This window comes from Puntigrus tetrazona, chromosome 13 (assembly GCF_018831695.1).
Source record: "Puntigrus tetrazona isolate hp1 chromosome 13, ASM1883169v1, whole genome shotgun sequence".
NCBI classification, from domain to species: Eukaryota; Metazoa; Chordata; class Actinopteri; order Cypriniformes; family Cyprinidae; genus Puntigrus; species Puntigrus tetrazona.
The window spans coordinates 3,192,371-3,336,549 of NC_056711.1; the positions used below are offsets into that span (position 1 = coordinate 3,192,371).

Sequence of the window (144,179 nt, forward strand, 5' to 3'; positions counted from 1 at the left end):
CAAAAAGTGGAGTGTTCCTTTTTAATTAATCGGTTTCATTTTTGGACAAAAATGTCCACATTGAAACCCTTTCTTAATTGCAGTGCCGTTTAACTGTAAAGTTATGGAATTTTTGTTAATGTGTGTGTATGTCTGTATTAATTTGATCAAAAATACTGTGGAACACTAACATTATTGAACATTATTTTTAACTTGAAAATGTTGAGTTAAATTATGTATAATAAATGTAGTCATTAAAGCTGATTTTTTTGCCAGCTGATTGAAACTCTATAATAAGAAATCTGTAATAATTGTGTTTAAATCAGCACATTAGCATGACTACTGAAGCATCGTGTGACACTGAAGGCTGGCATAAGGATGCTGAAAATTCGGCTTTGCATCATGGCATTAAATTACATTTTAAAATGTATTGGAGTAGAACTGTATATCACAATACAGTTTTACTGCATTTTTCGTCCAGTAAATGCTGCCTTGGTGAACATAAGAGACTACAAAAACATAAAACCTCCAAATTATACAGTTATACTACAGTTTTGTTTCGTGTAAATGCATTAAAAAAGTTATTTGTCAGAATCGTTAGTTTAAATCTCTCAGGGTTCAGTGCTATGAATTCTGAATGTACAAAAACAAAACTGAAAACCATTTAAATTTTTCAGGGTCCTGAGACTGAACAAGAAGACGCGCTCTCACAGAGCTCAGAACGACACGGTTACCATTTCCTGCTTCCCAAGCAGACCTACCTGAATGTGGATGAAGATGCTGCGCTCACGCTAGAGAGGAAGAGGAACTACATCTACTGTCTCATTGTGCAGATCATGAAGAATGAGAAGGAGATGCATATAGACAATTTAGTGTTTATGGTAAAGTATGGATTGTTTTGCATGGGGTGTTTGCTTATTAATCATCAAAATAATCACCAGATTACTCATTACTGAAAAAGAATAGCAGACTTTATGGAAAATGTGCTTTTTTCTGTAGATTTTAGTGTTTAGTGCTAATAGAACAAGTCCAGACATGGCAGAAGATGAGTTTTTGTGCTTGTGTGTGTTTCCTGTGCCGTTGCAGGTGTTGGACCGGTGTCAGAAGCAGGAGGGCAGTCGGACTCACCCCTCGGTCCGCTTCAGCTGCAGCACTACAGACGTGCTCTCCTGCATCATGCACGCCATCAACAAAGGCTACCTCCGCCGCAACGAGGAAAGCCCGCACATCGTGGAGTTCTTGATGGAGGACCCGCCCACTCCCGCAGGGCCAGGCGCAGTTCTCCTTTAAGATGGACGTGAAAAAGCTCAGCGAGCAGCAGCGGCGGCGGCAAGGCCGACACCAGGTGTGCTGATGACCCTAACCCTTGATCCCTAGGACCCCCTTCGAGCAAGAACGGAGGCAGAGAGCGTGGCTTTCACTGACGTTTTTCTCCCCTCTCAGGGCTTTTCTTTTTTTTTTTTTTTTTTTTCTGCACTGTTACTGAACCGGTGCGCTTACTGGGGTGATCAGCTTGCCTTTCTCTTTGTTTAAATCTCTTTATATTTCCTGTGTGCGCGGCTCGGTTTTAAAACTTAGTGAGTTTCCTGGCGCTATTATGAAAGATACGCAGCATCAGTATACCATGTGGGACGGTTGTCGTCAGCTAACATCAAACTCTCTGGGATATGTAGAGTTCTGCTCATGTAGAGCAGCCCAAATATTTCGTCTCTGAAGACAGATAAGCAGCTCACTAGGTTTCAGTCTGTGTTTGGCAAACGCATTTTCACTGGCACAGGAAGTGTTTAGTTTTTTTTGGTTTAACGTCTGCAGTCGCACTAACTGTGACCTACTCGAGGGCGGAGCTGGTCAGAATGAATATTGGCATCAGCCTTATGAGATGCTCTTTTTCTTATGTTGCAAGACTTGTAAATAGCATTAAGTTTGTGGTCATCGGTGGACTGAAATTCAGTCCTGTTATTAAATGAGGGCTGCGCAGTTCCTGTCTGTGCTGTAGTGCAAGGGTTAATTCACCCGTGAATGAAAAGTGTTGTTTAGTGTAGTTCCAAACCCACTTTTGCGTTTATCTTCAGAATGCAAATGAAAGGTTTTTTTAATATATTTTGTTTCCGTCCCATCCTTTTCTTCATACATTGAAAGGCTATTCAACCACAATTTTAATACATAATTTCAGACATTGTAAAAGTCATTTCTATGAATCGAATGGTTTAATTCAAGTCTTCAGAAGAGACACAAACTTATTTAATTTTGTATTTTATTTACATACATAGAGCACATCACATACGGTTAGTTGCAACTCACAAAAACTAATTTTAAGCTTCCGTTTACCATATATATGCGTTAATCGACGTTTATATAGGAATAAAAGGCTACATTAAACTCATTTTTGTTTTGAAGATGAATAAATGTCTTATGGGTTTCGAACAGCATCAGAGTGAATAAATGACAGAATTTTTCATTTGTGGGTGAGCTACTGAATCTACTGGAAATTACTTTTATGTTTTTTGTCCACTTTTTAAAAAGAAAAGCTAATAATGCTTCATAAGTACAGAATTTTAGCATAAATATGCTAGATATTTTGAAAGAAAGAAACTTATGTTTACCATTTAAACAAATAATAAAGACATTTTACATTTTGAATCATGTTTGTTGCTCATTTATTCAATTTAGAAAATGCGAAATTATTTTTAGCCATATGGTCCAGTATCTCGTCAAACATTCATACTTGTCTAAAAGAGTTTTTCATTGCCAAATGCAGGATTTTATGTCATTTTAAAGGTGATATCGTTTTTTCTAAATTTACAAATTATATTTTAATCAATGCAAAGGGATGATTATATTATTGCCTCATTAAAAGTGATGCATATCAATAAAAATCAATGAATGTGGCTTTTATATAGTAAGAAATGTTGAGCAAGTCCACACGAAAAAGAGCACAATTAAGATTTTTTTATTATTAATAATTATTTATTTTTTGGTTGGTTTATTAAATATTTTGGCTAATTTGATCATTCTTCTAGCCAATCATTCATTCAACCAACGAGAGCGTAGAACTGAATATTACCACGTCAAAATGTTCCCAAATAGACAGCTCTGTAGATTCTGTCTGGGCCTGCAGTTAAGACCCATCCCTGAAAGCCAGCGTTTTTCCCAGTCAACATCCACATAATGACGTTTTGTGTATATATATCTCCCTCTGCAGCCTGGGAGGCCTAATAGTTCCCCCGCAGCATCCGGAGGACGGCGTGCTGGAGGCCGTGCTGTTCTCCATGGGTCGCACAATGACCCAGGAGGAGGTCAAGCAGCTGATGCAGCGCACCGTCCAGCAGGTGGCGGGGACCCTGAGCCTGGATCTGGACCGGGCCGAGCACCTGCTCATTCACTGCAAATGGAACGTGGATCTGTTGATCCAGCGCTACACGGACGACCCAGATGCCCTGGTGCTGGCTGCCGGCCTTAAGATCCGCAACCCCCAGCCGGCCCCCGTCCCCGTGGCCCACTGTCCCGTCTGCCTCTCCCAGTCCAAAGAGAGTGACCCCCCTCCCATGCTCTGCTGCATGCACTACTGCTGCAGGGTGAGTGCAGGGCTTAAACACTGGGTTCATGTGTTTCCTGTGGAAACGGCACATTTAGGTGGGACGTTTTAAAAGTGCTCGTCTCTTAAGTGAATACAGTACTGTTCAAAAGGGTCAGTTTATATAGGTCCCACTTTATATTAGATGGCTATATAACTACTTCCAAAGTAATAAAGCTTTAACTGAAGTGGGGTAAGTGTGAGGTTAGGGAGAAATTTGATGCTTTGATCGAGTTTAAGGGTGGTTATAGAAGTAATTACATATGCACTTATAGTGTATAATATGTCATAGTGTTTATGTATATAATTAAATAAGAATGTTGTTTAATGCATCCTTGCGAAGTTTTGTTTGGCAAGGATGCATTAAACTGATCAAATGTGACATTAAAGACATTTAGAATAATACAAATATATATTTCAAATATTTCTAAAAAAATAGTGATTCCACAAAAATATTAAGCAGCACAACAGTTTTCAACAATATTAATTAGGAATGTTGCTGATGAAAATTCAGCTGTGTGATCACAGGAATACATCATAATATAAAAAAATATATAAATTTAATTAGAAAACAAATCTTTAAAATTGGTGAGCATGAGACTCCCAAAGGAAAAAAAAATTTGACAACCATAAACTTTTGAAATCCGTTAAAAATCCAGTCCCTTATAATGCCTGTAAAGCTATGAACCTTACTAATTTTTTTGTGGAAAACGAAAGCGTTTATATTTATGTGCTCAAACTTCTGTTATTTGTCACATTGTATTATATAGATGACTTGCAGCTAAAAGACAAAGTCCAATTTTGATTTAATAGTCTTTGAAAAGGGGGAATAGTTATGGCATGTGCATGTAATATGTCATCATATTTATGGGCCAGATTTACTAAACGGGGCATATTAGCAAGAGACCATAAGTCCCGTAAAAGAGCAGATGAAGATGAAGATGAACTACTGACAATGTGCAAGCTAAAGAACCAGGCGTGACCATGTCACAAATACCAGTAAACTGACTTTTGATTCCTATAAATACTCTCCTATCGTAAATATTATGTTTGAAGTAGAAACAAAAAACAAAGAAATCTACAAATGAATTTGCACTAAGGTCATAAAAATGCCTTTTCGTTGTCTCCTATCCAAACAGTAGTTTGATGACTTAAGATGCTTTGCTATATATGAGATCTTGATGCAGAAATGTTGAACTCTGCGCTCTCTTGTCATGCCGTTTCCGTTTCCCATTAGTCCTGCTGGCAGGAGTACCTCACCGCTCGTATCGAACAGAATCTGGTGATGAACTGCGACTGTCCGATCACAGACTGTCGGGCTCAGCCCACTTCCAAGTTCTTTCACAACATCCTCACAGATAAGGACACCATTGCCAAAGTACGTACAGGTCAGCACTCTCACGCTCGGTGTGTTGAGGGACTGCAGACTGAGTGTCCCGTGCTTTCTCCTGCAGTATGACGGCGCCCTTCTGCGGGGCTTCGTGGAGTGCTGCTCCAACCTGACCTGGTGCACCAACCCTCAGGGCTGTGACCAGATCCTGTGCAAGGAGAACATTGGCAGCATGGGCACCTGCTCCAAATGCTGCTGGTCTTCCTGTTTCAGCTGCAACTTCCCAGAGGTACATCTCATATTAGTGCTAAAAACGATCAAAGAATAGCTGGTATGTAAAAATATCTGTAGGTTATATCACATCAAAAAAAAAAATGTGTAAAGAGAGTTTGAGAATCATCTCTCCAGTCTTTAGTGTTGATCAGTAATGAATATTACAGTTTTTGCTGCAAACTGATGGATTTGTTTTTTCAGGATTATTTGATCGTAGTAATGTCTTGTCCAATCATCAGGCACATTACCCAGCCAGCTGCAGTCACATGTCTCAGTGGATGGATGATGGAGGCTACTATGAGGGAATGAGTATGGAAGCCCAGAGTAAACATCTGGCCAAACTTATATCCAAACGCTGCCCCAGCTGTCAGGCCCAGATTGAGAAGAACGAGGGTTGCCTACAGTAAGTGTGCACGCACAAATGTCTCATATTTATTATTTAGCTTAACTATGTTAACCATAAAGCCAAGTATATACCTTCTATATATATTTTTTTCTGTGTAGTATGACGTGTGCCAAATGTAATCATGGATTTTGCTGGAGGTGTCTGAAACCATGGAAGCCAACGCATAAAGATTATTACAACTGCTCAGCCATGGTAAGTGTCTTCAGAAGATGCGAGGGGCTTCTGTGAATGATAAATCTCTCTCTCAAGTCTAGTGTCAAAATGCGAGATGAGGCTTCATCATATATATATATTTTTTTTATGGCTGCACATTCTGTTCTTTTGGAGGCCTCTCCACACAGGCAAATACATTTGTATAATAGTAGAATATCTTGATGCATAAATACTTGATACACTTTTATTTCACGAATTGAACACAATTGCATAGACAAACAACAGGTAAATATTGCTGTTCATTACTGTTATTTAAAAGTAATACACAAAAACGGCCACAGATGACTTCCAAAAACATTTCTGAAAGACGGTTTTGTGGCAATTCATTATTGATGAATGCTTAAACTGATTTGCAAAATGAATTAAAGTGCCCCGTTATGGTTTATGAAAGGTTCGTAATTTGGTTTTAATTTGGCACGATTTATGTTGACATGCATGCGGTCAAAAATTACTTTCTTTGTCTTATATGCATTTATTTTTATCTTAAGTCTCATACAAAATTGAAGGACAAACGGAAATGATGTTTCAAACTAATGAGGTTACTCGTTTCGAAGGAAGCTTGTTTTGGTATCACACGCTGCATGAAAGGTCATTTTCAAAAACCCATAATAGGGGCACTTAAATCCTCAAAACCAATGCCAGCGTATAACTGCCCTGAGAGTCCTGTATATTAATGTGCGATCGCAGGTCAGTAAAGCTGCAAGGCAAGAGAAGAAGTTCCAGGACTACAATGAGAGATGCACATTTCATAACCAAGCCAAGGTTTGTTGGAGTCGTTCATTACGTTCCGCTTAAAGTTCTTATAAGTTTCTTACAATTGTCTGTCTATTGCTTTCTGCAGGACTTTGCAATCAATCTGGAGAATAAGGTGTTTTCTATTAATGAAGCTTTACAGATGAAGTCTTTGACGTTTGTGATCGACGCCTGCAAGATTCTTGCCCAAGCTCGAAAGGTGGGTGGCTTTAATGTTTTTTTTTTTTTCTCCAATATTTGCAGTTCTTTATGTTAACAGTTGCATTTGTGTAATTTGTCATGTAGGTGCTGGCATACTCGTGTGTTTACAGCTATTACAACCAGGACACCGAGAAGATGGACGTGATGGAGCAACAGACGGAGGCTCTGGACCTTCACACTAACGCCCTGCAGATCCTGCTTGGTTAGTGTTAGGGAAAGCTCACTCTCAACTCAGTCACTCAGTATTGCTTTTAGGAATGTTCTCAATAGGGATGTCTAAACATTTTGAGCCAAACCAAACCTAAGAGCTCTTTTATTAACATTATCAGTTTATGTACTGAATAATTGAAATATTAGCCTATATGTCTAAGACTTTTCTCGGATGACACGTACAGGACTCCCACAATCATTTAAAGGTTTTGAGGCCACAGCGCTCCAATCCAATCAGCGACCGATGGACATCGAATGTTGTTTATATCTGAAAGCTGCTTGTGCTTCTGGTTTCAGAGGAGACGCTGCTGCAGTGCACTGATCTCGCATCCTGCGTCCGACTCCTAAAACCCGAACACCTAAACACCGGCCTGGAGCTCATTCGCGAATCCAGGAGCGCCTTGTGGCCATCCTCCAGCACTCCACTCAGGTAAACCTACTCCTGTATGTACTTCTTTGGGGTTTAACATTGAACTTGTTCATTTAAAAGCATTCAAAGCACCCATTTGACCGATTGATAATGTCTTTTGTTTTTGGCAGGACTTCCGTGTAGGATATCAGTCCAAGACTGGGCCAGACCAGGAGACCGCACAAGCTTCTAATCTAGCTAACCACACAGACACCAACAAAGAGTGAGTCACCACGTTTACAGTAATGCTATTATATATATATATATATATATATATATATAGAGAGAGAGAGAGACATGCATATATTTTTGTAAATATTAACATGTCCTAAACATTTTTCTGAACTAATATATACACGCATGTTGCATATTTATATACACATAATAAATATACACAGCACAAATACATATATGATGCGATTAATCGTTCGACAGCATACAGAAACACAACTGGCTTCTGCAACAAGCTTTACCTTTTTATTTTTGTTTATTTCAGGTCCAAGTCTGATGGAGGCTCTGACTCTGGAGACTCCGACAACAACAACTGCGCCGGCGAGGACCCCGGCGATGAAGCAGAGGAGGACGACGAGTATGACGACGAATACGTTCCAGAATGGCACGAGGATTACGATGAGGAAGATATAGACGACGACGACTTTTTTTCTGACGACGACGAATCTGAAAACTTAGAGAGGGACTTCAGCCCTTTCGACTAAACGAGCCCGAGAGCGATACACAATGCTTACACGATGCCTACCGATGTGAAAGTAGACACTACAAATTCCACACCCATATAAGAACAAAAAGAAAAAAAGATATGGGAATCCAGAATTCGGAGTAAGTTTTTCTGTAACGTGGTTTTTGCTTCGCACTTAGCACCTACTTTGAGCCCTAGCGTAAATTCGTCGTTACACCAAAAGTGGTATTTCACGTTTATTTAGATTTATGCTACAGTTTCATTAACTTCCGAAATTGTAAATTTGTTCTTGGCTGATGAGGGTACTTTAAGTTCAATGAAGGATCTTAATTATTCATGTTATATTGTAGAAGTATTATTTTTTTGAAACAGTTTTGTTAACAAATTAGAATTATTTGGTCAAAATTTGAAAAAGAAGGGATGCGTAAACATTAGAAAAGTTTTTGTTTTTTTTGTTTTTTTATCTGGTCGAAGGTGTCGGCATTGTGTATTTAGTTTAAATACCAAAAGCACTTGCCTTTATTCCATTTTAAATTCCTTTAAATGCCTTCATATGTATGACGTTAAGTTGGTTGATCGCCATTCGAATGATTGTAAGCATTTGGAAATATTTGCAGAGATCTTGAAAAGAGAAAAACATCAGCATCCGTGTTTAAGGGCTGCATGAAAAATGACTAGTCCGTGCTGAGGATGGTGCTTCAATGACCTGCTGGTTGTGTCAGGCACCGAATCCTACAAACTCCAACGTTTTACTTTAGCCCGCCTCATTAAGATGCAATGGCAATAAATATTTAAAAGTATTGTAGCTCGTCGCATTATTTGCTAAGCAAAACATACCTTAATCGCTTTCAGTTTCTTCCTCAAAAAAAAAAAGTTTTAATTCTTTTTTTGGACATTTATGTTCACTTGTATAGAGATGGAGATATAAAATATCTTCCGAAGTCCAGTTTTGAATTGAGATACCTATATATTCATATACTGTCCATCTTCTGAAATGTTTTCTCTGTTCAACTTAAAAAGGAAGTTGCTCAACTTCAGCTCACAAAATAAATGCTTTTCTTCAAATCGAGTGTACATGGGTTGTTTATCGTTGTTCTTCTTGCGCGACAACATTATACAAAGAAAATCTCTCGAAAATTAAGTACGTTATTGTAACAGTTTTTTTTAAATGTGCCCTTCGTATACTTTCAGAACCGAGACCTATTTAAGACGGGATAAAGTACTAACCTGAAAAAATTTGTTTTACCTTTAAGCTACTAGAGGAACAGCCGCAACTAAAAAGCAATCTGCTAGATAAAATTAACCTCAAGGCCATCCTTTAAGCTTTTCCCTTCATAGACGTAGCCAAATCCACCCCAACAAGCAATCAGTAGGTGGTATAACCGGTTCAAAATGTCACTTAAAAGAAAAAAATGTTTGTAGTTGACATGAAATTAACTATTTATGGTAACCTTTCACCTCTATTTTGTTATGAGCTGATGCTGAACTCACTGGACTAGATCTGAAGGGGTTTGAATATTTTTTTTTTACTATGCCTTTTTTTGAGAACATTCTTAAGGGGGCATCCCAGATGCGTACTTCAGAATTGCATCCAAAAACACAATGCTCAAATATAAAGGCTGTGTACTGTGGCAATAAAGACCTGAAGAAATGTGCATTTCAAACAAGTAGAAAAAGAAACTTTCTAGCAATGCGCATTATGCAATATCTAAACTTTTAATAAAGCATTTATCATGCAGTTCCACAAAGTACACTTTGAAAAGGATCGATAGGCTTGGTTGTTTTGCTACCCCTACTGAATGTTTCATAGTTCACCCGAAAACGTCATACCACAAAGCGCTAAAGTTCTCCAATTAGCTTGACCCCCAAACTAATCTTTTAAATCAGTCAAGTCATAAAAAAAAAAATAAAAAGTTTCCATTAAAATATCATGAACTTTTTTTTTTTTTTTTTTTTTTTTACAATTACATTGAACCATTGCAAAATTCTTTTTTTTTGTAGTATGTTTGGGCACTTTTCCCAGTCGGATTTAACATTCCATCACATACCAGTAAACACCATTAAATTTTCTATTTTTTTAGCAGGCTGAGAATTCAGTTGCAGGCACCATCTTCTGGCACAACAGGGGAATTTGTTCAACCTGCAACACTAACACCGCATTATGGGAGTTCTCTAGCCTTTAGCATACATTGGTTGTACACTTGTTTTTATGGTCCAGTGGTATTGTACACCAGTTGAAATGACAATAGCATATCTTAAACATGAGGCAATTTTTTTTTTTTTTTTTTTGAGGCAAGAGCCTAATTTTAGAATTGGGAGTTGGTCTTAATTCTCTTCACTACTCCTAAAGGGTCACAATTTAAGTGCAGGTTTTAGTGCTAAAGTGCTTTGAAATACTCAGGAGCTTAGAGCTTAGCCCCTTTAAGAAAGTCTCCTAAATCAGAAAGGATTGAGCTAATTTTAGCCTTTAGATGTTTTCTGAACACAGGCCCAGCCAAAGGTCAAGAAGGCAAACCCAGTTAAGAGAACCAGACTAAAAGGGTTTAGATGCTTTTAAATTTATTTGCTCGTACAAACATTTTGCATAATTAATACTCCTCTTCATCCTCCCCGCCATCCTCAATAGAATCAGCACCGACCTCCTCGTAGTCTTTCTCCAGAGCAGACATGTCCTCTCGTGCCTCCAAAACTCCCTTCCTCCATCCCTTCACCCACATACCAGTGCACGAAAGCCCTCTTCGCATACATCAGGTCAAACTTGTGGTCCAGACGGCCCCATGCCTCCGCTATAGCAGTGGTGTTGCTCAGCATGCAGACAGCCCTCTGCACCTTGGCCAGATCCCCTCCCGGTACAACGGTGGGTGGCTGGTAGTTGATTCCAACCTTGAACCCCGTGGGACACCAGTCTACAAACTGAATGGAGCGCCGAGTCTTGATGTTGGCTATGGCGGCGTTCACATCTTTGGAACCACATCACCACGGTACAGCAGACAGCAGGCCATGTATTTTCCACGCCGGGGTCGTGACTTCACCATCTGGTTTGCCGGCTCAAAGCAGGCGTTGGTTATCTCTGGTACGGAGAGCTGCTCATGGTAGGCCTTCTCAGCGGAAATGATGGGAGAGTAGGTGACCAGCGGGAAGTGGATGCGTGGGTAAGGGACTAGGTTGGTTTGGAATTCTGTAAGGTCCACATTTAGGGCTCCGTCAAAGCGCAGTGAAGCCGTAATGGAGGACACGATCTGGGCTATGAGCCTGTTGAGGTTGGTGTAGGAGGGACGCTCAATGTCAAGGTTTCGCTTGCAGATGTCAAAGATGGCTTCGTTATCCACCATGAAGGAGCAATCGGAGTGCTCCAGGGTCGTGTGTGTTGTAAGGATGGAGTTGTAGGGCTCCACCACAGCGGTACTGACCTGTGGGGCAGGATATACGGAGAACTCCAACTTTGACTTTTTACCATAGTCGACAGATAGTCGCTCCATCAGTAGAGATGTGAATCCAGAGCCTGTTCCTCCACCAAAGCTGTGAAAGATCAGGAAGCCCTGCAGACCGGTGCACTGGTCCGCCTATAGAGACGGAAGTCAGGGAGGAGGGGGAAGACAAAAACAAAAACACACATGAGTAAAGCCCAAGTATGTTTCTGTGGGAATGGTAGAACCATCGAGTTCACCCCAAGAACTTGTTATTAAACAATCATTTTCTATTAACCATCTAAACCAGGGGTCAACAAACTTGATCCTGGAGGGCCGGGGGCCTCTAGTGCCAACCTTGATTAGACACCCGTTGCTCACATCCAGTTAAAATCTACACAAAAGGGGACCACGAGGACCAGAGTTGAGATCCCAAATCATTAAGAAGTTTATTGAACTGTAGATTCTAATCAAGAACTTTTTTTAAAGTGGTGTTCTTAATTCCTGGAGGGCCACAACTCTGCAGAGTTTTGCCCCAACCCCAATCAAACATTCCTGATCCAGCCAAACAGGGTCTTCAGGATTACAAGGAACTTCCAAGCAGGTGGGAGTTGGTGCTAAACTCTACGGAGCTATGGCCTTTAGGAATGGAGTTTGAGACAGTTTAATGGGTGAACTTACCATTTTGCGATTCGGTCAAGCACAGAGTCCACAATCTCTTTGCCAATGGTATAGTGACCACGAGCATAATTATTGGCAGCGTCCTCCTTGCCACTGATAAGCTGCTCGGGGTGGTAAAGTTGTCGATAGTGTCCATTACGGATCTCATCTGCAGTTCAAACAGAAGACATAACGACACTTGAAGTACTAAGACAAGATTCCAGAAAAATTAAGTCTGAAAGGTGTTTGGGCTTACCAACAACTGTTGGCTCTAGATCAATGAAAACCGCACGAGGAACATACTTCCCAGCACCAGTTTCACTGAAGAAAGTGCCAAAAGAGGAGTCAGCCAGTGAGCTGCCATCACCAACGATGGTGCCATCTGGCTGGAAGCCATGCTCCAAACAATACAGCTCCCAGCAGGAGTTACCCATCTGGATACCTGCTTGACCAATATGAATGGAAATGCACTCCCTCTGGTTTGACCAAGACAAAACACAAATGTCAACTAAAGAATGGCTAAGATGGCAGAACTTATAATACAGTAAAAACCTCACCATTTCACTCAAGTATCAAAGCAAGCAGAAACTAATTAAGAACTTTAGAAGTATAAAAGACACTATCACACCAACTTTATCACCTAAAGTTCGTAACCTTTCTAACAGCAGCTCACTTCCACAACTACACCAGGCTGCTCACCTGACCTTGATTTATACTGGCTTCAGATTAGAAGGGTGTGGCTCTTAATTAACTCTAGCTGAGACAACAGGTAGCCCTGCAGATTCAAAACAGAACAAGCTCTTGAAACTAATGTCTTTGTTACTGCGTAGCATATTATTTATATTAAAGTATGCGTCAACTAATACTTATTTTCTTTTATGGCAAATTCTTTTATTTTGTTTTCATGTTAACTGCATCTGCCACACTGCCACATCCGACTCCTCCTTTGTTACTGGGTGAATCTTCTTAGACCACGTTTATCTGACTCCATCCTGTTTTCCCGGTATCTGCACAAAAGGATGTACTTCCATAACCCATAACACGTACATACTCTTAGTAAAACATAATGCCTACTTAAACCATTAAACAACACACTCGTGATTATATTAATGCTGATAGATTCTTAAAAATAATGCCATCACATTCCACTTCTTCGCTATTCTCATTCAGTGTGTGCTGGCTTGGTTTAACTCTCAGAACATCACATGCTGTCTTACTGCACGCACACACAGAGCTAGTCCTGCTCCACTTAGTCACACACACACAATCTATACTTCTGTATCACTTTTGTCTTCTAGTAGCAAGCACATCTCATGGCACACAGCATATGATAAAAGATATGATGAATAAAATGAGATGAATAAAACGAATATATGAGTACAATGTCTAAAGTTCTTATTCAAATCCCACACTCCCATCCCCAACACATGGTAAAGAATGGTTTTGCCTTTCATTGAATTGTATGTTCATTCTAAACTATATGTTTTCCTGATCGACACGGGAGCTAGTAAGTCTTCTCTGTCGAGTAAATTTTACGAGGGCTGATGAATATGTCTAGAATTGCACAAGAGATACAGGCAAGAGATTTCGAAGTAGACAAGGTGAGTTCCTGGTCTGGCTTACTGGATGGCAAAAGATGTAAGTAACTGCTTTAATTCCTATGAGAGTGATTTTATTAATCCTTGCTTTAATTGTGTGTTGTATCATCCCATTTGTTAGACTTCTGATCCATTGCTACGCGAATACCTTTGTATCATCTCAGTATGCTTTTTGTGAGCAGACCAGTAAAGGGTTCCATGGACGGGATTAAGATAAGAGTGAATATATATATTAGTTTCAGTTACTTCTAGAAACACTTATGATGGATGAGAGATTTCGAGAGTGTGTTTTTGTGTTGTTTATTTTAAACAAAAGTAGGCAACTGTTAGATTTGAACACACTCTCTCCCCGTAGACTCTTTCTGTCTGATCTTTTCTCTCCTCCTTGACGTGATTTTCTTTTTATCTCCCTAGTGTTCTGTAGTATGTGTGATCTATCCATCCTTCTACATGTAAGAAGGGTTCAGTCTGTCATTGGTGTGTGCGCTACTCTGAGTCGTAGGGTGAATGAGTTTGCTCTACACTTTTGATACTTGACGAAGAAGTGTTTTTCTGTGTCCAAAAGTATTCCTTATATGTTCATTATTTCCTGTATCATTGTATTCTGGAATAGACTTTGGAGTAAGGAAATATACGTCTGTGTGTCTTCTTGCTCCTCGGCCGTAACACCCTATGAGATCGAGAATTCGCCTAGAGGTATTTTTACGAGAACTGCGGACCTTAAACAATGTTATGTAGAAGATTTCTGTTCAGTCAAAATATGGATTTATTAAGTGAAACTAGTCATGTATATGTCATGTATACGACTCGATTAAAATCATGCCTGGGTCACATGCTGGCATAGGGGGAAGCCTGAAGTGTGTGGACACACAGACAAGAGTTATCTGTAAAAGGGCCCTCTTTCTTTACCATGTGTTGGGGATGGGAACAAGTAAAAGGGCTTCTTTCTTTATCATAACACGTGGTTGGGCACCTCCTGTACATTATTGTTGACTTAAGGGCAATTGTGGTAAAAGTATAGAACACGCCTTAAAAAACCTGTATAAAAGACTCCTCTGAAGAGAGATACTCAGCTTTATTCTGTTGGTAATAAAGTCTATCTTTTGGCATCAGAACAGTCTGATTCTCCGCTAGAAAGAAAGGGAATCGTATCTATTTTCTCTACACTTTTCTACATTCGTATGTTATAGTTTCTTATTTATTTGCTTGTTTGTACAAAACATTACATACAAATCAGGCCCCAGCTTATTTTTGTGTGCTCTTATTTTGAATCTATTGCGTCATATCCGCCATTTGGCTCTCTTGAACGCTTGTGTCGCTTGCTTTTTCGCGCAGCGGACTTTTGCCAAACACAAGCTAGTTAGCGTCTAGCGAGCGGCTCACAACGCAGATCAGATGTATTACAGCAACTGTATTAAGCTACTGTTTGCGTCGATGCGACGTCAACTGTACTAACGTCTGCATGGTTGTGCGCGCGAACAAACGTGCTCGTGACACGGTTTGCTAACGTTAGCTGCTCACCGAGCAACTCGGTTGGGAAATGGGAAAAACCGCAAGAAAGGAAAGGGGGCAGCTCAAGCAGGACCAAAGGGCATGCGTCTCCCAGCGCCTCCTCAACCCAGACCTCCTCAACAAGGAGGCTTTCGCGGACCTGCTCCCGGTTTCCAGATGGGCCCCTGACACAGGTTTCCTGCGCCCCATCACGACTTCGGACAGCAGCCCCCCAGAATGAGGATGATGGACGACATGGAAAGAGATCGAGGGTTTATGCAAGAGCCGCAGGGATTCATGGTGAACGACGGGCCTTTTAACCGGATGGATTTCCCCGACAGGCACGAATGTCGCCCTCGCTTTGAGGGACCTGATCCAGCTTTCCGTCATCAAGAGTTTGGAAACAGACCGCCTGCACCAGCTTTACCGTTTTACCGTCCAGAGCTTGAGTATGAACCGCGTTTCCGTTCCCCGGAGTTTTGTGACAGACCTCGAGACTTCTGTCCGCCCGAGTTTAGGGGCAGACCCCCGAACTTCCGCCCTCCTGAGTTTGACGGGGGGCCAGGTTTCCACATGATGAACCCTGCTTTCGACCAAATGGAGCAGTTTGGTCCAAGAGACCAACATTATATGCCGCCAATGGACCCCCATGTAAGTACATGTTGTTGTTTTTCGGCCGGTCTAGTAAGCCACTTCGAAATATCTTAAGAAAAGTGTTCGATTCTTTTTAACGGTTCCTTAAAGATTCGTTTTCTTCCTAAATTGTTCCTGTAAACAAATGCGTATATCATACATTAATGTGATTTTCTAGCAAAAGGCGTGTTTTACAAATACGTTTAAATGTGCAGTTGAACGATGCGATGAGATCCAGTTAATTATAATAAACATTAAAACACCGTAATTGCAAATCAAATGCATAAAATGCCAAATAAACAAAGCATGTAATTAAGCGAACGGTTCAATTCGCGAGAGATTCATAAGTATTCTGATTCACTAAAAAGAAGCGAGTCATTTGCGCTGTATGTTTTGATTCATATTTAAAAGTGTATTGCCCCACTGCTTATTAATTATACAGTGTACAACACTGGTCGTGTTATTTTGATTCACTCAATAAACGGCCCACATAAACAATTTGGACGACATTGGTCATTTTAATAAGAGTTTATTAAACTTTAAGGGGTTTGCTGTTTGAATCATTCAGTCAGTGAACTAGTGAATCAACACGCAACAGCTTATGAACTACAAATGACCGTTATTTAAGGTAATGTCAGCAACTAATTATGTTTTGGTTTGTGTTTTCATTAATGAACCATCATTATTGACTGGTTCATATGACAATGCATCCTACAACTAACTCCACATCACTCTTTTTGCTATATTTCGTGTGAGGGGAAATAAGCTACCGAGGGACTTTATATTAACTAAAAAAGGCATTTGGACTGTCTGTGAAGGAGAAACATATAATCAAGCTGCATCAGAGAGTGTAAAAGCATCAAATACAGATTGGTTTTTAATTATAGAAGTTGTTTTATATATGAAATTAGCCTGCAGTGCGTGATATTTGATCGATCTAGGTTTATTGGTTTCGCCTCTGTCCCGAGCAATGAAATACATTAAAGACAGAACTGTTACTTTCGTTGCTTTAGATCTGTTTCTTTGTCATTCGTTGTCTTTTATAATCCACATACAGATTAATAACCTACCCCCACAGTGGAAACTGACAGGCAGCAGTTGCAATATTTAATATACAATTAAGTATATTACTTAGGCCTATAATGATTGCTGAATGGGGAAAAACTGACTTATAGTACAACAATTAAAAAAATAAGTCAATATAGTTTTAATTTATTATATTAATTTTTTTGTGCTATTTAAATAAGGGCAATCATTCGTTTGGAGAGAGAGGAGGGTTTGCTGCACCGCTGGCACCTGATTTCCGGGGCCCGGGGCCGGTACAGCCACCATCTGAGGCGTTCAGTGTAAGTTCACCCTTGTGTTTTAATAAGTCTGTCATGGGTTGTAGATCTGTAATGCAGCGTGCTTTATATTTCAGAGCGCGCCTCGTCCCGCCTGTTCACCCCAACCTCCACAGAAAAAAGATCAGCTGGCTCCGAAAGAGACTGAACCGCCTAAATCGATGGCTTTAAAGATATCATCGTTCAAGAATATCTCTGCAAAGTAATTATTTGATTTGCTTTTGTTTGGTTTTTTTTTTCCACCATGTTTGGTCTCTGTGTTCTGGAGAGAAAATCATAGCTGAAAATCATAGTGGCTTTGAGAAACTAGAGATTGTTGAAGTAAACTTGATGTTAAAAATTTTTTTGTTTGTTTTTTCCAGCGCACTCGTGGACGCCATTGGGAGTAATTTCACTTGTTGCCGTAAGTGTCGCCTATATTGCTTGTTACTTTTATATTAAATCATAGACCTAGATCCCCTGCCTTGATGAATTGGCGGATAAACACGTGGCTTTCTGTGTAAAGTCAATTTTGAGAATTGTTTGTGAACGTGTTATAGATGTTAGAAAAGCATTGCTTAAACGTGTTACCAAGCCTGTGAACTATATAAAACGTAATGGTGCAGTTTAAACTGTTAAACTGTTTTTGTTCGTGATCAGGATTTATTCTGTGAAGCAATAGAGCCCCAAACACTGTCTCTCCCAAAAACTATAAGAGTTGTGTTGGACTTGAAGCAGCAAGTGACTTCAGTACAGAGAGAGAGTATAGAGAGCAGACGCTTATTATGCTTTGTATCACTCTCGCTGTATTTTGATCGAGTGGAACACATGCATAATAACTAGAGTGCATAAGCATCAGTGATTCGTCCGCTCAGTCATGAGTTACTCTCATTAATGTTTGCCTACAGTTTGCTATCTAGCCATGCCTTGCCACATCACGTGATTGCTATGATTTACAAAACAACTGAGCTTGGTCTCTATTTAATTCAAGCTGCTTGAGGAAGACAGTTGAGAGAGACGGCAGCTTTGCCGGAGTAGGCGTGGTTTCAGCGAGGACACGCCCCCCCAGCATTTGAGAGCAGAGCTTATCTGTATGGTTTTTCTATGAATCCAAAAAAGTGCAAGTGAATGGGCCATGAATACACTGCATTACATTGTATCTTTAGATAAAAATGTTATTTACAATTCAGTGTTGAATTCCTTACTTTACTTTTTCATTGGCTAAGTAATTTTATTTTCTGGCTATTGTTGTGCTACAGTTTGTTTTGTAAAGTGCGTGAACGCTTTCTTGCTCGAACGCCTCAAATTTGTGAGGATCCAACATAGGGCTGTTTTGATTTCTCCTCAGAATAACTGCGGTTTCATCGAACGGGAGGATCTGAAGAAGTTTTCTTTTGTGTTTGATGCTTTTTTTGGAAACCGGGCTCTCCTGTTGCCTGGAGTTAAAGTACATTTCACAGCTGTGAAAAATCTGGTAAGTGTGTAATATGTGCAGAAATACCGTTTTGCTCTTTGGATAGAAAACATTCCATTCTATTTACCCAAATGCTTGTGATATCAGGGAAAAGATTGTGCAGTTGATGTGAAAGTGGCCCCAGGAGGAACCGAAGACATTGACAGCACGGTGTATGAAGGTGTAGTTCTCACAGTCCTTCCTCATGTGAGTAAAACTCTCACTTAAGAACTGTCCAGTCAAGAAATGTAAGATATCCCTCTCCAGCTACCCATCCATTATATCTGTGAGTCACTTTCATTTCGTGATAAAGATGTAGATGAATTGATGTGGAGTGTTATTGTTGATCTGGAGGCGAAGTCACTTCTCAAGCAAAGAGACTCGTACAGCAGGATTTTAGGTGTCAGGAAAAACTTTATTGTCCAGTCTGAGATAGCCGCAGTCCGCCTCTCTCCTCTTGGTCTCCATCTCCCCTTTTTAAACCCTTGCTAGCGTCCCACCCCATTATACCATCAGTCTTAGGTAAGAACAGCTGTGTTCAATCTCAGGGTCTTTTGTTTTTGTCCCTTGTCAGTTCTATAGGGTCTGTGTGTGTGTGTTTGATATAAGGTTCTCCTTATTTATGGTTTCTTTCTATGCGAATTGGTGACTTCTGACCTTGTTGAATTTACCAGTTGAGTTATGTTTTGCAGACCCCACTGCCTTCGCAAGCAATCTTCTAGCAGCAGACACCATTATGTTTAAGAATGGCACAAAAGTAACATGTAGTTAACTCATAAATGTATAGAAATTATAACAATAAAGCTGAAGGAAAACTTCACAGAATATAACAGAATGTTTATTTGAGTGATTATATCCCGTCTCGACTCCTAGTTAATGTCAAAAAGAACTGAGCTTAAGTCATTTGATGTAGGTTAAGAATCTCACTACTCAATATTAGTCTACTTGCGAACTGATGTGGTTGAATTTCATTGGTGTCATTTATTATCATTTATTATCTGCTGTCATTTATTTGAGTTTATTGCTTTTATTAGTTACATTAGTTCATGAGAAACATTGTGCTCAGGAAGCAAGCTCAGCACAAACAGAGCTGACCGCAGAATCAGTTCAGACTGATTTGGAAGGGGAATTTATTTTTATGTCTAACACCTTTTGCAGAACAACGAGCGCCTCCTACAACGGAAAAAAACAATATTTGACTACGTCTGAGTTTTATGCTAATTTACAACAAGTGCTTGTGCAACATGCAAATGAGGGATAAAATACGTAAGATGTGTGTGTGTCTAGAGGAAGAGGAGGAGCTAACGCTTAGGGGTTTAAATGAGGAGCTGAATGAAGTTAGGGGAGAGACGTGATCGATACAGTGTTGCATCTCTGTCTGCAACTCTTGAATAAAATTGCTTATTATTGTTAAGTATTGTTGGTCGTAATTAAATTCCACGACGCTGAAAATAGAAAGAAGATCTTCTCATGGGAGGAAGGGATGTTGAGGGAGTGTGTGTGTGTGTGTGTGTGTGTGTGTGTGTGTGTGTCTTGGCCTTGAGTGATAAGCAGAAGCAGGAGTGGGAATTGATCCACCTTGACCCACTATCATTACTTCTATTCTGACTTCTGCCTCCTCAGCAAGAAATCTCTCTCAGAACTAGGTTTTGATGACAGAAGACAGAATTTATTCTGAGATGATGAAGCTGAGAGACTCTCCAGAGTATGCAATATGTAGAATTTGTCTCTGCACGCTCTTCTATAGTGATTTCCATATGCTCTGCCCCAGAGGTGGGTCAGAACATATCAGACAGACCAGTGTTTATCAACTTCTGACCCTATTCTATATCTGCTCATATGGTTGAAAAAAAAAAAAAAAAGCTGCATCCCGAATCGCATACTTGTGTAATATACGTTTTGTAATATAAATAGTGCAAAATGGCACTTAAAATCCCCATTTATGTTGGACACTTGCATTTGCTAGACGTCATATACCATTGTCTGGGAAACGCTTTGCATTTCCGGTTAGTATTCCATTTGGGACGATACTATATACGATTGAGTGCATAGTACATAGTGTACTTAGTGTGTGTCATTTGAGACACAGCTAAAGACTCACTTCATCACGTAATTTCATCATTTCTTTACATTCACACATCAATTCACAGATTCAACTCTTACTCAGTAACTGCCTTTAACTGTTGTACAATCTGTTTTTGCCGTGTATTTAATGTGCAGACCACTGTCCTTCATGGGTTAGATAAGAGAGGAGTGAGAACGTCTGGAGCTTTTAAATCCTGCTTACATCCCCTAGAGCTTTGTCAAGGACGGATAGTTAGTTTTAGAGGATGGTAACAGTACACACCAGGGTTATTACAGATTTCAAAGCTTTAGCAATTTTTAATTTCTCATTTGCATTCTGGTTTTCAGTTTCAGCCTGTTTCTTGTTAAAGTAGTGTATGCATGTTTTAATATTTTTACGTTTGTATAAATATAATTTATATGTAAACAGTATTTGCTAGCTTGCATATTTTACTCACATTTGCTAGTTCTCTTTCATTTGCCCCAATTTGATCTATTGGAAATTTATCTAACACTTATATTTATTTTGTTATCGCTATTATTTTGTTTAGACATAAAAATATCTCTGTCATTTTGACAGTTAAAATGTTGTGCAGGTGTTTGTGAACCTTTTGGGTTATGAAATCATCCATAGGTAGACAACACTGATAAATAAATAAGATTAAAAAGAACACCATCAAAGAAACCTGAAAAAGATTCTACTCAGCTTTTTTCAATATAATAATAATAATAATAATAATAATAATCTTTTGTCTTTTGATAATGATAATGAATAATATATTTTGAACAGCAAATTAGAATATTAGTATGAATGAAAATGTAGCTTTGAATCACAGGAATAAGTTACTGTTTACAATATTCTATTTTAATTTATTTAAAAATGTAACTCTATTTTCTGCATTTTTGGATCAAATAAATGCAGGCTTGGTGAGCAGAAGAGATTTTTGACAATAATTTTTCCATGTAGTTGGTAACAATCTCTCATCTATCCACGATGAGACCATACTTCAGTCCCATTCACAGAAACACAAATACTTCTTCAGCAACTGGAACCAAATAAATGCGCTTGTACATGTCCCACTGCAGTTGACCGTGTACTCTGGATATGATTCTGCGAGAAGATTATGCAGTATGTAGCTCTAAAATCTCTTTTTACATGCATGTCATAAGGACAACGTCAAGGAGGCCAATCCTGGCTGCATCAGGACCATCATCTCCAAGGATCCCATTAAACTGCCCTTTGGAAAAGCGGACACCAGTGTGACTCTGCTGCTGTATGATCGTGTGGAGTTCCAGCTGCTGACGAATGTTATTACTAGGGAGCAAAGAGCCACAAACATCAAACCAAAAACTCCTGACACTTTTCAGCTCACCAAAGAAGTCAGGGAGATGGTAAGTGGCAACATCCGTATTCCACTCTTCTTGCATTACTTATGAACTATATGCTCACCCTGAAAAGTTTGGTAACGCTTTATTTTGACATTCTACTGACCATAAGTAACTTTGTGACTGCATGTCAACTGATTCTCATTTATTTGCTGCTACATGTCCACTGACTCTCAGAGTAGACTGTCAGGGTTAGTAGAATAAGACGTATCTGATGGTCAGTTTGTTGTATGTTGTTGACCCAACAACAAAAAGCGTTAGAAGATATTAAGCAGACAGTCTACTAATACTCTACTGACTCGTAGCTGACAGAATGTCTGAAGTGGAATAAAATAAAATAAAGTGTTACCAATTCTTTATTTTATTAATTCATCTTGAGGAAAATGGGCATGACTGGGTATGATTCAGAAAAATGTTCTACTTAAATGTCTGTGTAAAGAATGCCATTGCCAAGTCTTGGAGACATCTTTGTTTAGACCAGAGGGAAGGTGAGAGTCAGTCAGTATGCAAAGCGAGAACAGGAAGTTATGATTTTAGAGCAAGAGGAAATGAGTTGTACTATGTAAATTGAGTGTACAGTATGTATATATAATTGCTTTAGTGTGCCAGGCTTAGTTTTGAAGTTTGAATTTAGATAGTTTCCCCATTCGTAAATTTTCTACGTGCTGATTTTTGTTAGCTTTTTTTTTTTTTTTTTTTTACAATGAAGAGATGTATTTTCTGTGAACGCTATAGGTAAATGGAATAATGCAGTTAACGCTAAACTGTTTTGTTGTGTGTATACGTTTACAATAAAACATTGAAAAATTCTATGAAGATTAGGAGTGTAACAATATGCATATCGCTTTTATGTTTTTATCACATATAGCTGAAGATAATGAGGAAATTGCTTAGCTCCATTTGACAAGTGCATTATTAATAATAACTATATAAATGACACTCAAGTGTCCTGCTCACTCAAGTCCCCACTAACAAGGGGACAAGAATGTTCACTATGATTTGGAAAATGCACACTCGTAATGATAAATACCTGCTTTGTCAAGCAAATAACTGCAAGCGAATAAAACAAGAAGCCTTGCACAATTACATTACGGATAGCAACAACCACTTTTACCCTAAAAATAAGGTAAATATTTGATGCTGTATAGATATATTTGTTTGTCTGACAGTGTGTCCAAACCAGAAATGACGTGACAGACAAGCCATAAAAGGTGGAGGTTTTGTCCTAACCAGCAGAAATGCAATAAGTGATGGGATTTTGTTTTTAAAATGCCTTTATATATCACTGTGCACAAGTTAGAGCAGGTGTCACCAACACGGTGCCCGCGGGCACCCGGTCGCCCGCAAGGACCACATGAGTCGCCCGCGGGCCTGTTCCAAAAATAGCACATCTCATAGAGAGCTGCGTCTAAAAATTAATTTTGTTCTGTTGCTATTATTTTTTAATCACACTTGTATGTATATAGATTTAAAAATACTATCTTAAAAATACTTTAAGGTTAACGCGCACAATATTTACCTATGGGCAGTAAAGTAGAGCTTGTGGGATGTGGAGAGTAAGCTAGCGGGCGCTGTATGCACTTTCATCGCCCCAAAAACATGGCAGAAAAAAGAAAGAAAACGTATCTCTTTCACAGTGAATGGGAAGAGGAGTTCTTTTTTACGACTGTAAAGAAACTCTGCGTGTGTCTGATTTGCGGGACGACCGTGGCGACAGCAAAACGGCACAATGTGGAGAGACATTTCAATACGTGTCACAAAAGCTACCATGATAAATATCCACCTGCAAGCGCCCTACGGGCAGAAAAAGCCCGTGAGCTAAAGACCGCTCTGGGTAAGCAACAGTCTTTTTTTTACGAGGCCGCCAAAAACTCACAAAAAGCAACCAAGCCTCGCTTTAGAGCTACACATTTTCTGATCAAGAAAAAAAAGGCATTTACAGATGGAGAAGTTGTCAAAGAAGCGATGTTATTAATTGCTAACACTGTATTTAAAGACGAGAAAAATGGAAGCGACCTAATCTCCACTCTTTCCGACGTCCAACTGGGGGCATCTACGATGGCAAGACGAGTATCAGCTATGTCCAGTAACTTGGTCGATCAGTTGGAGCAGGATCTGGCGAAGTGCAAGTGGTTTAGCCTCCAGTGCGATGAGTCCGTGGACAGCAGCAGTACAGCGCAGTTATTGGTTTTTATCCGGATGGTGTTTAATGATTTCTCCACAAAAGAAGAACTCCTGACACTACTGCCCTTAAAGACAACTACGAGAGGAGTTGACATTTATAACACGGTGAAGGAGTTTTTCGTGCAGAAAAAGGTGCCATTGGAAAAGCTGGTAGCGGTGACAACAGACGGGGCTCCTGCTATGGTCGGTCGACAGACAGGTTTCATCGCTCACTGTAAACGTGACCCAGACTTCCCCAAATTTCTGCATTACCATTGCATCATTCACCAGCAGGCGTTGTGTGCGAAAGTGATCGGCTTTGGGCACGTGATGACTCCCGTTGTGAAAATCATAAACAACATCCGCTCCAAAGCAAAGCAGCACAGGATTTTCAAGGTACTATTAGAGGAGATGTCAGCAGAATATGGGGACCTACTGCTACACACAGAAATCAGATGGCTCAGCAGAGGACGAGTTTTGCATCGTTTTTTGTCTCTTTTGCGTGAAATCAAAGAGTTCATGCAGTCCAAAGGCGAAGATGTCTCACTGCTAGAGGACACAGAGTGGACACTTGACCTTGCATTTTTGGTGGACATTACTGGGAAACTAAACCTCCTGAAAACTGCCAGCTGCAAGGCAAAGGTAAGACTGTTGTCGATATGATAAGTGCTTTAAATGCATTTAAAGCCAAAATGAATGCATTCTCTGCAGATTTACAGAGAAAAAAAGTTCTGCACTTTCCCTCTGTGCAGTCAGTGCTGAAAGACAATGCTTCTGCATCTGAGACATTTGAAAAAGTGGCAGAAAAGTACATTGAAGTAATAAACAGACTTGGGCAAGAGTTTGAGAATAGGTTTTGTGACCTTCATCAGCTTGAACCATGTGTGTTCTTCATTTCCAACCCTTTCATGAATGGGGACACCACATGCTTTGCTGAGCAGTTAAGTGCAACGTTCAACTTGGATGCTGGACAGGTGGAGATTGAAATTATAACATTGCAAAATGATCTCCATCTCAAAGCCTACCAGGCTGCACCAAACTTTTGGCGCCTTGTTGACACAGAGAAGTACAGTGGAGTATGCACAGCAGCCATGAAGGTTGCCAGCCTGTTTGGCTCAACCTATCTCTGTGAATCAGCATTTTCTGACATGAACTTCATCAAAAACAAACACAGAACACGCCTCACTGATGCACATCTGAGAGACTCACTCACAGTTGCAGTGTCAAGTTACACACCAGATTACAACACACTGGTGAACAGCATGCAATGCCAGTCTTCCCACTAACCAAGGACGGATACCAGATGTAGTCAGTGACAACATGGTAGTGCCATGGCAAAGTTGAATTAAAATATTGAAGAATTGTGTTCAATTTAAAAAGTGCGTTCATGACATTTAAAAGTTATAATTTTGTTAAACATAACACAGACTTGGCCATTAGTTCAAAATGTGAAATAAAAATGTATTACATATTTAAAAATATGTAAGTTGATTTTGTTTAACATTACATAATTGTTAACTTTTTGAAACATGTTGCAACATAGTTCATGATTTGTTAACAGGGCATGTCAGTGGCTTGTGCAAATGGGATATTTTTGCTAAAATGTAGTGATGTAAGTGATCATCTGAAAATGTAACAAATACTGTGATTAATAGAGATAAAGTGTTGAATATTGATATCTGTTTCCCACCTTGTTGTCATTTTTGATAATCATTGTTAGAAATCATTAACATGATCAGTGTCTTTACATAGGTGAGTATTACTAATCATTATAAATAATGTATAACTAAAGGCAAACTGAGCAAATTTGTTATTTCAGAAGAGCGTATCAAACTGGTAGCCCTTCGTATGATTCAGTAACCGTGAAGTAGCTCTCAGTTTCAAAAAGGTTGGTGACCCCTGAGTTAGAGTGATACTTATTACATGAGTGAGACTTGAATCATCAGGCCATCTTCGGTTCACTTAGATTTGTCATGGCCACGCTATATTAACTCTTGGGAACATGATATTATGTTGTGGCCACGAAATAGTTTATTTCACAGTAACAACATCCTCTTGTTGTGGCTCAGGATGTTATGTTGAGGGAACAACATCCGCTTTCTCATGGCCAAGACTTCTTATGTTGAGGAAACCACTTTTTATTGTGGCCACAGCAAACTCATGTGACCATAGCAACCTGGGATTAAATGTAATAATAAATTTAATGTTTATTATAATTATTATTATAATTATTATTATATTAACCTGTTAGGGCTGTATTTTTATATTTATTTTGTATATAATATTTATTTCCCTCTTCAATTCATGTAGCGCTTTACCTAATCAATGTTTTATGTAATTGTGTTTTCATTTACAAATGAAAATATGTGAATGATTCATTCCCAAAGAAACAATAGACATTAGGCTAAATTCCATGTTGAATATTACAAAAAGTCATAACATTATAAAGAGCAACTTCAATAGACTATTAATAATGTAGATGATGGCGATGATTATGATGATGATAAATAAACAAACCTTACAGAAAAAGACGATTAGTTAATGGACACACAGTTACAAAGACTGGAATGGATGCAATGTTTTTATTTACTTTATGTAACATTTATTCATGATCAACTTAATGCAAATTCTGTTTACATTACGAGTACAGTGGCATGTGGGCAATATAACAATTTTATTATAAAGCAATAAAAGAAATTGACAATTTCTATAATAATAATATAATCATTTCTTAATTCAAAATAAAATAATGAATCCATCTTTGATAATGATTTGTTGCTGTGGTCACGCAGGTAAATAGGTCACACAATAAAGTTGTGGCCACAAAAAAAAAAAAGGATTTTATTCAGTCAACATAGCATCTCAAGGCCACAGCATATTATCACGTTCCCACAACAAATCTAAGTGAACCAAGACATCCCGATCACTGTAGAGATGTGTGATTACTTTGAGTTGTTCTAGTTGAACTTGCCACCAATCTTGGCTCTCGGTTTTACACAGACAGACACTGTTCATATTTTTTGTGAAAACATAAAAATCTGTAAAATGTTTTATCGAAATAAGAGGTATCATACAAAATGCATGGTGTTTATTTGGTGCCGACATGAATAATATTTCACATAAAAGATATTTACATATGGTCCATAAGTGCTGTGTGCAGTTTATTATGGATTGACTCAAACTTGTATGGTACAATGTAAAAATTACTGTGAAAATGCTGCAGTAAACACCTGTTAAATGGTTAACGCTAAATTCCTGGGAAATTTTAAAGGAAAATTTTCATTTGATATTACCAGAATTCCTGCATTGCATTTAAAATTTTGTTCGCATTTGAAATGTTTTTTTCTTTAATGTTTATTAGGGTTGTGTATTATGTCTAATGTTTATTGCATATTTCAGTTTAGTGTTTAGTGTTTAGTGTTCGTGTCAATGACACCTTTTAGAATTGTTCAGAATTAAAAGCTGCTTGTGAATGTGATTTTCTCATAAACACCAAATGTAAATGGTTATCCGTGTATTTCAAGGGTACAAAACGGATTTTAGGACTTTAATAGGTTGGTATATTAACATTATATCAGTCAATGAAATTACGGTATTTAAGTGTAAATTTAACGTAAAATTGTAAAACCAAAAATGTTGCCACCATATTTTTTATGGTAGAATTCCTGCAACCACAGCTGCCAGTTTTTTGTTTTTTTTTGGCTGATTTTTACAGTGTAGTTACATAGCCCCTACACCTCGCTTCATGACATTTCAGGACATTTCAGATTTGACAACATTGGACCTTTAATACTATGTCATAAACATATGTTGATCCACAGCTGTGTAAAGTGACTTCTTAAGTTAAGTTAAACTGCCTGCCATTCTTCAGAAAAGTTCTTCAGGTTCCAAAATTAATTGGTTTTCCAAAATTATTAGGCATTTTTGTGTATTTGAACCCTTTCCAATAATGACTGTATGATTTTGAAATCCATCTTTTCACACTGAGGATAACTAAGGTTCATACGCTCGCTGATGCTCCAGAAGGAAAAACCATGCATTAAGAGTTGTGAATGAAAACTATGTAAAGGGGGGATGTAAACTTTACTCTTTGTCCTTATTTTGCCACCAGGGTGTGATTATTAATAAGAGCGATGAAACCCTGACCATCATGACACAGAAACATGATAGCCTGACCGCCACATCTACTGACAATTTATCAGATGAAGAGCTGAATGTCATGGATGAAGTGGAGCTCACCATTTTGACTGTAAGTAAACGTTTTTGGTTTTTTAAAACGCATTGTATCTTTCTTTGTATTCAAACCTTCACGTACTCAAAGCTTCATAATATACATATATTGTGTATTAAAGGTGAACGACACAAAGAAGGCCGTCCGACTCAAGAAGCTGCCCGAAGGCTCTGTCACCTTTAATCAAAAAGCAAAAGGCAATGAAAATATGTCTGACACGAACGACAATACATCTGGCACTGGCCCTGTCAAAGACAAGGTAGTTTATACTAGGTCCTTGTTTATTTTCAGCTGTCCTGCTGGAGATAACGTAAGGAAATGCATTTTTTTCTTGGAAAGTTTCACTTTCTTCTAAACGTCGCTTACGTATTTATCTGCAGTGGAAGCCTGTGAACACAGAAGCTGGTTCTCAAGATTTAGATGTAAGCAGTGAGAAATACGAGGGGACCATTACTCAAATCGTCCCAAAGAAAAGCCCAAGTGAGGACAAAGTGGTAGGTTTTCACCTCCTGCAACCTGCACACAAAGAGTCTCTCATAACCTGAAATAAAAATCATTAAATGATTACAGTGCAATGAAAACATACTACTTTTTGAGAATTTAAGAAGAATAGAATAGAATAATATAAAGAATAATGTAAGTTTGTAATGATGTTTGTGATGTGTGAAGTAGATGTACTATAGCCTCACATTTATGAATCTTCTCTACTTTGTTGTTTGGGAACTGATTGAAGAGAAGAACTTTTGCTGTACATCTACACATCTGTAGAGTTTTTGTTTTCTGAAACAAAGAAATGTGTAAAACACAATAGCTGCTAGTTTAATTAATACTTTTGAGAACATTAGAGTTTTTATAATATTTTTGGAAAGTCCGTTTGAGCTCAGCATGTTGAATTGGAAGGATGCATGGTTTCAGACTTAATATATAAGTATTGGGAGGTTTTATTCCTTGATCATGACTCTATTTTTCAAGCGGTCATGTTTTAAATATTAATGCTTTTTTCTTTGAGCAGATGGACAATCAAGAGTGCTCTCTGGGTTTTCTGGTCACCACAGTGGAGGGCACAGAGAAGCGCTTATCTTTTAAGTCAGGTGATGTGATCACAAAAGCCACCATGATGCTTGGTGACAAGGTCCAGTTCAACATCTCCACCAACGTTGTAACTAAGGAGGAGTGTGGCGTCAACGTAGAGATCCTGCCAGAAACTTTCCAGACGGACTCTGAAGAGCAGCGAAAGATAGTAAGTTTTTTTTCAGTTGGTCATTCATGGTGATTTGCCATTTAGGTAGTTGATTAGGAGAAGCAGTAGTGGTGGTAGTTAATGAACAGCTGCACCAAATCTTGGTTTTAAATTTTCATGATGCATTTAGCTTTCAAAGATGAAAATATCCCAAGATTTGCGTAGTTGCACTGTTGGTCAGTGTGGTTCTATACACTAATGTCATGACCTCACAGACCATTGTGCTGTAGGTATTAAGCTTTGATGTTCTTCCTCAGATTACATAGGAAAAAGCAAGATATTAGTTATAAAGTAAGTAGTGGCATTAATATATAGCAAATAAACAAGCTTAGGGGATGCACCAAAATGAAGAATGGTAATATGATTACACATTTTATTCCACCTGAATGATGGTGACAGTGGCCATATTCTGCATTTGATATACCTCGGATAGAGTTGGAAATGATTTTTCAGTTCTGGTTAGAAGTCAAGAAAACAAAGATGGATGTTTCCTTGTTAGCAATGCCAGTTTTTAAAAACAAATAGAAAGTAGTATTTTGCACAGGCATCAGAGAAACTTATAGTGCTAATAAGCAATATATTACTACTGTTTATCTTGTGTTGATGCACTGAGCAGCCATATTTAATCCTGAAATTCCGAGACTCTGAGTCAGGACTCTGATTTGGGAGGGTGTTCCAGTTTAAATTCCCTGCCTACTGGGAGCTCAAAGTTTCCAGCTTCTGACTACAAATGGAAGTCAGCAATCGTGTGTTTGAACACGGAGCTAATAATGATGCTAATAATGATGATTAAGGCATCATTGCTGATTGAGGTCCATAGGCAGATTTGGCCAGGGTTACACCCTCTGATTTATCTCATGCACAAGTTGTCTCTGCTAAAATGCTTTATTCGTGAAGCTTGTCTTGTGCTGGTTTTGAAAAACAGAGTTAGTTCTTGCACACCATAAATTTAGTTCAGAGTTAGTTCTTGAGTCCATAAATTTTATGGTATTCACCAAAAAAATCATGGAAAAGACATCTTGTGCAGTTTTTGTTAAATATTTTGGATTTTTTTTTTTCCTCAGACTGACTGTGGTTGACTTTTTGGTGTATCCCTGCTTTTTAGCATTTATAGAAGAATCAGAACCAGTGAGGGCTGTGTTTTATTACAGTTGATCTTTAAGACGGGCCTGATCCTGGAGATATACCTAACTGCATAGTTTAGTTCCAACCCCGATCAAACACACCTGTCTGTAATTATCAAGCTTTCCTGATGGTTTCAGTTGCGTTTCATCAGGTTTGGAGCAAAAATTTCAAGTGAGGTGGATCTCCAGGAACTGGGGTTGGGCATAAATATGAAATGTTCTTTAAGGCAATTAATAACTGTACAATTGTTTTCGCTTATGACGTGCTTCCGTCTATTAGGGGCTTGTTGTCAAGCTGGATGATAATTTTGGGTTCATCAAGACACAACAGGACCCGCAGCTATTTTTTGACATAAGTGAAGTTATGGAGGACACCAAACTCACTTTATCTGAGAAGGTTGAATTTACGTTAGTACAGGTAAGTTGTCAGCCGCAGAAATAATGATCCGTAACTAATTTTCTTCCTGAACCTTTTTAAACTGCTAGAGTTTCTGGCTTTTGCTGGAAGAGTAGAGTATTACTGGTATTTCAGTCTAGCGCTTTGTTCATGTAATTGTTATACTGTTTGAAGAATGAAGCAGCTGAAGGGGGAAAACATGCTGTTAGAATAAGAAGGCTGAATGAAAGTGTCTTCACATCTGCACCAAAATTAGAGGCCTTTGGAGTAAAAGAGAAGGTGCAGTACATACTACTTATTTTATTCTAAGATTTATATACTAGGGCTTGCACAGATACTTGTTTTGATAGTTGTCCAAAAATTAGTTGGTGGATCAGTATCTATTGATTCATAATACACTGCAGTATCAGTGGTTAAATCAGTGTGTCTTTTGTTAAAGCTTAGGATTTTTACCTTTTTTCTTGTGAATAGATTTATCCATCACAGGTAATAAAGGATATGCAACAACACTGGGACACAGTTGGGCTTATTCTTGGCTTAATTAGAATCATGAGATCCACTACTAGTTGGCAAAGATCCAAAATCTGCTTTGCAGCATAATGACTAGTGATAAGTAGATCTAATAAACTAGTCAGTGCAATCCCTAGTTTATACAATAAATAATCATTTTAATCACTTTCCATGGGTTGGTTTTTTCCCTAAATGTGGATTCTGCCACATTTGCTTGGCTGCCTGCAGAAGAAAATGACTATCAAATTGCTGAAGGATCCCAAAGACCAAATCAAGGAGGAGGTCAAAACAGAGGCCAAAGTCAGTGAATCAGTGGATGTAGAGTAAGTAAATCATGAGTAAGTAGGTCAGTTCATTAGATAAACGTGCAGATGTTCTTTGAAATTGGCACATCAGTACATCGACAGTAAGTCTGAGAGCAAAACACAGTCATAGACAGGCTGAAGTGAGATGTTTTGTCACAATGCAGAAATGTTCTCCAGTAGTATTCACATTGAGAATAGCAGTTACTTTTATCCACATTTTAGAGCACTTGAAGCAAAACTAAAAAATGGAAGTAAACGTAAAGGTGTGGTATGTATTTTTGATAATTAGTGGTTTGTAATGGGTATTCCAGTCTAAATTCAAAACTCGTGAGTTGGCAAGTACAACATAGAACAAGCTTGATCAACTATTTTTGGTAATGAGCCTTACACTGTAATTTGATGAGTTGATTTATCTGCATTTTAATATTAATATTCTCTGGCCATGGAGGTTTTAATTGGATTTTGAGGCTTTTCAGGTTCTTCAGGGCAGAATCTGTGATTTTATTATTATTTATTTTAATTTTAATTTTTTAAATACTGTTGGGTGAATTGGCAGTCGGTGAAATCAAACAAACTGAAACAATAGCAGATATTTAAACATGAAAAGCCTATTTTAAAGTAATAATATTTGAACTTACCATGCTTTCTAAATATTTGCACATTATGGCATTTTTAGGCTTTAAAAAAACTGTTAAAAAAATACATGCAGCACCTTTAAGTAATTTGATTCATGAATATAAAATACAATGAAAAGACAGATACAGAAAAGAGTAGTTTAATTTAAAAACATTGGTAAAATAAATTGAATGTTGTCAAGTTCCTGCAATGTGATAATACAGAAACATAATGTTAATGAAAAATATAAGTTATTTTTATATATATATTGTTACTTCAGTAATACATCTTGAGTCTTTGCCATGAATGTTGTGTACAAACATTTAATTAAACCGTTCTAAACAGTGCACTGTTGTTGTAATTAAGACTTCTTGTCCAATTCATCCCCAATGTTTTTAATTTTTTCTGCATTTTTTTAAATGGAGAAATTGTTGTTTTAATGTTAAACATGTAATATATTTTATGAAACCTTTTTGTGAAAATTTTTGAACTTTAGCAAGGGAAAAGACAAGCCCTTACCATATAAGTCATCTGCAAAAGATCTGAAGAAAGAAAGTGACAGTAAACAAGAAAGCACTAAAGGTGATAAAGTCACGAGCAGAAGCAGGGAAAACAGTCGGCGTCGGTATAGTAGTCGAAGCAGAAGCAGGGAAAGTGGTCGACGCAGATACAGTCGCAGCAGGAGCAGAAGCCGAGACAGAAGTAGGAGCTACTACAGAAGACGCAGAAGTACCAGCCGTGAGAGGAGGGACAACCGGTACAGATTCAAACGCAGCCGCAGTCGGAGCAAAGAGCATGTAGAGAGATCCCGACGGAGTCACAGCAGAGAAAGGAGCAGTCAGAGTACTAGGAAGAGAAGCCGCAGCCCTGCTGACAAATATGATCACTATGCAAAACAAAGCGGCAATAAAGATTTAAGTGACAAGAAGAAAGTTAAAAGCCCTGACGATGTAGAGGAAGAACTATTGAGAAAAAGGAGAGAGCTAATGGAACTCAATGAGCTGATTGCACGTAAAAAAGCTATTGTCGCTATGGAACAAAATGCTAAGAAAATTGAACCTGAGGATGGAAAAAGTGGAGTTACAACATTTGATTATGAGCATGTGCATCGCGAGAACATTTGGATGCCTGACCTAAAACCAGTGAAGTCCATCTTGAAGAAACAGTCTGAACCTCACATTGACCCTAAATCTCAGGTTTGTGGGCTCCTAGGTTTTGTTTCATATTTTATTTTCTCTTGCCTATCTCACTGTCTCATATCTTCTCTAAGGCATCTGCAAGCAAGGAAGTTGCTGCTCCTTTTGTAAAAAGTGAAAGTCAAGAGATGCAGATAGGATACCACCAACAGGCTTTTGGCTCACCTGGCTACTCAACATTTGAAAGTATTGCTGAGAGGACTTTAACAACTTCAGGGTCTGACAAGACAACTGTAACTCTGAGTCAAGATCTAGAATTGGTGAGACAAAAGAAGCAATTAGAAGATCTCAGTGAGTCTGTAGCACGCAAAAAAGCACTAATCGCCTTGGAACAGAAGGTCAAAGTTGTTCAGGAAATGCCTGAAATGGAAGCGGAACACAAGTTTGACTCACACACAGAAGACCAGTTTGTAATGACTAAAGGGAACTTATGGAGCTCTGTAATAAAACCTGATATTCAACCTAAAAGTCAATTTTGAAGAAACGCTCAGAGATTCTTACATCTCAGGTTTGTTCCTTGTAAAATATATGTATATATTGGCTGTATATTTATAGTGGGGAAAAACGGCTTCACATGGTGAAACTGGTTTTTCAAAATGGTAGCTGAGTAATTGCTTTCATTGGCTTGATTATGAACCCCACCAGCTATGGTGGTCTACCATGTCTGATTTTGACTCAAGCTTGATCCATCTATCTACAGTCCTTATACTGATTATAAGATGGATAGATTTTAGTTTGGACCAACTAAAAACCATAACGTACTAGCTACCACATGAAGCTGGTTTTAGCTGAATTTAAAAGACACATTTTCCACCATGTGACTGAACGGTTGTGAGCATGGTGAGTACGGCATCAGCTCCATTTCCAACACTGTTCAATATGGCACATTTGCTACAAATCTAAGCATGGTTAGTGTATCAAACTTTTATAGGAAACAGTGTTGATGGTAATGCTTAAGCAACTCAAGATTGGTTACGTGCACGTAATGTCAACTGAATCTATGGCGTTGTGCCAGGATTGATACAGCACTTATTCTTAAACAGTAATTTTTCAGCTCAGTGGTGGAAAAGTGCTATTGGAAGCAAGAGTGTACAAAATGTTTCAAGAAAAGTTACCTGTTGCTACAGTAGTTTGTAAAAATAATTTGTATTTTTGCTTTGCAGAGTGACAAAACCTCAGTTGATGAATATGGTCAGCTAAGTCAGGATGGTGATTCTTTTACAAAACCACCTTCCCAGAAGACAGCAGCTTTGCCATTTAATAGGTCCTCAAATCCACAATCAGTTCAGACCAGTATGTTGGGATTGTTCAGCCAGATCAAGAATGAGTCTTCAGCAGATTCACAGAGGATTGAAACACCCTCTTTTAACAAGCCAGTTATCTCACAGTCACACTCTCAGGTCTCCAGTTTAAGGTCTTTGCATGAGCAGAAATCTTCCAGTATGTCTAAAGGTAGCAATTCTCAGGATGACCAACACAGGGCATCATCTCACCTGCCTCATCCTCCTAGCAGTATCCCTTCAACCAGTCAGACTTCACCATCAGATCAAAAGCGGAATCTTACAACTCAAATGGAGCGCTTCCTTAGTGCTCTCAACAAGGCTGACACCAGCATTGTTAACTCTTTGTTTCAAGAGGCTAGAAAGGATCTGACTTTAATAAACACCCAGAAACCAACTCAACCACAATTAGATAGAAACATACCCTTCATGGATGAGATATACGATCCTTTTAAGGAAGATGAAGACAATGGCCAGCCTTCCTTAATAGGTAAACAATCTGGCCAGCAACGATTGAAAACTGAAACCCGTTTGAATGATCCTGGTAAAGATGACCTTTTGCCTCATGAAAGAGCTGTTCAGGATGGTAGTGGCTTTTCTCAGCTTGTTGGAATGAAGTATGGTGTAGACCCTACTACTGCGAAGCCGAGAAGAAGAGTCTATATGGGCATCCAATGGTGTCAGAAAGCTGGAAGCAGAATGCCTATAAAGAGAATCTAAATCAGTTCTCTGAGCAGTGGAATCCGTATGAACAGGATACTGATATGTATGCAACAGAACACAAACATTACACCAATGAACACAGTCTGTATAGGGAGCGTAGTCAATCTTTTGAGTGCCAGAAAGTCAATCCAAGTGTTCAGCACTCTTACGTAGTGGACAGAGAGATTCCTGATAGTAGGTTTGACAAAAGCTTAGCTCGTCAGGAGTCTGAGGAAAGCACTGCAGATAAAAACAGTAAGACAGAGAACTTTGAAAAATTCAGTCTCTTCTGCAAACAATAGGACTTCATCTAGACACTGCAGAGGTTAGCAAATTAGCCGACAGGACGCAAGAGCGGTTGTATGGTAAGACAAAAAAACCAAAGTGTGCCCGCCACTCCTTTGAACAAAAAAAGGAGCGCGATCAATGAGCCAAACTGACCAGAGGGGTAGTTGTAGTAGGGCAGATTCTCAGACTCTGAAGACTATCGATCAGTTTCCCCAGCTCAGTCCTCAAATCGTAAGGTTTACATGAGTTATAAAGACACTGTAAAATACAAAGACCAGCACAAAGCAGAAGATGTAGACCTAAGTAGCATTAAGAGAATCGTAGTGAATTTGAAACCTGCAACCAACGAACAAGATCCTTACGAACCTGAGCCGGCTGCAGTTTCTCAAGCTTCAGATGAACCAATGACCATTGTAACCACAGTTCAGCCTGCCACTTCCCAGTATGCCCAAAATTCCACCGTTTCCACCTTTTCAGCTTCACAATATTCGCAATATCAAGGTAGTGATCAACATGTTTGGGGATCTGTGGGATCTGTGGCCCCTGGTCTGTACCCTTATGGTACTGTACCTCCATCCTCTTATGCTATGGGTCACCAAGCAATGGCGCCACATATGATGACTTCAGTATAGTTCATACACTGCACAAATGGCCAATCCATATTGTGTACCTCCTCTACTTCCCATGCCACATTCATATGGTCCTCCACCTATTCCCAGTCCTCTCCACCTCTCCACCATGACCTCGGCCTACTCTACCCCAGCGGCTAGTCAAATTTCAACTGAATCTATACAAACAAAGCCTGTAAGATGCCTTAAAACAATAGAAACAGTCAAAATGGTTCCGAAAGGTAAAGCGGGGCCTGTCAGCGCACTTGTTTCCATACAACCTATAGAGGACAGTAATGAAAAACAAACATCGGAGGAAGCCAAGAACATACAGTTTGCTACCATAAAAGATGATGACATCAAGGCTAAGCAGAAGAAACGGGTATGACATCTTTCTTCAAACTTCTCACATGTGGAATCCTTTGTTCAGTGATTCTTAATATCCATGTTAATGCTTAAATTTTATACTTATGTTACGCTTTGTAATTCTGTGATGGGTGGCAAATACCAGAAGCTGTCCAAGGACAATGTTGCTGTGAGCTTAATGTCTTCAGCTTATGAGTTCATCTGTAATGTTCTGAACCTGTGATAAATCTGCTGATTGTTTTAGCACAATTTTGTCCGTTTTGTTCTTATATAATTGTGCTCTGGGCAGCTTGAACAGTTTAACCAGAGAATGAAGCTGAAGAAAGAGCAACAAATGGAAGCCCAGCGTTCACGTGGACAAAATCGGAATTCAGCTCAAGGTATTATTTTCAGAGTCTTTAGGTTCAGGCTTTTATATTATCTACAGGTGCAACTGCCTGTATAGTTTGCTTATTATTTTACCTTGCAAACAGGATTATTACCAAAATTTCCCATTTTTGTTTCCATGAAAAAGTTTTTCAGTTAGCTCTCAGATCATAATAGGGATGGTACTGGATCTGATTTAACTTTTTAAAGAAACCTAGTGTTTTGTCACAAGATGAGGAAACAGCATTTTAGGATAGAGTTATTTTTCAGTAGCATACCTTGAAATTAGCAAGTACTTTAAGTGGTGAAGACATTGGTAATAATTTTTAAATAGTGATTTTATGTTGTAAAGTATTGCGTTTTATTTTTTTCTGGAAACATATGTATGTCTGCACTGGATGTGTAAAACTTGGGTTGCATTAAATGTTCAGTGGTGCTGTCTACACAATGAAAGTGTCCATTACAGGATTTTCTATTGACAGTTAGAAAACTAATAAAGAAAGCTGCTTAGCTTTAAATTGACTTCTGTGTGAGCTGTGCTTCATGCATCTACTCGATAGCCAGTGAACTTTTTTGCCTGTGAAATTTCATGGAAGTTTAGAAGTAGAAAGCGCTATTCTAAAATATTTACACCACTGGATTTCTGTTGAAAATAAATTGGGATTTACCCCAGAGTTAGGGTATAGTTGGGGCTTCTGGTTTAGACCGTCTCCAGTCAACTCAGTGCCAATCACTTTCAGTGTAGACATGCATTCTCACAAAATAATAGATGCAGATCAGTTGGTAGAGGACAGTTTTATTCTTCATTAGATGAGGCTTGTCAGGAATGGGATCAGATCTCTTGTAATAAGCATCACTATGTTGGTCCTGAAATTATGTTAGATTAAGGACCATCAAGCACTTTTTCATGTGGCCAAGCCTGTCGAGGTTAATGCACACCCTATATTGTAACACATTTACAGGTAAAAGTACCCCCAATGAGATAAAGAATGTGTGGATATGTGGCCACTCTCTTGTGTTTTGGGCTGAGAAGAGGGCTACTTCCCCTGAGTATGGAGTGCAGCTGGGCATGCACCCAGATTCAATACGCATCTGGTGGAAGGGCGTGCAGGGCATGGCGTGGCAACAGCTTGTTCCTTTGCTGCTCCAGCTCAAAGACAACTGGCCCAAGCCTGATGTGCTTATATTCCACTTGGGTGGAAATGACATAAGCACAACTGATCCAGAGGACTTTATTGAGACTGTGAAGAAAGACCTGACCTCGCTGAAGAGCATATTCCCCGGATGCCTGCTGGTGTGGTCCAGCATCCTTTCACGGCAGACCTGGAGGGGTACAGAAGACAGCAAAGAGATGGACGTTATCCGGATGGCCATTAATGAGAGCATATGTGGAATTATGAGACAACTTTGTGGCTCTGCTTTGAGCCACGAAAACATAAGGCCAAGTTTTGGACTCTACAGACCAGATGGGGTTCATCTATCGGGGAAGGGTATTGATACCTTCAATCTGAACCTGCAGGCTTTTCTGGAGAAATGGGAGAATGAGACTAACAAGACGGAGCCATCGGGTTTGAGACGAGGGAAAGTCATTTGTTTTGTTTAGCAGCTTGTACAGTGCCATTTCCTTCTTGTATATATCCTTTGTTGCTGTTGTTTTGTTACTTCAAACTTGATTGTTATACAACCCATGTAGAACGCAAAGCCGCTTTGTTTTCTATACAAAAGTATTTTGCAAGAGTGTTCGATTTTAGTTTTTACTTGTTCTGTTTTATACATTCAGTTTACAAATAAAATCAACATTTAAAATATTCCAATGTAATACTGGATTAAACGTTTCTTTTATGATTTGACATTTCGTATGATGCTAAGACCGTTTTAAGTGTGTTTACATCACAAAGCATCAGCTTCATTCAGTGCTTTTTTCTGTCATTAAATCTGATCCACAAATCAAACCAGGAAATGCCAAGAAGTCTTCAGATGCAATATTGGTTTGTTAGTATTTTAATTATTCTTAAAAAGCTTTGTGTTCAAATTTTACAAATTGTATATTATAGAAGTACACATGAATCCATTTTCCAAACCGTGTTAGGGGCTTGTCCTGACTCACTCATGCACACCTATAATAGGTGTTTATATTCGAAGTATTTAGACTGGTTCGGGTCTGCGTGATTCGCCGTGAGACATAAACAGAGAGAAGTAGAGCCGCCTACAAGGGTTCTTCCAAGAAGACACACATTTTTGTTCATCAGCCGCTGGAGAGCCAAAGTTATGGACTGCAGCTTTAAGCTACAGTGGTATTTACTTTCCACCATAAAGAGTGGAAAAGTCTATGAAAGATATTTTATTGAAGAAACTGCCCGGAGCCTGCTCAATCATGGAAATTTCATAAGTTCACACATTTATACTGGCAGAATATAAACAACATGGGTTACTTGATTTTCTTGAATGTGATTGGCTACACTCATCTTGGGAAATCATTTCCTGTTGTTAATCACTGCCTAGAAGTCTACACTGCTTAATCAAAACAAATGGCTGTAGCATTATGAAATCTTGTTATCGTATTGGACTAAAACTTGATTTTTCTCACGCAGTGTCTCTCTTCCCCTGCTTTGCTACACTTGTGTTCCTGTTCAAAAAAACTGGCTGACAACAAATATGGCATGACAAGAAATACATGCGCTATTTTACCAAATATTGGATACAATTTTTTGTCAGCTTTTCTGAGATAAACCACTGAAAACATCATGTGCTAACAGAAACAAGTTGACAAAAAGAGCAATCATTTTTGTCTGGGAACATCAAAATAGGCGAAGGATTTTCAGCACGCCACAAAACAGGAAATGAGTAAACTAATAAAACAATCGTAAGAATTTCCATCTCCCATTTAGAGGAAAAGTTTGCAGTCAGCTTTTTTTTCTTTTGATGTTCTGACAGTAAAAATCTCACGTTGTAGTAATTGATTTTAGAGTCTATGTTTTCCTAACAACTTCTCTGGTACTGTTCAGTTTTGCTGTGATTTACATATTAATCTGTCTTGGCATGTCCCCCGGTCTGCTGTCTACCGTTTCTTCTTCTATGCTAATATAATCCGTTTGAAGTGGTTGTTTATGTAGGCCTGGAGAATACGATGGTCAAGAATCAGTAAGAGGGAGCACTCGCTGAAATTCTTCAGGTAAGTGTGTATTGTTGCTTGCTAAATGTCATTTGAACGTTTCGTGCGATGATCTTGACAATAATAATTCAGTCATCTAGTTCACTCAGAAATAACATCACGTTTTAAACTGCAGGTACATTTTTGGTTCTTTGTAAACCAATAACAGTTCAACTGTATGGTGTGTCCATGATATTGGAAAAAGTGAATATACATTTACTTATTCATTCATTGGTACAAGTATGGCATTGATTTATTTCTTACTACAATTGTGATTTTTCAGCTCTAAAAACATGGAAAGTAACGCAAATGTCTGGAGTGTGACAAGTCATGGAAACTAATTAGTCAAAACGTGTGGCAACACTGAATACATTTTGGATATTTAATTCCTTCATGTTTAAATAATGATGTCATTGTAGAAGTGAATAAGTAAAAGAGAGGTGGAAAATGATAGCATCAGGACAGAACTACTTGCTGATGTGTTGACTCACAAACTAGCACGTGCTTCAGGAAAGTCTGATTGAGGAACACGGGTCCTACACTTTTCATGTGCGCCTCAGATGTTGGTTAGTTGAAAAGCAGGACGTGTCTGCAGAGGTTCTCATTCTTTTAAAGCATTAGAGACTGCAAATGAATTTCAGGATCAGACGAGGTAAGGACCAGCAAGACCTTCACTTCTACTCAAACCTGGATTCATCAGATGTGTTTGAGAGTGGGGATGAATTACATCTGTTCCAGCATGACGGCAAAATGTATTGTTTCCCCCCCATTTAGAGAAGCATTTGCTTTTATTGGAAAATGTGAAGGTATTTAAAAAATAAATAAATGCATTCCCAATGTACCTTGTCTTTTTCTTATTCAGTGTTTTAAATGTGCTTTCAACACAATAACTGCTCTATTTTTTGCCATTTCAGCTGAATTTCAACATTAGTGAGGTTTTGTAAGTGGAAAAACTGTTTTGTAGTTAATTGATGATTTAGTTTTTCTGGGAAAATGGTGACCTACAGATGATACTACTTTTGATTTCAATGTGGGTTTTTTTGGTTTGTTTTTTTTATAAAAGGAACAGCACATAAGGACCCAAAACATGTTATTGTTATAATTAAACACTTGTCATTAGAGGTTATTATATTCAGTATTTTTGTGGATTTTGTATTTCACTCTTCATCTTAAAACCAATAAGCGAATTAATTGAACTCACTTGATTTCCATTCTATATTACGACAAATAGGCAATTAAGAGAAAATTATACCTTCATTTTTATTAGGATTCAACATTTATAGAGAATTACATCCAAAGTCATTTTATAATTCATTAAAATTGGCAAAAAGTCTAAAAATTAAATGGGCTGCCCAAGAAACTTATCACTACAAACCAGTTTAGTTGCTTAAAATTTGTATGAAACCATTTACATTTTTCAAAGAATCTAAGTCTCGTAACTGATAAATCCATGCTTAAAAATTACATTTTTATTCAACAAATAAATGCATAATGTAAACAACAGAATCTTACTGACCACAAACCTTTGAGTTATAGGCTACATGAACCTGAACTGTTAGTATTTATTTTATTCCCACTCTAAATAATATAAATATTAGAGGTGCCTTATTTAAAAACATGCTTTTCCCTTACAGTGAATAGTCTTAACAACGTAGGAAGGTCAATGAAGAGAAGATCAATCTTTTATTTTCCTGCTGGAGAGACCGTTGTAGGGTCAAGTTTTTTTGTTTTACATTTCTTTACAATATTACAAAAATTAGAAGTGAGAAAATGTTAAACAAATTTAACATGTGTTTTTTAAATATGAAAATTGTCGATACAACAGATTAGGGTTTTCATTGCATTTCTTTTTAAAAAAAGAAAATCATTACCATTACAGTGGAATATTCTCTGCGTCTAATTAGGATTTTAAATTTGTCAAGAAACTCTTGAGTATGATGATAAGCCTCCATCCCTATTCATCAACTGACTGACCAAAAAAACTATTTTTAAACCGTACGCTTTCGCTTTCTCGCTGTATTTAGGAGAGTAGGTAAACAAAACGATGCTACTTCGCTGCGTTCAATTGGCTGTTCCCGGCATGACGTCATGTCCGGTGAGTGAGGGGCCAATGGCGGCACAGGAAGTGAGCGCAGACACAGTCGTTTGAGTGTGATGAATACGCTCTCATTCATATTGAATTTTTTGAAATTGCGTTTATCTGTTGAGGGTGATAATCGCCACCCCGCGCCCGGGATAACAAGGACTTGACACCGACGCGGAAACAGCGGCTACGCGTCGTTATGTACCGCGGTTCTAGGCCGCACAGAGGCGGCTATCATCCCCTCCCGTCGCGTGGTTTCGGTTCCCGTCCTGGACCAGGCCACCCCCCGGATCCGTACCGCCGGCCCTCCCCGCGGAGGAGGTACTCACCGGCCGATGAATACCGAGGAGGGAGACCTCCGCGAGCCTATGGGGTATGAAGTAAACAAAACACTTGGCCAGCATGGTACACACCAATTAAAAGTGGAAGTGAATTTTCTATATTGCGGGAATACACTGTTATTCTATGAATTATTACGTTAATACCGCTCTTAAAGTGTTGTCTTCTCATTCCGTTACCTTACACGCTTGTTGCAGTGTTATGTACTGTAATAAAAATATCCTTTGTGCTATGGGTTTATAGACATTATAGTATAAAGCCTTTGCGTGCCTTTATGGTATTAAACCATGGTAAAATGTGCATGCATGCATGCATTGCTGATTGCCAGCAGCCAGTGCTTGCTACTTATTTCATAATTAGTTTTAATTAAATGTTCGCTACTAGCTGAAGTTTTTAAAAACAAGAAGCAAAAAGCAGTGTCATATTGCGACGTGTTTACTAATTAAACATACTTGCTTCTTATTTGAATGTATTTAAAATGTAATTTATTACTATGATTTCTAAGCTGAATTTTAGCATCATCACTCCAGTCACACGACCTTTCAGAAATCATTTTAATATTCTGATTGCTTCTGATTTGTTTTTATTATAGTGTTGAACAGCTGAGGGCTTTTAGGTTTCTTTGATGAATAGAAAGTCCAGAAGAACGGCTTTTATGTGAAATAGAAAAGAAATCGTGATCGCTTTTGTTCAATTTAATGCATCCTTGCCTTGTATGTAAAAGTATTAATTTGTTTAATGTAATTATTTAATGTTACAAATGTTTATTTCGGATAAATGCTGATCTTCGGATCATCAACGAATCATTAAAATATACTCAACTTTTTTAAACATCGATGATGATAATTTTTTTTTCGTTGTGACACAAGTAGTGATGCAAAATATTTTGTTTTGTCACTTCAGGAGTAAATAACGTTTTTCTTTTTTTTTTAGTTTGTATTATTTCATGTATGAGTTAATTATGTACCCATGTTTCTTAACAGAGATACAGCCCATCACCTCCTCGTGGTGGTCTCCCTGTAGATCACAGTCTGGTTATAACTGTGGGGAACGAGCTGACCCATCCAAGCGAAGCGCCCTATGTCCGGTGAGAGATATACAGCCTGGCGTAACAGCAATACGCTGTGGGACAATGTTAAACGTGAAACGGGTTTAATGTTCACTCGTCAATGCTGAAATGAAAACAATATGTCCTCAAACAGTGTTAAGATATCAGATATGTTTGCTGTCTTCTAAATGGCTGGAATTTTTTTTTGTAGGTAAATAATTACAGTTTATGTCCATCATGTGTTTTTTCTGGCCAAAATCAGCCTGTGTAAAACACCTTAGGGATTTTAATACCACAGCACTTGACGCTATTAACTTGAGCCCATAGATTCACTAGATGTGCAATTGCTTGTCCTTGTCCTTCAGTTGTGGTTTATGATCTAATGGTTTCTGTTGACAGAGATTATGCCGCGGGGGAGTCACATCATAAGCCCTATTACTCTCCAAGGAAGTCGAGCTATGATGGACACAGCGATCGAGGTTCGAGGAGGCGCAGTGTTAGCCGCGGGAGGAGCAGGCCGCGGAGCCGCAGTCCTGGCTACGGGCGCAGCAAAAGTCGCCCGCGCAGCCGCAGCAGGAGTCGGAGCTACAGTCGCGGCAGGAGTCCCGAACGAGCGAAGAGCCGAGCGCGCAGCAAGAGCAGAACCCGTGGGAGGAGCTACAGCAGAAGTCGAAGCAGAAGCGGAAGCCGCAGTCGCAGACAGAGCAGGGCCAGGAGCAGGGCACGGAGCAAGAGCCGGCCGCGGAGCCGCAGCCGCGAAAGGAGCCGCAGCAGGGGGAGGAGCAGAGGGCGGAGTCGTGCTAGGAGCTGGAGCCGGAGCCAGAGCGCCAGTCGGAGCGGAAGCAGTAGCAGCAGCGGCTCCAGTAGAAGTCGCCACAGCAGCGTCAACAGGAGAGTCAAATCAGGCGACTTTAGGGTGAGAGAGGAGGACTTTTCTGAGCTGGAGAAGGCCAGGCGACGGAAAGAAATCCAGGACATGCTTGTGCAGCCTGCGAAGTCAATTTTGAAGAAAAGAATGGATTCTTCCGAGACCGATTCTCCTATGCTAGTACAGGTAACCGCCTCTCGTTGTGGCTCGGGAGATTGTGACACTGAAAAGGCTGGTCAAAAGCTGTTAACGTTTATTCTTTACTTCATGTATGACATTTTAAAGAAATAGTTCATCCAAAAATGCAATTGACCTCATAATTTACTCAACTCCAAAGCCACCCTATGACTTTCTTCTTTCGGACTAATTAACTAATTAAAAGTAAAAAAAAATATTATAAAAATATATGCGATACGCTGTGTTTTCCAACAGATTAAAAGTGCAGTCGTAATATTTTCATACTGAAATGGGCACTGCAATTCCGCCCAGGATCTACCCAAAATGCACATTTCAGAGTAGAATTAATGACTGTGAAAACATAACCTGTTTCCTAAATATCTACAAACAAACTTTAATGTACATACATTTTGATGTTGTCTTTGACTATCAAGTTGGCAATAGTTACATTCAAATGCTTGTTTTGGACCTAAAGGATTGAATGATTCATGGTAATGTGCATCATATCAAGTGTGCTCTGTGTTTAGATTTGTGTTCTGATACTTTCTGCAACATAAGTTCACACATATGAGATTTCACATACTTGTGTAGAGTACGGTCTTCGTCTTTAATCGGCCTACAGAGCTAAAGGACAGCCAGCAATTTCATTTTATTGACTTTCTTTCATATCAGTGTAACACCTTTTGAAAGTCTAGCGTCACCACTGATAGCTGATACTTAATTTACCTTTATTTTTAGAGAGTAAAGAATGATGCTATTGTCCCTAAATCATATATAACCAATGTATTTCAGAATAGTGACTCCTCGAGAAATCCAGATGGTGGTCTTTCACATGAGGCTGAACAGCTTCTCTCCGCACTTTCCAAAACCATGGAGCCAGACTTGTTAGCATCCATGCTGGGTAAAAGCTCTGATAGTGGTGTTCTTGAAGAGCTGATTGGTAAAATCCAACCAGCCAGAGGGGGCGGAGGTGACCTGCTCCTCCCTCACGAGAAGGGAAGACAGGAGAAATTAGACCTCACACAATTCCTAGGAATGATATCTGAGGTCACCCAACCACAGAATGTAAAAAAGAGTCATCCAGATATTGAAGATGAGGAGAAGTTCCTCTATGGGGATGAAGAAGAAGAGGGCAGTGAGGTGGCGCCAGCAAATTCGAACTTTCCAGGTACAAGTTACCCTCAGTCTTGTGAAATGCAAATAAGAGAACCTTACACATTTGGCCATACAGTAGACAATGTGATGAGCCATTCACATAGAGACAGTAGGCAGACAGACAGGCATCATTCCTCCTCCACACCTGAGGTACACGCCAAGGAAGGACCTAATAACTTCCCACCTGGAGTTGGGCCACAGGACGTCAAGGTGAGGAAAGAGGTGGAGGAATATGAGAAGATACAAGATTTGCTGAAAACAATTGGCTTGGACCTGGGTGTGGCTGAGATAAGCAAGATGGCTGCCAGGACGCAGGCGCGCCTGCACCTGAAACACCCCTTGTGAAGACACCAACTCGTCGGCATTCGGATAGAAAGCACCGGAGCCGTAGCAGGAGTTACAGCAGCAGCAGCAGCAGGAGCTCCAGTTGCAGTCGGAGTAGCAGCCGAAGCAGAAGCAGAAGTCCTCAAAGCCGAAGTGGCAGTTTGGATCACGCTTCAAGTCGCAGCAAGAAAAAGCCAGCTTCCCCAGAAAAAAGATCTCCACTCTCACATAGTCAGAACAAGAAAGATGCTCAACCTAGCATTTCTCAAGCAGAAAGCAGCTGGCCTACCACACCCAATGTGGGTCCTGGGTCTCAGATGTATCCCTCCCAAACCAGCCACCCGACACATCCCATGTCCCCATACCCTGGGCCGCCTCCACGTGGGGTAATGCCACCTGACTACCCACCGAGAGGTTACGATCCGTATGGCAATTATGTTCCATATATGCCTCCGGGATGGCCGATGTACCCACCTCCAAGTATGCCGGTACCTCCTCCCAGTCCAATGGATCCCTACAGCCACCCTAACATTGAGCGACCCTTTCTTAAAATCATCAAAACTGTGCCGAACGAGAGTAAAGGTGATGATCATAAAGGTTAGTGACCTTTACAATACATTATTCATAAAGAGAAATAACTAAAAGTTACATTTTAGCATTATGTATTATAACTTTACGTTAGTGCAGTTGATTAAAGGAAAAACATTCTTCACAAAGGTCTGTCCAAAGTGACCATGTCTGTAAAGCTCCTTAAAGGACCACAAAAGATTGTGAATGCACTATTAAGCTGTCTGTATAACTTGCTATATGCTATGGGCCCAGTTTACTAAACAAGGACTTCAAGAAAAGAACCAATAGGAGTGTAAAGTTCTGCGGGTGAGATTGCACAAATTAAAGAACACAGATGTAATCAGATTATTTCCATAATAGACGGATGTTATCATGGTTTCAGAATGACAAGACCTTGAGTAAATAATTAGATATTTTTGGGTGATTTAGACTTCACTCATCACAGTTTACCAACCTGATTTGCTTTGTCTTTTCAGCAACCCCTAAATCAGATCCTTTGGCCTCTAAAGCGATCACTAGTGGCATTCAGAGGAAAGAAATGGAAGAGAAGAATACTGCTAGCCAAAAACAAAAGGTAAGTGCAAGATATTTGATGAGATTATTGAATATGCAAACATCTCAAAATCGTTGTTTCATCTACAAAGCAAAAGTTTTATCCGTGGAGTGGAGAACCAAAAACTGTGGTTACGTTTGATTTTCCTCCGTTTGTATTCTTTAACAAACATCTTGAATATCTGTAGTCTTTACAATTTTTTTTTTTTGTACATTTTGGGGGGGGAAACAAGGAAATGGAATCATAAGCACAGTTGTTGAATTCATCAGGATTCCTGCTCATTTGATTTTGCTCATAACTTGAAATTTAAGTCCCAAATAAAATTCTGTCTCAGGTCATGGAAGAGCTTGAAAAGCTAAGAAAGGAGAAAGACGTATGACACAAAAAGGAAAGAAAAATCTCTTAAAGGATGTGGAGACATTGAGAAAGCAGCAAGGTATTTCCCTCTTAGTGTAAAATGGATATAAATATGTAAGGGCTCACTGTATTATGCAGTGTTTGATTTGTTCATTTAGGGGAGCTTCTTCGAAAGAAGCGAAGGGAGAAGGATGGGCACAAGGACCCTGTACTCATCGAACTCAGTCAGCTCCAAGAAAATGCAATGGCCCAAATCTCTAAATTGGGCGTGCTGAACAGAGAGAGGCAGATCAAAAATATGAAGAGCTGGTCAAAGTAGCTCTTATTCTCGGTATAGACCACAAAGACTCGAAGATCTCTGGGGACCATGCGCAGCAGCCCCTTCAGAGTAAGAAGGAGTCAGCCAGAAGCCCAGAGAAATCAGGGGCCAAAACCAGCACCTCATACAATAAGGTAGAGTTGCTAATTCTGTTACAGGAAAGGTACTTGTGCTTGATTGGCTTTTTCAGTTTAGAATTAGACTGCAACTTTTTAAGTGGCATTTTAAATCTTGACAGTGATTCCACAAAATATTTATTTAAAAAACTAGTAATGCATTCAGGGTTTTAATTAGTAAAAATATACCCTAATTTCTATATTTCTAATGGAAAGAAAACACTAAAATTTGTATTTAAAATAATCTTCACTCACATGAAATGAAGACTCCAGTCATATCAGTATAATAATCACTGTTTTATTTTGCATAGAGGGTCATCTCAAATGTATTGGGTAACATTATTCGTTACTATTTTTGCAGATGCTTTTTAGTGCATTGGTTTTGAAACTAAAACAAGTACCACCTTTGATTAAATCAGGGCATCAAGTAACTGTGAGCAACATAATGCCACATTTTGATTTATTAAGATCAGTATTCCTGTAGTTCGGTTTAATCGTGCTGCATGGCTTTGCAGATCTGTGGAAGGACCCTGAGGAGTAACATCTAAAAACACACTTACACTGCAGTTGTAACTTTCAGAGAGGATTAGAATATGCTTGCCTTTGGCTCTGGCACCTAAATGCTTCCTTTGAGATTAAACAGAATAATTAATCAGCTTTTGTGGCTTTTTTAGCACAGAATAAAATCTGCACAGACCAGAAAGCAGCATTTTTAGTATAATGCATTTTTAAGTCACTTGAGACACTTTAAAAAAGGTTTGAAAAACACTGTTTTAGTTCAAAGTGACTTATAGTTGAAAAAAATGTATATTGGGACAATAAATTAACGATTTGTTTCCACAATATATTTATTGGTTGTCCCGATTTACTAATTTGTTTCCATGTTATAGTACATTGTGGCTATGATTTATTAAACCGGAAGTTTGTGCTTCTGATACAGGACATCAATAACTTCTGTAATGTATAAACACATTATTTTAGGGATTGTTTTTCTATAACATAGCTTTTGTGTAATCATAATAGTATTCTGATTAATAGCATAGCATTATTTAATAAGTATGTGTTTTTATTTTTGCATATAACAAGGCGTATACTTAAAAGTCTCTAAATTATCTTTTATTGGCATTGATTTTAAGGGGAATCTCTTTTTTTTTCTCTATATATTTATCTATCTATGTACCTATCTATCTAATTATATATTTAATTTATTTGTCTTTTATTAAAAAAAATAATAGAAAGATTGACTGCAAACATGTTTTGATATCTTGAAATGTCTGAATGAATGAGATTTAATTGCTTTTATGTTTGGTCGATTTTAAGGAAATCTTTATACGTTTTATGGTACAAAAAAGCCATTTCAGATCTCATTTTGAAATGGCTTTTTAAAACCATTAGTTTTATAGTAGTCAAATAATTCAAGTATTAAACCCATGGGTAACTTCTCCCCGACTGGAAAACAGATGTCCTGTTTTGCAAAGGTAAGTCTCCTATGACAAACTTTAATGATTGGCAATAGGATTGTTATATTTGTTTTTTTGAAAACCTTTTTTTCATTCATTTAAAAATAGATAGCTCTAGAGTATTAGATTTAGCATGCATAGTCACTTTTACTTATGTATTTTTTGTACTGCCTAAATTGATCTAGGTAGCCTCCTCAAAATCAAGAGCGTCTCCTGAAAAACCCAAGTCATTTCTTCCGTCGAGCTGTCATTCCCTGGACACTGCTGCCGAGCAGTTCGAGTACTATGATGCAGGAAACCACTGGTGTAAAACTGCAATGTTACAAGTGGTTCAATGTTTGATTATTTCATGCATTTGCACAGCAAAACCCATAGGAAGGTATGCGTGCTCATATATGAAATTAGTTTTTTTTGTTGTTGTTATGGAAGTTTATTACTGCCAGTCACATCTCTGCTTCGATCATCAATTGTTTTGCTATCATATAGACTCTAGATCCTTATGACAGACCTTGGGCAAAATCAGAGAGTGAAAAGAAACCCCCTGTTGGAAAGAGGACTTCTAAGCCAGCCAAAGGTAACAAAATATTTATGAAATGTTTTTGCTATTCAGAAAACACATTAATTTTGTTTAAGCTAAAGCAATTTGTTGTACCAGATGCACCGTTAAGGATTTGTAATAGATAAATGCAATCTGTGGGTCAAATAATCAGAATCATTCAGTTTCTTTGTGATTCTCTTGCCTACTTGGTGCCATGTTATTTGTAGTGTCCTAAAATGTGGTTTTCTTGCAGTGTGCCTCCTTTTGGAGCAGATCAAGGGTAAATTACCAGCTATCAAAACATTAAACCCTACTGGTAAATGTATTTAATTTTGTGCTGTATACTTTTCTTTAGGCTCTGAGTTCTTGATCCCTGTAAGGATTCTTCTGCCAGTTATGTGAAGAGTTTTTTGGTGATCCCATTTGTGCTGAGGCTCATGTCACCTGCCATATTCACAATGAGAAATACAAGGTAAATATCACCCATGATATTCATTATAAATTTAAGTAAGCTTAGGACACGACTGCAAGTGAATTTTTTTTTTTTGACCATATGTAATTTTCTCATATGCATTGATTTCAACAGGCAAAAATTTATGAAAATCCCTCTATGAACAAAGGAGGAACTTGGACCGTCAGGCTGGCTTGGAGAGCCAAAAGAGTTCAGAGCACAAACGAAAACGTGAAGATGACGAACAGGATGATGTGAAGAAATCCAAACACAGTAAAGGAAAAATATCAAGCAATGAAGTGGACACAAAACCACAGTACAACAAGGAAGAGGAGAATAAGAATATCAAAGAGGGAGACAATAAACCTAAGGAGAAATACAAGAAAGAGGATATAGATAAACAGAAATACAAGAAGGAGGATGATGAAAGAGGCAAAATAAAAGAGGATGAGAGAAGGTACAAAAAGATGATGATGAAGCGAAACCGCTTCAGAAAAGAAGAGGAATACACGTATAGATACAGGAAGGAGGAAGGGGAGAGATCCAGGTATGAAGAGGACAGATTTAGAAACCGAGATGATGATGATGAACACTATCGATATAGAGAAGAGGACGACAGATACAGATTTAGAAAAGATGATGACAGAGGCCGATATAGTAGAGAAGAGGAGAAGTCAAAGTACAGCAGAGAAGATGATAAGAAGTACAAATACACTCGGAGTTTGAAGAGAAGAAGTCAAAATACAAGGATGAGGACTGGGGCAAGTGGTCGAAATCCAAGTGGGACGAGGACAAAGATGGTAATGAAAAGTATGAAAAAAAGGAAGATAAAGTTCAGCACCAGAAGAGCAAGGCTAGTTATTCCAAAGATGACAAGGAGAGCACAGGAAAATTCAGTGGTAAAGATGGCAAATCAGAATCAGAGAAACCCAGCGAGCCTCCTAAAATATTATGTGCCCAAGTCCTGCCTTGCTTGCTAAACTTCAAGAGAAGAACGAGGAAGCTGCTGGTCGGCCTGGCTTTGGAAAATTTGGTCTGAAAAAGCCACAGAAGACAGCACTGGAGAAAGAGGCAGAGAGGATGGCGGCACAGTTCTTAAAGGAAGAGGAAGACAGTGTTCCTTCTGAAATGGCAGAAAACAAGGGTGCTGAACTTGATCCTTTTTCCAAGTCTATAGCTGCTGCAAAATCAATTGCTATCAAACTGACAGGAAAGGCTTTGCTGCCCCCTTCAGGTGAATGGCTAGCATTCAATGAAAATAAAACTAATCCTACTTTACCTCCTCCCACATCTCCCATGGTTATTAGGAAGTCTTACACAGGTGTGCAAAATAAACCAACACCATCTGCTGATAAATCTTCTGCACCGTAACAGGAGCTCAGAAGGGCCCAACATTGTCAGCAGACCTCATCTCTAAGGCATTTAGTGGAGAAGAGGTGCAATTAAAACAAACAAAGGACACCCCTGCAAACCCTGTAGATATCTTCAGCATACCCATTACCTGTTCAGTCTCCCACTGCAGCACCAAAATGGCAAATTTAAGCCAGATGGAACCTGTTACTCCCAGTCAATGTGTTATTACTCTTGGAGTCTGATGTGGCTGCTCCAGGAGTGCCTGAGGAGGAGCAGAAGCTCACCGTAATCCTTCGTCCTCCTCCTCAACTTTCTTCAAAGCCAGAGACCCGCCCCAAGAATGGTAAAGCCAAAGACAACTCTTGCAGCAGGAAAAGCAAAAGATTTGTTTGACATTTTCTACAGTAGCAGTGCTGCAGTAAAAACCTCAGTTTGCAGCAGTGTTGGTGACAAACAAAACTGGATTTGCTCCTCAAGACAGTGGCTCAACCTGCAGAGAGTCCAACAATAAAGTCAAAATGCTAGTGATGTTTGCAAGAGCGGAGAACCTCTCAAGGTCAATGACTCGAAAGTTCCCCTGAGAGATGAACGTCTCAAGAACGAGGAGTCAGGAGTTAACTTGAGAGAAGAACCTCTTAAGAATGAGAACACAGATCTTGCCCAGAGAGAAGAACCCCTCAAAAATGAGGACTCAAATCTTACACTGAGAGAAGTATCCCCCAATAATAAATACTCAGAAGTTACCCAGACAGAAGAACCCTCCAAGAATGAGGGTTTAAATATTTCTCGAGAGAAGAATCTCACAAGAACATAGACGCAGAAGTTGCCCAGATTGCAGAACCCACTGAGAATGAGGACTTGAGTCTTGCCCAGAGAGAGCAATCTCTAGAAAACAAAGGCTCAGAAGTTGCCCAGACAGGTGAACCCCCCAGGAATGAGGGCTCAAATCTGGTCTGGAGAGAGGAATCTCCCAAGAGTGAAGACTCAGACGTTGGCCAGACAGAAGAATCCCCCAAAAATGAGTCGTCAAATGTTGCACAAAGAGAGGAATCTCCCAAGAACGAGGACTTTGAACAAGTCTTTGAGGATACCATCTTAAAACATGACCTTCCAGATGAAGATAATGCAAAAGAAGATTTTGTTGATCAACAAGTTCTTAAATCTATTGAAATCTCTGTGGGGGATATAACTGTGATGGAAGTAGATAGTCAGAACACAATGCAGACAAATAATGATGAGGAAACCCTCTGGAATCTGAGGAACCCATGTCGTTCTCTCCCCTTCCCGGGTCTTTCACTGAGCAAATAAACTTGGATACATTTGAATTCAATTTTGAGACTTTGTAAAGGATCTACGAAGAGTAGGTTTAGGGATGTATATGATACCTCTGAATGTAAATAAGTGATTTATTTCTTGTATAAGTATTCTTTGTATTTGCTTTATCCAGTTAGAATGTTTCATGTCTATTCTTAACCTTTTGGCAGGTAATGCCAGTGAAAACGTGGACTGAAAAGCATTCATTCTGAAGTGGATGCTGGGAAGGAATCCTCTAAGAAAATGAAACTTTCATCAAGTAACTAACCCTTAGTATGTGTAAAAGTTTTGCTATCTTGTCAAAAGCACCTGGTGTTGAGCTACTTGTTTCCTTATTCTGTTTCCAGCAGAAACCATTCCTTTTTCCCCAAAGGTAATGTAAAAACATATAATGAATATGATGAGTATCAAACATTTAAGTCTGTAAAACCATTTGCTTTGTTCGTTCCATTTAAATAAATGAAGATATTTTAATGCAGGAGCCAGAAAGATCCAGGCTCAGAGAAGAGAAATGGTGTGGAGTTCATGCTTCAAGGACATATGCGTTCACAACTGTGGCCAGAAAATGTCAGGCTTGGCCTCCATAGTTTTTATTACACTGTACTCTGTATTGATGACTTTTCTTTCCAGTTTTTTTTTTTTAAGGAACTAATGTAGTTCACATTGCTACCACGCTACTTTAGCATCTGCAGATAGTTGGTGTAATTGCACATGTTCTGTGCTAGCTCAAATAAATCACAGCAACCCTTTCTGTCTTTGCTTTTTACTCATATGCTTATTACCGCTGGTGTTAGACTTGTGCAGTTCTCTTTTTACGTTTTGCACACATTGGGCCTCGTTCATAAAACAGGAGCAGAATGCGTTTCTGTGTATATCGTCCATAAAACGTTTCTATTATGCCACACTGAGTGAAGCAGTTTGCCTCAAGCTTGGTTTTATGAACGTTATATATGTTATAAAGTTCATTACGTTGGTGTTTTATGAATGAGGCATACCGCACTGTATTTGCATGTGCATCAAATACGAATGTAAGTAACATTACTAGTATTTATTATAAGTATTAAACTAATATGTTGTACCTGCTTACAGTAAACTCTTGAAATGACATTAAACTTGTTTTATCTGTATTTGCATTATACACGTACAAGCAGTTTTTCATATGCATGAATCCTGATATAAACTAACCGTAAGACTAGTGTGTAGGAATTCCACTGTTAATGTGGTTGACTGGTTTATACTGTACTTTAATGATGGAAATGTTACAGCTGACAGCCGCATCCAGGGTAAGTGAAGGGTAAGTGTTTTTGACTTGACTGGTTTTGGTCATTTATTGTGAATTAACCAATTTAACTCGAGTACAATGGAAGAACTCATACTACGAGTAAGTTAGTAAAGTAGTAAAAAGCATACTCGACCCTAACGTGAAAATTATTACCTTAATTTACAATAACGAAATACTATTTTTACGTAGAATGCGAAATAACGTTTTGAAAAATGCTTCTCTCTTTTTTCATTGTGCAATTAAAGTCCATGGACTTCAAAAAATTGCAAAAGAATTTACGGTCACGCAGTTTTGGAAAGACGACGTAAATGATTACGTCTTCAGTGTGGTCGTGATGGCGCCACGTTTTATTCACTAGTGAATAAAATCGCACGTTAATGACAGGTAAATAAAAATAATGAAATTTATCTTTCTGTACTTCAAATAAATGCTTGTGAATGCAATCATGTTTCCGTTCTCTTTTTTCATCAAATCAAAATGTGTTGAGAGGGAAAGATGTACCAATAGATGGCAGTAGATGCTTCTGGGTGGACGTTTCTTTAACGTGAACTCATTGTAGAAAATATACAATATATTTTATACGTGTATTACGACTACTGTCTAAACACAAACAGATGAGATACATGTTTGATGAGACGTCTACGTAAAAAAAAGAAAATTATGATCACGTGTAACACTAAGTTCTAAGCTAAAGCGCAAAAACACGCACAACAATGTAAGAAAATTGAAGTGGAACGTCCTTTATGCATCTAAGGGATTTTTAAAGATTATCATAATGAATAATACCTTTAATACACTGAATGTAGTACAGTCTGTCTGATGAGCCTATTATTCTGAAGCTAGACCGCAGCTGTCCACAAATGCATCGATATTTACAAATAAAAGTATGTACAGTGTCCAAGCTCTTTTTATACAATCAAAACCTCCTCTGGATGACTCTATTCTGACATGCTGACGGTCAATGTCACCAACACAAGCCTCCTCCCACGATCAATTCCTCTTGTGACAATCTGCACCTCCGCAAGAGACAGATAAGCCGTCAACAACAGCTGTAGTCCCCTTCCTCGTCGCAGCCAAGGACCCTGTTCGCAAAACTCAAGACCGTCTGGTTTGAAAAGCAGCCAATGAGAAAATTCCGCTGTGTTGTTGCTATCCGCTCCCGTGCCTTGCTGACCAATCAGATTGCAGCTGGTGAAGGGAGGGCGAGGTAACAGTGAGCGAGAGCCTGAGTGCAAGGGAAGGCTTCTCACGGAGGCACGGCTAAAGACAACATTTGCAAAATGCCGAATAAAACTAAAAAGAGAAGGTAAAGTACAGATTACAATCATAACACCTGTCTAATTAATGCGTCCGAGAATTCGGTTTGCAAAAACAACCATTCTGCAGCGTTTACTGGCGTTGTTTTTTGCAGGCGAAGGCCGCGCTAGCCGCTAGCTCGCTAAGGGCGCATTTGTGAATGTATGTCTCAAGTCGACACACTGACAGTTACGTGTTCAGAATTTTTTTTCTCTAACAGAAAAGCGTTTTCTTTAGCTCAGCGTGACGGCAATTTAAAACATGACTCATGTATATTTGAAAGAACGCTGTGCGATAGCTGTTTTACCCGGTGTTTGCTTTACAGATCAGTTTTCTATAGTAAGATTATGGATCGGCCGTTAATATGTGAATAGAGGCGTATTAGTTGACAGATTGCAGCATAAGCTGGACACGCAAACATGTTCTCCTGTCTCTGCATGAGTCAATGTTTCAGTGGACAAGCTGTGGACGGGCTGTGGGCATCGTTATATAAACGCTCGATATATTAGTGGACAAGTTTGTCACTGTCTTCGCATGATGCCGTGAACTAAAATCATTTAGCGTTCCCAGAAAGCAGTCAATGTCGTTGCCTGATTGAAAATCTAGTTGCAATTGGGCTGCATTTGGCCATCACCTGTCAGACCAGCCCCTGCAGCACGACCTGCATGCAGACCAACCCGAGATAAAAGGAGTGATCAAAATATGATTTATGACTCAGCTGTTCATTTATTGGCTCTTTTGTGGTCGTTACAGGAACTGACCAAATCCGCAAAAAGCAGCACGAAAAACAGCAATGCCGGTGGCGAGAAGGATGCTGGGACTGAAAATTCAGAAGAGGTAAAGATGACGGTTTTAAAACATACTTCATACCGTGTTTGATCGCGGGGCTGCCTGAGTGGACTTGGCACAGATACTTGCTTGCTAAGTGTTGTAGCTGGGCTTTTTTTTTTTTCGTTCCTCAGGGCACAAGAAGGCAAAAATTCGATTTTGGAGCCTTTTCCGCGAGGCAGCGCTCATTATGCGTGGTAATCACTGCGCTCCTGTTGATTCTGTGTTTGCAACTGGTGCGTTGCACACCTTGCTCGGCAAACTCTTGCCAAGTGCATCACGCTGAGGATGCCCTGATATCCTATCTACCTCGATTCCAGACAAACCCCTCATTTCGATTTCTGCTTTATTGAATAACTAAGATTGAAGTGGCTCTTAAAGCTGTTCTTTATTCTCTTGCATAAAGCAATGCAAATCCTCTCGAAATGAACCCGACTGTAGGTCTGCCTGTGCTTTATTAAATCTAATAGCGGCAGCTTAAAAATATTTTTTCTGCCCTTTCTTTTAGCGTCTCCAGTCGTGCTTAATTATTGCGACGGAGGGCTAAATTTCAAGACAGCTGCATTGCTTTGAAATGTTTATTTGCATTGCGTTCAAATATTGCATCGAACAGTTTACCTACTGCAGTACTGGGTAACACTTAACAACAAGGTTCATTAGTTAACATTAGTTAACCACGTTAGTTAACATGAACTAAAATGAACAATACTTCTCACAGCACTTAAAGTTCATTTCAGTGTTTACTAATGCATTATTAAAATCACAAGTTGTGTTAACATTAGTTAATGCACCATGAACTAACAGTAACAAAAGTGGAATTAAGAGTGTAATAAATGTATTTATTGTTTGGTCATGTTAATTATTACATTAACTAATGTTAACAAATGACATCTTATTGTATGACATCAATATCGTTGTCTTTTATTTCAATGCAATATTTGGAAATGTTGAAATAGGTGACTAGAAATTTTTTTTAACAAAAATAAATAGTTCTAATAAATATGTTGTCTACATTCCGACCTTTCTGCACGATTTCCTGTTCATGAAAGCTAGCTATAATTGTTTTTTTAACTGCAGTTTACTACAACTTTTTGCATTGTTCTGTTTTTAATGATTGCTTTGGGATCCAGTCAGACTTGTTTTTTAGACCCCAGTAAGAAGCATTCGTGATAAGGGAAATGCGTATACTACATTTTGCTGTTGTCGTCCGTGGCATCAGTAGTGATTTGCGTAGATAATGAAATTTGTATGCGCTTTACGTATCGACCTTGTATCCTCTAAGCGCGCGTTGTACTGACGTAATGGCCTGTCTCCGTTAAACTTGTTGGGACCGAAATATCTCGGCGTTCATCAAAGTGATACTGACGGCTGGAAGCGGCGGGCGGAGAGTGTGACGTAGCAGCGGGTGAAGTTTATCGATTTGGTCTATTTTAAGTCAGGTCTCAGTCATGCAACCCCTGTGACTGAGGCCAGCTTTACGATGCTATGGGCAAGCCTCTCAATATGTGTTTCACAGCTCCCGTCTGCTCTCACACACACACACACACACACACACACACACACATTTGTTGCTCGATCAGTGTCACTTTTTCTTCATTAAAACCTTTAATGCATTGGAAGCTGGTTTGGAAACGTCACACGCTTTGTCCTGCTATCCGAACCGCTTCAGCCAAGGTGTTAGTAATGCATTGCGGGTTTGGCATCGATTCTGTGTTGCTATAAACCAGATCAGCTTTGTTTTTCAATCAATGCGCTTCTAAAGCCGGGTGCACGCTGCGTGATTAGTTTTCGCCTCGATTACTAACTTCAGGGATCGTGAGATATTTATTTTGTCGTTGGGCAAAAATTGTCGGACTGCTTGCGTGCGACGCTCTCGCTGGCGGTCGATTAACGCTTCTGCGATTAAACTCAGTCTCACACGGCTCAGAAATATTGTATTAGCTGAGATGCATATCGCGGGTCATAAAAAGACGTGGTTGTGGCGTAATGTCGCGCAGGTTGGACGTAAAGGACACAAAGTTTTTTTTTTTTTTGCTTGATTCGGTTTCGGGGACAGTCCCACAGCGGAGATGCTGTGGTCGAACGGATTCAAGCGCACGCCAGTCTTATATGGAAGACGATATTTATTTGATAGCGCAGCTCAGGCTGCTCATGAATGTTTAATGTAATGAATCTAGATATGGTAATAAGGAGGTATGTAGGTTAGGTTAGTTGTGGACTTCAACTCCACGGGTTAGGGAGGCAGTTTGCTTGCAGGTTGTTGACTGATGTGGTGCTTTGCTTTGTTACAGCAGCTCTCGGTGGCTGCATGGGTTTTATAAGATGTTTTGCCATCGGATAAAACGAAACTTTTTGTACAATGTGAGCAGTTTATGCTAGACTTGATAATTGAGTGTAAATGTGGTAATATTCACGGCAACAGAGGCTCACTGACTGTAGATGTCAAAATATTGTTTATTGTAAGCTCTTTCCTAAGAAATGTGTCCAATGTAAGATAAAAGAATAGTGCAAAGTCTTAATTTATTAATGACCATCTTTCTGCTCTCATTTGTTTTTCATTTTGACATCCTTTGTTATTAAAAACAAGGCCTACCCTGAAATTTATTTTTCAAAATAGGGAGTATTTTTTATTTTTAATTTTTTTAGATGCCTTTTTTCACTGGTTGGGAACAGTACTCAAGACATACAGCTTGTCCCACATCTCCCATGAAAATTTTTCTTCTCAATTGTTCCTATAAATATTCAGCTAGAGCTCAATTTTACATCGCAGTCCATTTTAGCAAAGCAACTTTAATTTGTCACAGATATTTGCAAATAATCATTTGACAGCACTAGTTTTTATATTTATAGAAAAGTGCAATGAAAGCCGATTGAGTGAATTTCAAAGCATAGAAGATGAATGTTGATCTAGACAGAAATGTCCAGAGAGATGCAGTAATTTAACTGGTGCATTTGTAGACCATGAAGTCAGTTGTTTTTAAGACCCAATAAATTAAAGCGATAGTTTTTACTGATTATCTTTAAGGTCATTTACTTTCTAATAGACTCCTAAAGTAGATCACTTGCTTTTAGTAGATACAAGCATTTAAAATAGTCTTTCTCTTCCAGGAAAACAAAGCAAAAACATTGATGACTCATCTTGCACTGATGGGTGTTTCCTTAATATTTCTCCAATAAAATGTTTTCAAGATGCCCCAGCATCTGATTAGCAGGATCGCCTTTTTCCTCTTCGGTCGCTGCATTTTAAACATTATTTTATGTATTTTTCTTCCTTCTAGGCCCAGCAGACAGCCAGTAGCGTCCGAGCAACAGCACTCCACCTCCCACTCAACTCAACAAAATTAAGTACTCCAGGTGGGCCTCAGATTGTAAAGAAGGAGCGTCTGACAGAGAGCTCGTCACGACCAACCTCAGCAAGAACCGCCGAACTGCAGAAGCTTCCTCGCCTCAAAGGTAGAAACCGGGCTCCAAAACAGTACCCAGTCATCTCTCGGCAGCTCTTCTTACTTTGTTGATGATTTCTTGGACTGATCAAGTGATCTGCTGTTGTTTCACAGTGAATGCTGCTAATTGTGTTAACTAGTTGAGTTGGCCTCACATGACCCACAAATGATTTTTTTTATTTTTTGTCTGTTACTGCAGATGAAGATTTTTTCGAACTGAGACAAGTATTTTATTCCAGCAAGTTGGCTAGTACAGTTGGAAAACATACACTGGGTTTAATAGTTCATATAATTAATATAGTATTTTTAATAGTTAAGATATAGGCCTACTGATTAGAATACATTTTTAATTAATGAATTTTTTTTTCTTCTGTTCTGTTCTCTGCTTGTGGTGTTTTCTCCGACATGGTCTCAGTCAGGAGAGTCCTTCTTGTTTGGCCACGCAGGAGTTTGAGCACATGACAACTCATCGATGGTACTGGATCAGCAGTGCAAGTGTCTGCGCTAAGTAGGATACAGCGAAATCCCAAGCATACAGCTCATGCAATTCAGAGAGTTACGGTCTAATCTCCAATCTAATCAAGCTGTCTATTTCTTAGAATCTGATGTGATTGTTCCTAGAAAGCATACTGTTTGATTAATTTATTAATCAGCTATTGGGCTGTTTTCATTTTGTTAGCTCTGTTTGACCTGTAATTAATATCCATCTCCGGTTGTCTTCGAATCAGAAATGACAACATAAAATGTCTCGATGCCTCTCCTTGACCTCTTGTAGCCAAGAAGAGGGTGTTTGATTGCTTTGATGCTTACCGCACCTAGGTTAGAAAAAATGCTGCAAAATCTTAGCAGCACAGTAAAAAAATGATTTAAATTGTACATTTTAGATGTGAGGCAACCATATTTATTTTAATGAAACAGCTGAACTCTGCACACTATCAGGCTTGAATCAGGATTCTGTTTTTCCATTCCAAAAATGTAAGACCTACAAATTAAGATGATTGTTAGACCGCTTAAGATGCTCTTAAGGGACACGCTGGACTTTTTTCTACATTTGCTTCTAAACATTTAGTTTGCACTAGGGCTGAACGACTAATCGATTTTTCTAATCGCAATTGGGAGTAAATTACGGATGCCAAAGCAGTAATAGTTTAAATTGGTAAATTAATTATTCACAGTCCACTTTATGTTATTCTGCGGCTTAAGATGTTTTTCCTCAAGTCCTCAATGGTTTTCATTTTAGTTTTATTATACATGATAATGCTTATACATGTTTATTCTTTTAAAAAAGCAAAAACTCAGTCCATTGTATAATTTGACGCTTGAAGCTTAATAATACTCATAAAAAGTGTTTTTTTTTTCGTTAATGTAAAAATATACATGCAGTCGCTCAAAACACCACAAACATCAATCCATGTAAATTGTGATCATCGAATTATTAATCGCAATTACACCCCAAGGGTCTAACAGTTATGATTTTTGGTGGATAATCATGCAGCTCAAACTATTTTTTAGTCACAAACCCCCGCTACTTGCACCCCCGTCAAGGTGATTTTAGGTAGCGTTCTTCGTGCGTTGTAATACGAAGGCGATGCGGGGCTAAGCCCTTTTTTAATAGCTGTTTTTCCACAGACCAAGTGAAGCACAGGCTATTTGTGAACGACAAAAACACTCAGTGGCTTTGAGCAGTGGTGACAGTGCAGTCTAAGAGCTCTAGAGCTGAACCAGCCATTTTCATGCCACTTATCAGCACATTTGGATAGATTGTCTCATAACGCACCCTACGAGCTGCAATTCCTGAAGCCTGCTCTCTTTCCATTTAGGGAAGGCAATTAACCACTAGTCCTCATGGTTTCTCATAACTACAAGAGTGATGCCCTTTTTCAAGAAGAGTTGATCTAAGAGTTTCTACTTTGTTTTTGTGTTATTACTAAAATGTGAAACGCCAGTCGGTTTTCCTCACGCAGAGCACTGTCGTGAATGTGATGTTGTGCATCTACGCATACAAATAATGGTCTCGACAACTACGCTGTGTCTTAAAATACTTATTAGTTGCATAATGCGTCACGAGTTGTTCTGTAAAAGCCTGACCATTACACGTATCTACCTTTCTGTGTTAAAAGCAAACAGATGCATGCGCCAAAGAACAATAAATGGCCCTGTGTGTTTGTTTCGTCCAGGTAACTTGTTTGTGTGGTCTGGCACCGCCCTGGATGTCTACATGGCAACAAACAGAGGCTTATGGAGATCTCCCTTTCCTGTCTTTGTGTGAGAATTGCTTTCAGACTGGCCCGGCGCTTTGTCTAGGGAATGCCATTGAAGCTTAGGGATTTTACTGTCACATGCCAGTTTGGATGGTAAATGCACGCACACTAAATACTTTTAATATTTAAAAACAAATACGTGTAATATAAATTATAATAATTCAAAAAATAGATAATGGCCATAATCCGCAGTTTGCAAAGATGAGAGGTGTTCGTGATGTTACTTAGTGTGTTTTAAATGGGCATGCTATGACAGAACAAAGACTCAACGATTAGAAATCCACCAGTGGGACTAAAAGTTGATAGTGAGGCAGAATGGTGACTAGCATGCATCATTTATTTATGCGATTTTGGCTGTGCGCGCAGATCAATTCTCCGAGCTCGTGCCTGTTTTTCCAACATAAGTGGATTACGAAATTTTGTGAGATAACATATTCCCAACAGGCTTTAACGAGCGCTTGCTTTATATTTCTCGTTGGCTTTGTAAAAGAACAGCGTATCATGCGGTGGTTGCCTGCAGCGGTAACGCATCTCTGTGGCACCATACAGACATTCACGCCAGAGACTGGCCAGCTGTGTGAGGCACACTCGTCACAGAACCATCACCTGACTGCTGATGTTTCTCGGTTGAGGAAAGCCAAACCTAGGGATAATCCTGCAGCTTAAAGAAAAGATTCAGTTTTTGCCATGCTTTTGCTCTCGGGAAAATATACACACGGAGTATTTATCTAGTTTTTAAAGAAAGTGGTCAAACTGTATTGTAAACTTTCATTCAGCCTATGTTATTTAAGGTAATTTCTATTTTTATTAATTTTTTGGCTACATGTGATTGAATGCCTAAGTTGCTTTACATTTAGAAATAGGTCGTAATATTTGGATAAAAAACGTACATAAAACCTCACTGTTTTTATATATTTGACAGCATTCAGGATTTTTTTGAAGGAAGCAAATTACCTGTAACCTATTTCTTTATCTGTTATTGACTTGGCTTTGGCTAGTACAATTGTTTGAATGTTAAAAGCTTCAAATAATGGATTTGTTCATCACAGATATAACATTTCGTTCACAAGGAGACTGGTCGAGGGATGTGCTGGTCTGTGATATGGCTGCTTTTTGACTCATTGTGACGGCACCCATTCACCGTTAAGGATCAAATCATTTTACTTGATGGAAGTTCAGTCTAGCCAGAGTCAACGTGATTTTTTGCATTTAGAAATAAGAAATGGTGTCCTATTCAAATAGATTGTCTAAATTCAAAATGTTCTAACAGTTTTACTCTAACCTAGTGTGACTGGAAAGAATTTCTGAGATGAAATAAAGATGCGCTGATCAGCCTGTGTAGCAATTATCAGTCTTATGACTGCCTGCTTGTGCTGCATTCCGCCGCATGGGCAAGGTAAACTACTAAAGTGCTGATTTTTCCACTGAGGTTGGGGGTACTAGGGAATGCAACGATATCATTATCGCCTTTATCGACCAGTTCGCAAGCATCTTCCAAATCAAAGTGAGCGTCCTTATCCCCTTCATAAAAATCTTTCACAATACTCGTATGCTTTCCACCATCGACCCAGTCCCTGACCGTGAAGAAAGCGCTATCTGCCCTGTTTGGATTGCCAGCGCACCTAAGGTCATTGGGTCAATTTGATGATTGGCCCGGTTATGTTTAGCTCAAGATCCACTGTTGAAAATAATCTCGCGCGACCCTAAATCGCTCGAGCTTGGGTTGCACTGAACTCCGGCCTGGTGTCTCGTTGAGCGTTGCGTGCCGTTTGCCGGAGGCACAGCTGGCATTGGGTTGGTGTGGGACAAGAGTTCGATGTTAGCATTAATAGCCGCTCTGGTTTTGCCAGAGTATAGGCATCGCACACAACCATGACCACTCTATCATTTTGGGGCCAGGCTATTTTAACTGGCTTTCTGCCCTAGCCATGTAAAACTGCGTTCCTCCCAGTTTCTGTCATCTGTCTGGGGGAGCTCTGGTTGCTGTGGCTGTGCCTTCAAAGCACTGCGTTTTGAATTGCATTTACAGCATTACTATGATTCGCTTCGTGGAGATGCCCCTGGCATCTGCTGTTATTTTCGGATATTATTTGTGCTGCTGACCGTGTTTTATCTGTTTTGCGTTAAAGCAGTGAACTATGTTACATTATAGCTAATGCGTTTAGGTCTCTGCGCGTTTATTTAAAAGAAAAATTAGTTCATTAGTTAACATCATTGAAGAATGAAACAGTGTTTCTGGCATTTATTAATCTTAGTTTATTCCAGTTTACTTAATGCATGATTAAATCATATGCTGTGTTAGTTCACTGTGTTTAATAATATTTAATAAATGATGAAAAAATGAATCAATGAATTAATAAATAGTTTTAATAAATGCATTATTGTTTGTTCGCGTTAGTACATTGCAATAAGGTGTCTCTTTGTTAATATTAGTGCCTAAAATATTAATGCTGTTGGATTTGCTACAAAAAACTTGCTAATTAATTTTCAATTAATTCATATTAATCACCCTACAGTAAATGTAATAACATTAAATCTCTGGATTTTGGGCAATAATCGTTATAAATTTGTAGAAGATGTAAAAAGAAGTGCAGATTGTTTCCTAAGCTTTTTTAAATGAGTGTTTCTGAGTCATGACTGCAGTGATCGTATCTAGTATGATCAGCCGGCCACTGGCTTGTTAAAACGAATCAAACCAATTGCAATACAGCCTGCTTAAATGGACGTGGATAGTGGGAAACTGTGAATCAATAGCCGGATGTGCAATAAAAGAATCAAAAATGTAAATCTTCACCTGTAGCATTGCAATTTGTAATCTTTTTCACATTAAATCTCCTAATTGTTTTCTACTAAATAGATTGTCTTTTGGATAACACAATCATTGACATCAGCAATATAATTTAAAACCCAAATATAATCAGATTTGTAGTTTCCTTTAAAAACTACTACAGAATGAAAAAAGAGCTACATATAACTTAACATTGTTTTAAATCTCACTTAAATGATGTAAACCTGTTAGTGTTACATGAGCATTTAGGTGTTATGTTGGAGTTCAGTTGTTTTTTTACATTAAACAAGAAACATTGATGTCAGTAGAAATGACTTCCTATGCAGCCCTAAAAATACTCAAGACGAAGCACCAAAACATTTTCGTGGTTTCTAGCAGCAGGCACTGCCTGGCGGAGGCCTAAAAGCAGACAGGAAGTCAATCTTGCATTCATAGAGGCTTCCTCCCAGTGCTCAGCCCTGCTTGACTTGCAGGACTGGCGAAAACGCAAGGCCTATTACAATAATCACTGCGGGACTGCAGCCGGCAAGCTGAGGCTATGTGTTCTGTGTCATTTGTGTGCGCATGTGTATGAGACGGAGAGAGAGATAAATGTGTCCTCGCGGTTCTGCAGTCTTATAGGCCGCAGTCACATACCGATTTGATTTGCTGGGATGTGGGACAACTTTGAGATAATCGAATAGGCCTCTGTAGACATTTGACCTCAGGCTACAAAGTGCTCGCGCTGTGTGGGCCGAGGCAGCATCTTTTTCCTTCTGTTCATGTGGTTCACTCATTTTCATGCTCTGTTTATACCAACCATTTAGATTTACACTGATTAACCCACCCTCTATAATACATCGTGATAAAGCTACTCTATAAAATCAGTTTCATTCTGCAAATCTATCATTTGTATTTTTCCCATGTCTCATGTTGTTTACAGACATATTTTAGGCGCTGATGTCCTTGAAAATATATTTTTGTGGTGTATTAGTAACAAAATCCAATTCATATGTTTTGGCCTGTCTAATTACTTTTTTATTCATGAGCCACTCTTCTGAGTGACAGCGCTTAGCTGGAAGCAAAACACGACTATGTTGTTTATGAAATAATGTCTGTGTGCATGCGCAGAAACTACAAACTGGCGTGTCATATACAATCATGTACACGGCGTACTGCTGTGGATTAGCTGAGTAGTGACTAGTTGTAATGCTAGTTTTGAGTTAAGCCAACGAGCTGTAAAATTTGCTGACTGATGAGCAAATATATGCATCTTCATCACTTAATTAGATAGTATGACAAAAGTATACACGCAAAGATCTGATTCGCCCCATGATAAATAACTTGTCAGATCACCAATAATACAATCATATCAGGCTATTTTCATTCCTCACCAATTTTTAAATCCATAACGTACATACTGTCATTCAGATGCTCATGCTGGTGGTTTGAAAACGAAATTGAGATTTTCAAGCATCATTACAGTAATTCTGCTGATCTACTGCTCTACCAAAAGAAGCCAGGCTCTGGACAGATAATTGATAATAGTGTTCTTGATGTAAATAATTTGAGTGCTGGAAATCTGCCATGCGTCAGTAGAAATGGTCTGTGCACACACACACACTCTCAGTCTCATAGGTGCTACCTGTCACAGCAGTACCTGTGAAAATCCAATTTAAGATTGCTCATTTAGATACTGTTCTCTGATACATAATAGCTGTTAATCTTGCAATTGTCTTGTAATGGCATGGAAGTTGTCTCTAATGCTTAGTTATGAGTTATTTCATCTTACTTAAACACTCAAGACGACTTTCTTCTTCAGGGGTTAAGTCCTAGAACAGGGTTTGTGCTGAAGCTGGCATCTCTGCATCATTTCAAAGCTTGTAGTCTTTGAGATTTTACTGTAAGTCTCTTTATGTGCACCGAGGTTACATTTTCGTATTTAGTTTAAAAGTAAATATTATTAAAAATTGAAGTTGGCAGAATCATTTATTGTTTTAAAATGGTGCAAAGCCAGACTTTCCAGTATCTTCAGTGGCACATGATCCCTTCAGAATGCATGCTAACATGATCTCATTATCGAAACAGTTGTGCAGTGTTTTTATGGAAAACGGACACATTTTCAGTAAAATCTGAAATGCACAGTATTTTTATTTTGGCCCATAATCCTGCCACTTCATTGCCACATATATACACAGGCATAAATATATTTTATGTAAAGCAACTTTTGAAACTGGAAATACACAACACACACTGGTAAATTTGAAGCACTCCATTATACATTTGAACATATTTACACATTTATACTCTGTATCATTTGTCTCTGTAGTTTTGATCAAGTTGATTACAACTCCCCTAATTATGAAAAAGTGGTCAAATAAAATATTAGCCATTAGCATCTGCTCTAGATTTGATGGGCTCCATCCCCACTCGTTTATGAGTGTCTTCTGACTTGACATTTTGCTTCCAGCTTTATCTGTATACACTCAGTGCATTTTTTGATTTGATTAGACTAATATGAAAGCCATCCTGCATTCATCAGTAGAAAACTCGTTGGCTCCAGGCTATCTCTCTACTCTCCATTACCATCGTCCTCCTCTCCTCCTCCTACCACCCAGAGCCTGGCACAAGCAAGATTCCGAATCACACACTCCTATTTCCAGACCGGGTACCTGGTGCAGGATAAGCCGAGGCTCCATGGCCTGCAGCTGGTCTGGGTGGAATCCTGCTATCCTCCGCCTGTAGCTTAGCAACGAGGAAGCCACCCACACGAAGGCCAGCAGGTTAAAGAGGTCGACAATGCAGGCTCATACTTGTACACAGGACAATCGACTTCAAAGAACCGATAACGAACACATCTGACAATAGAAGTCATTTGTTTGGGGTGGCTGTCGCTTCCAAAGTCAGCGCGTTCCTTTGTGTTTGGGTAGACGCAGAGAAGTTTGAATGTTCTGATGGATTGCTATGCAGCCTGATCCCGTTTAATATAGATTCATTGAAGCTGTCATCTGTGCCCTAGATTTTAGTCCTGCGCTTTCATTCTATCCCCAGCGCCTGCCTAAAAGTGGATCAATCCCCCCATCCTCTCGTCATTCTGTGCTGTCCATCTCATAGACAGGCTGTGCTTTCTTAATAAAACTACTCCGACAGTGAAAATGAGAAACTGGCAGCCGCTTTTACTGATTCAGAAATTTAGACCACTGTTGAGTTTGAGTTAGCCTGATGCAAGCTGGTATAGCGTTGGCTAAATGTCCTAAATTTAGCACAAAATTCTTTACTTACTCTAGCATGACTCCAGAGTTTCTAACAGTGCTTTATCGCCTAGTCTGGGCAGACTTAGCTGTGGGTGCGCTTGTCTGGTGTAGACACGGTGTTTGCTACCTATCCAGAAGAAACAAAGCAAGCAACAATCTTGCTTTAGCTCTTGCAGACATTTTTCATTTTTTTTTTTTTTTTTTTCTCTCGCCATCTTTCTGTTGCTCGCCCAGCTGGTCACTGAACGCACTTCGTTCTACACATTTTGAGTAGACACGCCCCTTTACTGCTGATTGGCTACAAGTTTGTTTTGTTATTTGGCCTGATCTTACTTTCTGTCAATTTGCTGCCTTTCGCGTGTTGCTTTATTAGTCACACATTTTTAAAACGCTGATTTCAAAATGCACCTACATTTTTGGAATGTTTTTTGTTAAATAAAATAATATTTTTTTCTTTAAGTTTCATCATTGGAGTATGATTTATTAAAAAAAGTTATCTCATCTCGCTCACTAAACCCCTGATAAAATGAATTAATCAGCTCTAATCTGGTTAAAAATGAAAGTTGTCTAAGGATTCTATTCTTTTTCATCTTTTGTGAAAAGTTGTCAAATTACTAACTACAAAGTTCTATAATTTATACTTCTTTATATGACACTTGTACATAAAGATGCATGAAAAGGGAAGTAAGGACTTTAGCACAGCTGTTTTTAAATGTTTTTATTCTTGAGCAGCAACCAGCATATTTGGGCCATTGCTACGGTCATGTTATACTGAAGACTGGAGAATGATGCTGATGATCTTACCTTTGCCAAGTTATATTAAATAAAGTGGTTTCAAAGAAAACATTTTACAAAAATGACAATTTTAGCTGTAGTTTTCTAATCAAATTAATGCAGATTTGCATTAGAGGTTTTTTTTTTTTCCAGAAATATAAAACAAAAATCTCTAATCCAAACTTTAAATGGCATATGTAATCAGCAAAGATTATGATGATCATGAATATCTTAGTAGCCTATATTGCCCATCTTCAGTACTTGGTCATCTGATTCCAGCCTTCATGGCCTGTTTATAATTGTAGCAGTGTGCTGCCTTGGCAGTGAACAGTGCAAGCATTTTCCACAAGCCTGTGCAGGACACACAGTCTACACAACACACAGGCAGACACACAGCTCTCACTTCTGTCAAGGTGAGAGGAAGGTGTAAATGAAACAGTGGTGGACTGTAAAGAGCCTTCTCAAACAGGAGAGCCCATTTGAACGGTGTGCGCTGGTGAAATAGCACAGTAAGAGCTCTCCTGGGTCTTTTCTGGGAGGTTTGCAAAGTCACTTTGATTGACTGTTTTGCTCTGCCGCCCATCCTGCCTGACGGGTTTCATTTCAGGTCATTTTGTTTGTGTCTCCGCTCTAGATGCCCCACCATTGATCGAGAAGAACTGTTTGTCCAGAAACGCTGCAGTGTTGTGTAGTTTTCGACTTGTGACCGATCCACTGCTGTATCTCAAGTACAAAGAGGTGAAGCTTTAGCCGCCTCAATGAAATGGTGGAGAACATCACACACAACCCACGGTCAAGCAGAGTCCATCTACCCCAGCTGTCATCATGGTGAGGGGCACAAACACTGACATCCTCATTGCTTTTAATACACGGTGCTTGTCTGATATAAGACATGTGTGGCTTACTTCAAACTACCCTATCGCCTTCATACAGTGGTCAACCCCATTCTAAATAAAGTACCGTGATTTCAGGAATCACTTGGCAGTTTTCTCAAATATAAGGCACAATTCTTCTTTTTGCGGAAAATTGCCCTTTAATTCAGTTTCCATATATTAAACCCCTATAATGCCATCTTGAGATCCTCAATTGTGAAAGACACTGGGTGATGCCTCAGCTGCACTGCATTAGGTGACCTACCTTCACTTGAGTCACAAGAGCTCATTCAAAGTGACAAGTGGCATATGTTGGATCTTATGATATGGTACACATTTAAAACTGCAACCTGTTTAAAAAAGAGTTCCTGATTCTTCATCTGATCTGATTTAATCACAAGAAATACTAGTTTTCTATTTTATAATAGTTTATTTGGTTCCTTGCACTTACACATTTTTTTGAGCAGTTACACGTCCTCAAACAGGACACACATGTATGTCAAACATTAACCTCCAAGGTTTCTTCCCTTTTAAGCCACATTGCTATCGGTTCTCATCTGGTCAGAGCTGCGAGTACACTCTCTGCGCAGGACATCCTCTGCGACCAATTGACAGCAGGCTAGCTTTTGCCTGGACTGATGCAGAGGATTACTAGCCAGGACCCCGATAAATCTGCCTTGATGTAAATGTACACCGGGAATTGGTGGGTAATTAGCCATCATAAATCAAGTCCTAGACACCTGCGTTTTCAGCCGCTTGAGGACCAAGAAGAGATTCATGTGTCTCAAATAGTGCTCAGTGATATAGCAAAAATGTATATTTAGTAGATATTAAACATAGTATAGTATACTCCAAAACTGAATCTATATATTCAAAAGTGCATGGAACAGCTATTAAAGAAACTATTAAAAGGATATGTTTAGATGCTTGCTAGCCTGTTATATTACAGTACAGAAAATTGCTGGCTAATGATTGTGATGTTTAATACCATCGCTAACTCCTATTAAATATATCTTATGTAGCCTATAACCTCTTAGTACAGACATTTCTAAAACTTCTTTGTGTAGGTTCAGTAACTCTACTTTAACAACAATTTTTATTGCCATTCAAGTAAATAAATGATCTCAGAAAATCTCCACCAATTCTTCATGCAAATATGCACATGAATTAATGACTCCCTAATCTAATGGTTTTTGATACGAATCTTTCCAACTCCTCCTTTGGGTGACTTAGTCTGCAAGTGACTCTGTCCATTGGTCTCATTTCTTTTTTTTTTTTTTTTTTTATATAATACTGGTAATTCTCTGTGATTAAAATTTTAAGGATGTTTTCAAGGAAATGTTAAAAGAAACTTGAGCGACTGAGACAATAAATGACTTGCTGAGACACACATTTAATAAATGCCAGCCTCGCTTCCTAATCATAAATCTTGTAAACTGTATTGCAATCATAACTTGCTTTAGATGGCGACGTCCCCTGACTCTCGGCACTCATTAGGGCTCTCAAGTGTCCCACTCCTGTCTCAGCGAGGTGTGAGAGAAAGTCCGCTTCCTCCCTCCCTGGGTCCGGGAGGTCTGACCCACCCTAGTCTGAGGCTGTGGGTCGAACGTTGCATCATCTTGACGGTGAGAGAGCAGTGCCGGCCTCTCCGCAGTGCAACACTCCTGTCCTTCCTTCCAGCTATTTTGGGACACCTGGCAATAAGCAGTATCTTACCACTTCTGTCACTTCCAGAGGGATTTGATGTTTTGTGTTACATATTCTAATGCCATGGATGCATAATGAGAGCTAAAGAAGTTGTGTTCAAATCATGGAAGTGAGGTTTTTAGGCTGAAATGAGTAAGAGCATTCTAATAAAATGTGTAGTCTGGAACTACTTGGCTCTAAACTTGATTGATGTAAATGTAATGTATGTATTATTAAAAAAACAAGTAGGTTAGTAGAGTAAGTACAAATATGTATGGCAGATTTAGTTTCTGTGTCAGTTCATATAGAAAGTAAATACAGAGTAATCAGAAAGAATTGCAGCATGGGAATTTAAAGATGATATCCTGATACAAAACATGCTGTGTTAGTTTCTGTATCTGTCAATTTTAATCTAATGCATATATCTCATAATATACCAATATAATTTAATATTTCATCTGGTGGCGTTATGTACTTTTAATATATTCTGAATAGTAGTTTGTCTTAAGTACTCATGAGAGATTTGTGCATTTTTCCCAGCCAGAACTTGAAAAACTAGACTCTGCCGCTCTTCCAACCTCCTAATGAGCCGATGTTTGACCTAGAGGAGGATTTAACTTAATTTAGGAGGCAGTCAGCTCTCACCAGGTGTGTGCAGCTTTATATTATCAGCACTATAATGTCATAGCTACTGTGCCTCAGTGCATGTCGCTGGTCGTTTAATTTTTCTGTGTTCCTTTATTATGCTGTGAAATTCTGCGCCAAGGTATAAAGCTATCACTGCAACTCCTCCATCAGCACACGCTGTAAAACTTTGAATTCTGCCAAATTTAAGGTAGCTTGATATATGTCCTTTGTGGTGAATCGTATGCATGGCATTACTGCTCAGGGAATAAATTCAGAAATAAATTCAAAATTAATTTTAGAAATGTCTTGATAATTAAATGTATTTTGAGAAAAAAATAGTTACTACGTAACACTATATTTTACGTAGTTACGCCCATTAGTTGCCTGGTAGCATGCATATTACTAAAAGATATATTTATTATTGCTACAACTATATTACTACTAATCTACATTAAGCAGCAAATTGAGAATTTATTGAGAGTGCAAGGCCCTTAATAGTTAACAAGTGTTAGCAGTACTACTAAGTGAGTACTATAGTCCTAATCAAAAACAACACTGTTTGTGAGGTTGGAAGAAGCAGTCTACTAGGCTTTGGAAACAAAGTGTCTTGGTCTTAAATGATTAAAAATATCTGTTCAGGAACTGACAGCATTTATTGCTTTGGTGTCAAAGAGGACCAGACAGTTACATTAATCATGTATTAGAGATCTAGTTTTATTGCCATTCTCCTCTTCTACTTCCTCTTCTCCCTTTCTTCAGTGGGTATGAATTTTAAGATTCCTGAGTCACCTGACTTCCAGCCCAACATTGCTAAAATACATCGACTCAAAAGCTTCCAGACTCAGGAGGTCCTTCTGGCCTATACTTGCATCACAGTCGTCCCCACTGCCCACCATCAGAGGAAGAGACGCACCCTCGGCTGTGGTGTCAGAGAGGCCAGCTGCCTTACAGGTTTGCAAGCGCCAGAGCAGCAAGTGAGATCAGCACTTGTCCGGTGGGAATACTGCCGGTTTAGCCAAGTGGGTATACTCAACATGCCAGCATCACTTCCGGAATTAGCGGTGGATCAGCTTTTTTCCTGTTGTGACTGATGTAAGTGACACTGATTTCTCAAAGAGCAGGATTTGACCTAAACCTTCATGATTCTAGAAGCATCCTACTAATCACTATCTATGTTTATATTGCTATTAGTTTTGTAATCATTTTCAGTGTAGATGCTGACATTTATTTTCATTATTAGCTCCTAAGCATTGCAATGCAATTCACATTTGAATACAGCGTTAAGCTGTGACTGAAACCTTTACCAGACTGCACTAGTCACTGCATTCAGAATCAAGAAAGACACTTTAAAAGTCACAATGAGCTAAATACTTTACTAGATCTGTTTATACCTTAATGGTGGTCCCTTAATGTGTTAAAATTCTTCCATTTACATTTATCTACACGAGGCCCTCTCCAAACAAGTATAAATCTGATCTTCAGTTCTTACACTATGCAAATTTAACTGTGTCTACATCAGCGTAAGCAAAAAGAAATTTTTATCATTTTAGGCATTATGTCATCAATCAAAATCAAAGGCCATGATAGGAGTGGAGTAAATGAATGCTCTCTGAAAAGAAGATTTGGAGGGCATTAAACACTATCAGAAAAGAAAATGTCTGAAGTGACTCAGACCTTAAAACGAAGCAGCTGACTTCTTTGTCAGAAGAGGTTTAGTGTAATATTTTAGTCTCTACTCCACGATGCTCCATCAGCCATGTAGATATATTTGAAACAGATCAAAGGTGTTAGTTTACATGCTTTACCAGATTTGATTATTTCAGTTCACTCACTGCTTTAATCAAACAAAAATATTGCTGATTGATTAAAATGTTTCATTTCAAGGCTTGCAGTCCGATCTTTGAGCCATCTGTTGCATCAGATTAGTAAAGGCCAATTTGGACCCGGTTATAAACCGGGGAAGCATTGGGATTGGGTTTCAAAACCACATTTTATGACTCATTTCTTCAGCTTGAGCTTTTCGACAGCTAAGACTCCCAGAGCGGACTTCCTGGTGCACCATCCTGCACCGCATTCATGAAAGTTCTCGGGCCTGAGAGCCTACATTCGCCGGGCAGATCATCACATATTCTATGCAGGCAAGAGCTTCCATCCAACCATCCACCTCAGCTTTTGCTCTTAAAAAACGCTTCATTCATAACCTGTAATGCTAGATGCAGAAACTGGAAGCTCTTAGAAGTGTTTGAATGAGCGAGCTTGCACTCGTGAGAAAAGGTGAGACGGTATCTCCCTCCAGAATTCCCACACATGCATGTCCTGATCTCGGCACTGTAGGTTTGTTATACGAGATTTGAGACTCTGGCAATGGGATTGCAGAGCTTTTAGAAATCTTAGGAAGGTGAGTGTGACCACTAATAGTAAGGCGCGGATTTAACTCATTGCTAATCAAAGAACCTGTCCGTCACATGACTGGTCTCTCAGCCTTCCCAGTGACAGCATAATTAATGGCTTGGTCTGCTACTGAAAAGAAGAGGAGCACAAATGCCCTCATCAGAGTGCTACTGCTTTACACAGTAAGTCAAGTCTCTCAGCCGCCTATCACCCAAGGTGTACGCTTATACAATCTGTTGAGGACTTTAATGTAGAAATGATTGCTTTTGTGTAGGGTTTTGTGATTATGGGCTGTGGAGGCCTGTTGTATAATTGCATTAAACTACAGTTAGTTTCATGTGTTTGCTCTGAGTGGTGTTCCAAGAGCCTGTAACATCACTGGACGTCCGCCTTGTATCATTGTGCCTGCCTGTGTAGCTTCTTCCTGGGGCTGTTTTTGTGGGAGAATAATATACAAACTACAATCATGTTGAATATTATGACTGCAGCTGAAGACACTTTCACTTATTTTTTCTCCATTTAGAAATACTATTATATTTGGAGGTAATATGTTTAAGAAGCACGCTTTTGTGCTGTCAGAACAAGCACAGCAAAGCTTTAGTGTTACTGGCAGTGGTAACCAAAGGTGACTTTTTTTTCTTTTCACATTTTCATTGACAGTGATATTTATAGTCAAACACATAAAGTTTGTGAAGTAACTGCATTAGAAAGAATACATTTTCGCTGTATATCGCCCACGACTTTCTCAGTTTCCATATAGTCTGTAATTTCTTATGATTAAGTCTTAGTAGGTTATGACGCTTGCACGATGTATTAATATTAGATCAATGAAAAGCAGTGGCTCATTGTTAGTCATCATATTGTGTTCTGTTTAATGCTGTTTTATGTGGAAAAAGAAAAGAAAAGTGATTTCCCCAGCTTTCAGCTGCCTTACTGTGTGGTGCAGTTAAGTGACAGTAAATTGACTTGAACTGGGAAGATTGATGTTCTGCGCCTGCACCTTTTGGCTGTTTCCTGTCACTATTAATAACTTTCTTTCAAGTTTTTGTGTTTAAATTCTTTCTTTTCGCAGCGTGAACTTGAAAGAGCAAAGATGGCCTTTTCACGGCTTTTTTATCGCTTTTCTGCCTCAGGTGATTATGGGCCTGCAAAGTTCTGGCCCAAGACCCACAGTCCTAAGGAAGTGATGTTTCCTGAATGGTTTGAGAGAAATCTTGGATGTCATCGAGCCCTCAGAATTTGTTAAAGTCATGGAGACACTCTCTTTAGACAGCTGGCCAAGTGTGTGTCGCAGTCCGCACTTCCAGGTATTACAGCACAGTAGTGTGCTTTTTCAATCTCCTTGAACATCGGGAGACTTGTTCTCTTACCAGTGACAGATTATAAGAAAAAGCTCTTTAATACTAATATTCGCATTCATAACGATTTACAGTTGAAATCAAAAGCTTACACGCACTTTGCAGAATCTGCAAAATGTACATCATACAAAATGCATGTCATTGTTTATTAATTACTGACTTGATATTTCATGTTTAGGTGTAGTCCTCAAGAGAAAGGTGAATTTATAAAAACGACCCTGTTCAAAAAGTTTATACACCCTTGATTCTTAATACAGTGTTGTTACCTGAATGATTTTTATGTTTAGTAATAGTTGTTCATGAGTCCCAGTTTGTTCTGAACAGTTAAACTGCCTGCTGTTCTTCAGATAAAAATCCCACAGGTCTCATAAATTAGTTGGTTTTTGGAACCCTTTCCAACAATGGCTGTATGATTTTGATATCCATCTTTTCACGCTGAGGACAAACAAAACTTTTGGACGGAATGAAGACGTGTACTTGACTTTGCCTAAATATCTAGACCCTATGATATAGTACTAACCTCTCGACTTCAACAGTTTATATGATCGTGTGTGTTCTAGGTTGCTGAAAGAGCATTGTATTACTGGAACAATGAGTACATCATGAGCCTGATCAGTGACAATGCCGCTAAGATCCTTCCCATCATGTTTCCCGCTTCTCTACAAGAACTCCAAGAGCCACTGGAACAAGTACAGCTACACTTGTTAATCACGCTTCTCTTGAGAAATTGTCACAGCCTGATTCTGCTTTAAGACAGATCATATTCAAAGCACCAGAGAGGAGAAAAGCATTCTGTTCAAATGTCTGGACTAATAGAGCTGTGTCTCCTGCAGGACAATCCACGGGCTTATCTACAATGCTCTGAAGCTCTTTATGGAGATGAACCAGAAGTTGTTTGATGACTGCACTCAGCAGTACAAAGCCGAGAAGCAGAAGTAAGTTAATGAGGGAGAATAGAGAGAATATGGGAAAGGGCAAAGGTGAAAAAAAAGAAGTTTGTGGATGATCGCTCTATGTCTGGTAAGATCTTGGCAGCAGTTGTCATATATAGTTCTCTCGGATGTATCCTGAACTCTGTTGTTTTACTGTTCTGTTTTAGAGAGAAGTACAAACTAAAGGAGCGGGGAAGAAATGTGGCATAAAATTGAGGAGCTGGCAAAACAGAACCCTCAGGTAAACACCTTCCCACCAGCCATCAACTTAAATCTTTTTATGTATTTTTTTAAATGATACTTTTATTCTTTTATTTTTGAATTTTGAATTAAACTTTGAATTCATCAAATGAAAAACTGTCACCTTTTTGCCTAAAATATTGAACGGGCACTTTGTTTTCTGCGTTGGTAATCTTACTTTAGCATATTATAATCATTTTTATGGATCGCGTGATACTGAAAACTGGAGAGGTATGTCACAGGAATAAATTCCATTTTAAAACTTTTAAATAAAACTATTTAAATTGTAATAATATTTCACAGTGTTAAGCGCTTCTACAGTATTTTTGACAAAAATGCAGCCTTGGAGAGCAGAAGTGTCTTTTTTAAAAAACAAAAAAATAAAGATTGTACACACAAGCAGGACAGAGTCAAACTCAATGAAGTCATGCATGTGTATGATTTTAATTAAAATCACTAAATTAATGTAATTAGATGCTAAGTTTAAATATTGCTAGTGTACAGATATTTTTACCTTATTCCAGAGCATTGTGGGTGACTGAAAAGCCTGGTTCCCTTAATTACTGATAAGTATAAGGGAGAGCTTGTTTTCTTTCTTCTTCTTTTTTTCATGTAATTAGAATTAATTAACTCCAAACTACTCCTGACGAGTGTAATTACCCCAGCTCATCTCTCTTGAGTTACCAGTGTGCTCTGAGGGCAAACGCAAAAAGAGCCCAGAGTTCAATCAGATGTGATGAGGATCCTGTGAGTGTGTTTGTCAACTGTACGCTTTGGATTTTCACAGAGTACAAAGATTCAGCTGCGGCCCGGTCTGGCCCAAGAAGAGTGTAAGTCATTTATTTCATAAACGTAATAGGCATGTATTCATCTATACTATTTGAGGTTTATCTGTCTTATTAAGTTCTGTTGGGTGTAGGTTGGCGGTATGAACAAAATCCTATACGAGTAATTCAATATCACAGTTTTTCTGGGACATAAATGGTTTATATTTAATAACCATACAGTAATGTCTATTTTAGGCATAATTCAGTAAATTAAATACTCTGAAATGTGCTTTATTGCATCTGATAATGCTTATTTTTCCCGTTATATGTATACGTTTGTGATTTTATGGATGCAACCAAAGAGTATTAATAATGAATTATCTGGATCAGCATTATGTAACACTTAAGTTAAAGACAAAACAGTAACACTAAGTTCATACCGATTTGTTTTTGGATGCACTACATTCAAGACCTTCATAAAACGACTTGTATACACGTCATTTGAATTCTGTATCAATGCAGCTGAGTTGCTAGTATAAACATATTGTATGCTGTGGTCATGTTTGTTTATGTGCAGTATATGATGTATAACGAAGGAGGGATGCCCCTGTACTCGATGGAGACGGAGACCCCTACAGTCGAGGACATCCAGCTGCTGAAGAAGACCGTGGAATCAGAAGCTTCACAGGTACAATCAAACAAAACACACCTGGTGTGTGTGTGTGTGTGTGTGTGTGTGTGTGTATTTATATACAGGTATGTGCCTAAAAATAAGGATATCGAGGAAAGTCCATTTATTTCAATAATTTGTTTCAAAAAGTGAATCTTGTATGTTATATTAGTTCACTGCATGCAAAGTGAAATATTTCAAGCCTTTATTTGTTTCAATTTTAATGATTATGGATTAAAGATTCCAAAAAAAAGGTCATTTTATTTTGTGAAACACTGGATTAAAGTTCAACATTGTAGGCGCCTTGTGTCTTAATCTAGTCAGCCAATTAACTCAACACACCTGCAAAGGTTTCCCCAGTCTGGCTTCAGAATCATGGGGAAGACTGCTGACTTGACGCTATGCAGAAGACCATCATTGACAAATGATGAGGGAAAAAAGGCAATTGCAAAAGAAGCTGGATGCTCACAGAGTGCAGTATCAAGTATATTAACAAAGTGTTAAGAGGAAGGGAAAAAGTGTCAGAAAAAGGTGCGTTAAGTGACAGTGATGAACGTAGCCTTGAGAAGAATGTGTCAAGGCTGGTGTCAGTGCATCAAGAAGCACCACATACAGATGTCTGCATGACGTGAGTTACAGCTGTAGAATTCCATGCGCCAAGTCACTCCTGAACCAAAAACAATGCCAGAAGTGTCTGCTGGGCTAAGAGAAAAAATACTGGTCTATTGCCCATTGGTCCCAAGTCCTGTTTTCAGATGAAAGCAAATTTTGCATTTAATTTGGAAATTAAGGTCCCAGAGTCTGGAGGACGACCGGAGAGGCACAAAAGTCAAGCTGCAGTGTGAAGTTTCCAGTTAGTGAAGGTTTGTAATGCCGCATCATCTCCTGGTGTGGGTCCATTGTCTTTTGATCAAGTCCACAGTCAACGCAGCACTTCATGCTTACACGCTGCCGACAAGCTTTTGGAGATGATGATTTTATTTTCCAGCAGGATTTGGCGCCTGCCCACAAAGCCAAAACTACCAGTACCTGGCTTTAAATATTTCACTTTGTGTGCAGTGAACTAATATGATATAACTTTTACTTTTTGAAACAAATTATTGAAATAAATGGACTTTCCCTTGATATTCAGATTTTTGGCACATCACGTGTATACATAATTAACACTGTACACACATTATATAAACACAAACTTTTATTTTGGATGCGATTCATCATTTGACAGCACTACCTGAAACCAAACATTTGTGTAAGTGTTTACCTAAATTAAAGAGACTACAGCTAATTTTGATTAAAGGTTTGCTTTATAGTCCAACAGCATCAAATCCAAACCCCAAGATCTTTGTTCATCTACAGAACACAGCTTAAGATATTTCATTAAATTCATTAAAGAGGTTTCGACCCTCAGCAAGAGAACTACCAACGTTCAAGACCCAAAAAGAAAACAAGGACATCGTTGAAATAGTCCATTTGACATCAGTGCTTCAACCATATTTTAGAATAATTCTGTGCACAAAGAAAACAAAAACAATTACTTCATTCAACAGTTTCTTCTCTCCGGTCAGTCTTGAAAGCTACGCCATAAAAGCTACTACTTTAGCTGAAGAATTTTGAATAAATCATATAGATAAGACTACCAATAAAAGTAAACAATTATATATACAGTATAAGGATGTGAATACTTTTTTAGCAGTTGTTTTTCCCCCCGTGTCTGTTTTCTTGCCTTGCTAACTCACTTAGCTGGATTTGATTGTTGCCAGTTTGACTTGATCTTAGATCATTTGGTTCTTTAAAGCTCATCCTAGATTTGCAGTCACAGCAACGGGTCCATAAGCTTAAGATGCAGATCAACATTGAAATAATGTGAAGCCTGTTAATGTACTACAAATAATTTCATCTATCTATTATTACATTTATATTCCTTAAAAATGAAAATTTGGTTCTTTTTTTGTTGTTGGGTGTATTTTTTATTTATTTTTTAATGATACTGTGTCATTACTTTGCTGTCTTGCCACCAGCCAATCACTGCATTGCTGAACGTGGTTTCGAGTATCAATACATCTGCCATTTTTGGGGAACACGAAAGCACTCATTAATGTTAGGCTGCTAAATCCAGATATTTAAATCCTAATATGCTAATTCTCAAGAACCAGATATCAGTTAACAGGATTGAAATCATAATGAATGGAATAGGCGACGTATGAAGAACGGGCTCCTGGACAAATAGCATGCGAGGAATGAAATCACGTAAAAGTTTAAACCGTTGACATTTCTACCTGTTTTTTTCCCACGCTGTCAAATAAGAAGGCTTCAAAGGCTATGCGTTCCTCTGAACACACATCCCAAGCGTTAATGCTTGATGAAGCACAAGTTGTTGTTTTTTAGCTTGCCTGAAAGGTGCACCTTCTCAGTGATGTAACCGTTTTCTTCACAGGGATTGAAAGAAATCAAGAAAGACAAGGTTTTGATGAGGCGAAAGTCTGAGCTGCCGCAGGACGTGTATACTATAAAAGCCCTGGAAGCTCACAAGCGAGCGGAGGAGTACCTGACGGCCAACCAGGAAGCCCTCTGACCGGGGAGCACCGCCATCCTCCACCGCGCCTAAACTGTTCCTCTCGTCTTGGTCCAAACTCGTCGCCTGCTGTAACCCACCTCTCAATCCCTCTGCCTCTGTCCATACTCTCTTCCTCCCTCGCTGTTGGAGAGCCCCGTCTGCAAACATCCAGCCCGCAGAGCAGTGGAGAGCTCCCATGTGCGCACAAGCACTTCCTCACAGATCCATAGCTGCTGATCCTCGCATCCAACAGAAGCTGTTAGAAAGCAGTGTGGGTTACAAATAATCAAAGTATGCTTTTTGTGGTCTGTTTTTCTCCACACTCCGCTTTGTTTTGCCCACTTTATGCTGTCTCCATTCGTCCGCATGTTCCCTATCCCCTTTTATTTTTACCACTGCTTGAGAGCTTCTCCTGTATTCCAATCACTGCCTCTGTAAAAACCTGTTTTAAACGAAGGAGCCACGATTAACTAAACGTAATCGCGTTATTCGAGATAAACGAAGACCTCAATGCAGACGGTGTGTTGGATTTTCCCGTGGGTTCAGCGAGAGAGCCAAATGAAGCGGTCAGGGCTGTTCTTGATGTCAAACTTACACGGAGAAACTTGTTCCTTAGTAAGAAGCTTTATGAATTAGACACGCAAATTGGAGATTTGCTAATCAATTTCAGACGCTTTGCTAGGTATACACATGAAAGTGTTTCTCCATAGTGGCCTGGTGCTGTAAATGCTTCAGGTAGTCGTCTGAAGAAGTCATTTTTGAGGTCATGGCCACGTATTAAGAGCCAGAGACTGAAGAGTTCGAATCCGTTTGCTGTTTTCCTAGTGACCGTGTTAATGATTGTCAAGAACAAACAAACAAACAAACAAAAAAAAAAAGGAGATTTGTGTAAGCAATCATCTCTATATACACCACCAGCAGAGCGCTTTGATGAAAATGCTGTAAAAGTAGTAGCGAAAGACGATGTGCTCGATGTGCAGCAACGGCCTTTCGGTCCAAACCGTCTTTTCGTTTTAAGATACCTCTTTAACAGAACGAAATGTGTTTTTTCGCCACCTAGCTTCGGTAAGGTGTCTTGTTTTTTGCTTCGTAGGTTTCTGTGACGTATGAGAGCCAGAAAAGAACGAATCCGCCAAGCCTTTAAAAAAGGAGACCGTTCGAGATCGAGAACTACAGTCCTGTCCGAAATTGTACGTCATATTTTGACCGCGTTTTTTTTTTTTTCGCTTCAAAGCGCCTAAGCAGTATTTTTTTCAGGAATTAAGAGTCGTCCGGAGAAACGTGCACTGGTCTAGTGTACGATCAAGCGCTATACAATCCTCCTGATAGGACTATATACTTAAAGAGAAAAGATACTCGCTTTCCTGTCTAGGCTTAATATATGGAAAACCGACAGCCTGCAGTTGCCGTCGCAAATACGTGTGTACTGTATATTGTCATGTAAATTGCTTATGATTGCGCCTAGCCCCGCCCACCCCACCCACCCTCACCCTTCAGTACTCCCTCTTCCTGAGTTCATCTTTTCTTTCATTCTGTTTGCTTGTACTGACTCCATTCTGATGCATGATGTCCCCTCTCTGTTGTAAAGATCTGTCTCGTGAAGTGTCACTTTGATCATTCCAATAGCGAGGAACATTTACTCCTCCTACAGGCTGCTGGACAACGCGCCAAAACGTCATCGCTATCCGACGCACAGCCCAAAAAGGCCTCGCTGTAATTCATCCACTCGCGCGCATTCAAGCTGCTACACTTCTCCCATCGCCCAAACGCGCATACGTTTGGGTCGTGCCGTCACAGCCTGTTTAGTACGCGGCGCAGAGGTGAAGCCTTGAAATCATTCGATGTTTGAAGTGTTGTAATGTCACCTCGGCCTACCGGCGACGTGGAATGACTCGTCCGGCGCAATCAAGAGCATGAATTGCCAACCTTGTTGCCTCTAAACAATAGACCAAAACATTCCAGAAACAATCAGAGGCAACTTCACTCTTGAACGCAGCATGCTTCCTTTCTAAATGCCTTTTGACAGGCGGATGGGGCCGGTGTTCAGCTTGTCCGGCAGCAACAAGAACCCGAGGGAAACTAAGAAAGTATGGGTCTCTCCACACTCACCCGTCCCTTTTCCTCCTCCCCCAGTCCTCCTTCCCAAGTCTGACACTAATCTTAAGCTGCTTTCCAGGTCATATGTACATATGTTGTACTTTAATTAGGTTGAGCATTACATAGTATGAAAGTCATATTTTGTACAGATGTTCATGTATGTACAGAACAAAAATAAAGAAACACAAAAGATGCGACGCCCATTTGTGTTGCTCGAGCCGTGTGCGGTATATAAAGGATCAATCACTCATTGCACGGGTATCAACATTCGGGTTAATGGAGATGCGAGTATTACTGAGATGCACCATTACATGTCTATACTGTCATACAAAGGCAACCGACAAATTGCTAAATCCTCACAAAGAACACACTGCGTCAATACAGCTGGGTTGAAAAACATTTGGGAGGTTTTCAGGAGCGTTTTTTTTGCCTACTCGGTAACCGCATCAACTGGACACCGGCTGTCTATCAGTTCAAAGCAATTACAAGGCGAGCCATTAATGAATTTCAGTCCACAGTTTGTGTAAACCACACCTAAAGGGAGGAATGCCTTTCGATTTGAGATGTCAGAAGCTCTGTTTCATGTTCCTGCAGCAGGTGAGATGAGGCTCTTGTAATGGTTTCACTTGGCGGTCCAGTCTCAGGCCTGCCGAGCTCTGTCTGGACTGAAGCGTCTGCTGGACCATGTCCTTCCACTGGTCGTCAGAGATCTCCTGGGCCCAGGCAGGGATTCCTAGTGTCGGCAAATTTACTGCAGCCATGGTCCTTTTCACCAGTTCAACGTGATCTGTGAACACAAGAGAAACTATACATGAAATACAGATTTATAATGCTGGCAAGCATACTGGTTGATACGCGTCTTTTACATTGATCTAAACTGCTGTAAGATAATGGATATTTTATTGCGCATATATTTTTGTATTCCGTTTACCTTTGCAGTCATCTAATGATCTTTTAAAGTCTTTAAGTCATTTTAAAAACACTGAATATAATCTATGGTAAAAAGTGGTATTATGTAATATTTAATTTTAGACATTTATAAAATGATACATTTTAGTGTTTTAAAAATACTGGGCATTAATAGGCCATAACCTGAAAATATTCACGTTAATATATATATATATATATATATATATATATATATATATATATATATATATATATATATATATATATATATATTCACAACTCAACTGCATTTAAGCGTATTATATTAAATTCCGTTCTTTAATTTTTTTCTATTCCAATTTTTTTAACTGCCATTTAAAAATGTCAGTCATTCGAGTCAAATTTATAATATTTTTTCCCAATACACGTTTCAAAGTAGCTTTTACAGAAAATCAGTAACAGTAAAATACAATAACTGATTATAAGTCTTCGTGCATTGTAGTCGCATTTAGCAGACTGAAGCTGTGTTATTATACTGTAGCATGATCTACATTATACTGATAAAATCAATAAATAGTAGATGTGTTATATAATGCGTCACCTGCATCCATGGGAATGGACGCGAAACTTCTACGAGCAGCAGCTCCTTCGGGATCCTCCTCTTCGTCGCTGTCAGGAGGAGGAGGCTGGGGCAGGAACAGACCCATGGCCTGCAAAAACGACAGCAAGAAATTCATTTATTAATTAGTGGGTAAAGCACACAGGCTAACCAGAAAGACGCAAGCCTCTCTGTACCTCTATTCTGTCCTGGACGTCCTGCAGCTGCTCCGCGGTGGTTCCCCTCGTCCGCGGGCTCCGTGTGAGAGCCGTTCATCCTGTCTGGGTCTTGATTGAGAGGCTGGTAATAGTACCCGGCACTGTCCTCGTCTCCGGCGCCTCCTTCCTCCTCCTCCTCCTCCTCTATGTCCTCCCCGCTCCACTCCTCCTGCGCCGCGGTGTCTGAGGGCCGCTCCTGCAGCGCATCCTCCTCGGGGTTCGGTAAGATTCTCTCGGGGCCCATCTCTCTGGCCCTCACCACTTCCATTCAACAACTGCTAACACACACAGAGATATTTCTAGCTCGGCGGCCGTGTTATATATATATATATATGTAACGTTATGTTATATACAAAACAGAGTCACCATCCACCTGTCAAAGTAAGCTTAAGATTAATATCCTGTTGGTTCATGAACACCTACAGCAGTCCCCAGGTATTGACTAACGAATGCGACTGTTTACCACGCAAAGAACCCGCAGTAAATGCTCCTGATTATTTTATCTTACCTGTTTCTTCTGTGGAGCTCTTTTATCCAAATGTTTTTAGCATCTGTATCCGAGAGCTGTTATTCGCTTTCCGGTACTGCGCAGAAGAAAAACTGCGCATTGATTACGTCACGACACGTCGACGCGCTGAATGTAACGAATTAATGTGAAAATAAATGTATTTATGTGTTCTCTGAGTTTATTTTAAAATGTCGTTTAACCTTAATGTTAGCTTTTCTTCTAATCGTGTTCGTGAATCTGTGTTTATTGTACTATAGTATCATATGTTGACATGTTTCCGTTCATTTGTGTACTTCAAGAGGCCTAAACAAATGTATAAAGTAAAAAAAAAAAAAAAAAAAAAAAAAGTATTTTTATTATATATATTTTATATATATTTTATTATATATATATATATATATATATATATATATATATATATATATATATATATATATATATATATATATATATATATATATATATATATATATATATAATAATCTTCTTCGCAATTAAAAACTGATGGCAACGTGGCTTTTAATAATGTTTGGAGTACTTGAATGTGACTTTTTCGTTGTTTTGTTCTGTCCTTTGTTTCTCCCTTGTGTGTTCATGATGTTTTTATATTTTGGTAATTAAATTAAGTTATAAATCTAAAAGATTAGCAATTAATTAGTTTTTTTACTAGTTTAAATAGCAGTTCGCGTCATTTGACATGAGGCCCTTGGTAACATTCGTTATCCGTCAATGAATAAACCAAATGATTTTACCTACGAGGGCGACTACTTACAGACTTTGTAGTAAGTAATAAAACCTATAAAAATAAAAAATAATAACTTTTTTTAAAAATATTTTGTATCGTTCGTATGGCCACACGGCGGCGTTTCTCAGGTGTTTGCGCGGGAAATGCCCTGCGGATGCTCTCCATACTTTCCGGTGAAAGCTGCTCCTGTCGAGGAAAGCCGCTCTCGTGTCGTTGTCAGACAGCACGAAGACATTCGCAAAGCATGAACATATATTTTTGCGGAAGCATCCGCGGAGGGAGACAGGACGTGAACGTTTACCAGAGAATAGTGAAGAAGTTACAGCGGTATGGCACGGTTTTGACGGAGCACGTGAGCTCGGGCAGTCTGTCGGAAAAGGGTGATTCACTTCTGCTCTCTTTCTCTCAGAGTTTCCCTTAAATACGTGTCCGTGTAGCGCCGTTTTCTGTGTCAGTGAGTGCAATAATCACAGTGGTTGCAGCTCGGCACTGAACGCGTGTGCTTGTTTCAGGTGAAGATGCGGCTTTGGGTGGAGATAAAGCCATCCATGATCGAGACGTGGAGTGGCTGATGCTGTCTGATGGTGAGAGATCACGTGACATGTTCATCGTTTTCACATTCTTTACATTGCATTTGGAGCAACAAGTGGCTTTTTGACAGATCGCAAAATTAAGTTTTTAACTGATTGCGTAAAATGAATGCCCTTCTTCCACACCTGTGAGAACACCTGACTTTATACTAAACACTAAATTCACCCTAACCCCATATGATTTTTTTTTTAGATTTTGTTATCCAACGCGGTAATATAATTTATTTTAATTTGGACTTACTTTAGGTGTTTACTTTATGGAGCCACAATAGCATATTATAAAGAAAAATTGCATTAATATAAGCAGGCAAAGTACTTTATCGATAACTAACTTTGATTTATTTAATAAGAGTTTCATACTATATGGGCTAGTGACAAATATAATACAAAAATGCTTTTGGATAAAATACTTTTTGTGGTTCTGTCTAAAAGTGCACGAAGCCATTACATTTAAAATAAAACGGTCTAACTCAAGTAATAAATAACATGCAAATACATGCAATTTGCCCAGAATTTCTCTGTATCTTCCAGTAATGTGTCCTAACTTGAGATAATGTGCGAATTTATGCATAAATGTTCCTCAGAAGCCTGATGGATCATATTTGACGCGTTATTTTTTTTTCTCATAAATTGTGTAGGGAAAATCAAACATTATACATATTTTGAAGTTAAGTTATAATTATGTTATTTTTACATTAACATTACGAAAGATACATGTACCACAACCAGAAGAAGGGTGTATTTATAATACAAGGTCATTCTTTTACTTTAAGCCCTTCGTCACTGTGTTTTTCTGTCTTCTTCTCAGTGATAGTAGCCGAGGTGACCCAGCCGTCTTTAGGAGTGGGTTACGAGCTCGGCGAAAAGCGGCGCTCAACAAGAGGGTTTTCTGTCTCTTCAGACCTTCGTCTGGCAAAGGTATTAAGGCTTTCTCCCACATCAGACGCGACCCTGGTTTTACGAGATTCCCCCAGATGTTTAGATCGATACGTATTTAATCTCCCACCCTCCAGTGCTGTCTGCCATGATCAGAGGAGCTTCCGCAAACTCGCTCTTCCAAGTCCAGGACTACACAGAGGAAGAAGTCGAGAGCGTCTTGGAGAAATACTTTGAAGGCGTCGCCAAGAACCGATGAGCGCGTTTCAGCAAATCGTAACCAGATAAGCGCAACTTCTATATGCTTCTCCTCTCATTACAGAAAGTCAGTAGGACGTGCTTTCTTCGTTTTACATTCAATTTTCAGTGGACATGTATTGTGATTTACATCTGAATAAATCTCTTTGGGTTAAACACGGGTGTTGCGCCGGCTAATGTAGTTTAAATAGATTATGGGCCATAAATATCACTGTGAGATCCAGAAAAAGGTGAGATCCACATACCGTCGTTGTTGTGAGTTGTCCACCAGGGGTCACTTGATGTCTTTTTACGAAAGCCTTCACAGCGCACCGATAAAGTAGGTTAATTAAATTCACAAGTTCACTATTTCAGAATGCCAGAACTCAAAGCATTGGGTTTTTCGGCTCAAAAATGTGTCAGTCGGGCATTATGGCGCTGTTTATGCGATGTATTGTGTGATTATTTAAATTAAGCGCCTAACGGGATGGAGAGTAGCGCATAAAAATGTAATCCATAATGAATTTTGATCAGGACAACTGCAATACAAAGACATTTAGCGATTTAGACGCGAAGCTTAGTTACTACACAGTTAAAAACTTTAATGCACACAGATCTGTATAAAAATAACACATTACGATAAAAAACAAATATACATTTCACCAATAAATTACATAAATAAATTATATTTACACAATACTGTTGTTAATGCGTTATGTATCACAAAAATCGTTTCCCATGAAATTGATATTACTATACCGCTTAAAAGAGCATCATTACAGTGTTAAAGGGAACGTTACGTTGTCGTTTAAAAACGTTCATAAAGCAAATACTCAAAGAATAAAACTTACTTGGCATATACTCACGTTGAAATATTTTACAGTTTGAACACTTGGCGAAAGTGAACACTTAAACCTGAAATTAAAAGCGCTTTTAGTATTATGGCTTGGTTATATACATACAGTACTACTGTATCACACAATGGAAGTTTTGATATATGTGTGGTTAAGTGCTTCGCTTTATTTTACACGCGGCTCATTGGTGCTACTGTTTACTCTTCGAGTACAGACGTCATATCAACAAATACAGTGGTTCCCAGGCTGTGTGTACCTTGAAGTCAATATGAAACAGCATCTGCAACCCACCTTACCTTCATAATGTGACCTACTGTATTCCCAAGTGATACAGTCTATTAAAATGAGAAAAGGGGTAAGGTGTGTTTTTAAATTTGAACCAATTTAACTGATGGATATTGAAAAGTGCCCTCTGAATGAAAATTAGTTTATTTTCTCTAAAATAATTATCTTGATTTATGGATTTAATTTTCATGAAACTTTAAAGACCCCATTGGTTAACAATAGTTAATGCATTAATATATATTATTAATTAATATGTATTTTTTTTAATTATTATTTATTAATCTTGTTTTTATACAATTCAGGTAAGCTTAGGTCTAATCAATAATATTAACAGACAGATTTGAATGTTATTAAAATTACCAAAAAAACAAAACAGAAAGAATGTTTTCATTTTCATAATAAAAAAATTTGTAATCATAAAATTGGGGGAGAAAATAGATTCTGGAAGGCACTAAGACACGCCACAGTTTAGGGTTTCCATAAAAAATATTGCTTGGTGAGAGCAAAATGGTTTTCAGAGGCATAATACATAATTTCTGATTTAATATTACACAGACAAGCATTTCTTATCTTAAGTTCCTTGACCAGGTACGAGCATTACTGTTTTCATGTTGACTCTGATTTAATGTTCCCTTAGCAGTACATGCCTCACTTGTGGCATCTTTGATCAAATAAAAATGGGTTCTTTAATGGCCACCTGCTTTCAGCGACGGACTCTCAGATTCATGAGTTCCGTCTTTATCTTTTGAGAGGTCAGAAGTGGCCTTTTACTTCAACAAGAGCAGCTGCGCGATCTCTGCGGCTAAACAATGTCGGTGTTCAGCCTCTTCTTCTCTAGCTCAGCTGGAGCCGGGGACTGGAGGAAGCTGATCTTGCATTCCTGTTGCGCAGGCACAGAGTTTGTCCTACATCGGTGGAATGGGCGATGGTGAGCTGGGGCCGGTCTGCACTGACAGCGAGCCGACTGGTCCTGGCAGTGTCCACGCAGCACCAGGCCAGCTGTTAGCGCCACCACGGCCAAAGTCATAGCCCCAGCACCAGCAGGATGATAAGCTGCAGCTCTGACAGCCCTTCTGCCCCATGCTGAGTCACCACTGAGATTTTGAACGAGCGTCTTTCATCCCCGCTGGGAGTGGTCCCCTGGGAGCGGTTGACTGGGACAGGTTTGCTCAGCGTGACTCTGTATCCTTCGCTCCTGAATGGAGACACGGCTTGAGGCCCTGACTCCCAGACGGAACCTCACAAGTTCTTCCAGTGAACCCTGGGAGCAGAAGCACTGGAAGGTGGAGACTCGGTCTATACAGCGTCCTCCGTTGAGGCAGGGCTGGCCGGCGCAGTCGTCCAGGTTGATGGTGCAGAAACGGCCAGTGAAACCCGCAGGGCACAGACAGGAAAAACGGTTCACGCCATCCAAACAGGTGGCACCGTTGGCACAGGGGCGCATCAGGCAGTCGTCCATGTTGGTCTCGCAGCGGGGCCCCGTGAAGCCGGCCAGGCATCGACAAGACAGTTCTGGAGCGTAACCACCCAGATCCTCGCAGAGACCACCATTCTTGCAGGGGACCTAAAGCAATACACGTAAGAAATTATAAACTATATTGGCACCCCTTCTAATGAGCAAGTTGGACTACTTTAGTCATGAGTACAAATCTATGTTTAACAGGTTGGACAGAACCCTTTTCCTATATTTCCTTTCTCTATTCTCTGTGTCATTTTTGTTTTGGTTTTTGGTTCAACGTCTGCTTTTAAAAAGTCACACCAGAGGTGTTCAGCTGGGATTAAGAGTAGGCTTTCTGCAGACCAGTCAAGTTCTTCCACAGTGACTCAATCAGTCATTTCTTTTTGATCCTTGCCTTATACACTGAGGCATTGGCATGTTAGAATAGAAAAGGATCTGAAAGAATTTCTGAAAGAATAGCGCTTGCAAGCCAGGTTTTTTTGTGCCATACCTGAAGTATACTTTGGACTCGTAACAAGAACATTTAGATTACTGAACAAATGAACCTTCCTTTGCAGGCAGCACCATTGTCATGAGTTAAATACAACCCATGAACTAATTGATTGTGTATCTTGAATGGAATGTAAAATACTTGGTATGCTCAAGTTTAATTTTTCTAATTACTCAACATCTGTATGCTCAGCACGCACCTTTATTTTCTTATTCCACTAATTAGTTGGTGTCTCTGGTGGCAACTTTGACTGAAGAGATGGAACAACATCAAACTATTGGAGGCTGGGATAAAAGACTTATTGAGAGTTGAACAGTTGCCCCACAATTAAAAAGGTGCCAAAATTAGTATAGGGATGAAACGTTGTTGTGCTTCTGTTTCAACCTCCTGTGTTTGGGCACACTATCAAAGAGTGTACTTTCAAATGCTATGCATTTCGGATAAGCATATACATCAGAAATGTATCTTTCGACTTAAATATCTGCTGCCAAATACATAATACAAATATAAATGAGGCATTTTTTGTAAATGAAAAGTACAAATTATTGATAACATGCCTATAGAACTATGTTATATAACGTAATTTGACAATAGGCTGTTGGTTGATGTAAATGCAATTTACCTCTAAACAATTCTTTCTCAAAAATACAAAAACAAATCTTAATGGAACTATTAAAGAATCACAATGTTTAAAATCCTTATGATTTGTTGTTACATTGCCACTGGTTGGCCACACACAAAAAAGTTCTGCCCTAATGTAATGCCAAGCCCGAGAAAGTAAAAACTCAAGCAAATGGTTCTTTTCAAAGAGTCACAAGATTGACACTTTAGAAGGGAACCAGCCATGTGATTGGCTTATTTACATACTTGGATGTATCTGCATATTCAACTTTTAATATGTGACGAACGTCCCCATTACATCATTCATGTTCACAGGATAAGCCGTCAACCATGTAATATTTCAAGTAATAATTTGTCATCCTTAAACTGTGCTGCAACTGGTTCAGTCCTGCAGCATCGTTTCCCTGGAAACCTCTCTGTCGGTTTGTTTTGGACTTCATGGGAAGAACAGCGGGGCCGAGCTGCAGCGTGTCAGTATTAGCAGTCTCTTACAGGGCCAGTAATGAGCCCATTGAATTACATGATTGCACTCTGGAGGCTGCAAATTGACCAGGCTGTTGTGCTGCCTGTGCCAGTGCGTCTAGGCTTGTGTGCTAATAGATTAAGGACCACAGCTTACCAAAATGTTTACTTAAAGAGGTCAAATCATGAACTGATCTTATAAAAAAAGTTCATGGTAACAGTGTAATCAGAAAGTCCTACTAAAATGACTCGCTCTGTTCTTCCACAGCTTTGTGATGTTGGGAAGGTGAGTACAATACAGAAATAAAACATACATTTACGTTACGAACAAAAAGGGGAAAAACATCTCACTTGGTCTTTTGGCAAGGTCCTGTTTTCAGCTCACAGTCCCGCCCATGAAAGCCTTCGGGACACAAGCAGCTGTAATCCCCAGAGTCATTCAAGACGCAAGTAGCTCCATTCTGACACGGCTGCTCTCTGAGCACTGCGTAAATATCTGCACAAACAAGTCAGTGCCGTTATGTCAATCTGTTAAAGCATTTAAGGAATAAGTGAAAAAATTAAAATGTTGTCATTAATTAGTCCCTCATGTCCTCAAACCTGTAAGACCTTCAATCTTCTTTGGAACACACATTAAGATATTTTGGATGCAACCCGTGAGCTCTCTGACCAAACTATCAAAAGTATTGGCACCCTGATGTCACATGGATTATTTTTATCGATCTCTTGGCTATGTTTCTGGAAGTTGATTGTGTTCATCACATTGCTGTCTTTGGAAGGTCAGAGAGGCTCTCAGATTCCATCAAAACATCTTAATGTGTGTTCTGAAGAGGAACCAAAGGTCTTGGGTGTTAGGAACGACATAAAAGTGAGTAATTATTCATGACCTTAAAGAAATAGTTAACACTAAAATGAAAATTGTTTCTAATTCATGTTGAATATAACTCCATAATGAAAACAGTGGCTAAAATTGGCGAGTGAGTTTTGCACAAAAGCTTTAGTTGCGACTAGCCTGTATTTCTTTGATATATGTTTAAATGCATAGAAATCATATTGTATTTCTTTTATCTGTATAATCAGTGCTGTCAGGTCAATCTCTAAAAATGAATCACCTTTATCACAGAATCGGCCTGCCCACCCGTCCATGCACGTACACTGCCAGGGCTGGTGGCAGGTGCCATGGACACATCCGGGCATTCGCACACAGTCTTCACACCGCGGTCCACCCCATCCTGGGTCACACCTGCCACACGGAGGCAAGAGTCAACCCTGCGTTCCATGCTCATTGTATCATGAATCTGTTTACAGTGTTCTTCTGCAACAGTAGTGAGCAGGAACAGGCTTGCACAGGTCAGATATACTTCACCAACACGAGCCTATATTTCACTCTCATGAACCCACTCACCTGCAGTCACCGTTTTCAGCACACTTTCCATGGCCGAGTTCACACGTGCAGTTACTGGCCGAGGGTGTCGGAGATGTATCTACTGAGAAAAATGAAACTGAGAAGAGAAGAGTACATTTAATATAGAGTTTGGTAGTATTTTCTTGATTTTTTTTTTTTTTTTTTTTTTTTTTTGCAGAACAGCAATCCTCAATAATAATTTCTCTTCAAATTAAGCAAACAAGCCCTTCAGATCACTTATAAGCTCTAGCTTGTCTGTGAGAGTTTGTCACTTGTAGAAGGCATGTGCGATCAGTGTCACTTTTCAACAGCTTATGTAGCATGTCGAGTGTGGTAAACAACAGCTAGCACATACTAAGATGCACATACGCGTTCATCTTGACTGAAGGAAAGATGATTTATTGTTACAAACGTCAATCAGGGAAGAGAACTGTTATTTAATTGTCTTAAAGGGGTAGTTCATCCAAAAAGTTTCTTTCCTCTTGAATAAAAATACATTAAATGTATGTGTAGGGCTGTAGCACATATAGTTTGTCCAGTAAAAATCATCACGCCTATACAAATCCTCATAAACCACAAATACCAACGTGTGTGTGTGAGAGAGAGAGAGATCCTGCACAAAACCAGTCATAAGTAACATTCATTTGTAGAAATGGCATAGAATGTATGGGTCAAAATGACTTTTTGGATTTTTTTCATGCCAAAAAGCATCAGAATATTAAGTTCATATTTCCATGACGATTTTTGTATATTTCCTATCGTAAGTATATCAAAACCTAACTTTTGATTAGTAATATGCATTGCTAAGAACTTTTAGAAGTGATTTTCTCGATATTTAGACTTTTTGCGCCATCAGATTCTAGATTTTCAAAGTTGTATCCCATCCAAATACTGTCCAATCATAACAAACCATACATCAATGGAAAGCTTATAATTCTCAATTTTTATATATATATATATATATATATATATATATATATATATATAGCATATTTTCTCTCTGACCTCTGTCCGAGAGAGCAGAACATTTATGCGTGTTCTTTTTCCATCCTTAATAATCCGCATGTACTTTTACATGAAAAGTTTTATGATGTGGTACAGGAAATGATTCACCCTGATCTCCATCATCACCATCCCGACTGAGTGATTTAGCATTCTTGGCCGTGCTTATCCAGTATTGGGTTTTGCGCTCCGGTGGATGTTAGAGCAGGGTGTGTGTGTGTGTGTGTGTGTGTTGGGGACGGCCAGGAAGCGCGTGTGTCTGTGGTGATGGGCACGAGGGGAGCGTGTGCGGTGGGAGGAGAGGAATGTGCTCATGTCTCCGCCCGTATGAGCTTTGCCCGAACATCACAAGAATTCACCATCGCCCAGGGCCCAACCCCTACATGCCTCCAAACCCCCGGCGCTCACAGCCAGCCTCTTACATCACACGGCCCGTCTGCGTTTCCACTAAACATACTCAATTATTCCTCATAGCCAGGAAGTTACGAATAATTCTCAAAACGCAAACCACACGTACACTTACGACAAGTTTGTTTACCCTCATCTGACATGCTCACTTAATCGTGTGCCTATTCCGGATAAAGGCCGGTATGTGAGACACAATACACGTGTAAGCTCATATTCGTTCAGCGGCGCTGGAATGGGAAGCATTTTCCATGTAATCTGGCCAAGTGTAAGACCTGTATTCCTGGAAACACAGAGCTTTGAACAATGCGAGCCTGGCTTTCCTGCGCTATCAGTGCAACAGCTGAAAAGTACAAACTGATAACAGAGAGCAGCCCAAACAACAACGTGAAGCGTAATCTCTTAAACATAGACAGCTGAAGGATTAGTTTAACATTTAAAACCAAGAGAAGCTGTTCTCGTAATGATTCTTGTCGTACAGCTCAATAAGACGTGAATGGAAATATTCTTTCTCTTGCTTAAATGGCATTTGCATACGCTGTGGGTTCCAAAAGCAATTTTTTTTTTTTTATCATTGTTATTTAAACCTGTTGACGAGTTAAATTTAAGCCGATCTGTGACATTGGCCATGTTCACAGCCAACAAAAATGTTCTAAGAATGTTTTCTGTAATGTTCCCAGTCATAAAAACAGTATTTCTGAATGCTTAATTGTTGTTTCTTCAATTAGATTTTTCCTTTTTATAAACATTATGGGAATGTAACTTAAATTGTTACATTATGGGAATGTTATCTGACTGTTTGAAACAAGTATTAAAAATATATATATATATATATATATATATATATATATATATATATATATATATATATATATATATATATATAATTATAACCTTTCTAGCCTCTTAGATAAATTTCAAAAAATTATTTGAAGTGCTTTGACTCTAATTTCTGTAGTATGTTTAAAATGTATTATATATTATAATATATTATAATAAAAATAAATTATATTGCGAAAAATACTGTTTATATTTAAAATACACCAATATATATTTAAAATAAAGTGCCCTATTATGAATTTTTGAAAATGAGTTTTCAGGCAGCATGTAAAACAGCTCTAAGTGAATGAAAACATCCGCACAGTTTAAAATCTGAAAGCACACGTGTATGAAGTTATTGTCTCTCGAAAGAGTCGACTCTGAATCATTGAATCGTTTCATGAAAACGAATCTTCTTTGCCACTAACAATCCTTTAAATCGACGAATCACTGAAAATTAACAAATCATTAAATCGTGTTTGGGAGTTGTTGAGCAAATAAAGTAAGAATAAATGCATATTATAAGACAATGAAAGTGTTTTTTGTTCCTGCGTTCATGTCAATCTGTTGTTTGGGACTCCCAAAACCAAAATATGAACCTTTCATAACCCATAATAGGGGCACTTTAAGATTTTACCAGCAGTGAAGATTTGAGTTTACATTTTAGCTTTCACTTTATTTATGTATTCTGATGGTCCCTTGAACATATTCTATTGACTATAAGTAACATTGCAACTACATATCTCTGCTTTTACAAGTTTAACTGTTCATTTACACAACAGTGGTATTTTTGGGCCTGAAAATTCTTCAGAAAACTGATTTCAAAATGCAAGCTTTTGAAAACAACACCGTTATCATATCTGTGAAAATGAAGACACACACAGCTGCTTGGCACTGAAGCACATTCCTTTTGCTCCTGCCGCACAGATTTTATGCTGATTTTCGTGCCAATTGATGTTTGGAGCTGAAATTGGCAAATTCAGAATTTACCGCTTTATGTGGTCTTCCTCTTCTTGGCTGACTAAAACCCCTGAACTTAAGAATAAAGAGGTGCGTCACAATACCTTTGTCCATAAAGGCCCAGTTTCATAGACAGGGCTTAGCCTAAACCAGAATTAGGCCATAGTTCAATTAGGACATGAAAGTATTTATTATAAACATGCCTTCAAAAAGCATTACTGGTGTACAAAAAAATCCACTGGCATGTTTTAAGATCAATCGGTGCAAGTTTCTTTCAGTTGAAACCGTTCAGATTTACATTTTAGTCTAGGACTAGGGTCGAGCCTTGTCTGTGAAACCAGGGTATAGTGTAACAAACACTCCTGATATTAAAAACCAATCATACTGAAAGAACGTTTTTGTAGATGCGGAATTGGGAGATTGAGATTTCTCCAACTCGTGAGCAAGAAAGCTAGTGAAGAATGGTAATCTTAGAAAAGGAAGATACGCAACGTATGCAATATGCAAAGTAGAATATCTGCATAATTCAATGTACACGCTTCTATTCTTTTTCCTTCCCATTGTTCATTTGCTCTCTGTATTTACTGCAAGTTCAAAGCATGCTTTGGATGACGAAGACTAGCAGTTGGAGACCGTGAATACTTCATACGCAGTAAACACTATAGAGTTTTAAAGAGAAAGAGCCCGGGTGTGACAGCAAACAGAAGTCCGATGATCTCAGAGTGCTGAAAGAGAGATGAGGTGCAAATAACTTCTTCTTGTACAAACTGGAGGAGCCTATTCTAGAAAAGCCTCCAGGCGGAATTCTGTAGCGTGTGTAAATATTTGCAGTCACATTGATTTCGAAATAATATGATGCAGCAAGAAATCTGAAAATGGGCCATGATTCAGTTCAAGTCGATTGAAAAATGTTATATATATACGCGTTTTCTGCATGCATATGATACGCAGTTTTCTAGTACAAATGATACACCTCTATCCCACAACCCTAATCTTACCAATCGTGTAGCATATACAAAACCCATTTTTGCATATCTATACCAGAAGATTTTATTCGGCATACCATTTACACTATTTATGAGATCGGGTAGCCCGAAAGGTTTCAGACACCTGCTGATTTGATCTGTCGTGCTCTGATTCATTGGGCATTGATTTATGCTAAAGATGGATGCATGATCCGCCATAGCGAACATTTCAATTGTTAACAGTGGCTGTGTTTCCTGGGGTTGAGTTTATGATAGCAGTGCAACAGGTGTGACTGTGTCCATCCTCCAGCCTTTGTGGTTTACCTCACGGGGGTCCTCAACCAGAGACCACAGTGCGTGGGCTCACTGCGTGTGAAAACCAGAGCGATCTAAATTTATTCCTACCATGAAACCCTATATTGCCTCTCCAGAACCCCCGTGGCCAAGCTCAGCGCCATGGTGCCAGTGAAACATGCAGGTGTGGGTTTCCCTTCGGTTCTAACTCCAGACGAGCCGCACACACCGCCCTAGCGTATGCATATGTGTCCAGGATCTCACTGGGCAGCAGGTGGAGTGTAATAGAAGGCCGGCCGGACAGCGTCTGAAGGAGCTGAGGAAGAAGTAACTAGATCCATGCGAAGCAAAGGATCGTTCAGCCTCAGTATCCACTCGGCCGTTTGCACTGCTAGAAAAACATTTTGCCAGGACAGACAAGCGAGGACGGATTATGATCCAGTGAGGCTCCAGAGCGCTGTGGAACATAGGCTCATTGGAAAAACATGCCTCTTTAAAATATATATATATATATATATATATATTTACTGTACATACATTTCAGTATGTATAACAGCGGCAGTAAAACAACTTCCTTTCGCAATTCCTTTCACAAAACTATGTTACGACCTCAAAACAGTATTACTATAGCGCCATATAATCAGCTTCTCATATTGTTTTTCTCAGATGGTAAACTTGCTCAGTAGCTCACCTGGTACGTACGCATTTTCAGCTTTTGTTAACACTACCTGTTAGGTTGGGTTTAGTGTGCTGCACGTTACTTTCTGTTATTGTTTACCTACAACCACTGACTGAATAAAACGTTCACGTTCGCCTGTTTCTGGCAAAATTACTTGCGCTTTTAATGCAGTTCGCTGGAGGTCACTTAGAAAGTGTCTGAAAACACTTTCGTTTTGACACACTTGCGAGATTCCCACACTGTAATTTCCGGCAACCGCGCTGAAGCGTTGAAACTACCTGATTTCTAAAAGTAAATAATAAATGCTGGGCACAGTACATTCCCACAGAAGTTATTTTTTTCCATTAAGTAATTTTAGTTAACTTTTGTTGCGAAACAACATTTATAAATTTAAGTATTTTATAGTTTAGGCTTATTTTATGACTTATTTTTATAACATTTATAGCACTATTCAATCTACCAATGTGCCACGACTGGTATAAAACTTCAAAGCGGCTTTTAAATCTTCAGTAGGCGCTAATAGTGTTGAGGAACGGCCAGCGACTGATATGATTTCTGAATTCCTGTTTCACATTGTGGCAATAGTCTCTGGCACAGACTCGAGCGCTGTCCGTCTGTCTGTATCAGTCTTGCATTGCAGTGGCTTGTTTCCAGGTTCTTCCAGGAGACACCGGCCCCACTGACCTGCACTATAATCCATTTTTGCAGATCAGGTTTTCCCCCACATTTTCAACATCAGGTCAGCAGCCGCAACTAACTTTTCTTCTGCACAGAAGGACTTTGGGCTTTGACCTTTGCCCCCAGCACGCGTGTAAGACACAAACCCTTGCGCCCAACAACTGATACGCAGATTTGCCACATTCTCTAAGCAGACAGGAATTTCACAGCTGAATACTCCAGAGACAGATCAGTCACAACGGAACCATCAAAGGCCTCTGACGCTGAGTTTTATGTAATCTGCTCACCAGGATCCTGTTGCAGCACAGTTGGCAGAAACTGTTTGAGGAAATTAACAGCCTGTATGGCCAATTCTTATAATTCACTCGCTGCAACATTTTCTTTTGTAAATATGCATATGTGCTTCATTTTCAGATTGAGTTTCACTCCTATCCATGATAAACAGATATTTTATGAAATTATATCAAAATAACTACTGCCATTATTTCACAGCAATTTTACTGATAATGATTTTTAAGCGGCTGATGTCAATGGTGTTAAGCATGCCGTTGAACAACTGCAAATGAGTTTTAAAGAAGATTTGAAATGCTAAAAAGAAGCATTTCAAACTGAAATATGAAATTATATTTATAAGTGCCCTTTAATAATGTATGCTCATCCACTGAATTTAAGATGTGTCAGAATTAATCGTATATTAATTATAAACCTTTCCGTCTTATATTGGGAACTCGGAAGTTATTATATGTGTATTGAGTTAAACATACAATGAATGCGTAGCAACCACCACTCAAGAATATACAGTAAAAAAATAAATAATAATAATTGTGTGAAATATATTTACCTTGGGCTTCACAGTTGTGTTGAAAAAGCAGACAGCAGGCACAGAGCAGCAGAACTACAGCGAGTTTCATGGTGCAGGGCAATCTGAAACCACGAGACATTGAAACATTAGCATTCAGGAAATTACAGTAAACATTTGGACAGTTTGTCGTTAACATATCTACTGAATAGAAGTAGAAAGCAAGACACGAAACACTGAAATCAAGGCCTGCCCGCATAGCCTCCAACATGAGCCACAACAGCCCAGGAGAAGATCTCTGAGCACTTTCACTCTAACAGAGCAGCACCTGACCACAGACCAGCTGACAGACACGCGCTTAATAATTCAACTTAATACTCAATAATTAAAAGCACTGTGTGAATCTTTTATAATGGACGTTTACAAGAGCGCATCACTCCTTCACTACCTTGTTCAAGCGCTCATCTTGCAGCTCCGTTGAGCCAAGAGCTGACAGAAAAAGTGTTACGTTGTGTCTGTTTGTTGCTCTTGTGCCTAACTCGCGCTCTGTTGAGCAATGCTTTTGGGTTCTGCTAGAATATCATTTGAAGTAAAACAACATTGTAGATTGCAGCAGCACCTCTTTTCACCCTATAAGCGCAGATTTAGTTCCTCTCTCTTTAGTAGAGATGAAATTTCATACGATTGTAGTGACCTAAATAATCACAGATAAGGGTATTATCACAGTTCTGTCAACAAATGAAATTTGCATTACAATGCATGTATTGTTTGCATAAACTCAATAATTAGTAATAAGAATTAATAATAAAGTAATAACATTAAAACGATCGCCATATTTCATTTGCAACAAAAAAAGTGGTCTGAACAGAAATGGCAGGCAGACTAAGGTGGCGCTTATAATAGAAATAGAATAGAAATAGAATAGTTTCTCTAGTAACCTGGTTCGTTCATGCATTCATCGATTCATATTTTTTTTGCACTGTGCTTTCTGTCGAAGCAAAACAAAGCAAATGCTGCATGACATAATACAATCTAAAACGGTAATACTAACTGGGGACTTTTTCTCATGGTTTAGCATCAAACCGGGAAACCGTTTTTTGTGGCCTGATGGCATAAAGTCGTGAAAATTTCTATTTCTTTTTCTATAAATGAAATAAGTATTGCAAACGGGGCAAGTAAAATAATTGGTGAGAGACAAGTACCTCTCACTGTTTTCTATACCGTGGCATTAAAAACAGAATAAAGTGCCTTTGGTGAAAAAGGCCATGGATAAGACAAATTTTATCCCAACTGCCATTGGTGTTTTAAAAGCTGAAGAAAGAGCAAGATCATTTTAAATTCTTCTGTGTTTTCTCCATCTGTAGATGGTGCAACTGGCCTCTTTGTTTTTTGTTTTTTTTTGGATGTTTCCCATTGTAGATTAATGGTGCACTCCTGCAACCACTAGTGGGGATGGTTTTGGGCACAGCTTTGAACGGCAAAAGCTGAGAAGAGGTCCATTTCCATGGAAGAGGCTCTCGAGCATGTCACAATAGGAAGCCTCCATCTACAGTCCTTGATGCTGGGGATGCCATGTCAATTATCACTTATGCTTTCTGGCCGGTCTCATGTGCAGACACCTGCCAGTGAATGCGTGGCAGCGCAGGCTATATTTGAACGTTACTTTATTTCCTGAGCAGCTCGCTCTGTGATTGTCGAAGGTGCTATTTCCAGCCGTGTTTAATTAATGCGTGTCACATCAGATGTGAAAAATACAGTCAGGGGCCTTTTATGCCATTTGACACATTGGCAATTATCCAGGAAACTGTCGTAATTTTTATGGTCCGTCTTTCACAAATCATCAAATTTCAATGAATCATGCACAGCGATTCATTATAACAGTTATAAATTTAAAGGTAGCCCACAGGCCAACTGAAAGCCCCTTCGGGCTAAACATCAAGCTAAAAACCAAGACGGTTCATATATGAATTATCAGCTTGTCATAGTTTCGAATTTGAGCAACAGAAATAAAAATGAATAGGGGACGTTGTCATGACATGACGAATAAATTTTGCCTTGATGATTTAGCATATAAAAGGTTTTGTACCATTAAAACATCCTGTGGGTTTCATAGCTTAAAACATCCTCCGCGTTATAAACAAAGCATTTATCTGATCAAGCTCCAAAAATGTCTCGGTCGGATCCGAGGTGAGAGACAACATCTCCCAAGCCAAAAAAAACCATGGCTCCAAACTGCCTCCAGAGCAAGATATAAGTCATAATCTTGCCATCGGCTTTGTCTTGACGAAGCAAGTAGAAATTACAATCACTGCCATTATGTTGTCTCGCTGGATGCAGATGTGCATTAGATTTAGGACAAATGGAGTGAAAGAAATTGCTCTTTGACGTGTTTTGTTCAAACAGCTTGATCGTCTATATCTGTAAGGAGGAGTTGATTAGATGGTATATTTTAAATGGCACTCCGGATCATGCCAGAAGATTGATTGGAGCATGTTGTTTTGTAAGCGAGGCACAGTCTCGTGCAAAATTCACGAAAAAACAAGTTGAGAGATAAAGCAATACTTGATCTGCAGCTGCATCACAATTACAGATTAAACCCTGTGGCTGGTGATGAGAAGGTGATTTCCTAACACGCCAAACGATCGGTTTGTGTGAGAAACTGAAAGGCTTTCACTGTATATATATTTTTCGCTATGTCCAGCTGTCCCGAGTGTGACGCGTCTGCACGTGCCCAGCGGATGAGTTCGTGTGAGAGAAAGTCTTTTAGGTTTTAGTCGGTTTGAACACTCAGGATAAGCGTGAGCAGTTAGCATTTTGATTACAACCTCTGCATGCTCGGTGCAACGATGAGTGATGCATACGCAGGGATAGATTATTTCCGTTACGTCTGTGCGTAAAAAAATTGCGATTTGATTGTTTCGTGTCTTGGGACATCAATGTGTCGTCTCGAGCAGCAGGGTTTAATTTGTCTGTGCGTGTTTTATTTTTACTCTCAAGGATTGTGTGCCCATTAAATTGCATTATATGACAGCAACCATTTGAGTTAAAACATGTTTTTTTGTGTGTTTTACTGAAGAAACAAAGTTACCTACATCTTGGATGCCCTGGGGTAAACAGATAAACATCACATTTTCATTTTTGGTGTACTTTCCTTTAAGGCAACCCCTCATCAGAAAGCTCTGTTTGAGTAGTCATGGTGGATTGTAAACACCCGCTGTTATGATTGGCTAATGTGTGTTTGACAGTCTACGGCCATTCATAGATGGATGCTTCTTGTAACGTCAGTCTTCTTCTGTGGAGGCGGTGCTTAGCTACACTATGACATCATAGAGCAGAACATTCTACAAACGGTCTTTTTGACAGACGTTCTTCAAAATTAGCTGTTTTTAGACTCACGAGAAAGTTTTGAGCTCTGAAACTTACTGGATGTTTTTATACAGTGATCTCTTATGTCAAAAGATGAAGGAATTTTGGTTTCTCTGTTCATGACCCTTTAAAACAGACAGAGGGTCATAATTAGGGAGAAATTAATAATTTTCCAACATATTTATTTTTTCATTAACATAATTGGTAAACTTCAAGAAACATATTGAAATAAAAAATCCATGTCATGACCCCTTTAACATTTGTTTCATCAAAGTGAGGTTAAATGCATGAAGTGTATGCAGATTATTAGTGTTTATTATTGCATAAGTGCATATTATTTAATACATATTTAATTGCATGTTTGCATAATATTCAGTGCTTGTATTCCCCTAGGCTTTTTTTTCTTTTCTTTTTGATGAATATTAAGTCAGTTTTATTTTTTCCGGTGGAGCTGCTATTGCTAATACTGCAATTCTATTATTATTTACTCACCCTAATGACTTTTCCTCTTTCCATGGGATACAAAGAAATAGAAAAAGAAAAGATTTTTGGCAGATTTCTGAGGAGCTGACTGATGTTCGAGTCATTATTCACTTTCACTCTAACAAACTCTTAATGTTTAGACCGCAAAACCTGCCAGATTTGAAAGGACTGATTAATGGAGTGCTTTTTTCAATGGGAATTAATTTGGGAAAAGCTTGGTATGGGAAAGCTGAGAACATCACTGATCCCGTCACTGTTCACGTGTGTGTTATACCTGAACACAACACAGCGGTTTAAACTGGAGGCTGTTGGGGGAATATTTGGAGAAAACAATTCAGAGCTGCAGTGAAGGGCATGATCTGATGTTTTATGGTCTTATTCTGGAGAATGACACTAAATATGAATGAGAAGAAGCTGCATAAAGACTCTTCTTATTTATTAATGGAAATAATAACATAGAATGTATAAGTTTGACACCATTTTATATTGTGACTCATCAAAACTATCTATTTTACCAGCCTGGGAACACATACTTATCTACCTCTCAGATGCTGCACACTAAAAAGCACATTATTTGTGCCTATATTGTATGAAACAGTTATCTAAAAAGTCTTTAAACAATAAAAAAGTAGTGACAGACTTCTGAAGTCGCATGCACACTGAAGCACAAAATACACTTCCATGCGAAAGACATGCACAGATCTCAAAGTAACCCACAAAAATCTTACTTAAATCCTACTTAAAAACCCATTATTTTACCAAGAGGCTTCCACGGAAACTTCACTGGCACATCTAAAAACAGCCAATCTGTATTCCTACACCATTTCCATCTCAAATGATGTGTGAACACAAACACGTTCCTGCTACTGCACGAATAGTCAGATTATAAATCACAAGTTTAAGTGCTCGAGCTCGACCCACAGCATATTTCTAAAACCTGCTGTAGCCTTCTGCGCAAACTGCAGCGCAAGGATACTCATTTTGAAAAAGTTACAGAGTTCAAAAGCGACTGCACAGCCCAGCTCTTTCGAGCGGCGTTATTTTAAATGCCACTTAACTCTATTAAACACATAAACGCACAAATAGATGTGACACACCTGAGCTGTTGGTGGCCCCCTCCAGCAGAGCGTTGCAGACCTCAGGTGCTGATAAAACGGGACTCACATATCACACAGACGGCATCAGAAACTACCGTGAAAGCAATATTCGCTCTCTCGTATATGCACACCCTCAAGATCAGCTCGCTAGTGAGACACGTTTTGTTGATAGAAATGCTTGTTTGTAGAAGCAGACAAGGTTCCACCTCCCCACTCAACAAGCCAACCTGCCCAAGGACTGGCTCTTAAAGAGACAGGCTTCCCTCAATACCACCATCTCACACAGCCCAAAGACCAATCCATCACGCTAGAGCGGGTACGGCAAGATACAGTACAGACATCGCATGCTTGTTTGGTTTTGTCAAACCCTCAGCAACTTTTTTGGTATATCACCGACAGGTCTTGTTGTTTCAGACAGTTTCTGGACACATCTGATTGAGAGCGCATTGCATGCACTTTGCCGTCTTGTTATCAGAGAAGCGCAGTCTGGCAGAAAGCCTTAGCGAATGCCGTAGCGGTAATGGAAGGCTTTTTGCTGTTGCTGTAGCGACAGACAAGGCTCCTGATGTTGGGGGCTGATGTGCCCACACGTTCCTCTGCAGGCGATGGTGTGGAGAGGATCAGTTTTCAGCAGATTATCTCAACAATATCAGGCCTGTGGAGCATTTGAAAACAGGCATCTACATGTCCACGCCACTGCGATGGGAGACAGCGCTCACACATATGTGCACACACTGCGCTCTGCGCCGTACAAATATATTACTATAAATGAGGGCGTATGTAAAGACAGGCGTGTATCAACCGCTGGCGGTTTCTCTTTACAAAGCTGAATCACTACTACTACTTTATCGGGCTCCTGAGGGCTTATGTGCTGATAGTCTTTGAGGAACAGAAGAATAGGAAAGCACTCAAAGCTCATTTGTTTTGGTTGCTCGCCTCATGTTTATATTGAGATAATGGCAAGCCCATTATTCCAGCCATTCAGCTTTTTGATTTTAAGCACACATTTGTACGTCTGTCCTGCTGTGGCCTGATTATGTTTGCGCTGAAAATGGCAGCGCGGTAATTAGGGTGTTCAAATCGGCTGCTCTGTCGCGAGCGCTCGCTGCTCTAGCTTCGCATCATTATCCACTGCAGTCGCAACAATTACGGCAATTGTGAAAATTGACTTTCATTTGAATATCACACACAGTATCTGTTTTAACGTGTTCATCTTGCGCCCTGAAAAACAAAGGTTCCAAAAAGGGGTTTTTGTGAAGCCACAAAAGAAGCTTTCAGTAAACAGTTCTTAATATAGTGTGAAGAACATTTTAATTACCTTTTTACTAGAACTTTCTACTACTATAAAGAATGTTTGTGCTCGGAAACGGTTTTACACTCTTTAAAGAATGTTTTAAGGATATTGACGTCTTTTTATTGCATCAACGCTTTCTACGTGGAAAGCCATAGAAAAGTGTTAAAGTGTAAAATGTTTATTGGTATCAGTGGTATCATAAAGAACCTTCAACGTGCATGGAGCTTGTCTTGAGCTTATCTTTGCACAAAAGGTTCTTTAGATTAGTAAAATGTTCTGGTAACGCTTTAAGTTTCATCAGTTAACATTAGTTAACTACATTAGTTAGCATGAACTAAGATTGAACAATACAGCATTTATTAATATTATTTAATGTGCATTTCAGCATTTACTAATGCATATAAAATCACAAGCTGTGCTTGTTAACGTTATTTAATGCACTGTTAACTAACGTCAACTAAAATGAAGCGGCTGTATTTTTATTAACATTAACAAAAATGTATAAATATGTCAATAAATGTGTTGATCGTTGTTCGTTCATGCTGGTTAATACATTATCTAACGTTAACAAATGACACCTCTTTTAAGAACTGAAAGGTTCTTTGAAGGACGGTTCTATGGCATCACCAGAAAATCCCCTTTTGGTTCCTTTCAAAACTTTTCTTTTGAAAAAAAATCTATGTTTCAGTGCTTGTGTGATCAAATCCAAAATTCCACGATCTATATATATTTCACTTAGTTTCATATCATCTGTTTTTAATCTTTCTTTTCTTTTCTGTTATTTTTGTAATTTCTGTATTTACGCAGTAATAGCATTCAGAACAGATTCAAGGCCCTTCTTGCCTATTTCTTCCCAGAACATGTGCCCGTCCTCCCCTCCTGGTTTGTGCTCTTGTTGTTCTTCTGAATTGTCATCATCATATATCATGTTATCACTGCTTACTGTAAAACATCCATTTACAAGCAAAAAATACGCCGCCACTTCCTCCTCCATCCCCCCACATAAAGCACTTCAGAAATCCCAACTCTTCTTTTTCCTAGTTTTTCCAGAGTAATCCAGATGGGAACTCTGATAGTCACGGTTTTTGCTTTGCAAAAGAACAGAGAACAGAAAAACCATACAGCCAGTATCAGCATTTTCTAATTCGTCATAATAACAGTAGTACATCAAACTATTCAAACCACTAAGATGGCATCATCACAGTTTTTTGGAAGTATGACAATGCGCCCCTAGAAAAATTGTATGTAACTGTGTTTGTGCCAACAAACAAACAACTGCGCTGGATCCCGTCCTCTGACTCATACGCCACGGAGGCATGAATAGAAGCTAAGTGGGTGTTTAACAGTCTGAGCTTAAAGCAGGGCAGCTTGAATGATATGTATATTTGTCCTTCCCAGAAAATGTACTCGCACACTCAACCAGTGTTAATGCTGCACCTTTGATATCTGTGCTGTTCGTATGAAGATTGCATCCACTTTAATATACTAGCATGAAGTGGAGGGTAAAAGCATCTTCAAAGGACCGTGTTAGATGGGGTTTAAATACTACTACCCTTTTAACACGGCATCTATCACGGACCACTCGCATTTCAAGCGAAGTGGATGAATATCACAGAATAATCCTGGTTTGTGTGTCCGTGGTGGTCACTGTTACTATAGCAACTGAGAGAAGATGCCCTGTATGTAGACAGTAGAGTGAGATTAACTAGTGCAACAGAGCGCCTGCTGGAGCTTCCTTCCTATCATTTGCAACATATGGGCTTTAGTGCTTTGCATATGGCACGATTCATATGCCAATTTTAGTCCATGAAACAAGAATGTGTTGTGACAAGTAATGCAAATCTATCTATCTATCTATCTATCTATTCTGGTTAGCTCAGCTAAATAATTGAGAATTAAGTAACCTCATTGCACAAAGTAAGCATTTCAATTAAGCATTAGAGCACTTATAAGACAGCAACAGCAACTCAGTAAAATGTTATATAATGACTAAAGGAACATATTTGCACTGAAAAGATTCTAAACTTCTAAAAATTAGGGTGTTTTATTGCCATTATCTATCTATCTATCTATCTATCTATCTATCTATCTATATCTATCTATCTATCTATCTATCTATCTATCTATCTATCTATCTATCTATCTATCTATCTATCTATCTATCTATCTATCTATCTATCTATCTATCTATCTATCGCTCTCTCTCAATCTGTCTCCCTCAGACTTGCTCTTGCTACTCTGTCCATGTGTTTTAACAGGCTCAGCTCTTATATTAGACAGCTCCATGAATGCCAGAGAAAGTAGATTATGAAGTCAGAGTTTTATTAGGAAGTGACGGTATTTATGAACTCCATTTACAACCCAGTGATGTTTCCCACACCATGCAGACCAGTAATATATGCGCCTGCAAATGTGAGCTTTACAGTGAGATGCTATACAAGGCTCCGTGTGAAAAATGCATTCGAATGCACGGACAGAGTAAGAATTTCCATCAAACATTAGAAAAAGAGCACTTACAAGACTTTAAAGAAACCTCAGTAACTTATATAATATCTTCAGGGCTTAAGTGTTAAGAAGGAAGAAAAAAAAAAAACACATTCCAGCACGAACCTACCCTCTCTTATAGCCTGAGCCTGGTGTTCCTTCCTGTGTGAATATCAGGTTAAGTCAAGATCCACTGAGCGGCGGCTCTCTGTGTTGATCTTACTGTGGTGTTGTTTTCTGCCTATGAGACGTGTCCCCTGTCCACAGCTAGTGTATGCTGGGCGTCTGTCTTTGAAGTTATTTCGGCATGTGTCTAAGTTGCAGACAGCATGAAGAAGGGGCTTCTTGACCTTCCCTTCACCCTAAACCTCCGTCTCGGATGGAGAACAAGGAGGCGCACGCGTCCACGCACTTCACAGCCTCTCACCCTGCCCTGCAGCTCTGACTCACAGGGCTGCTCGGACCCCTGAGGACTTCACTTAAGGCACACGCTCGTACTCTGTCACCAAGCACGTCGTCCCGTCGTCGGATTGAAGCGGTGTTAAGTGAACCCCTTGATAAGATAGCCTCTGCTCCACTAAGGCAACCAAGAGGGCTATTTCTGCTCTAAGAGTTACATGAGAATTTGAAAGATAGGGTCTCTAACTTTTTTACCCTTCTGGTACATTGAGGACTTCCTCACATGTCATCCTTCACAGGACAAGTTCAATCTGTCTTGATTGTTTCCTGTTGTTGTCTTGCACCATCCAGAGTCCAACTCAGTCTTCAATGGTCTCTTGGTGCTGCTGAAGTATTTCCCTCACCGGCTTCAAAGTCTTCAAAGACTCAATTTGTGAAATGGGAGTGAGCTTGGCAATTCATTTCAATCTCTGATGCTTTTTGTATGTCCAGTGAAAGGTTCTCTTGTATTGACGTCCAGGATCCTTTTTATTATGAAGACCCAAGGTCTTAGAGCCCTCCTAATCCGCATGACATCTGACTGTGTGCTGAGCCCCAGTCCTTTTCGTAAGCTCTATTTGAAAAGTGGAGGCACTAAAGCTAGATTGGTTGAAACGAAACCTGACACAGACTGTTAGAGCAGCTGGAACTACACCCAGCTGACCCACAACACCCAGGTACACAAGTAATCCGAAAAGAAAGTAGTAGCACTTCATTTTACAGTCAGGTTTTGCTTGTACATATAAATTTAAGTATATTAATTACATTACATGTAAAATCTAGTACTTACCTAAACCTAACTGTAATTCATGTTAAATCCATGTTTTTACTCAGTGAAAAATAATGTAAGTGCACATATTTAAAAAAGCGCCTTCAACCTGTCCTGTAAAGTTTATCTGTTTCAACACACCTGCTTATTATTTTCAAATTAGTTTATCGTCATTAGTCCAGTATCATTCAGTTTATGGTTTGTTCTCATCTGATGGTGAAAATCAGTTTGTCATATGAATACATTTCTGACAGTATGTTTAAAACTCTGCCTAAGCAATCCAGATGGCGATACTGATAAAGAAACCATACTCCATTAGGTGATAGAAATGGAGAAATAAAAACCTTTGGATAAACCAAGCTTAGATGGGGGACCAGTTCTCCCTTGGCTTAAGTGAACAAACGGTGTGCTATTGATCGAGGTACATCATACCAGCATTATATAAATCAAGAAAGAGTTGAAGAAGACCTTTTTCAGAAGACTGGTACAGGTGTGTTTGATTAGTGCTGGAGCTAAATTCTCCAGGGCTGAGACCTTCCAGAAGCATGGTTGAAGACCTCTGACATAAAATCCTGGATCTCAGAAGTTAGAGCTATTAAAAACAGAGGTGTCCAGTTCTGTTCCTGGAGATCCACTATCCAACAGTCTCTGGCTCGAGCGCTATTTAAACACACCTGAACCAGTCTAATCAAGGCCATCAGGATGACCAGACACTTCCAGGCAGGTGTTGGAAAAGTAGGAAAGTAGCCCTCCAAGAGCAGGACTGGATGCCCCTGTACTGAAGTAACAAAAGTTTTCCTTCGTACTTTAAAGATATTTGTTTTGTAAGAAGATCCTGCACAGATCATTAGCACCCTTCCTCCACTGTGCAACACGTTTGGGGTGAGAATTAACGTTCCATAGTTGGGATGCTCCGCTCCTGTCACTCATTTCTGCATAGGGACTGGTGCACTTATTGTGCCATTGTCAGACAACTTCTTCTCATGTCTGTATCGTGATAGGACCGCGGCCCAAGGGACGTGGCCTCATTGTTGAAAGCTAATCTTGGAGCTCATTGTTACAGTACATTAAATGGAGAGGCAAGTTGAGAGATTGTGTGGTCTGGAAAGAGGGAGGCTTGGGCTAATTTTGACCAGGATGGGTGGTGACTCTGAAATAGCTGGCGGTTGAGGGGTTGAGAGATTGCACATTTAGATGTACAGTGCAGCTGTGGGATGCCTTCTTCTCTAACTGCTAGTAATCTGTACACAATGCACGGTTGAGAGTGATCCATCAGTAGGCTAAGACCTTGATGGCTTTAGTATTGAATGACTCTCAGAAATGGTACTGAGGTGCTTCTCTAGCCACCTGGCACTAAATGCATGCCTGTTTATGCTGGGATGAGAGTGGAGATGAACGGCCTGCACAAAGAACAACACACATTCCACACTAGCAGCAGCCTTGACCCCGGAGCAGCTGAGGCTAGAGAAGAAAACAAAGACCAGTGGGCATTTGAAACCTTGAAGTCCATAGATGACAAGAATACACACACCCTTTTTTGTGGCCTGTTATGTGTGAGCCCAGAACTTTCATGCTGCTTGTCTTGAATTCGGTTGGCCCCCAAACACGCAAAGCATTGCAGATGCGTGTTATGCTCCCCTAAAAGTTGTTCTTTTTATTTAACCATTTGTAAATTAAGAGCATGACAAAAACAGAACCTGTTTCCACTTGGTATTAAGATGCATTTTTAGTTGATCGGATCACAAGTGGTCAGCTTAGAAGCTTTAGATTTTCCACCACGCATTTCAAATGTATCGGTAACACTTTACGGTAAGGGTACGTGAATCACAATGAATTCATGAATAAATTCATGCATTAATTATGCCTCGCTTCATGCAGTATATCAAAAGTTCAAAGTCTTTCATTTATGATTTCATGGATGAACTACACATTAATTAAGACATTATCTAAGATGGACACATCGTCATGATTTATTACAAATGATCATGATGTTTTCTTTGTCCACAAGAAAGAAGGAAAGAAAAGCCTTTATTATCTACTTTGGATAAGTCTATACTTATAGTACATAAATTGTCAGGAATTTGAGCATTAAAATAGTATTATTTTGTGCAGGTAAAACACACTTGAATTACTAAAGGAATTTACAAAAATCCACATCACCTTGTGCATTCATACAGGCTGGAACAGTCTATCAGTTAATGTGAGAACTAATGTTTTTAATTTTTTTTAGTTATTAAGCATGTTCATATAGCCCTCCATGTAAACTAACAGACCCCAACACTGGCCAATCACAGCACATAGCATGAGAATCCTGTGGACATTCAGACACAGTAGTCATCATTAACTAAGCATTAGTTTCTCATGATCTTAAAAAAAACCTCAAAAGCTAGATCCTTACTGGATATTTACAAAGACGTAAAAGTATGTAATTTGCGGGCTTATTAGTTTATTTTTGTTCAGCAATATTTTATGAGAAGATTTCAGCTGCGAATTGTTACTTGTTATTTTTAGCCAAAAAAGTTAAATATTTATGTATTGTTTATATTATTAAGATATGTGTGTCATTTTAGCCCTCAACCTACCCCCAAACCAAAATACCTGCCCATTTTACAGTAATGTTAAATATAAAAAGATAGAAAATGTAAGTGACCGAAATAATATACAAGAAAATTACCATTTTAGTAATGTTTTATACTTTCTAATCATAATGCTACCTTTAAAACTAACCATAATTATCTCTCTAACGTTACAGTATGAAAAAAACCCCATGACAGACAGTGTAATTACAATCATTTATTTAAAAATGTCAAAATCAGTACCAAAATGACGCTGCAATTGCAGTCCTCTCTGATGGAATACAATAGGTTTGTAAGAGGTGAAGAGCACCATTTAAGTTGTCAGTAAATGAAAATATTATCCAAATTATTATCCCTATAAACAAAGAAAACATCATGATCATGTGTAATAAATCATGACGATGTACCCATCTTGGCTGATGTCTTAATTAATGTGTAGTTCATCCATGAAGTCATAAATGAAAGACTTTGAACTCAAGTTAGAACACAATTGATGACATAATACTGCATGAAGTGAGGCATTCATGCATGAAGTTATAGTAATTCATCATCCTTGCCGTAAAGTGTTACCAGTGTATCTCCTGTGACTATTTGCATTCGGATTTCATTGAGACCCTCTTTGTTTTCCTCATTACATCACTTTTGCAGGAGCACCTAGTGCGGTGTGTGAATACTTTTGAATGAACCAATGAGAATGAGAAGAATAGAGGAAAGCGGCTACAGTTTTGTTCATAATCCGTTTTATATTATCGTTTTAATGGGCTTTAATGGGCACTAAGTGATTACACTACATGTCATGTGGTCATTCACATTTTTGCCTACCCCATATGTGCTTTCAGTCATTCGATTTCAAAAGGTTTGGAATACCATCTGGTATTCAGGTGCATTTTAGGTGACCGGCTATAAGTGGCTAATCACGACACAGTACTGTTCCTACCTGCTATTAGCACGTGTTTCAATCATAACCACTTGTATTTGAATTACATTGAACTCCTCCTGTTAATGTTACGATGCTAAATGTTCAAAGCAAACAGAGATACTGTCTTTTAAAATTATGTCAATTTAATGACTACAGTTATGGCTGGTAGGGACTACATCGAGGTACTTCATGGGTTGCTGACATCACAAACCCTACAATTGCATAAACCCTGCCCCTGGGAACATGTAATAAAGGGGTGGGGCCATGGTGTTTTGCTTTAGAGAAGAAGAGTTGCCATGCCACCAAAACAACAACAACAACAAAACCATTCTAATGATTCCAATGGATTCACAAGTTTCAAAATCAATGTTCTAAAGCATTGCTCCTGCTCTGCATCTCTCTCTCATTCAGATCATCAGCTCATCACAGCTCCGTCAATGAACTGTGCTCCAATTAACAGATAATATTTCGAGAAGCATTAAACACACTTACTGGTGTAGTTAGCAGTACTTGCGGGCAAACAGTTTTACTTTTATAAAAATGCTGCAGCACAATCACGTAAAAATAAAACATATTTGAAGCTAACAGAAGCAGTAAAATCAACAAAGAACAATGTATCAAAAAAGTAGGAGGCAACAGCAAACAAAGAAACATTTTCAAAATTCTGTATTTTCACATTTTATTCACACCACTGAATAAAAAGAAAAGACATAAACTCTCAATTGCTAGATATAAAGTCTTTTTGGACTTTATAACTCGGAAATGTTTAACATACTGTATATGTAACATATGTATAACTCAGCAAGTTTATATCTCACAATTCTGACTTTTTTAAAAATTGTATGCAGTGGTGAAATGGGCTTCCATAAGTATGTAATCGTTTGCAAATGTGAAAATATGAACACTCAAATTATTAGTATTTACTCTTGAATTTATTAAAACCAAAAAAACTATCATTTTTAAAATGAATCTATTCTTCATATGCTCGATATTGGTTTGTTTTAAAATCTGCATTTGGATAGAGTTGAGTGACAAGCAAAGCAGCCTACTCTGTAACTTGAGCACTCTTTCCTTGGAAACATCAGTGTTTTTGATTTATGATTACTATGTACTTGACCTTTCCACCCCAACCAGCTCTTAGAGACTCAGAGGACAAACAGTTGCATGATGCAGCGCATGAACTCTGACAGTTGAACTAACAAACCTTATGCGAGAGCACGATAATGTTGATATAAGGCGGTACTACAATTCTAGCACCACTATGTCTCAGACTGTCTGCACTTAGGCAGCTCATAACAGATTAATGCAGTTTCATCATATGAAACTGTATAGGTTCAGTCGAGCATTAAATAAAAACTATATAAAGATGCAGCTTTATAGATTTTTAGGATTTCCAATTTTACACAAGTACTCTTAAAGCTCATTTCCCAAGATATTGGTGTGTGCCTAAAGCCTGCACATCAGCTTTAATATGATCATCAAGAGTGCTTTTTAAAAGATCAATGGCATTCTTTCAGAAGCAATTCAGTGAGGAGACACACTGACCAATCCTCCATCACCATGTGAACATTTAAGTGTATTGACCGATGTCTCTTCTCTTCTTAGGCTAAACGATACTGAAGATTGAATAAGAAAAGCCGTCAAGGCTGTCTTAAGTCACTATTAAATATTAATCAATGCTGTGAGTCTGGAAGCCACGTAGCATGTTGACTAAGTACCGCATATACTGTAAGACAGCCTACATCTATTTGACATCTGAGCTTTACCACCGCAGTGCTGAGGGGTGATGAACTACATAATTCATTCCTGTACAGCAGGAACACATGGAGTTTCAGTCATCGGGTAAAATTGTGTACACTTCTGCAAATGTTCAATATGGATATATGCTGTCTTATCTCAAAACGCCTCTTCCAACCTGCAGAGCTGCCATTACAGCTTTTATTAAATATTGTGACACCACTGGAAATGCAAGAAAATGTGCGTTTACGGATAACATGCAAATACGCCATTAGCCAAGAAATATGTAAATTGTCAAAATCTTGAGATGAATCCAGCAAACCTGGTTTGTTGAAGCACTGTCTTAGTCTTAAGTCGCATGGCCACAGCTTAGCGTTCCCTTTTACTCAATGTCTGACGCACGCAGCCTCAGAAGTAAACAAAAAAGAAATGCTTTCGCCCTCATTATGGGCTAATACAGTAAACCAGCCAGAGCTCGGCCTAACCACGTCTCCATCAGCTGATTCAGATAAACACGTTCTTAAACAACACATTAAAACAAAACGAACTGTAATAGGTGGCTTTTGATGTTACATGGGTTTCTCAAATTGGACCTCACCTTACTGACAGTCAAAGGCCTGGATATGCTTTTAATACTTGGCACATGTACTTAATATTCACCTGGATCTAACTTACTAAAGGTCATTTTTGTCAATGAATCGTACAAGTAACATTTCGTAGCTTTTGATCGTGATGGCGAAAGCATTCTTGAAATTGCGTGATAAAACCTTTGCTTTCTTCTCATCGTACGCCTCCAGCACGCGTGTCTGCTCTTGCTTTAAAGTGTTCAATTATGTGTAAATGCCACAAGCTCAAAAAGCGAAAACATTTACCTGCGCTCAAGTGTAAAATGAGGGAAACCTTAAACCGACAGTCCCAAATAATCCCCTTTTTCTTCTTTCGCCTCCAGATCACCATTACACTCTTCTAAGACAGCAACACAAACTCTCCGAGGCTGTTTATTGCCCGCTGCAATATATCAGCTTATTCACTCAGCCCTCGAGTGCAACTGTATGCTCAGAACCACCTGTCTGTTGGACGATCCTCTTCCAAACGTCACACTGATATTAAATGATAATGCAGATGTGACATTGCCAGTGTGTGAGGCACATAAAGGCCAAACTAAACATTAATAGCTCTCAGAGTGCGTGAGAAAAGTGTTTAGAGCTGAACAATATTATAGTCGTAGATACAGTGAACGCATTCACGAGTTTTATCATCGCATAAGGGAAAGTGTAAGGAGATATATAGGCTATCCGATCTCTGATTTCACACACTATTAAGTGACAGCCACTGTAAATGTAGGGAATGCGTCTGTGAGGGATAAAACCAGGCAATCTAACCAGTCTACAGTATTTTACGTACAAGGCCCGATGTAAATAATCACATGACTTCGGCTGTTTAATCCAGTTTGCTCATATGAAAGATGACGTCCGTCAAAGCTCCGGTTTGATACAGCTACGGTTTTAAAATGTAAAAGTCTTACTTTGCTAATATTACTATTTTTAATTTAGTCACCATTACAATGGAACTCTGAAGCAATCGTTAAATTGATCTGTAGGAATTCAATATTTATATTCAGAATTGAAATGCCATGTTTTGGAATTATAACTTATGTTCTTTAAATATGTTTGGCATGCGTGGCTACTTATGGCAATTTGTAGCTGTTATACACTGTAAAAAAAAAAAAAAGAAGCTTTTACAGGATCACCAGAGAAGGAATTGTGATTTGACACAAAATATAACCACAAACTAAAAACACAAATAATCAAAGCTAAAACTTAAAATGAAAAGAATGGCTATACAAAAAAAAAAAAAAAAAAAATATATATATATATATATATATATATATATATATATATAAAGTCGTTTCAACTTAAAAAAGTTTTTATCGTGCTGATTTTTAGTTTAGTCAACTAAAATATTCCAGTTGCCGTTCACGTAACTTAAAATTTCAAGTTAACTCAACTAAACATTTTTAGAGTGTATAGCCATTTTACGTTTTACCTTTGATTGTTTTTGTTTTTTGTGGTTGATGTTGGTGTTTTTGTGTGAAATCACAAATCCCTCTCTGGTGATCTTGGAATCTGTTACATTCAAATAGTTTCTCTCAAATAATTTTCATTGTCTATAATTAATAGTGCAGTGATGTAATAAGCACAACTCAAACAAAAGTCACTTTCTTCTATTCTTCCTGCTTCCCCATTACCTGTCTTTCAACTTTTGTTAGGGCCAGTTTAAACCATTTTTGACTCCCCACTGGTAATTTCCCACAGTTATTTTCTGTTTGGCAGTGAACAGAGACAGATTAAATTGATTTAGTGTTAGAGTGTTAAATGAAACTGTTGATATAAGTAGAGATAATGTATGCACACACCATCTGTCTGCTTTAAATCATATGGAGTCTGATTCTGAGAAAGAGTCTTAAGCAACTAGAGGACAAGATACTGAGCACCACCATCATTTACAAGCCCTGACTATTACCTCATACCTCTGTCTCAGACCATTTTTCACAGAGATGCAGTTGTCAGCCAGTTCACACGTCCAGGTCTCTGATGTACCTCAGTATAAATACCCCCTCACCCTCAAGCTATTTTGGAAAAGTGCAAGATTTGGAGGAAAGTCTCACGTGTGTGTTTCTCCCGTGACGCCCCAAGCAGTCTGCGTCACCATTAGACGCTTATAATAACTGGACACCTGATCCCTGACTGCTGAAGGTGGGGGTGAAGATGCCTCGTAAGACATTGTGAATCAATCATACAGACAGAAAAGGTGACAACCAAGGGCAGGGAGATTTCCACGTGAAGACAAACACTGAACACAAAAGGACCATCACGTTTAGAAAAGGCGCAGTTTAATGTATAGATTTCCCCACAAAGATTACAAGAAGATGGAAATCAGACTGATTGAACTATGCTAAACAATTTTCACTGCAGTGATGCTACCGTTTTCATTGCCATATAATGTGCATAACATCCATAAAAATAAGTACGTAAAACAAGAATCCATAAGAATCTGTGGTTTGCAAGTGAGTTTAGAAAAGCAAAGGTCTATATACGTATAATGTGGAGTGGAGGCTTCAATGGGATTAAAAGGTTTCATAAAATGAACATTTCTATAAAAATGGTTCCAAAAAGCAATTTAGCTCTTGATGAATGTTTAGCAGAATGGCTACCAAACAACACACAGATGCAGTACCAAAGATACTAATCACTATACCAATGTAATGAGGTCACAGATACGCATTTATAAAGGATTTTAATCAATCGTGGTCAAGGATCAGCAGTCTTGTTTTTAGATATTTCTGCTTTTAATTTGAAAGGACAGATCATAGCTGACAGAAAAGCGAAGGGGTAGAGAGATAGGAGGACTGGATCGGGAAAGGTCTGTGAGCCGGGACTCAAACTCATGACGCTCAAGCTCAGTGGCGCTGGATGACGACGAGCTGCCCACGAGGCTGCTGGCGCCGATAGAAGGATTGTTTTTATAAAAATATTTATACAACAGTAAGTCCCAGTGCTGCATTCCCAGAAGCTATTATGAGTCTTGCGGCATGTTACATTGTTCCACCGGTACACTAGGAACCTGTCTAGATGGTTCCATAAAGAGCCTTTAACATCTGAAGAACCCTTCTGTTTCACAAAATGTTCTTTGTGGTAAAGATTTTAAACAGGTTAGAAAGAGATGGTGGTTCTTTAAAGAATCTTTGACTGAATGGTTCCAGTTATTTATCAGATACATGCGTATTGGTTGTAGGACAGGTTGAAACATCTTGGGCCAGTGCCCAGGTCCTGGTTCTGTATCAGCCCTAAAACCTTGCTGGATTTGAACAAGGGAGCCTATGATATCATAGAGGTTCTACTTCAGGCTTTGGATTTAATCAACATGCTTTAAAATAAATAATGGAGGGGGAACAGTTGCTTGTTTTTGGCATCTGCTCATGAGTCAGCCAGAGCGCTCATGGGATATGGAGGTTACAGATGATCACTGTTGCACTTAGGAATTCATATTTTAAATTATTAGTTCAACCCAAAACGATAGTTCTGTCATTAATTACTTAGCCTCGTGTTGTTCCAAGACCTTTGGAACACAAATTAAGACATTTTTTATTAAACCTGAGAGCCATCTGACCCTCCATTTGATCCCAGATCCAAAAACATAACGTTAGTAAAAAACAGTCCATGTGACATCGGTGCATCAACTTCAGTTTTGTGACACTATGAAAATACTTTTTTGTGCAAAACCCCCCCAAAATAATTGTATTTACTCAACCATTTTTTCCAGAGTTACAACTTCTGCGATTTTGGAGACTTCTTAACAACATATTTGAGGTAATCAGCATTGTTGAGCATAAATGTAATCTACGCAATAATGGTTTTTTATGTTAAGGGGAAATGTTGTGATACTCTCTAAAATGGCAGAAGATGTATTTGTTATTTTTGTTTTCTTTGCACAAAATAGTATACTTGTAGTGTCGTGTTTGAGCCACTGATGACATGCATTGTTTTACCGATGTATACTTTTATGGAGCTGGCATCATTTCGGTTGTGTTTTTGTCTATGAAGGGTCAGATAACTCTCAGATTTCATAAATAATATCTTAATTTCTGTTCTAAAGGTGAACAAGGGTCTTACAGGTTTGGAACAACATGAGGGTGAGTAATTAATGACAGAATATACATTTTGGGGCGAACTAGTCCTATAATTCATCATCTTCTAGATCTGGCTTTTGATTTGTCTTAATGAGTTTGTTTGGACTTTGTTTGGACTTGTATTACTTGCAAGCACTTGCTAACATCATTGCACTGGCAAGCACATTTGAACATTATCAGGAACTTTATAAAGCATTTCAGAAAAGGGACAGAAATCTGAGAGAATCTGAGTGAAAGTCTTTTGATTGCGAAACAGAACAGGGTGAATTTCATTTGAAGGAAATAATTTTGGTAACTCTTTAGACTAGGAAACGCACAGTCATCATTAATTAAGAGTTTTCCCTCACATTCCTACCTACTGCTTATTGTTTAGTTGGTATGTTTAAATATATAGTAAGGTTAAGAGATCTAGAATATGGCCATGCAGTGTGCTTATTTAACAGCCTATATGCTAGTAATATGCATGTTAATAAGCACCTAGTTGTAAGTAAACAGTGTTCCCTAATCAGGTGTTAATAATGAAGCTCCTGGAGCACTATTGAGTTGCTAACCTAATTAAACAAATTATAACCAATCAAGGTGTTCAAGATTACTTGATTATTAGAGGCAAAAAAGTATTCTATGGTAATATCTAGCCACCGCACAAAATTTTTAAACTGCACCTGAGCACCTGCTATGTTTCCTTAGGAGTTCCCATAATGCAAATAGTCTTTGTGTGTTGCTCATTGGCAGTGAAGGTGGTGAAATGAGGTGCTATTTCAAGTTTGACATGAGGCTCTTGGCCTTTGAAGTCTGAAGTACAAGAAGATTACTTTTATACCGATGCTGTCATCTGTCAACAACCATATATTGAAAGATGAGCAGCGTATCTCTCAGTCCTGCTGACCTGCACAATCTAACAGAGTTTTCCATTAGACTTGGGACCTTTGGACAGACCAGTATCTCAGGCCTTCTAAAATAACACCCATGGCTGTAACAGAGGACCAGGGTCAGAGCGAGAGCGGCAGCTGCAAGGGTCCAGAGTCCACTGAAAGAGATGGGCATTGGCGTTCTTCAAGGCATTGTACTAAACACAATGGTTCACACGGGTATTGTCTTCCCCTACGACGAGTTAAGCGGCACTTGTGCTACAAGCCGTCGGCATGCGAGAACGCTGATGCTCTCTAAGGTCCCTGTCGAGATCGACCTGTCTGTCATTGTTGCTTGTAAAAATAACCACATCATTCTTCAGAAAGCAGCTGCCTACACAACTGCAGGGCGACAATCAGCCAGGACAAGGAGGAACAAAATGGAGCAGCTCCCTGATTACTGATGGCTGCTGTCTGATAACAGGCAGCTTTGTGTAATGAGTGTTAATGAGCGTCTGCCATTTTGTAGCCTAATCAATAATTTTGCCATAAGTACTACATAATTTTGCCATAAGTACTACAAAGAGCCACTACACTGATTATTTCTATGGCAAAATTATGAGTTATAGAAGAAACAGAGATAATAAGCTACTAATGGGGAATTAGTCAAGAGAAATTAAGCATCTGAAGACCGAAGACTTAGCTTCTGTTTCACTACTGCACCTTGACTGAGATGAATTTATCAAAAAAAGCACAGCTGCAGTACCTTTATAAAAAGAAAACCTATACCACATTCAAAAATCTATACTGTTATGGATAAATAGATATAAAATGCCTTTACCTGCAGTACAAAGTCGTTCACATTTGTACGTCTTGTTTCCACAGAATAAAGCTGAATGACTTACGCCTTATGTAGCCAAAAGAAGGGTCTGGGGATGATTTCTTTCCCAGCGTATGCTAGTAAAAATCTCCAGTTTATTTATTTTAATCCCGGACGAGCCCCCAATTATGTTACCTCTCTGAATCTGGACCAGGTTTGTAACAAATTTCCATCCAATCCAGTGTTTTTTGTCTTTTATTTATATGTATCATTATATATTTTGGAGTGTGTATTTGCTGCACTACAAATTAATCAAATAAGTGATTCATTCACGAATCTGGCATCGCTAGATCTGACTTCAAACAGAAAACACACGTAACACGACTGCCAAAATGTGTTTCAGGAAAATGATTATCAGTTTGGTGCAATGTAGCCTAATCTCAACTGTTTGACATTTCGTCAGTATTAATATTCTTGGCTACATGTTATTTCACTGGGTACAAAATCTGACTTAAATTGTTATGCGGGTGGTATAATCTCATGGCAATTTAAAAAAAAAAAATAGGATCTGTGATCTGAGACTTTTGAATGTTAATCTGGTATAACCATTTGATCAAATTTAATTAATGTAAAATTATATGATGTATACCAGAAACACACATGAGTAAAAAAATACATTTGGCATTGTATTTTGAAAGAGCTGGTATCCTTGACCTCCTGTGTGGCTCAGAGTTTAGCTGTAAGTGTTGATCTTCCACAGCAGACGGAGCCTTTGAAGTGAACTATTATAGTACTCAATGTATTATCAAGCTCAAGGGCCAACCCATTAGGAAATCTTTGTTCTTTGGTCAAGTTAAATATCTTTGGAATAATAATAAAGCGCTTACCTGCTCAGAAAGTCTTCGGCGTGACCTAATACTTAAATAATGGCTCCATCAAAATAGCAATAATTTTTGCAGATAAGCATACTGTCAAACCAACAAAAGTGTCTAAATCACATTTTTATATTTAAACGCATGGTTGGCAAGACATTTGTTTGTACACACTTTTATAGGACACAGGTGTCACTGAATAAGCAGAATTTCATATTTCTATTTTATGTATTTTTTTAAGTTATGCTATATCAGAAATGCTCAACTCTAGTCCTTGAGATCCACTATCTTGCAGAATTTAGCTCCAACCTTCATCGGATTCACGTCTGTGACTTTACAATAATCCTGAAGGCCTTGATCAGCTTGTCCAGGTGTGTTTGATTAGAGTTAGCGCTGAACTCTGCGGGAACGTGGACTTTGACTTGAAATCCCCTGTAGTAAACCTCACATAGTGCACCTTTTAAAGAAGGTTAAGTCGTTTGTAGTAGTGTCTGAAAGCATAGTGCGTATTAGTCCACCTAATCTGTAAAACCATTGTACATTAAACAGCTTCTAGATATATCTCATGCTCTACAAAATAAAGAAATTACCATTATTGTCTTCTTTTTTGGTGAACTATCTCTTTAATAGCAGCCTATACTAAATATGGACAAACTGCCTCTGCAAATAGAAACAGCGGTTGTTAGTTGGGGCTCACTGACAGAGATACCTCAGGGACACAATCAGCACATCTTCCTGTTTCACTGAAGACAGTAAGTTATGAGCCGCACCAAGCTGGAATTTATGACACTGCTGCCATTTGGAAACGGCCTGGTATTCAAGGCTAAAGCATGACAATAACCTTTAGCAAGCTGTGTTTGCACTGATGCCTGCAGCACACAGTAACTGGTGCCAACTGCAGGAATCCATCACAGTGTGGGCAGTTTCTGCGCAGTATAAGGTGGGAGTTATTAGATTGGATGGGGTCATTTTGTAGGATCGGGTTCACCTTCTTGTTCTATAATGATCTTTTTTATGTACATGTGAGGGCAGCGCAAGAGAGGCTCCTTCAATGAGAGTTTTCTTGTGCTCGATCGCTCTACGCAGTGCATTTAAACCATGCATGCGGTGCATTTAATACAAGCACTTTTCCCTATAAGTTTATTATTGCAGAAAATTAACGGTTATGAGAACCGTAAATGATGATAGTGGATCAATACTGTATGAGCGTGGTGCTGTTCTAAATCACTGGCATACATCCTCTCCTTGTGGCTGCTCTTGGTACTGTCAGAGAAAAAAAAATTGAGCATTTAAATAGAAAGTGTCAAAAACTAAGGCATAAATGTGTTTTAACAACCGTACTGCCCTCCGAGCAGTGATTCACAACCGTTGGACGGTGGTGGACCCAAACCCAGAAGTCAATTGGACAGGAGGTTCCTTTAGCTTTCCAGTTTTTCCGAGAATACCCTCAAAGGAACACTCCACTGTTTTTGAAAATAGACTCACCTAGAGTTAAACAGTTGCGATTTGCCATCTTTTAGCTGCGGGTTAGCAGAGATCATTGGATCTGATTAAACCAGTAGCATCTCGCTCAAAAATGACCAAAGAGTTCAGATATTTTTCCTATTTAAAACCTGACTCTTCAGCTTTTCGTTTTCCGTTGGTCTTAGTTACACGTGCGCACTACTGCAACAAATCCAGTTGGGAACCACTGTTCTAGAAAGACCCGTCTTCTCGCTGCCAGCCACTTAGCCCAGTTGAAAGCGTTATTTAAACCCCAGAAATCCCAGATCTTTCTCAGTCCTGTGAGCATAGTAGAAGAGATGTCGGATCTCAAACTAAGCAGGTAGTAAAATATCTGCTCTGTCTCAGAGAGCCCACCAGTAACCGAGAAAGTTTTATCGCAGGCCTGAAGAAAACAGTCGGACTGCGTCACCCTTCCTGACTCACACTAGTGTTTGAGAGCTTGACTGTGCTTCTCCATGCATTAGAAGGAGTGGCAGGTTTTCCCGCTGTGCCACAAATGGGTTTTCCAACAGCCCAGAACCCAATCCAACTGTGGAAAACAAACAGCCAAAGGCGCCCAAAGAGGAAGAGACGGGGCTGCGTGTTTAAATCGCCGGGCCTCTGCTTTCTCTTGTATAACGAAACGTCAGACAGTCTGAATGCATAATTACATCTTCAGTGCGACTTCTGACATGTTTATTCTGTACTGTCGGGATAACTGTTCGCATCATTTATGATCACACCAGCATTGTTGCGTGTTTCGCAAAACACAACTGGCTACACCAGAAAGAAACAGGGTGGGATCAACCACTATTTATCTGCGCATGCAGTTTTACCCCAAACAAACCAGACTCTCAAAGTATCCTGCTGCTGGTTTATGCTGCAGTGGGTGAGCGAGATAGCGGCTTCACAGTATCAGTTAGTATCGTCACCCACCGAAAATGCATGTGTTTATTTGATCAAAGTGTTATTATAGTTTTCCATTTTTAAATATGTCATTTGTTGTGATCAAAAGCTGAAGCATCAGCAACGTCAGTCTTTAGTGTCACGTGATCCTTCTGAAACCATTTGAATCGCTGAACATTTTTAATTGTTTAGAAGTTTTGCTGCATAAAATGTTGTGAAAACTGTGATACATACTAAAAAAATGAATGACTGCTAACTTAGAATGCACACACACACACACACACACACACACTCCTGTTTACTAAGCTATCTAGATTGAGACATTATATAAACTTCTAGATTCTTTTAATATACAGGGGGCCACTTCATTTCCAGCGATAATCGTTGATTTGATTACACAGACCGTCTCTGCATTTAATAAAAATTAATCTTGTCATTATACATCACTATCAATCTATTCTCTTATTTGATACTATTCAGTGCTTTGCCACAATCTGTATAGTTAAAAGCGCTTAATAAATTAAAGTGATGGAGATATAGATTATATTATTATTTTAGATTTTATAACATAATCCTAACCCTACCCCTCACAGAAAACATTCAGCATTTTTACAATTTAAAAAATGTTCTTAGGTTTAGCTCACTTTTGGGTAGAAATTTGCCCCCAGAATATACAGGTACACACACACACACAATAATATTAATTAATTAATAAAATATAACGGTCATTTTTCTTCCAGGGTATTATCCACTTTTTGTTTTTATGTGCATTTCTGGTAACTATAAAACACAAAGCACTGCTGTTTTATTTACAGGTTTATTGGGTTTTATTTGAGGCTTTATTCTCACTTTACTGCTTACATAATAGCCGTTAGCAAAAAGCGCATTCGTTTCACCCATAGTGCCTTATGACACAATAATCTGCATGTAGCAATTTACTCACGAGATCCAACCTGAGATGTTTATATGACTTAATCACTCCACTCCCACCGCCAGGGAAATTTATTTCCTACTGGTATCTACGATACAATCGCTCGCCTTCTCGGATTCTCCTTCTTTTATACAGAATCCTGCTGGAAACATCGCGAAATTAGAGTCATATTTCACTCCCCTTCGTCTAAACGCAGGCACGCTCGCACGCTAGTTCTGTTTGTGTGTGGGTTTGCTAGCGTTTGTGTTGGCTCTCTGACGGCTCCATGACCACACGGGTCCGCAGGTGTTCTAAAAATGAATCACGCTGCTTGAAGTCATTGAAGTCTCTCCCTTTGCTTCAAATGCAAATGTTAGCTTCGCCGGCGGGAGGTCAAGAGACCACGACCCCCTTTAAAAGCGCATGCTTTGTGCCGGCTGTTCTGAGGTCAGCTGTCAGCATTAGTATTCACCCTATACCTGTCAGATGAAGACAACAACTCCCCAGTACCTCGATTTTTTTTCCTTTAAATGTTTTGTTAGACGCAAACGGTGCTGAGGTGAGGTGGTCGGATTACAGATCGAGCCTAAAATGGGAAAGCGTGGGGAAGGAAACTAAACGCTTCATTTTCTGTTTATCAACTGTCAACCTAATCTTGCACACAGGAACCGATGAGTCTGTGTTTCTCGATGACTTCCGGCCAGGTCTCAGGACGCTCTCGTTGATGACACAATTAACTACACAAACATTCGGCGCTCTGAAGCCCCCTTGGCGTCGAGGCCCACTCGCACCCTTGACTGCCATCTGGTGCTGAGTTTCATCTCCGTGACATACTGCGTTGAGGCCCTTTCAACGTTTTTCCCTTTCTAATCGGAAAAGGACATACCTGTGTTCATTTAATACAGAAAAACAGCGATGCTATTACAATTTAATACCCGTTTAATACCCTTAAACTTCATTTTCAGCATCATTACTGTCTTCAGTGTGACACGATCCTTCAGAAATCACTCTAATAAGTTGATTGCTGCTCAAGAAACATTTCCCAATATCTTTATCTTCAGTATCGTGTCTTTACCGTCACTTCACTCAAATGCAAGTAAAAAGTATTTCTTTCCTCCTTTTTAAATCATACTTTTGAGTGTTAGTGTATAATAAGCAGCAGCTTTCAATGTAACGTTCAGAAATGCAGCAAATCAGCATGATTTCTGAAGAATCACGTGACACTGAAGACAGAACCCAATCACAACTTACTAAACATTTTTTTAAATTATTTAAATATATATTTGACATATTTGACAGCATTATTTACAACAATTATTAAGTTATTATATTTCTTTTATTATATTTAAGTTATTATATTATATTTATAAGTTGTCCGCGCTCACATGAGACATTATGTCATTTTCTATTAAACAAATTCATAAAGACTTTTCATAATTCTTTAAAATTCATGAACATGGGAACTGTTCTAGATGAAATATTATCTGCGTGAAATTATAGGCTATAAGGGGTTTGTGACTTATCTGAACAGATATTGCTTTCAATTTACCTTTAATTGACATTGATTTTCTATATAAGCTAATTCCAATCACTGTTTATGATGTAGACCCGCATAGCTACTATCAGTGACACTTAATATTAATAACTTCACATTAAGAAAGTAGCCCAAGCAGGCTGTTGTCATCTATCATGGAGTCGTACCCCATGTTAGTTTCACGTAGTTGTATGAGTATGAACGCAGACGCCATTCTTTTATTTGCTGGTATCAACTTCTGAAAGCCAGATCCTCATATAGACCGGATGTAAATGTGCTGTATGTTCGCCGGTGGTCGGTCTGATCGCGCTCCTCCCGCGCCGTGATTCTCCCCGCAGCATTCCAGCACTCCGTGACGAGCAGCGAACGCGTCGCGTCGCGTCGGGATTCCTGAGGATTACCCGGCGTGCCCCGCGGGAAAGATGGCGCTGGACGGGAGAAGATGGAGATAAACTTTATCTGAGATCGGGAACAGCGGTTATCTACACCTGCGATCCGCGCTGACACTTCAACTCCTCGCGGAGAGATACCGGCGACGGGACGCGGGACCGGAGATCGCTCCTGACGGCGCAGGGCGCGGAGATTTCAGCGGCCGCTAGCAAGTGTGTGTTAGCCAGCGAGGAGGAGAAGAAGAAGAAGGAAAAGCGGGCAAAGTTTATTCAGTTGGAGCAGGAGTGAAGACTGATCCGCACCAAACTCTGGGTTTAACTGCGGAAAATTCACTAGCGCCGGGTAAGAAGTTCACAAATACATTTCTTTGAAACATTAGTCTATTTTAGTAGCGCGCTATCATATCTATTTTCATATTTTGTTGATATACGCGGCCGGTCACCGTTGAGATGAACTGATAAACACACCCAGCAGTGCTGGCTTAAACCTAAACATCGTGTCTGTGTCACAATCAGAGCCGTGAAACGCTTCTTGATCGTCATATCCTCCGGGCACTGATCAGATAGCAGATTAGAGAAGGTTACCGATCTTAAAAGTGTCGATGTCAGGTGTTTTACGCGCATTTATTCGCTCGGTGGAGTCGGGCATGGCCATGGGCAGTGAAAATGCGTGATGTGTTTTCTATCCAGTATTCGCGATTTTAAAATACTTATATTTAATTCTTTAATGTCTCTTTTATTCTCCCGGTCAGAGATATGCTCGTATTAATGCTCACCAACTAGATCCGGTTGTGCAACCGATTCGGTTACACGGTCTTCTTTAATACTCGACTGTTTAGCGGGTTGATTATTATAATAACGATGATGATGATGATGATGTCCTAAAGCGACGGGGATTAACATTGTATTCACGTGTCCTCGCATATAACGGTATAACTTCGCGGAATGCTGCCGGGAGGAAAACGAGGCGATATTTCGACGATGTGCTCTCAGTTTATGGAGTCCATCATGGAAACGGAGCAGGTAAGGACCGCTCGAGGAACCTGCGGTTATGAATCGACCCTCCGGCTGTCACGATCACGAAACGCTGCTTGACGATTAACTGTCGTGCAGATAACCGTGCGGAGATTTAATTGTCCGTTTCGTGCCACTTGCAACGTGAGCTTCATACACACGCAGCTCGGGAAGAAGTCGCGTATTCACGTTGAACACGGACTCGCTACACACTCCATTTAAGCTCTAACGCTGTTCAAATATACGTTTGCTTCAACTTGTTTCTTTGGAACACGGCCAACTTAAATATAACATTTTATTGCGAATTGCAGGCGTATTTCTGTCGCGTTCCTCACTTTGATTTGGCAGGCAGTCTGACCCGCGACGGCCAAAAACATCGCGCTTTTCTCAAACGTCAAATAAAACGAAGCCGGTGGCTACTTTTATACCCGACGTAAAACGTCGCAAAATGCGCGCGTGGGAAGTTTTTGTTGTTGTTTGATGCACATTGCCTTCAGAAAGGACCAGAGACAGTGAAACGAAACGCAGGAAAACGCTTTACCAGTTTATCTTTGTGCTTGCATTATAACAAATATAGAATGACATTCAAAATGTTCGCGAAAAATCACAAATAGTTGGCGGACCCAATGGCGAAGTGAGGTCTAATATTATGCCTGTCGTTAAAAATATCAAGGATCAGTGGCATTTAAACAATCGAAATGAATTTTGTATTTTTAATAGTAGCGACAAAGTAACAAAAAAAAGTTGTGAAGTTGTGAATTTCTGATTTTAATGTGAAGTATAGTCAACTTGTTGATCTCTAATAACAGGAGCCTATAGAGGTCACCTGTATGCATGTGTAATATTTAGTTTCCACTTCAATTCATCGACAGATTGCAGCATAATGCAGCCCTGTTTTAGTATCTGTAGTGTTGATATAAGGCCGCAGCATCACTAATCCAGCTCTGTGTAAAGTAGATCAGCATCCTGATGTCATTGACTTCTCTGGCTCTGTTTTAAAACCTTGTGTGCCGCCTACCTAGACAGCATATTTGGAGATCGTAGGGTTGCACCTTGTAGTAAGTCGTCACTGCGCACACCATGCTCAGAAGTGAATGGGCAAGACGCTTCCTTTTAAAGCACTTCAGAGAACACTATAGTACTTTTCGGTCCTCTTTTGTTAGTACAGACGGCTCACTAGTTTTGGGACGAATACCGTGCTGAATGTCTCTCAGGGGAGGTGAAATAAACCGCAGTGTTTCATTGCATGGTGCTTGCTTGATATGACAGTCGAGCTGCTCCCATTCCTCCTCCTTTTATTGAGTGCACTTAAAGTGAGCTGATAAGTCATGCGTGTCTCAGCCATTACTTACAGGTGGGTAATGTCGATAAACAATTAGTAAATTGCAGTTTGTTGAGAAGTGCTGAACACGTTGCTGATTAGGACCGAGCGTTTGTACTTTATTGGGTCGTACAGCTATCTAATTCGTTTTAAATAATACAGTTCAAGCGAAGAGATTGGTTTTATTGCAGATTTCAGCCAGTCAGTACTGGGTTCTTGATTTCAGGAGAAACATGTAGATGTTAAAAAGTGAAAATATAGTTTCGACAAAAAGATTTGCTTTAAGTGTAAATAAGTGATTTTGTCTCGTTAATCCTGAGTTTATTGTAACAGTAATGATACAGATCGAGTTTTAAATATTAACTATAATGATGACAGAATCATAAAAACATTGACAACCAGTCAGTCAGGCGTTTAAAGCAGCAGACGACAACTTTGCATGCATTTAGAGCGACCATATTTTTTTTGGACAGTAAATAAGTTTTTTTTTAGGAGGCGTGGCTTTGCAAGGAGGGGAGGGACTTTGCGCTTCCTCTATAACCGCCTGTTCTCAAACAAACTAGTTACGCTCTTCTTCCTTTATTTTGACGTTTATATTCGCGGAAATTCGGCGCGAATTGCTTGAATTCAAGCAACAACAAAATACAACGTAGAACAAGGAACTTTTATTACCGAAAGAAAGAATAAAAATACACCACGCTCCATACCACATAATCTTAAACAACTTACATAAAGTTAAAATAGGTATACAAAACTAATAATCATATTACAAATACTAATTAGGCTATGAAGCGTCGAATGTTTGCCGAATAAGAAAGTTGAGAGCACGGACTGTATACACCTTGATGTAAAATAATGAAAAAACTGTTTAAATGCAATAAAATTAAAAGTTTGAGGAACCAAAAAAATAATAAACTGTTTAAAGAAAACTTCCAATATTCCAACAGCATGTGCAGTGAGCCCAATAGAGATTTACTAAAGATACGTAAGACTTACTTAACGTACAATTTTTGCATTTTTTTTATGTTGTGTTTGCTTCACTACAGCAGCTAATGTTGAATAGCAGGTGCTTGCCGATTGCCTGACTGGACTATGACGGTCTGTTCCCTAAACTCAACTGTGCTCGCGCTGTAACCTCTGAGGTGAAAAGTCACCTAAAAACACCCTCCGGGTCTTAGCGGCGCTCTGCGTTCTCTCTCAAGCGGCTCCAAACGCTCTGTTAGCACGTCGCGCGCATAGCGCTGCTGTTTAAGGCTGCCGGCGACTGCTGGATTTGCGCTAGGCGGTGTCGTGCGATAGCGAGGCCCCCCGTGGAGGTTTATCAATTAGGAAACAGCCAGCGCGAAAATGTTTGGGGAGGGATTTGTTGAAAGATTATTCTGTCAAGTGCCGCTGCATGTAGCTCGGCTTAGCTGAAGAGACGGGGCTTGTGTGCAGCCTGGAGTGTTTAATTGGGAAAAGGTGATTGAGAATCGGATAATTGTTGGAACGATTGAGCCTTTTTCCGTTAAGTAAGGTGGAATGGTTTGGGGCTTTCTGCCGTTTGAGCGAGGTTTTGTTACTGTTTGAGGGATAATGGTGACCATCGTAATTGGTTGTGCATCTTTGATGGCAGTTCTTTACTGAAATGCATCAGATTTGGATTTGCCACAAGTAAGATTGGTAGATTGTCATATATATCGAAGACGATTTACTGATTATTAAAAAACAAAACAAAACCATATGCCAATATGATAACGGCTACGATTTAATTAAATGTTCGTCAGGGCCTTGGTCAATGATACTCAACGTCAACTTCATTTCTGCTCAGAGATTCACTTGACTATGCATTCGGTCATGCAGTGTTCAAATGAGAAGCGTTTATCAGCAAAAGAGCTTTAGTTGCGGAAAATAAATTGGTAATAAAAGCGTTATGAATTAGCAATTAAATTTCGGTATAAATATTAGCATCGCATAAATTGTCTAAAATACGCCAATTTATTTTAGAGTGAAATTGCATTTTGAAAATTTTATAGCTGTATTATGCATGTAGCCATCACACGCTTTTTGGCAAACTGTACAATTGTCAATATTCATATGAATATTGTTTTTATGACAATTTTTATTTTAATAATATTCAGTTAGACTTGGTTCCGTAAATGGCTGTAAATTAAATTAAATTTAATTTAAAAATTTAATTTAATTAATTTGTATATCATATTTAAGGAGTAGTGAGGAGTAGTGAGGTTCATATCGTTAATATTTGTCACAATGCTTTTTCGTCCAAATAATGCGGTCCTGTTCCAGAATGTCACCTTCAACGCATACTTTCAGTCCAGGAATCTTTTTTTTTTTTTAAACACAGCACAAAGAAGGGCTGTTGAAGATGACCTTGGCAGTCGAAATTGGTTTAGAATTTCAGATACACTCTATTCATCAGCATTTGCCCACACTCCGCATGGCCTTTCACTCAGAAAAGCTGTCAGACGGTCTTTTTTAAAGCAGCCATTTGAATGGTTTTATTAAGATCAACTCAGCAGTTGTTTTGACCGTAATGTGCTGGCGCTGGAAAGATGCACCTGTGATGCTCCTGCGCATCTACCGGACGTTTTTAGACGGATTCTTTAGTTTTGTTTTTCGCCCGGTAATCACTTTACAAGAGTTATTTCACACTCACAAATCACCCTAGCAACGTTTTATTCTTCTTGCCGTCGGCTGGGACCGCGCGTGAAGCTCCGTTGCCCTCGAAAGCAAGATCTCCTTCGAAATATTTGTAACGTTTGAAAGCTTGCGTCTCGCTAGCAGCGAGTAGACCGCGAGGACTTTTCGGTGTGACCTACATGTTGCAGTGTTTTGGAAGCTCCTCTGAAATTTTTTTGTTTTGTTTTGAGCGGGAGGGAGCGAGAGTCGCGAGGATTGTGTGGAAACATTCCTTCGCTTGGCAGAGCTCCCATGCTGGCGAAACGCTCCTCAGTAACCACCATTCAGTTCTTGTGCAAATTTACCCTCCGCTTGCTTGCTCCCATTGTCAGCCTGTCAGGTCTGTTTTTATGTTTGTTGCTTGAATCCAATTATCCGTGACCTGCAACATAGCCTGCACCTTTTCTCAGCGCTACAGACACAGGTTACCGATTCTTTCCTCCGTCCGTCTCTCTTTCCGTTCTCTACCTTCATCAATTTTCCAGCGGCGCTCGGAGAATCTCGCTTAAAGGTAATGAAATCACCCAATTGCGTATAATGACCAAATAAGCAGCTGAAATGTCTCGTAAAGGTCAGTTCTTCAGAGAAGTGTGGAGAACGTGTACATTTGTTCATTTACAAAATTCACCCTGAAATTAAATTCCTCTGCTTTAACTTTTTCGTGCCCGTTAAAACCTTAAAACGTGATTTTTGCTTCAGTTTGGGTGTTTTACGATGTCAAAGCCAACATATATTTTTATGCGCGTAAAAAACGTCTGATAATGAAAAGAAACTGCTTACAGAAATATGCATCAATAAAATGTTTTGTATCCAAAATATAGTTCTTATATTTTTATGTGCACTTGCACTCTATTTATATTTTGTATAAATTATATGACACAATATTTATTTGATTATATAATAAGTACTTTTGATAATATTACACACATTATAATTAGTTCTGTCAAATTAAGTGTGATTAATTGCATCCAAAATAAGTCTTTGTTTGCAAACATTTATGATATATAAATACATATACTGTATGTATTTTGTAAATCTGAACATTTATTTACATGTCTAAATGTAATATTAATTTTTTTGGCTATATTTAATATATAAACAATGATTTTTTCTGAAATATGTATAAATGCTTGCGTATAAATCTTTATTTTGGATGCGACTAATCGCGATTAATTCTTTGACCGCACTAATTATACTACTAAATGTTTTTGATGTCAAAGTGAGAGTTTTTAGTAGAAATTATTACAAAATTTAAGCAACATTAATTGTGATTTAAAAAAATTCTTAGAATTTAAATTAGATTAGATTAGATTCAACTTTATTGTCATTACACATGTACAAGTACAAGGTAACGAAATGCAGTTTAAAATGTGTTTTATTTAAAATGTTTGTTAAATTGATCAGAATATTATTTTAATGATTATTATTAAATGATTACTGGTCTAAACGGAATTGCATTTTTATATTAGGAAGAAAACATTTGACTGTGGCGTCCAACTCCCCATCTTTTATTTCTGCAGCTCTTAGAAGCCACATGGAAGTCTGACTGTTCTTTATGAGCGCAACTGGCTTTCCGGGAGCTCAAATCTCCACCGTGTTCCTATTCTTTCATGCTTGTTTCTCTCTTACCTGCACTTGTTTTTGCCCGCAGTGTTAAGAGAAAGCAGGAGTGGTAATCCTCAGCACACATTAGGCCCGGCTCCACACACCAGCTGCTAGAAAGAGCTTAGCGCTCCACATCTCACAGTGGCAGGTGGCTGTAGCCCACTGCTTCACCGCTAGGGCCATAAAGAGTCCCGTAGACCTCAGGTTTCCAGACAGCATCAGGTCCGAGCTGCTCTACTTATTATAATTGCCCTTTCCTGCATTTCCTTTGAAACCATCCTGTCATTTCATCTGAGGAGCTCTGCTGGTTATCAAGGACATTTCATAACGCTCCATATTTCAGCAGTTCTGTTTGCTTGCGTACTGCATCGCATGTCGTCCAGCTTGATGATTATGCATTGTTGAAGGCACAGTTCACCAGTAAAATTGAAAACCCGGCATCGTTCACTAGGGCTGGGCAGTCGCAATTTCACTAAAACGTTAATTTCTGATTCACAAACTCTTGATTTGAATCCATTCCATATTAATTCATTTCATTTCTATCTACTCATTATCATAAAAACGCCCAAAAAACCCTTTCTGAGTGGGACTTGGGAAAAAACGTGCAAAATTGATTGATTTATTTGAGCTTGACAACATCCGCCGATACAACAGAGGGTATAAAAGGAAATGTATAAATGCTAATTTGTTGGGGTAAGTGTTGGTTTAATTGAAAGTAAAGCGTAATTTCATCCATAGCCTGTAAAGAACCCAAAGCGTTGCCGTGTGCCATTGCAGAACGTCACCTCTATAAGCTGCCAGCTCACAGCAGGATGTTCATTGACTCATATCCCTGCCTTTCTCTTCCTGTCCCTTCCTCAATTTTCCTCCTGACGTCAGCACTTCTACTATTTTTGTCCCCAATGGACACTTTCTTGGAGATATAATGAATATCTCTGAAAATTACAAATTACCCTTTAGGAGTTGGGTTTTGTAAGCCCTGTCATTCACTGAAAGGTCATAGCGGTTCTCATACCTTTATATGAGATCGTATTTAGTTCGCATGGACAGAATGGCCTATTTCTGTCAGTGTTGCCCTGGAGCTTATGTTACAGGTGCGGCAGATGTCTTAAGTTATCTAGTTGACACAGTCGAGTATCGGCATTTCCATTAGCACGACCGTCTTCCATTCTGCCTCCTTATGAAGAAACGTGTGAAGCTGACACCTACACTAAATACAGTCTTATTTTGGAGTTGTGGCAGTGGATAGAGTTCAGACTTGTCTGAACAATGCGCTTCAAAAGAAGGGTTCACTTAAATACGAACATTTCTGTCATGTGCTTAAACCAGCTCGGCGTCCTCCTTTTTGCGGACTTCAAAATTAGATGTTTTGAATATTGTTCGAGAGCCGTGTTTTTATCTATTGAAAGTGAATGCTTATTATTTTGCTGCCAAGATCAAAAGAAAAAGTGTGCGTAATCAAGCGTGGAAGGAATATGGTCCTTTTCAGAGCTTGACGGTATAAAAAGCGCTGTTCTCTTTTATTGAATGGACAACATCAGCTAGAACATTATTCAGAATGTCTTCAATTACCTTTTGATGGAAGAAAAGAAATCAATAATTGCAGATTCAGAACTACACATGGGTGAGTAAACTACTCCTTATATTTGATTTGCCTGTTGCCTTGAGATTATTAGGAGCATTTTCAAGGTTGATTCATGCTTGAGTGGTTGCTGGCAGCTGTGCTGATTGGATATTATTCTTGTGTGGACACGCCCCATCCTGTAGCAGTATAAATGAAATCACTCCCGGAACTAAAAGAGCCACCTCAGCTATAATTTGACCTCCTACAAACCAAGCTCTCACAGCTGGAAGTCCCATTGATTCTGATTTACTGATGGTTTTTAAAACAAGCAAGACTTTTTAAGAGACTAAACATGCTGAGTTTTAACAGCACGTAACTTCTTCTATTATTCTGCTTGTTAAGAACAAGTATTAGCGCTTTTAGGTACCACTGGTACCATATCTGTTGAACAATTTTGGATATTTTTTGGATATCTTACAATTTAATTCACTGTATGAATCACAATATACCCACTTTTACAAAACATAACTGGCTGTGTTTTGCAAATGCTTCCCAAAAGGACATTTTGACATTTTTCAACAGTCACTTTCACAGTTTCACAGTTCCTCTTTTAATAACTCTTTTAAAAATGGAGATTATCCACTGTAGACTGCATTTTACCACAGCAATGCTGTATGGTGCGTTTGATTTTTAGATTCTACGTGGAACAGCGATCATTTTATTTTGATATCACATTTTTCTAATCGTTGGAGGCCAAAATCAAATCTGAAAGTAAATTCTGATTTATTGCGCAGTCACCATGCGTGGAAAGACACATGATAGAGACCGCGTGATATAATTCGCCGGTCAGCACAGCCTCGAGTAGACGGGCATCGCTGTAGTTTTAACGTTGAGCACATAAAGATCACTGGCGTAAGGCGTATGTTCCGGGCCAATCAGTAATCATTGAAATTCAGAATTCAATCTCAGTGTTTTCCAAAGAAAAAAAATAAGACGTAAAAAGTCGTTCCTGTAATTGTACGGCAATTTACTCGTATTACTGTGTGAAAGAGACTCAAATCCATTTTACTGATTTTGGGTCGCGTTGTTTTCACGTGTAGTATAGCAACAAAGTGCATGCTTCTGCGTGAGTTTGTACGATGAAAATTACAGACACTTACTTATCCAGTAATCAATTTCTAAATGAACATGCATTTTCCTACTGTAACTATACACTGGTTTTAGTTAGTTTTTTTTTTATTGTGCCGAAATAATAGAGAAGGTTAATGTTTTCCATTTAGCGTTAATTCGCCAGTTATCAACTGATTGATCAGCGCTTCAGAAAAGCCTCCAGAATTTCCGTACTTACATTAATTTACGGATTAAAGCCAGACTTAGAGATTTAAACACTGGGTTCTTTTGAGTTGAGCCAATGAACAACCACCTGGCAACCATCCTTTATGCCTTGGCGTTGTGGTGGTGAGATTTGCATGAACATGTACGCACTCACATTTGCTTAATTTGCTTCTGGCCTTTTAGAATGAATGTCCTCTATTCTGCCTTTTGTAGGAAAACTTCCTCAGCCTATAGCAGCCCTGTTTGTATAGTCTTCATTTATAGTCTAAGCAGTAGACCATCGGCCTGTCCATTACATCTCACCGTCTGAGGTTAGCCGCCCTGGCTGCTGCTCTCAATAGCAGAATGGTGTTCTTGTTTGTGCGTTTTGTTGGTTTCTTTTCGGTGCCAAGTGTAACGCGCGCTTGAGCAAGTTTTCGGTTTCCTCTGTGTTGTCAGATAAAGGTTTCAATAAAACTTTGAATTCGGAAACTTTGCAGGATCACACATTTCTATGCATAAAAAAAGGATGAAACCTTCCTTCCTCTTAAAGCTGGATTTCGCACAATCCCTTGCTATGGAGTCTGCATCTGCATCAATAAAATATATGACTTAAGTGTGTGTTTTCTTTCCATTTTCTCTGTGCTTTAAGCATTTGAAATCCTATTGAATTCGTGACTGAATAATGAAGAGGTTATACGCTGACTTCGACCCGCAGGTATGGAAATAAACTAAACCATCTAAAAGCAATAAATGAAAGAGCCCCGTTCTGGATTAGAAGTGTCCATGTCCAATATTCTCTGTAGTCTCTCAGGTATTTTCAAAGATGATTCCTATATGAAGCGAAGGTAAATTTCCCCCATGACTCGTGGGTTCGGCTGGTGGTATTGTAGCATTAAAGAAAAGGCTCAGTGTAGTCAGGACTGCAGCTCTTGGCATGGGATTTGTATTTACATGCCTTAGCACAGAAGCCCACTGAGCCTTCCAGAGGGGTGAGAGAGTTGCTTTAAGACTGCATAACCCTCTCACTTCAGAAGAAGAAGCTTGATTCAGACACAGGAAACCACTCGCGCACTAGCCGCGCGAGCTCCGTCTGCATTCATACATGGAGCTCTTCTGGGACTTCCTGGCATTCTACTCTGACATGACATGGACTGAGACTGGATTTGCCAATGTCCCTCTTCCTCTGATGTTTTTCATCATGAAGAGTCACAGCACTGACAGTGATTGATGGGGGGGGTGGAGACATGCACAAGAGAAAGTATGTTTGAATTGATTTCCAGAAGCTGGCCTTTGAAAACTACGTTTTATAGTAATCTTTAGCAGTAACGGTTAATGTGGTTTCCTAATGTTATTACGTCCAGCACAGTTGGTCCACTCAAACAAACAGATTGCGTTTCCGCTTGTTTCGGTGAGCGGCACATGAATTGCACGCTTCATCTGCTTCCTTCCATGAGAAAATGTTTTGGATACCATCGAATGGGCATTCATTTGTCACTGCTGGAACCTAAGGCGTTTGCAGGAGGGGAAACGGGTGACTCGGGGTGCCTCCAGACCTGCCTTTAGCTCTGACCACCACTAGTCAGGAAGTTCATAATAAAGGCCAACCCGGTTCAACCACTCTAATCTGGCAGAGAGATCGATGTCCGTCATGAAACGTTTTTCATCTCAAAGCACTTTCCATCATCCTTGAGGCATGTCTTCTGTAGCGATCACACGCACTGAAAGGCTTTGTGTAAATAGACGTGTATATAAATCAATAAACCCTCTGGGAAATGCTGACATATTATCCATTCAGTAAGGAAGCTCACTTCTAAGGTAACCAAATTCTCAGTATTAAAACTAATTGGGGGAGAAAGCCATCTCAGAACGTAATTTGATGTGCTCAATTAATCCAACATGAAATATGTAATTAAAATAGATGGTAACGCTTTATTTTAAGATGTCATAATACAAAGTGGTTACCTAATTAGGTACTTGATAGAATTTGTTGTGCTTGCATGCAATAAGAGATACTTATCATGTGTCTTATCTGTGTTTTAAAGTTTGTAATTATGTAGATGTGCGGGCAGCTACTGTTACATGTATGTAACGCAGTCTGTTACTTGGCTACTTACATTAAGTAAGTACAGTCTTCAGGTGTCTACCGATATTGAATTGTACAGATATCAAAAAGCTAGGTTGGACCGCACTTGCGATAACCGATTAATTAACCGATAGTTTTAAAATGGATACTTAAAAATAAAAGCGTAACGCTCCATGTAAAACAGTACTGAACTCTATTAGAAAAACCAAACAAAAAAGCATCGTGCACACATGAAATTTTCTTTTCCTCCGAAATTCTGTTGCATATCTAGTTATCAAACAAAGGAGTAAAACCTCTTTAAATGACTGAAAATCAAATTTATTTAGGCCTATTTTTAGCAATAGATTTACTATTCAAATCAAAACATGGGGAAAATGGTCTTTGATCATTACTTAAAGTAATTTTTTTGTATTGTTTTTAATAATTTTAGTAGTAGCAATACTGCAAGTTTAACCCAGACTTTTATTATGGCGGGTTGCCAAATGACAGATGCGAATCACTGCGAGTTCATTGTGAAGGAAATTTATATCACTTGATAATTATCGTTATTGATTTATCTACTAATGGGTTAAATCAAACTAAGCTAGATAAGGTGTACAGCATAGATACACATGAAGTACACTTAAGTACAATTTTAATTTTTTTAGGTAGCATATGTCTTTGTACTTGAAATTATAATTAAATTGTATAAAGTTGCATTCAATTCGGATTAATGTCCTATAAAATAGCTGTTGGTTTATTTAAATGCTTAAATAAGTACTAATTGCTTATTGCTTTGCTGTCACATATTGCAACGCTTTATTTACCAAAACAACGTTGAGCGGCTTCAAGAGAGGAGGAAAAAACAGCAGAGGAAAGAGGATTGCTAGGAAATCTCGCCCCATTTTCAGAAAGATTGCGCATGAATAATTACCTTAAATTTTTACTTTAAATAAAATTATGGTGCTCATGTACAACCGTAGTGATATAATGCCAACTTTGCTCACCAGATATCGCTTATTCTGCAGTAACAACTGGCGGGATGTAAATTATTACGCTTATTATTTGGCTACTTGCCACATAAGTAATTAGTGTTTCGCCTCAAGTTCAGACAAGATTGACATTTAAGGCACAATGTACAGTTGTGTAGCTAATTGCTCAGCTTTTCACCACAAAAATAGAGAGACGAGGACATAAAATGTATTTTTGATAAGAATGCTTTTAAAATTGCACCTGCAGTACTTATATAAATGAAGTGAACTGTTAAAAAAAAGAAAGCGGGCTTCTGGCTTTAAGAGAGCAGGAGTTGATAAGCTAGAACTGACCCTTGGAGCTTGTCTCTTTTCGTTTTTGCCTCACGCACCTCAGTGGCTCTAGCTTCTGTGGTCTCATGGTAGATTTTCTAAAACTCTCTTAACCAACCGCAGCTGCAGCTGTCTTGTTCCTGCCTGCTGGTGTGTAAACTTCGGAAAACAGTTTATTTGTTTTCTGGTTTTTTCCACATCTTCACATCTCTTCCTTTCCTTCATGCTCTGGCTTTCGGCATCATTTTTTTTTTTTTAAAGCGCAGTCGTAATTCTCAATATGTCCGTGTCTTGCTTGGAGCCCAGCGAGCTCTTTCAATTAAACGAGTAGGCTAATGCCGCGTGGCTTGAGTCGTCCGATGCTGCCTCTCGTTACTCGCAGTGTGTTTGAGAGGCAGACTGTGGGAACATCTGTTGAATAGCTCCTGGAAAATGAATGTCTGTGCCTCATCGTTTCTCCTCCGAAGAGCCCAGTGGTGCAGAGAAGCAGCTGAAGGAGGAAAGCACTGAGGTTTGTAAGCTAATATAAGAGACTTCACACTTGCATGGGAGTTTGGCTTGTTTCTACACTTGACGCAGATATATCAGCTTCACTATTCTACTCTCGCACTGCAGTATTGTTCATCCTCTCTTTCTTTTTTTCTCTCCCTGGAATTGCCCTGATTCGTGGGCTTTAAACTCTGTAAACACAGGGTCTTTTTTTAAATTGGAGTTAACATAATCCTGGGTTATCCTATTCAATGTCTCCTGCTGTTCACACTTGGTATTATATTATTCTTTATCCTTTTTCCATTTGGTTGGCTAAGGATGCAAGATATCTTGGTACCATATCAATTATCATCTGATTTTAGTGTTTGGTCTTTTTAAATGCTTCTGTGTGAGTGCTCGGGGGAAGAGCGTGAAGCAGTGATCATTGTAGCCAATCGCAGTTGAGCATGTGAACACATTGGCCAATCAGCGGTGTTTAAGAATCACTCGACGACAGCACTCAGTGCTGTGTGACCGTATCATATACTTTTTGGCTGTTAGGAGTTATTTTCTATTTTTCTGTTTTTACTTGAACATGAACTTTTTGGCTTTCTAAGCCATTTCAACATTCAGCAAAGCTCTAAAGTCCCTCTGAAATCCAAATTACAATTTCTTTGGGTTTTTAGTATCGATCACGCTAGTCTTAAGGTTGTCTATAAGCCAGTGGGCTCCAAAGCAGCGACAAATTCGCATTTAGAAGATATAAGCATTCAAAACTGCGAACAAATTTCGCAAATTTCCGCATATTTTAAAAATGGGGCAGGGCTGCTCGATATGTCCCGCCCCATCTTCCTGTTTCCGTTGAAATTACCTCACCACATACTTTAGCGCTGCGTATTTCAAGGCACATAAGGGGACCTTCAAAGTCACTTTCTTGTAATTGCAGGTGGGTTATGTTAATGTGGCAAAGTTCTGACATTTTGAGCTCCATATTGGAAGAGTTGACTTCATTATGGTTCTTTTCGAACAGAACAGATGCACTTTTTTCTTTTTTTTTCTTTTACATGGATTGATTCAAGGACAGCTAGTCTGCGTTTTGAGTGTGTATCAGTCGACTTACCCTGAATCATTAACATAGACCTACTGATTAGTCAGCAATTAAAAATGAATTGTCATGCAAGCCCTAACATGAAAAAGTGGTGACTCTTTACAGTAGGGAATTAATTAACATATGAGCTAACAATGACTAATCAATTAATCTAGGTTATAAATATCCTTTCGTTTATTATTAATGTTAATTCATGATACATTAATGTTGATTTATACAGCTTGAAATGTAAAAAATGTATTTATATATGCAGAAATTAACAAATGCTGTAAGTGGTCTTGTTCATGGTTAGTTCATTATACAGAATGCATTAACTAATATAAATGTGTTGCCGGAAAAGCTTCATACACGGATTTAAAGCAGTGGTTTTCATTTTTGACTACGTAGATCTCCTGTTGATCAAATCAGTATCTGAAAGACCAAATGTAGGCTATTTTTTCAGTATTTCTGCTTTAATTAGCCTATAACAAAGCTGCTTATTTTCAAAGCTGCTGGTTTTTATTAACAGAAACTGGAAGTATTGATATTAATTAACTGCGCCACGTTTTTGGAGTCCAGACGTTTCTGGATGCTCTTATTTTAAAAAAAAAATGAATTATTGAGGAAGGGGGTAATTATAGTAATAAAATGCTCAAATCAATAAATTGTAGTGATAATTTGTTGATATAAATCCGACTTCTGGTCCTTTGACTTTGACTCCGTTCTTTCTCTTTTTCCCTCCTTCTCCATCCTTTCCCATCAGTTTCTCCGCTCCCCTCTGAATGGAAAAAATGAATAACCAAAAGCTCACTTTTAGATGTGGAACGTCAATGTGAGTTAAGGAGCGGGATCTGATTAACTGAACAGTGTTTTACTTTCACTGTTTAAGAAGTCTCAAATGTCACTTGAGGCTTGTCGAGTCCGGGTTAGTGCCGCAGACGTCAAATCGAAGGCGTCACACACAAACGCGCACAGTTTTTCTTATGTCTTTAAGAGACAAGGCTGTATCAGCTCACCGATTTGGCACATTTCACTTTCCCTTGCTGGTTCCTTCTCTTTTCTCACCACTGCGTTTTTCCAGTCCCTGGATCTGAATCCATTGCACTGTTGCCGGTGGTTCCCAGGCTGTGCTCCGTTTCCTTAGGCACGGATAAAGACAGCGCATGCAACAGCAATTTAGTCAGGAGCTGACTGAAATGAAAATTGGATTTTTTTTTCTCTCCCCCCCCCCCTTTTTCTTATTGGCTCTATGTCTTTCAGCTATTTATGATGTCTCCCCCTGCTGTGTAATTGCACAGCCCACTCATGAACCCTGCTGGGTCAAACAGGAGAGAATAGTCAGAGGTGCAGTGCATACAGCCTGTGAAAGCAGATGAATGGTTAAAGACAGGACTGTGATGGAGCTCGAGTGCGTTTATAGACTTTGAGACCCCTTTGAGGCAGTGCTATGTATTGTCATTCAGGTGGACGCGTTACTTTGGCGCGTTCCACCTACCTAATTTTTATATTGTTGAAGGCCACGTGCACCCCATCCTGTCAACGGTTTGGTAGTGGCCTTTTCAGCAGGACAGTGCGGTGT

At 39.0% G+C, this 144,179-nt stretch overlaps 7 protein-coding genes, 1 long non-coding RNA gene and 2 pseudogenes across 11 annotated transcripts in view; 7 read left to right on the top strand and 3 right to left on the bottom strand.

The window, feature by feature from the left end:
- Positions 1-10,587: 10,587 nt before the first annotated feature.
- LOC122356073 lies at positions 10,588-12,822 on the bottom strand (annotated as a pseudogene).
- A 2,218-nt stretch (positions 12,823-15,040) lies between these two features.
- LOC122356782 (extensin-like) lies at positions 15,041-17,383 on the top strand. The gene is made up of 3 exons (XM_043255841.1): positions 15,041-15,852; positions 17,082-17,180; positions 17,255-17,383. Exons 1-3 carry the CDS (start codon positions 15,439-15,441, stop codon positions 17,381-17,383), a joined length of 642 nt encoding a protein of 213 aa, XP_043111776.1. The 5' UTR covers positions 15,041-15,438.
- A 38-nt stretch (positions 17,384-17,421) lies between these two features.
- Positions 17,422-35,379, top strand: LOC122356783. Its single transcript, XM_043255842.1, has 15 exons — positions 17,422-17,428; positions 17,540-17,580; positions 18,505-18,630; positions 18,718-18,816; positions 21,844-22,065; positions 28,334-28,471; positions 28,575-28,712; positions 28,834-28,947; positions 29,466-29,693; positions 31,098-31,235; positions 31,389-31,493; positions 31,953-32,047; positions 33,141-33,840; positions 33,915-34,348; positions 35,004-35,379. Exons 1-14 carry the CDS (start codon positions 17,422-17,424, stop codon positions 34,317-34,319), a joined length of 2,556 nt encoding a protein of 851 aa, XP_043111777.1. The 3' UTR covers positions 34,320-34,348; positions 35,004-35,379.
- Positions 35,380-36,742: 1,363 nt separating this feature from the next.
- On the top strand, positions 36,743-39,053 carry LOC122356787. Its single transcript, XM_043255847.1, has 3 exons — positions 36,743-37,100; positions 37,374-37,464; positions 38,413-39,053. The coding sequence occupies exons 1-3, from the start codon at positions 36,759-36,761 to the stop codon at positions 39,051-39,053; spliced, it is 1,074 nt and encodes a 357-aa protein (XP_043111782.1). The 5' UTR covers positions 36,743-36,758.
- A 3,619-nt stretch (positions 39,054-42,672) lies between these two features.
- Positions 42,673-53,739, top strand: znf318 (zinc finger protein 318). Its single transcript, XM_043255849.1, is given in 25 exon segments — positions 42,673-43,057; positions 44,007-44,110; positions 44,471-45,125; positions 45,909-46,596; positions 46,599-47,192; positions 47,642-47,739; positions 48,053-48,094; positions 48,097-48,154; positions 48,234-48,340; positions 48,343-48,528; positions 50,156-50,276; positions 50,279-50,349; positions 50,457-50,544; positions 50,864-50,885; positions 50,887-50,980; positions 51,095-51,113; positions 51,116-51,684; positions 51,687-51,912; positions 51,915-52,325; positions 52,328-52,491; positions 52,550-52,644; positions 52,646-52,792; positions 52,826-53,080; positions 53,083-53,551; positions 53,554-53,739. Coding segments are annotated over 25 exon segments (5,562 nt in total). The 5' UTR covers positions 42,673-42,883; the 3' UTR covers positions 53,659-53,739.
- Positions 53,740-53,892: 153 nt separating this feature from the next.
- LOC122356226 lies at positions 53,893-54,762 on the top strand. The gene is made up of 2 exons (XR_006252296.1): positions 53,893-53,999; positions 54,106-54,762. It is a non-coding gene; the product is annotated as an uncharacterized LOC122356226 (long non-coding RNA).
- Positions 54,763-83,797: 29,035 nt separating this feature from the next.
- mea1 (male-enhanced antigen 1) lies at positions 83,798-86,011 on the bottom strand. The gene is given in 5 exon segments (XM_043255950.1): positions 83,798-84,512; positions 85,215-85,323; positions 85,409-85,454; positions 85,456-85,704; positions 85,938-86,011. Coding segments are annotated over 4 exon segments (618 nt in total). The 5' UTR covers positions 85,698-85,704; positions 85,938-86,011; the 3' UTR covers positions 83,798-84,291.
- An 807-nt stretch (positions 86,012-86,818) lies between these two features.
- LOC122356876 lies at positions 86,819-88,562 on the top strand (annotated as a pseudogene).
- Positions 88,563-88,966: 404 nt separating this feature from the next.
- On the bottom strand, positions 88,967-106,179 carry dlk2 (delta-like 2 homolog (Drosophila)). Its single transcript, XM_043255951.1, is given in 9 exon segments — positions 88,967-90,553; positions 90,556-90,704; positions 90,737-90,788; positions 90,791-91,088; positions 92,901-93,052; positions 93,669-93,799; positions 93,962-94,058; positions 100,605-100,687; positions 105,509-106,179. Coding segments are annotated over 8 exon segments (1,176 nt in total). The 5' UTR covers positions 100,675-100,687; positions 105,509-106,179; the 3' UTR covers positions 88,967-90,326.
- A 21,879-nt stretch (positions 106,180-128,058) lies between these two features.
- tjap1 (tight junction associated protein 1 (peripheral)) overlaps positions 128,059-144,179 on the top strand; it is a 77,930-nt gene continuing 61,809 nt past the window's right edge. Inside the window, exon 1 of one of the 4 annotated variants that reach the window (XM_043255234.1) lies at positions 128,059-128,522. The gene's annotated coding sequence lies outside the window, so the exon portion shown is untranslated. Of the gene's footprint in view, positions 128,523-129,048; positions 129,203-144,179 lie in introns of those variants that run through there. The other 3 variants (XM_043255237.1, XM_043255236.1, XM_043255235.1) reach the window with 3 other exon arrangements.

Bases quoted from the DNA above. Each gene is read 5' to 3' on its own strand.
- LOC122356782 (XM_043255841.1), top strand. From the start codon at position 15,439: ATGAGGATGATGGACGACATGGAAAGAGATCGAGGGTTTATGCAAGAG. The intron at 15,853-17,081 runs GTAAGTACATGT...TATTTAAATAAG, and splicing joins TGCCGCCAATGGACCCCCAT to GGCAATCATTCGTTTGGAGA. The intron at 17,181-17,254 runs GTAAGTTCACCC...TTTATATTTCAG, and splicing joins CACCATCTGAGGCGTTCAGT to AGCGCGCCTCGTCCCGCCTG.
- LOC122356783 (XM_043255842.1), top strand. The intron at 18,631-18,717 runs GTAAGTGTGTAA...TTGTGATATCAG, and splicing joins TCACAGCTGTGAAAAATCTG to GGAAAAGATTGTGCAGTTGA. The intron at 28,472-28,574 runs GTAAGTAAACGT...TGTGTATTAAAG, and splicing joins TGGAGCTCACCATTTTGACT to GTGAACGACACAAAGAAGGC.
- LOC122356787 (XM_043255847.1), top strand. From the start codon at position 36,759: ATGGCCAATCCATATTGTGTACCTCCTCTACTTCCCATGCCACATTCA. The intron at 37,101-37,373 runs GTATGACATCTT...TGCTCTGGGCAG, and splicing joins AGGCTAAGCAGAAGAAACGG to CTTGAACAGTTTAACCAGAG. The intron at 37,465-38,412 runs GTATTATTTTCA...ACACATTTACAG, and splicing joins AAATCGGAATTCAGCTCAAG to GTAAAAGTACCCCCAATGAG.